Source organism: Gouania willdenowi, chromosome 14 (genome assembly GCF_900634775.1).
Source record: "Gouania willdenowi chromosome 14, fGouWil2.1, whole genome shotgun sequence".
NCBI classification, from domain to species: Eukaryota; Metazoa; Chordata; class Actinopteri; order Blenniiformes; family Gobiesocidae; genus Gouania; species Gouania willdenowi.
In genome coordinates this window covers 27,332,595-27,444,396 of record NC_041057.1, presented here as the reverse complement: position 1 = coordinate 27,444,396, position 111,802 = coordinate 27,332,595, and the positions used below count along the sequence as shown (strand labels likewise).

Here is a 111,802-nt window from a genome sequence, read left to right as displayed (position 1 = left end):
GACAGACAGACTGGGTGATGCCTATATTAAATGTTTCAAAGTGAAGTATTTAAGGTTATTTTATATATTTTACAACTTCACGTGAAATTAGACTAAACAACTAACTTTGTCCTAAATAAAGAAAAATCAATACATTTCGTTGGTGTACATTTTGTGTCTATTTTTCCTCCCTCAATAACGTTTAAATCCAGCCACTTAAAAAGTATGAGAATTCAAACTGCGGATATAGGACTAGCGCTGTATTTTATTTTGAAAGGTAATCACGCTTTGCGGATATGTAAGTGCGTATGATACAAAATGACGTAAAACAAACTTGCGCGCCTTTTCTGTCCCATGATCCTTAGCGGTGTGTTCAGAGTGAAAACATGCACAGGATCGTCATAGTTGTTCATCTGTTACAAACTCAGTGACGTTTAGGAAAGGCTTTGCATTAATAGGTGTTTAAATACCACACAAATAATATCTATGTCCTGATGCAAATATTACAATTATATCACAGATGTACATTAGTATATATTGTTTATTTGTACATTATTAACTATTATTTTACATAAATACTGTACATTATTGATAATAAATTAATTAATTAGTGGAATCAAATGTTAGTTTATTTTTTTATTTGCTGTGATGCCTACTGTCTGTCTGTTGAAAAATATAATAAACAAATTTCAAATTAATCAATTCCTGACTTATAATAGGGGTCCATTTGAGATTGTTTACTTCCACCAATCCAGGACAAAATCTCAATGGACAAATTAGCAAACAAATTTCTAATGATGATTGTAACTACAACCATAACCCAAATTCTAATAAAATAGTTGTTGTGAACTATGTGTAATTTCTTAAATGGGATTATGTTGGTATTTCTAATAAGTCAGCATCCAATGTAAACATTTTTAAATCAAAGTTAAAGGCACTCTTTTTCTCTACTGCATATGACAGAGGGAGATTTTTGGTCATATTTTTGTTGATGTAATGTGTTTGTTGCTAATTTTTACTGATGATTTTAAATGTTTTTTGTTTTTTTTTGCTGCTTATTTTAATGTTCTTATTGATTTTAAGATGTTAAATGTGCTATACAAATAAATTAGCCTTGCCTTGCTTTGCCTTAAGATTTAGTTTTTGACAGTTAGATTTCTGTCCTTTAGCAAAGTCAATTCAACATGCCCAGACATGTTCTATGACCTAGCATGTGTTGGTGTAGTCTATATGTGTATGTCTTCCTTTGACAATTCAAATGTAAGTTTGATATCAATCCTTGCTCTTTATGTTCACAGCACAATGAAACAATCAAACCTTTTTATTCTTTGAACGCACATAGATTAAACATCTCTGGGTCCCCTATTACACATGGCTGTGCTTCAAAAATTGCCATTGTTTGTGATTTTGCTTTTTTTTTTCTTTCTTATACTGACATCAGTTATTGCATGGATAAGTTGGAGAAAATTATTTCAGATACTGTTAATGTGATTATTATACCTGCTAAATAACATATCCATTGTTCTAGATGAAAACTTATATCAAACCTGTCCTTAAATCAATTAAACTAAGATGAACCAAGGAATTAAAAGATTATGCTCAATTATCTGCCAATCCATGCTATTTTGACTTGTTTAAAAGTTAGATTCCTTTGCTTTTGTTTGTTTTGTTATGCTCTGCTACTCTCCCAGTGGAATCCATGACAAAATCCCAAATGGACATGATCCCATTTTCCTAGAAAAGAAGTCCAAATACCAGCTGTTATTATAATTATTATTATTAATTTTTTTTTTCTATTATTGTTGCCTAACCTTAAGCCTATAGTTTTAATTGTCCTACCAATGTTATTAAAAATACATAATTATTTTATATTTATGATATTTTGATTTTTTTTCCATTATTATAATTGTTACTTTTTGAGGATTTGTCTTGTCACCCATTATTATTTTCCCTATTCTTGTTAAAATAAATAAAAAAAAAAATAATAATAATAATAATAATAATAATAATAATAATAATAATAATAATAATAATAATAATAATAACAATAATAATAATAATAATAATAATAATAATAATAATAATAATAATTAAAGTTGAGATTTTTAACTAAGCTTTATTTGTAAGTGTAGTTCGTAAGCCACATCACAGATTTAAAAAAAAAAATGAGGACATGTCTGTGTTTTGATTCCATTTTCAACTTTTAACGGTTGTTAAAGGCGTTCTGTGTTGTATGAAGAGTGCGTGTGCGCGTGTGCGTGTGCTTCAGTGGGAGTGGACATGTGAGCTCGGACCAGTAATACAGGAATCCTATTTAGATTTAAACGTTCAAACTGGAACCATTATAAAAAAAAATCTCGGGGCTGAGATTTGTCACGCTGGTTTAAAACGCGCTCTATGATTGGTCACGTTTAAGGTCTCGCGATACTATAGAGACCAATAGCAGCGCAGCGGGAACATCTTAAACTGAATGGCTTTTCCCTCATGACACCAGATTGTTGCTAGTGTGCAGAGCTGCGTGTTCTCCGGTGTTTCTACTGCGGTCAGGTAAGTGCGAGATTTTTTACACGTCTTTAAGTCGACGCACAAGGGCAAACAACGTGTATTTTAGTTATTTATCGTATATTTACAAGTGGCGGGGAGTTATCCTTCTTTATTTGATAAAATGTCTGAAGCGCTCATTAACGCCCTGTCTAAAACGGTTACTACGATTGGTCTATTTTAGTGACTTTGTAGTTACAAACTATTACCAGGATTATATTTAGACTTTCTAGTCAAATATTGAGAATGGGACTTTATGTTTAAATTGAAATGTTTTTATCTTTTGTCTCCTTTTACATAGCGGTGCCCGATCCATTATTAATATCAGATATCGGTCCGATATCAGCCAAAAACAAATATCGGACTGCATCTAAAATTACTGATATAAGCTTTGTTGTTATGTCATAAATTATCGTAGATTGATTTCTGACCAGTATATCAATGATTGCAGTATCGTCATATCGTGTATTGCGTATCATACGTATGATTCATGCTAATATCGTATCGGATCAATAGCAGTATCGGCCGACGCGCAAGGCTGCAATATCGGTATCATATCGGAAGTGAAAAAGTTGTATCGGGACATGCCTACTTTTACAGGTTAAGCATGCTTGCACATGTTAACTTTTAACTGAATGTAATAAGTAGTAAATTCAGTTTTTGTTGAATGTTTCTGCAGTGCTTACGGCTGTACGTGGAAAAGATGGATAGGATCTCCATTTCAAAACGAGGCCACACGTATAAGAAAGTAAGTAAATATGTATCTCTTAGTAAAGCGTTGTTTGTGTGCTATATTTGCTCAACTGTGAATAAAGTCTGACTGACGGAAAGCTCATATCACCAATATTACTACTGATTTCCCCCCCCCCCCCCCCAACTATTCATTGACATATGTCTGTAATAATTTATCTTGTCTGTTCTTGTGTCAGGGAAATAAAGAAAACACTCAGCCCTGTCGTGAAAAAAGGGACTTGATCAAAAATGCACCTGCTTCATTTCACATGAAATCCAGCATTAATAAGGAGACTGTGGCAAAAAAGGATCCTCTGAAAGCCAAAGGGAAATGGGCTGATGTAAAAGTAGCATCCAGCAACGCTCCCAAACAGATGAAGACTGTGCAGAGTGATGGGAAGGAGGCAACGTTTCAAAAGATCAACACCGTCGTTCCAAAGCCGTCAGTAAAGGTGGCTCCAGGGATGTACAAAGGAAAGATCATCCAGTCTAAGATCGGATCCATTTGGAAGTCCAGTTCTGCTTCCCAACCACCCGCACCAAAACCACAGAACCACCGGGATGCTAAAGTACCACAAAGTCGTTCCAAGTCTGTTTCAGAGATGTCTGGGAGTAAAGCACAAAAACCTACATTAACCAGGTCTGCTGCCAACAGCCGCCCTGCTGGTTTCTACTCTGCTCGCCCCCCCGCCAGAACCTTTACTGCTACACTGACCACTACCAGCTCCAGAAAGGCCCCCGTTATTCCCTCTACAGGAAGAGGGACACAGAGTGCAAAGCCAAAGATGCCAGTTCCAGACAAGAAGGTCAATAAGCCTTCTGTGTCCAGCTCAGTCAGCCAATATAGAGTCAGCATGGAGAGCACAGAGGAGAGGAGGTAGGAAGATGATTTACACTAACTAAACCTATTTGGTTTTATGTTTTACCAACACAATCTGTCTATTTTCCCCTTCCTTAGAGCTAAACTAGCTGAGTGGATGGCCTCTAAAGGGAAGACCATGAGGAGACCGGCTATGACGATGGCTGCACCAGCAAAAGTCAAAGTGGCTGCCAAACCTAAAGGAGAGATCATCATGCAGAAGACTGATGAAGCTCAGGCTAAAGCAGAGAGTAGATGTGCTCCTGAAGCAACCACATCTGCTGCTGCTCACCGTGCACACACACAGGAAGCTGAGCCCACAGTGCAGAGCCAGACGCCACAAATCCTGGATACATACTTGGATCTCCTGGAGAGCTCACACACAGAGCAGCTGGATGGTCCACAGGACAGAGTAGATGATGTAAGATAAATAAGACATTATTGCAGGAAAACAAATGTCATTTCAAGATGTGGCTAAAAATGATGTCATTTATCAATTTTCAGATTGTTGTAAACCTCTGTGATGCCTTGGAAGGTATGGCAACACCATCCCGCTGTTCTGATGGTAAGTTACGAAATATGTCCTGACTTTGTGGGAATTTTGGCTAAATGCAGGGGTTTTAAACATTTTCAGCCCATGACCCCCAAAATAAATGTGCCAGAGAATAATATCCACTGTTATCCAGTAAGTTTATTACTTGGGCCATAGTATAGTCATCTTAAAGATGTAAATCATTGTTTTAATCAGAAAAATAATGGGTTAAAAGTCAGCAGAAAAGGTGGTGAAATGGGGATTTAAAAAAACACTGAAATTGGTTAAAACTTGCAAATTAGAGTGGTCAAAACAGGACAGGAAAAGTGGTAAAATGTGTTCAAAGTAGGGATCGACGGACACCAATTTATTAGGGCCAACGGCCAATACGGACTGCTGATTTTCTTGAACCGATATTTGGAGCTGATGCTACTTTAGCTTTCTCAATTTACATCATAAAAATTACACAATGATAACAAGTCGTACGAGTCTCAATTTAAAAAAAAAAAAAAAAAAAAAAACTTTAATTTCAATGAACAAATCTGATGTAGAACAAGTAAAAAAAATTCAACAAATATAAGCAACGGGTGATGGAAAACAAGTTAACATTTCTGTGGATCGGCGAACTCAGTAGCCCATATCCGCCAATGCCAATACACGTAAAAACTGCAAAAATCGGCTGATTAATTGGTCTATCACTAGATCAGTGTCAATATTGGAACAATTGGTAGAAACAGTTAGTTTAAAGTGGTAAATAATGGGTATGACAAATCATAAATGTGGTTAAGTTGGCAAAAAAAATAAGCTTGAAATATGGTGAAAAGAAGTTAAAGTAACAATAATGGGCCAACATATGACATTAGGTGGGAAAAGTGGTGGAAAGGGTTTATAAGTGTATAAAACATCTTTAAAGTGGTGGAAAATGTGCAGAAAAGGCATTGAAATATGATTGAGAAGTGGTAGAATAGAAATGGGAGTAATGTAGAAAAAATACATTAAAAGAAGCAAAATATAGCAAGAAAGTGATAAACGGGTTAAAATATGGCAAGTTTGGTGTTTTTGTAGAAAAAGCAAAAAATGGGTACATATATTTAGTTTCTTGAAGTCATCTGGTGACCCAAGGTTGAGAACCCTTGGGCTATTGAATTCCATCTTTTTAGGGTTATGATGTAACAACCTGTTTTTGTCTCCATTAGAACCCACACAGACGTTAACTGAGGTCAGTGTTGCTGACAATGGGAGTGGAAAGATGGTGGAAGAAGGTGCAGAGAAGAAGTGGGAAGTGCTGGAAGGTGTCTGGTCTGAACAGATGAAGAATGAGGAAGAAGAAGGTGGAAACCAGGAAGTTGAGACGGATGATGACACTGAGGAATATGAGGATGAAGGCAAGTTGGCTGAGACGCCCCCACTGATGGAGGACGCCTCTGTGATAAAATACAGCGTGAGGACAACTCCATACCTTCAAAGGTGAGTCCCACACTGAAACGCTCTACACTCTCTTTATCTTGAGAAATGTAAAATTCCTGTCTCACCTTATTCAACCTCTTATCCAGCGTTAGGAAAACACTGGAGGGCGGGGCTTGCTCAAGTACCTCCAAAAGAAAGAGCAACATCAAAGACCTGAAGTTCCTCACACCAGTGCGTCGTTCCTGTCGCATCCAGCAGAAGTCGACGTGCCTGCCGTCCATGCTGGTGGATCACGACCCCTGTGTGTCGTCTCTGGCTGAGCTGGTGAACCTGGATGATGACGCTAATGCTTATATCTACAGAAAGAACACGGCTCTTCTTGATGATCTTCCAGATCAGCCCAGTCTGTGAGAAGGAATGGATGTTATCACAGTTTTAAAGAATGAAACTCCTGTTAGACACTTTATTTCAATATTTAACTAATCAAAACAGTTTTAATGTGATTTTATGTGGTTGTACCTTCATGCAAAGCAGTCCTTAACACTAAAAAATGTTTATTTTGCAATTTGCCACAATAAAAGAATACAATCTTCCTTTTAATGAAATGTAAGTTTGACTCGTATGAATGGAATGAGTTGCTTTGCTAAAAAAAAAAAACTAACACTGATATCATAACAATTATGCTTATTATGAACCTTAATGGTCGTGAGCCACTTTTCCTTGCTGGTATACATTTGGGAAGGAAGATCTAAAATGCATTAACCCTGATTTAGAATAAATTACAATGCAGTGGCTCTTTATTCTACAAACTCAGCAACCTATTTACCTTTTAAATAATTTCCAAAGCACTCAGTAACACTTTCCTCTCGAAAGCTCTCCCCTTTATAGATGGTCATGTCTCCACATGACTGTTCAATGTTTCTGTGTTCAACCATCTTCAGGTAAAGTGGGGGGGGTCCCCGGTTTCTCAAACCTTATTTCGGAGGTTGCGGGATGAAGACCACTGATAGGACATTAACTTGCCTTGTAAGAGTAAAGAGAACTACGCTATAAACAAGTTTGCCTTACCTTACATCCTGGGGTCCGTCCCAGGGCCAAAACCAGAAACAAACCCCTTAATTATCTATTTACCTAATTATTGATATAATTTGACTCTGAATTTTCAATGGCTAAAAACCATATTGACATAATTAACCCGATATAGAAGTCAACAATTTACTACACTTACTCAGGTGACCATAACGCCTGTCACAAGCTGCTCTGATTGGAAATAAATAAATTTGAGACGATAGTAAACAAAGAAAAGATTCAGTCACTTCACATTTAATTCCACTTTAATAGAACTCATTGTACAAATCCAAACCCACAGATGAACACTGCTGACTTAAGGCTAATTAATGCCAGCTCCCTCTGATCTCAGATGAGACACTTGTTTATTACAAAATAAAAAAGAAAAAAAAAAAATCTCTGTTGCAATTTGCTTCCCCCTGAACAAAAGTATAAAAGTACTTTATTTTCCCTCTCATCTGAAGACCACAGGGGAAGGCGATCAGTGCTGTGCGCGAAAAGGTTGATTGTTCCTCGTCAGATGTTTTATGTCCTCGAAAGACCTCGGTTGTCCAGATCTTTGACCTAAAAACAGCACAGGATGGTAAAAACATTCAAACATTTCTTTATTCACGTTCTCAAAATTACATTTTAATAAAGATTTAATAAGTGTGTCTCGCAAATAGGGGTGGGTACCTCACGATACGATACGCGATACAAAGCTCACAATAACAATTATCTCACGATATGGCGATACTGCGATTATCGATATATTGGTCAGAAATCAATCTACGACAATCTATGAGATAAAATAAAAAACAAAAGTGAAAAAATACAATTTTTATTTTATATCTCTGAAAGACAATAAATGGAAAAGTGTCCTATGAACAGTGACACTATTTTAGTGCAACATTTCTGTAAATAAGTGTCAACATACCAATGTAAATGAATAAGTATCTCCAATAGTGCTTTCTGTAAACAAACAATAGGGTCTTTCTTACCAGTGATACCATTATAGTGCAATATTCCAGTAAACAATATATTGGTTCCTTCGACAAACAGTGACAAAATTTCTGTGAAGATGTACCTGCACATTTTAGTGAAAAAATAAATAAATCGATACTTAGCGGGAGCATATCGATAATCGATCGTGCAGAAAAATATCGCGACATATCGCCGTATCGAGATATATTCACACTCCTACTCGCAAACAGTGTTTGTTTCAAGGAGTGTTCGTCACAATCCATCAGTCTGCATCTCTGCATTTTTATCATAATCAAGTCATTACAAACTTTTTTTTTTATTTCAATCATAAAATGTAAACTATATTATAAATCCACTGTTGTTACCTTGTATATCCTAACCAGCCAGTGCTCTGTGGTGTAGGCCTCCTCCAACACATCCAGTTCAAAGTCTTTGTTCCCAATCTCAGCGTTCCTCACTCTGTCATAACCAGGGGGGCGCTCTGCACACAACAGCATTCACAGGATTAAGAAAACTACCTCCTTTATATATTCAACCAAAACAAAGTGACTATTCTCTTTGGATAGGTTCCTTTTATGTTCTCAGCTTCTTATTTTCTAATTCTTACAGTGGCAGAAATGTGTCCCCATGGTGTAAACGTTACTCACTGGCCTCTGTGTAGACCTGGCCAAAGCGATAGTAGCACATCTTGTACATGAGGCAGTTGAGCAGCACAGGAGAGCCCTCGCGGTCGACCCTGAACTCTCCGGTAGGTGTGTAGTAGTCATGTTCCTTGATGTGCTTTCCTGTGTCTGTGCTTCCTCCGATACGAACCATCCACAGGAACTTGTTGATGTCTATGAATAAAAACACAACTGTCCATTAACATGTTTTCCAAAGGTGGTGTTAAAAGCACAATGACTTACTGTAAACAAGACACAATGGTACTCATTTATCAACCGTTCATATCTGAGTGTATGATGTGCGTTCGATCACATTCACATAAGCTTCAGTATTAATCAATTTTGACATGAGCGTACACTACAATCAGATCTCACATCAGAGCTGATCTCGTGTACACAAATCTGAGTTTGTGGATTTGTGCAGCCTGCAGCACAGCCTATTTGACTGAGACTAAAAACAAAGTATTAAACAAGCCTCAGCTGTCATTTCAGCATAAGCAGACACATTCAGAACAAATCAAAGATTATTAAAATGAGCTAAACAAAATAATAATTAAAAAAAAGCCATCATTATTGATGCCACTTTTTTGTTACGTCACCTGCTCATAGAGCGTTTAAATGATATCCTATATGTCTAGTTTTCACACATTCACATTCAAAAAGCATTTATTTATTTATTTGACCTCAGTGGGCGGGGCCTCCAAAACAGGAGGGCAGAACAAGTTAAGGACAACCATATTCAGCCGCAGCATTTATCAACACCTGATCATTTAGTATGCTGGGATTGGTCAAATATGAATGTTTCATTAGTCACATGTTGGTCGATATTTTGATAGAGCTTCGAGATTACTTTTGTTGTAGGTTGCGCTATATAAATAAAGTTGAATTTAATTGTTCCATGTGAATTCAAATTTGTTCCCATTTTCACAAAAGGTTGATAAATGAGGACCTGTGTATTTTAGAAAAGCAGCAAACTTCCAGCTGATACAGTATTACTGCCCGACTGCTTCATTCACATGAATGTATCTGTGGCTGTTGTGACACGGTGTACAGAGTTGGGATGTTACCATCTGAAGAATATCCCGTCAGTCCTCCAAAGATGACCAGCACATAACTGACGTCCAGCTCCCGCATGATCTCATAGGCTCTCTCCTCTGTGGACGCCATGGCCTGCAGAGCAAAGCACACACAGTTCCAAACAGCACGAGTAGCAAAAGTACCAAAGCAAGGTGAAAAGGTCCAGGTTTAATCTGCACTCACCTGGCCCACTCTGGAAATGTGCGTGTTGTTCCAGGTGTTGTTGTCCACTAGAATGGTTCGATTGGCCATGGCTGTTATCTGATAGCCGTAGTCCCACCATGACATCACTTTGGCATCCTGAGGGCAAACCAATGAAACCAAACCATCGTATTCAAAGGCTGTGCATATGACAGGATGTTTTCTGTGTGTGGAACAATCTGACCTCAGGTGTGTTGTGGCGCAGCCAGTAGTAAGCCTCTCTAAAATCATCAAAAATGATGCGGCTGCCGTCGCCTCCACGGGCTGACAAGACGATAGAGGGAGAGGAGTAAGCTTCGCTGGTCACCCAGGTGGAGTGGAAGGTGTAAGTGATGAGGAAGAACGCCATGACCAAAATCATTCCACTGGCCACCTGGTGGAGACAAGACCAGTTTCCATCAGGTTCAGTATTGAAGTAGTCTCATGCATCTCAGATACCAAAATAAAACAAGAGCAGCTCAATACTAATAATTAAGGGTATAAGAAAATAAACTATTTGGCAATATATCGCAATATTTCACAGAGCGATTACCGTATCGATCCAAAAAAAAATTCTAAATTGATTTTTTTAAATCATGTTTTTCAACAACTAAAAGCCTCGATCCTGATTCTCTGAGCAGGAAAGGAGTGTAATATTATCTTGGTAATTTATGATAAAGTTATGAAGAAACCACTCCATGCTTTAAATAACAATATTAAAGGTTTTTAGAGTCGGTGTTGAATCCCTGCCCGGAGGCTTCTTAGTTTAGCTTAGCTTTTCACACCTCGTTCACATGTTTTTGTTATTGGTTTCAGTCAATCAGATGCAGGTTAAAGTAAAACACATGATACAACAGCACAGTCAGCGCAGAGTGGCTACTAAAAGTGATTAAAGAGTGGATTAAAGAGTTAATTATATCTATAAATATCTTAAAGTGTCATAACTATTTAGTCCCACGTTTGTCGTCCAATATTAATGTCAGACTACTTACACAGCGTCACACTTCACTTCATGCAGGATTTACCACTCACAGACTCTCAAAATAAATAATTAACTGGCCTTATTTTGACTACTTGACTGCTAATGATAATTTGTTAATCTAAATGTAGTAGTGCTCCATTTCTCGGTCTTCAATATTATTTTGAATATTTTAATAATTTGTATTCCTGTACCGTATTTATTCCTATATCAATCTTCTTTCAGATATCAGCCCATCTCTTGGTTATCGACACATTAATTGGAATCAAATGATTTATTGGGTTTTGAAGCCCCCCCCCCCGAAATATCGACAACGACCCCAAAATCAGTCGACCTCGAGAAAAAAAAATCATTTAACCGCGCTAACATCTGCATAGACATGTATATAGTATCGTTTATTATACAACAGTTAGTTAAGACCAAATCATTTGATTGGACAACAGAAATTCCAAGAGTGCCGATATAAAGCAACAGGGACTTCTTACCAATCATATCACTCCACTGTACAGCTGATCATAATACCATTAATTACCATTACATCTTGGGCTACACACTGCAGTGAGTGCTCTCCACTTGTGAAACTATTTTTGTTGGCGGAGCAAAATGATGAAATAAATCATAATCTCTTGTCACTTATTACTGTTAACTAATAAAATCCACTTGTAGAACTGTTGCATAAAAGTGAGTATCAGGATATATCGTATTGTGCGACATGCAAATCGTTTATCGTATCGTCAGATTCATGGCAATGCACAGTGCACACCCCTACTAATGATAAATGTTTAAGGTTGTATTGTTTGGCTTCTTTGTGTTGATGCTCCTCGACTGTAAATGCACAGTCTAGCTCATGTTTTCTACCTCATTCTTGATGGGATACGTAGCATCCTGCTGCTTTTTGCTCTTCTTGTCAGGCCGACTGACGTCCAGGTTCTTCATGTAGGTCGTGAGCACCTGGGATACGCCGATGCCTGACAGGATGCACATGACTGGAGCCAGAACCAACATCAGACGCACCTGTAGGACGGCAAGAAGTTAATTAATCATAGAAATGACTGAGGGCTGGATTCCCTAAGATCTGAAATAAAGGGTGGTAATTCAGTTGCTTCTCTAAATCCTTTAGTGACGCAGTTTCCTCACCTGCTGCGTTTTGCTCCTTTAATGTGGAGACGTCAGTGCGCACAAGCAATGACATGTGAAGAGGTTAAATTTGAGGCAGAAGGATTTCCCTGTCTGCCGCTCAAACATTTAATAATGTAGAAAACTAAATAAACAAATAAAAAGGGTTTTTTGTTGTTTTAAAGGTGACATATCATGCTAAATCCACTTTTTTAGCCCTTAAATGCATTTTGTTGTATATTTTAGAGTGTTTAGAAGTACAGAAAAAATCAAATTAGTGTCTTCAGGTGCTCCGTAGATATCTTTATATTCTGTTTTGCTCATATTTTTCAATCTGTTTTGATTTTTCTATTCTCTATTACGTTTTTTTTAACTATTACATCACAGTATTTGCAGCGGAACTGCCAAATTAGTACATGAACTCCAGGTCCAACACTTCGAGCAATCCGCCATTTTTATTTCTCGCTTTTATTTTGTAGTCCAAGCTCAAGGATGCCGAAGTTACGAGAGGATAAGTCAAAATGTTTGGTTGTTGGATGTAGTAACCCACACACTTCATTACAACGTCTCCCAGCATCAGAACCTTTTCAAAGTGCCTGGTTGAGTTTTATTTTTCACAGAAATGTACCCATATCTGTGGGTAAGGTCATTTTTGTGCGCGCGAAGCACTTCAAAGATGACTGCTTCTGCAACCTCCGCCAGTATAAAGAAGGATTTGCCGAAAGACTTTGTCTGATTGAGGGTTCAATTCCTTCTATCTTTGGAGACGATGAACAGAGCACTTCAGTAAGCTGTAAATAACGCTAAAAAGTGTGATGATAAGACGTCCCTGTCATTGTTTTGTTAGCATTAGCAGTTGCACCGTCTTCAGACTTCATATGTTAGCGCTGTGTGCTCGTTTTAGATCCTTGATGATATGGCCTACGTGATTTAATTTAAGTCTAAAGTTTTCATTAGTCATTTCATTTTGCCGTTTTTGTCTCCGAAAAGACTGTATTAAAATGCATTTCGTGACGTTAGCTTGGCGCTAGCGTTAGCTTGGTGCTTGTGTTAGCTCACTTGTTAGGGTTCTGCAGGTTCATCATCTTCATTTTCATCTCGCTCCGCTGGGTCAGACTCTGGCTCAATCATGTAAAGCTGGATGGACAAGTCTTCTGTTGTTGACATTTTGTATATAACCTCTGAATAAAAAGTTTATGTGCCGCTACATAGCCATATCTCTTCTATCAAACTACAAAAATGGCCGAGCAGGGTGGAGTTGAACCGAGTATCACCTGAAGAGGGGGCGGGGTATGAAGTGTCTCATTTGCAATTAAAGAAACCGCATCAAAACGAGTTGCACTCAGAAGCACATCAGAAAAGGGGTAGAAAAGGGGCCTGTGGAGCTATAATAATGAGGAATTCAGACCCAAGCATTGCAGTTCCGCTTTATATAGACCACAACTGTAAGATTTATATGTAAAAAGGAAGGATTTAAAACCATGATATGTCTCCTTTAAAACAACTTTAAAACCTACTGATTTTTTCCCCCTCTCATTTAATGTGGGTGCTTTGTTTGGTCCTGTAATTTTGCTCTGATCAGTGCATGCAAAATAGGCAGATTAGGACAGAAATCAGTGGAGCAGTGAGTTTGAAGCGATATAAATCCATGGTCAGATCCATCTCTGTGCACAGCAAACCTCTTTTGCACGCGCGCGAACACCTTTTTTTTCCCGCATCTCCGCTGTGTTTTCTGTCTACATTTACAGCAGCGATGATGTCTGCGTGTATGTTTGCACCTTCTTCTCAGTTTTAGTACCAGAAAATACCGCGACTATCACTGCAAACAGTTCCAGATTTCATGAATAGCATTGCGTCCCCTGCAATAATTTATTTGCATTCACTCCTCCCATATTTTTGCTCCCCCTGGGAGATCCGCCTATTATGTGTATTCATCAGAGGGAAAAGCACTAAATGGAATGAGGGCGCATTTGGAAGCGCAGTAGCAGCACACACCCGATTCCTTGGGCTTTGTATTCCTTATTAGCGCGTGGAGTGGCGTTTGCACACGTTTTAATAAACCTTGTGAATCCGGCTCTGAGTCATTAAGGTTAAAACAAAACCTGCAACGCGTACCATGACTGCTGAGAAATACATGCTGGTGACTCCATACATGATGATGAAGATCCTTGCATCCGACAGGTTATTGAAACAGTAGTAAAGACCAACTGCAAAAAAGAAAGAAAAAAAAATCAACTGGAGATTAATATGACCAGCTTTTAGCATATAGGTCTATCATTATTTATTAGTGTTTCTTGCCTGGGAACATGAAGACCAGCAGTTGGAGGTCAAAGTAGTAGGAGGACCAAGTGGTAGGCTGGTGCTCAGAAACTGATGCGATGATGGGGATGTTGTTCTTGGCATAGGAAGGATCCAGTAGGGAGTAGAAGCGGCCGGTCCACGGGGAGATTTTACCTGCAGACCCATTTGGAGTTTATTAATTGTTTGGAGTTTTAAAGCCAACATCGTGGTACTTTTTCTTTTGTTAGTCACGATGCATGTCTCACCTGTCAGCATTAGTACAGTTCCCAGAGACAGCAGGATGAAGCCCACCAATGAAATGACACTCTTAAACAGCACCTCAAACTGCTGGGCATTGAGTTTGCTGCGCAGGTAGTCCACAAAGGCGTGGATCTGACACAGACCAAACATTCCAAAGGCTGCCATGTGCTCGGAGGACTGCACCGGCTGGAGAACAAAACAACGAGAAGGATCGTCTCAGGACAGAAAGGAATCTTCTTCCTTCAAGGGATCCTCCACTGTTTGACTAATCTGGCCTAAAACCTTTGAAATGTACTTATAAGATCTATACCTAATAAAACATTATTTTGCACCATATTCCTTTTATAAATGGAACTACTTTACTGTTTTAGAGCCTGTTTTCCGCCATCTTGACATCATGTGATTGATGATGTCACACAGCCCCATTTTCCTGTAAATATTCTGTTTCCTAATAGAGTGAAACATTCAGCCTGCTTTTTAAGTCATTTAGCAGCTTTTTATATCAAAATGACAACTTGTGCTGCTTTTGGTTGCTCTAAATAATCAGGAAAAGTTAAAGATGTCGATGTAAACCTCTTGTTTACAGAAAGAGGATACTTTTTTTTTCAAATCAGTGCGCGACAGTTCTAACTGCGGTTTTGTAGCAGACAATGAAGCAAAGAAAAAAAGCTCTCCTAAGGGACCTTTACTCTCCCTTATGCTGAAGCTAGCATTCTCACACTTTTTTCACAATCATTTTTCAAAACTTTTCCAAAATACTTTACCAAATTTCCATCACTTAGTTTTAAACCGCTAAGATCTATTCAAGACCATAACCCCCAATTTCCACTGGATGCGGCTCCGCTGCGTTACATCACCACCGCCACTGATTTCCACTTTAATCTATGTGTTCATGTCAGCTCCTTCCCAGATGCGGTAGTCCGGTGCCCTCCGCCAGATATACCCAGGGCCTCTATTTCTGGCGGACACCGGAGCACGACGCATCAATCAGCACAGAGCAAATGAAGCTAAACAGGAAATTAAGCACGTATTCCGCAAAAAAATACCAGGTTACTTTTCAAAATAAAACACTTCGGATTATATTTCAAGTAAATACATCACCAAAACGTCATAATGTGCAAAAACAAAATCCCATTCACTATATTGATTCCTCTCATACTGTAACTACACTGTAAACTGCAGAAACTTTGATTTAGTTCATGTTTTACTGGTGCAGTTTTATCTCTTCTCTGTTGGCTGTTGCTAAAAAATGTTGCTATGACAAATCCAGAGTTCAACCTTCTTGTTCTCCTTCATTAGGAACACTGACCTGTTTATTGTTGCGTTTATAACACATACCTTTAACTACGTTCTCGCGCGATTATATAAATATCGTGAGAACTCCTCTGTCTCGTGACGTCACAGTCGTCCAACCGGAGTGCAAGGTGACGCACTCAAAACGCAACCGGTGGGGATTACCGGGCGCCGGACAGCGGGGAAAAAACCGGATCGGTGCCGTGGCGCAGCGGAGACGTATAAACAGAAGTCTGCAGTGTGCCATGGTTCGTAGTAAAAATGTGGCACATGGAATGCAAGTTGTGTCCATCACTTATCTGTCATACAGCATTGTACAAAGGCAAATTTCAATTTGACACCCATTTTGCAATATTTTTAAAATACAGCTATTGAATGTAACATTAAACAACAACTAAGTGCTACCACGTTTAATTATAAGATTAGAATTTTAATTTAAAACACAAGGTGTTCAGGTTAAGAGACTTGCTTAATGTTCCATAGTAATAGCAAAGGTTGGATTTTAAACATTAAAGTAAAATACGCTATATTTAAAAACTTTTCCAAAGCAGTTAAATTATTCCATGACTTTTCAAGACTGGAAAATCGTTTTTTCCAAATTTCATAAGTTATCCATGAATTTCATGACCGTGGGGTCCCTGGGAATCAGAGAGTGGGAACTGTCGCCGCTTGAGGTCACAGATATTTTTCAGGTCACAACTGTTTTTATTCTCTTTAGGTAAACAAAAGAGGGTTACATCGGCATACTTAACTTTTCCTGATTATTTTGAGCAACCAAAAGCAACAGAATGTTTACAGGCAATTAGGGCCGTGTGACATCATCAATCACGTAATTTGAAGATGACTGAACACAGGCACAAAACACTGAGGCAGTCCTATTTATAAAAGTTAATGAAATGCATATGGTGCAAAATAAGCATAGATCTTGTGGAGGATCCCTTTCAAACCTTTCCTCTAAACTGTAACAATACTCTGACAGCAGTGTGTGCGTTTTACCTGGAAGCCAACAAAGGAGATCTGCATGGAGAGAATGGTGCCCAGGCAGTACACTGTGCAGTAGGCCACATAGATGCGGTGAGAGAAGCGTCCTGTGAGCATCAGCACCAGGACGTGCAGAGGGATCAAGTTGATCAGGAACACGTAGCCCCCCCAAGAGGAAACCTGGGTTCATAGAGCACAGAGAATCTATCAAGCAACTCTTTGAATGCACTATAACACCAGATATTTTAATGCCCTCACCATGTAGAAGTAGGCCAGGGCACACATGGACCCCCAGTACACTGAGCCGGTTTTCACAGCCTTGATCCAAATGTAATAGGTCAGCAGCATACAGAAGATGGCAATGCCTGAGCAGCACAACAAGCAGGGATTAGACACAATACGTCCCATTGTTGTTATTACTGTCATTAATTAGTTGTATATTACTTTAGGCCAGAGCAATATATTGAGATTCAATATATATAGAGAGAGATGTATATTTTGGCAATATTTTATAGCCTATTTTGTATTAAAATACTAGCTTTAGGAGTCACTGTTATCAGCACTTCTCAGAACAGCATGAATAACACAGGTAGAGTGCGTCTTAACCCAGATCTTCCCCTAAACAAGCCACACTGTAGAACTCACTCACACATGCTGTCCCATACAAGAGAAAAAGCCAAAAGCGGCACATATTGTCCAGCTGTTGGTTAATAAATGTGCTTGTGTGGCATTCTGCATCAGCAAATTCAACCCTGAATTGTCTTTCTGGTCAGATCTTATTGAGTTAAAAATATTGACATTTATATCGTATATCGCCATTATCACAAAAAAATATTGATATATAAGTGTTGGTCCATATTGCCCAGTCCTGGGTTAAGTTTCATCTTAAATAGACCAAGTCAAGTGTCACTGAAGCTCTTTTACCTTCATTATCATAGGAACCAGCCACAGATCTAGAGATGTAACCAGGAACTACAGCAATCATGGCAGCTGCCAGGAGCCCTGCACCTGCATCCTGAAGCAAGTGAAGAAAGAAAGCGACTTTTTCAGATCAAACGCAGATGAAATACAAACCAAAACCATGTCAAAGTATCTACACAACATGCATGATATAAATTGCATGACAAGACAAAAGTGAACTGTGTCTAAATGCGAGTTACCTTACTTACTTGCTGAAATAATGTGATAAACTACAAAAAAATCAGTTTTAGCTTATTCAACAAAGTTACATGCAGGACTTTAAGATAATTTTGATCTACAGTATTTTGCGTTACATTATCCAACCAGGTAGCACCATTCCACCCTTATCTTCATGTAACTGATGTCTGAAATCTAATAATATATATAAGAAATAAATGTATTACAGTATGTTGATAACAATCAGTTCCATTGATGAAATTGTCTTAAAGCTACTTTCATTGGCAATGACTGGAAAAAAAAAGGAGTCTGTGCAGTCGGTTCCTCTATAATGTCTACCCAGTTGTAGATATTTGTCAGTAATAAAGACCAGCGATTTAAGCCTGATTTGATATAATCCGTTATGGTTATGGATAGCCAATAAATCTTTCAGTATTTGAATTCCAAAGTAATTAATTACATTTTGTGTCATGCTTGAATTTTCATTTTCTGTAAATGTTTTACAATGTATCAGGTTAAAGCTTAGGCTCTGGGTTTATGTATATTGTAAGTAGTACAATAGTATGTCACTATCTTATGTCAATTATTTACATTTTAACAGTATTTCTCAAATGGGGGTATGCGTACCCTTAGGGGTACGTGATGGCACGAGAGAGAGAGAGAGAGAGAGAGAGAGAGAGAGAGAGAGAAAATTTTACAAATAAAAAGTCAGTCTTGGTCCCACAGCAGGACCGGAAATGACAAAAACGATAGAATTAAATCTATTCAGGAGGCACTAACTCAGTATTTTTCCACCTTGGGGTCAGGAGCCCATGTGGGGCCACCTGGAGTTTAAATGGGGTCGCCTGAAATTTCAGAAAGAGATTTTTGAAATGTTTTAATTAATATTATTATTTTTAATTAAAACAATCTTAAACAATTGTATTTTTATACTTTCACTTTGTGAAATATAAATCTAGTTCAACTAAAATGCAGTAAAAAAAAAAAAACCTGATCAAAAACTAATTCTATGAAAATTAAATGTCTTTGGGGTCGCTAGAAATTCTTGATAATAAAACAGGGTCACAATCCAAAAAAAGCTTTCTTGCACTTATTTACAAAATTATATTTTTCTAAAAGTGTGTTTCATCTTGTGCTCTGTAGTTGTTTTTGATTAGTGAGCAGTTTTCGAAGTAAAATTTTGTAGTTGCGGTACTTGGATTGAGAAATAAGAGAAATGGGGTTCTTAAGCCAAACAATGTTGACAACCACTGTTCTGAAGGCAGGCATACACTGCAATTTTTGGCCCATTTTGAGCCGATTTTCGACTCATGCGTCTATTTTGTGGGATCGTGCGAGTCTCTTCTAGATCGTGCGTCGTGCATCGTGTGCTATACATGGGGTCATGAGAAGTGATTAACACCTCACGACCAGCTCCTGATCAGCAATCGTACGGTCGTGATGAATCCAGTCGCTCCTCGTGAGGGTATCTCACAATTGAAGCAGTGCCACAAACCAGTTTACCTTAAAATCTCACACTGCGCATGCGTGAACAGTAGGACCGCTGTAAAATTGACGGACTATACCGCCCACGTCTGTCCAGCCAGTTCCTGGTCCATCACATCGCCGTCTTGTATTTTTTTAAGCTGTTTTTGAAAGTCTCTCTCCACTTCCGGTGTCATTGTGTCGAGTTCACATCGTACTGAGATTGCATATGCGCACACATGAGCACTTCCGAAAAATGACTTTTTGCTAATAAAATAATAATTCATTTTTGTTTTCAAAGTGAACGGACAACTGTTTATTTGTTTATTGATTTATGTTAGGGTTATATCTCAGTACGGAGGTAAACTCAGACCGTGACACCGGGTTCTTCTTTATTCGTCTATTTTAATGGCGACGCTTCAGTGTTCTTCTTCTTCTTCTAATTTGTACGTTGCATTTCCGTAAACAAAACCCCAACATGTCGTGTATGAACGTACAGTGTGACCAGTCAGATCTTGTCAGAGTTTCGGTCCGTATAGTGTGAGAACACGCATTGTGAGCTGCGCACATTCGGGCTCTGCACATGAGTCGCACAGTTTGAGCTGGAGCTGAGTACAACGATTGAAAAAGAATTGCACAGTGTATCCCAGCCTTAACACATACAACAGTGTCGACTGACAAAGTTAAAGGTTTCCCGAAAGGCTTTTTAACATTAGTCAGTCAACAAATGAATGGTAGTTAAACACCATGTTGCTTCAGTCCATTTTAATAAGCACGTTACACACCTGAACACAGTCTGACAAACAAAGGCTCTCATTAGGGAAAACGTCCATTTGGAGCCACTATTAAAATGTAGACTTGATGTTGGCTGTGTGCTTTACCTTCAGCTCCTTGGTGAAGTGGTAGGTGACGATAGCGGTGAAGGAGGAGAACAGAGGAGCCAGGAACACACACACATTTCGGATGTCGATGGTAATGTGGAAAAAATGTAGGACGTGGTAGAGAAGGGCAGATGTGATCATCAGGCCTGATAAAGCAGAAGAGGGAAACAGACTGTCACTAATGTGACTTTGCTGTACAGAGTTCTGATACAGTACATCAGCACTTCAGTGTTACCTGGATAGATGGTGCCACCAATAATCCTTCCCAGAGGATACCATGCCCTGTCATCAAACCAGTTGTGGAACTTGTAAAATCCTTCTTCGGCCAGGAAGCGGGTGGTGCGGTAGTTAAAATATCTGTGGATAATGGAGGAAGAAAAATTTTAGAAATTGTGAAAAACAGAGCATAAGTGTTTATATGTGATATTAAAGTTGCTTTGTTTCTTATGCAATACTTGGATGTTTAACCTAAGTGCTTGTTTTCCCTTTGGCTGATTTAACAGGGGAATTTCCCCATTGTGGGATAATATAAAGTATCATTGAATCCAAGGGTTCTCAACCTTGGGGTCACGAGACACTGGGAGGGGAGGGTCGCCAGATGTCTTTAAGAAACAGAATTTTTTTTTTTTTTTTTTTTATTAACCCTTTTTCTGCAACTATACCAAACTTGCCATATTTTAACCTATTTTTATCACTTTTTCTTGCCATATTTTTGCTCCTTTAAATGCATTTTTGCTACATTTCTCCTATTTCTGCCACTTCTCCATCAAATTTCAATGTCTTTTCTGCACTTTCTTCAAATTTCAATGTCTTTTCTGCACTTTCTTCAACTTTCAAGACATTTTCGGCACTGATAAATGCTTTCAACCACTTTTCCCGCCTAATCTTGCATTTGTTAACCTCTTTTCACCATATTTCCTGCTTATTTTTGCCAATTTAACCACATTGATGCACAGGTAATAAATAAATAAATAAACAAACAAATAAATAAATAAATGTAGTTACCACAGATTGATAGAATAACAGACTATCATTTTGCTGACTTTATGGATGGACCCCAAAAAGCTCTCCCCTATATCCCCCCTAATACATGGGAAAACACATTTTGATGCATTTTAAAACAAAAATTGAGCATTTGACATAAGATTAGAAGAACCTTGCAATTTATCACTGGATAAAAGAGCTGGAGTAACTTACGGATCAAACTCGTGGATGACGCTTTCAAACCTTAAAACAGAAAACAGTCTGGTAGAGAATGCTGAGGAGGAGAAAGCAGAAAAGATTTAGCATTGAGGCGACATCACTGTAGCATTGGGAGAAGGTGCAGAGGCCTCACAGAGGATAGCAGCCATAGACAGGATGAGCAGCTTCAGCAGCGTGTCCTGCTTCTCATAGGACAAACGCAGAAAACCCATCTTGGTCATTTCGGCACGGTTAGGGACAGCTCACTGTTCTACCTGTGGGGAAAGGACAAAGGAAGCATTTACGCAGTCAAGAGCAATAGTAATAGCACATTTAAAACAAATACTTATCTATGTTTCCTGGATGCTTTCTGGTTTTCTCCTTTTATTACATCAGTCATATAACAGCCTCACGGTCCCACATTTGGTCGTTTTGCATTTCCATTATTTAAATGAATGGGAAAACACTATTATATATTTTTTAATGAAATGTTTACACAACAGGGGTTAAACTTATTCTGGGTATTATTTGGATCTAAATGGATATAATCGAGCATTTTTGAAAAAGAACAAAGTGCCACACCCAATCACCGTGGTGCAGAAGCGTGAACACTGACTGCGTTGCGCGCACGATACCCATTCACATTCATGAACCTCATTTATAAACAGGTGAAAAACAACCAAACCCTGTACGGCTCCAGCACTGACTATAGTTCCTGCACTTGCACGCGCAGTAAGCCGAATGCCAGTAGTTCCGTTACTGCCGGACCCGTGTTCTTCTAGCGATAGTTTTCTCTGTTTTATTTTAGCACTAACCCTAACTCTATCCCAGGATATACCCTAAAATTTTCCTTTTTTTTTGTATATGTATTTTTAAAAGTGCAATTTGAAATGTTAAATATGTTAAAATGAAAAAAAAAAAAAAATGTCAGAAGCAGGATTCGAACCCACGTCAGTGGCAGGAAACATCTTTAAGTCTAGCTCCTTAGTTCCTTAGTCCACTCGGCCATCCTAACACACTTATGTAGAAAAGCGCACAGACAGTGCCGGAACAATAGTCAGATTTGTAGTCAATTTGTAGTTAATAGTCTGATATGTAGACCACGCATCTGTCAGTCTGCCCCAGAGCAGCTGTGGCTACATTGTAGCTTCCCACCACCAGTATGACTGTGTGAGTGACTAGTGTGAATGAATAATGGTTTCTGTAACGCGCTTTGAGTCTCCTCAAAAAAAAGCACTATATAAATCCAAGCCATTATTTTTATTATTGTTATTATTCTAAGTAATAAAAGTATGTATGATTCATACTGATATAGTATTAGATCGACATTGGTATCGGCAAATAATACTCAAGGCTGCAATATCGGTATTGTATCGGAAATGAAAAAGTTGGACATCCCTAATAATTAATCACTAAGAATCAATGTTAACAATTTTGGACTTTTGATGATTGATGTTGTTGAATTGTCATGTCTGTTGTTGCTGAGCCATGAGATATGCGAGATTTAAAATTAAGACCCTTGATTTAATCCAGATTAAAAAAATAAAAAAAAAGGTACATCTGTACATACAAAGAAACATATGAATGCAATGCTTTTCTACGAGTGTACAATTAATAGAAAGCATGCATGCAACTACTTTGTTTTACTTATGCAAGTAAACAGTTAACACTCAAGTGAATGAACGTATAAATGACCTAAAACGCAGTTTATGTTTTTAGTTACATTAATTTTCACTGACATCATTTTAAATACTGTAGTGGTTTCTAAGAACATTGTGATGTGAAAGATGTCAGATGCTAAAACCAATGCTCCCACTGAGACGATCCAGTCCAACCAGAAAAGGCCACGCATCACATCCCAGTGTTCACCGTGAAACCAGGAAGCAGACACACTCAGGACACTGTGCACGCTAAACCAGCCTCTTCTAACGTATCTGTATGAAATGCATTTAAATAATCTTAACATTGGACACCAAAGCTTGTTATATAGATTATCAGTGCCAACTTTCCCAGTAGCAGCAGCATAATATGAACGTTCTAATGCAGAACTGAAATGTACAAAGCATTCATTCCAACATAAGAGTAGCACCTAATGCTCATTTACACACAGTGTGTGGGTGTTTAAAAGGCTTTAAAACATGTTTTAATAAAAGACTGCAAATTAGAGCCTGCAGTCTTTAGTGCTGATGCTGCTTCCATTCAGTTATTAAGATGCATTACATTAGCTAGCCATGCTAACCTGCTAGTAGCTGTTAATTGAAAAATATACCCAGGCCCACACTTTCTATTCATCATTAAAGCGCCACCATTTCTTCACTTCAAACTGCAGTTTAAAACAGATCTCCCATGACCAAAAAAAAAGCAAACAAACCATAATTTAGGATATTCACAGTAATTTTGACACTCACCCGCTTCACTGCCGCCACTCATGCACTTTTCACACACAACCCTCGCTGACAACTTAGTCCCGCCCAAGCCAAGCGACGCTGCATGTTTATTGGTCAAATAACAGTCGGGGCACTCGTATGATTGGTCAAACGGTTGTCTGTCATAATAGAGCCTGCCCTCAATGCTACCGGGATGTAGTGACGTGTCCTTAGTAAGTAAACGAGCCATTTGCCTCCTACTGGTCGTTATAATATTATAATATAAATATAATTTATAATATAAATTAAAAAAAAAAAAAAACTTTAATTTTATGGGATAGTTTATTTAATTGTACTCAAAGCTTCTTCTTCTTCTGTTTATTAGCGTCGTGATTAATTAAAATCATGCAATATCTGTTGTTGGCAGTTTTTGAACATATGCCTGATTTTATTGTTTTCTATTGAATAGCCAAGCTCACATAAAAACAACAAAAAAACATAATAAACATTGATAAATGTAATTCGTAAGTAGCCGAGGAGGTAAGGAAATGCTTTACAAAAGCTGATTTCTTTTGTATCCAGAGATGGGCATCTTTTATCCTGGTAAGGGCCACAAAAAATGTGATTGTCTTTGATATTATCAACATTTATGTCAGCATTTGAAATAATGAACAATCTAGCATTAATACTGAGGGGGGGAAATGAATTTTGGTGTCATTTTGTGGCGTTTTCTTGTCATTGTGTGGTTTTGTTTTACTTTTGTCATTTTGTGTTTGTCTGTCATTTTGTATATTTCATTTTATGTTGTTGTGGTCCAGAATATTTGTTGTTTTGTGTGTTTCTGTTGTAATTTCGTACATTTTACTCTCGTTTAGTTTTTCGTCATTTTGGACATTTTTGTTGGCAGTATGTTGTTGGTTGTTAGTTTGTATAATAAACTGTCGTTTTTTTAAAATTTTATTTTATTTTTGTTGCCACCGTGTATATTTTCCATCCATCCATCTTCTCCCGCTTAGCCGTTTCCGGGTCGCGGGGGCAGCATCCTCAGTAGGGAGGCCCAGACTTCCCTCTCCCCGGCCACTTCCTCCAGCTCTTCCAGGGGGACCCCGAGACGTTCCCAGGCCAGCCGAGAGACATAATCTCTCCATCGTGTCCTGGGTCTTCCCCGGGGCCTCCTTCCGGAGGGACGTGCCCTGAACGCCTCACTAGGGAGGCGTTCAGGGGGCATCCTAATTAGGTGCCCGAGCCACCTCATCTGGCTCTTCTCGATGCGGAGGAGCAGCGACTCTACTTTGAGCCCCTCCCGAATGACTGAGCTTCTCACCCTATCTCTAAGGGAGAGCCCAGCCACCCTACGGAGGAAACTTATTTCGGCCGCTTGTACCCGTGATCTTGTTCTTTCAGTCATTTCTATTTTCTATGTTTTTTGTTCTTTTTTTTGTCTTGTGTGTTATTTAGTCAATTCATGCATTTACTTTGAGAAACAATCAAAATGAGGCTGAGGTTAATTGGCAGGTGCTCATATCTGCTGTACCCCTACTGTTAAAACATAAAAAACCAATAGCTAAAAAGCTTCATTGTGAAACATAGATTCAATCATTTACTTTGTCACTTTTGTAAATACACACACATGAAATAAGTCACACTAATATTACATTATCATTGCTGCATATTTCTGAACTCGTTTAGAATCTTCGAGCAGGCATGATAAAATAATAAAATAAAGATAAATGTATTGATTGATACTCTCCCAGGATCTTAGAATGGACGTCATTTATACAATTTAATTGCTTAAAGAAGAAATAATACCTGCTAACAATAAGAAAAATGTGTTTCAGCAGGAAAAAAAAAACTGTAGAAAAGTATAGACTTTAAAATTCAACCTTCTCCAATCATGTTTTACTCTCTGGATCAGTGCTTTTGTGTGTGTGTGTGTGTGTCTTCTGCATAACTCTGCTGAAAGCATTGAAAACATACATAATCAAATATTGCATCCTGACCCCTTTTATTGAAATTCAATGTGTTACATTACAAAACCATACTCACAAATATGTGCCGGCACACAAACACTGAACTAACTTATCATTGCACACTTACTCCACTGTGATCCATCTCTATGAGCACAAGTTTAACTGAGTGACAGAAACTGAGGTGTGGGCAACACATGACAGTAGAGTCATTGGAAGGCTTTGAGCTGAGCATCCACAATATTTGAACAAATATTGAAAGCAATGATGCATTGATTTTTGGGGGTCTTTTGAGGGTGTTGTAAAAATTAATGATTTGCAGATATCAAATGCGGTTTGGCAGTGTCATCTCAACAATCAGCTCCTAAATTCACGCACACTCTAAATGCTTTCCATTCTAACAGCTCAACAAATCGTCTCGTAGCAGCTTGTGGCGCAATGTTTCAACTCTGCTGAAAAGCACAAAAGAAAAAGTCTCCTTTTTTTTTTTAAACTGCAGTAACTTTCTGCAAGAAGACATTGATTGGAGTGGAACCGGAAACAAAACTGTGTCCAACAATTCAAGCAAACCTTTTTTAAAAAGTTCCTTAGTCACAAGTTTGCTCAACCTTTACAAACTCCACATCTCTTGTGCTGTCATTTTTTAAGGAGAGTCACTCAAATGGCACATTATACAAAAAAGAAGAGAGAAAAAGAAAAAGACGTCTACAGCTTGGTACATAAAGTGGTTTGAGTGTGAGGCACAGGGCTGTCAATCGTTGAGTCACACTGAACATCATGTGTTTGCTGCAAATAAAAACACGTAAACCCTTTTAAATGAGCTGCATTTGATTAAAAGTATCTCATTTGGAGCTGCTCCTTCCTTCAGGTGGACCCATCAATAGGTGGGCAGCAGTCTCTGACGGCTGGGGGAGGTGTGGGGGGAGGACAGCCTTTCTGAGGACGATGAAGTGGTCAGGGCTGCCTGCAGGTTCACAGTCTTGTGGAAAAGTTTGTTGCTGATCAGCACGACAACAGAGAAGAGGCGTAGCTGAAAGTGGCTGAAACAGCAGAGAACAATGTCATCAGATCATTAGCATCATTTTGTTTGTGCAGAAGAACAAATTGGTTCAATTTAACCCAAAATTTAAACTCACTACAGCTTTGTTGGTGTTTTTGCCTCATTTGCACTGATGATGAACAGCGGGAACAGGATAGAGAACAAGCAGCCACTGCAGAGAAAGGAAATCAGTACAAATATTATTATTGACTGAGCCCTCAGTTAAAACCAGCCTGATTTACAGCCCTTTATATCACGGTTTCCCACTGTTTCTCATTCCAATTTTAAATCACAAATGTCAAGAATTAAATGTAGTAAACTCATTCGTGGAGTTTGATGGGCTGGGGGAGCATTGCCCCCTTGTGGTCAAAAGTTTTCAATATAGTTCTGTTTCACAGTGACTGTGAAACATATATATGAATTCATTTGTTGTTCTTTTAACAATACAAGTTATTTTTTGGCGCTCGAGTCATGTGACTCAGTTCTTCTTCTGTTGCACAATTTTTCTTCACAATGTAAATGGTGAAGTGACACTGCGCCCAGCAATTCATGTTATGATACTGCAGCAAAAATGAAGCAGAAAGTGGTTTTGTCATGAATTTACAATATTAATCTAAAAATGAGGATTTTTAATGACATGGCCAGCCTCGCACAGCTAAAAAAAGTAAACAGAAAACAGGGCGGAGCTGCTTTCTTCTTGTAAATAGGATGTTACATTTTATTTTTATTTTGTATTTACAGTAGTTTTACTGTGTTTTGGACTAAATAATGGGATTCATTGGATTTTTCAATGTCTTTGGAAAATTTTGAGGCAACTTTTGATGGAATATGTGGATTCAGTAAGACATGGTATCGCTTTAAATGTGAGCAGTGCTAAATTGTCTGTCGCCCATTTTTTATTCCAAGTTTGACGAAGTAATTGATTGTGTTTGCTGTGATGGTTGTGTCTTAGAATAGTTTATATGGTTAAAAATGGAATATTGTAAGGTTTCAAACGGTATATGATACTTGTGATACGCTGCTGTATTTTAAAATCGTTGAATGCCTTAAGTTTGTAAATGAATGTGAACATGCATTTTGACACATATTCGAAAAGATGGTGGACGTTATGACGCAAATTTTTGCATTCAGCTTTATCAATCATGTTACTAATCATTTTTGCATTAACTCACACTCACTCACACACTATCTCGTAATTTCAAATCCGAACGCTCAGCACCATTGACGACAAACTCGTCATTTGCGTTTTTTCACGGGGATCACTAGAAAACACCCTGGCGGAGGTCCCTCATCAATATCTAAGCTGTGGGGTGTTGTAGTGACCAACTGTGCCCTGACGATGGCAGCAGTGATGAGAGATTAGCCACTGATGCTACTATTAGCTGGGTGGGAGAAGGAGGAACGAGTGAGAATATAGCGCTACAAAGTGATATTGTGACATATCCAGCAGCTCACAGCACCACATACTAACACAGAACATGTGTGGACCTGAGTGGATTATTGATAATGTTGTGATGTGAGATAAAACCATCAACTAACCGGGCTAAACGGGTCATTGCTGCGTGTCGGGAGGAAGAGGAAGTTACGTCTGTGTGCAGACTGACGGGAGGGAAAGTTGGAGGAATGCCAAATTACAGTAAGAAATCCATTCAACTCTGACATAGACAGCAAAATAATAATAATTTTGCCATCAAAAGCCCGGTCTCAGTGTTTTTTTTTTTTAATGTTTTATATAAGGAAACAGTGCTCAGATGTTAGAGTTGTCACAAAAGCAAAAAAATAGCTTTAAAGTCACTGACAGGATTTTTTTTCTCAGCTTTTTGCTCTGAAACTGAAGATTTGTGTAAAACTTGCTCTATTCAACGGCTGATTACAAAAGAACGGAACAAGCCAGAAACAAATGTTTTTTTTTTTTCATGACAGTAGAGGCTTCAATCTTTCAGAATCTGGTGTCAGATTTCAGATGGTCATAGTAGAAAATGTGGGTCTTTAAAATCAGTCAAAATGCTCAAAAACGGCTGGCACTGAGGGGGGTAGAAAATGTGAAAATGGCTGGCACTGAATGAGTTAATGTCTATGTTACACACATTGGGGTTGGCGTGAATCTCAAGACGGTCTATCTATTTATTTCAATTTTTTCTTTTGCCCTCCCTGGCAAGAATCCTAAACCCACAAACTTTTTAGCATATAGGTAGTAGGCAGCAAGTTGGTGTTTGTTGTCTGGATTACAAAATGATAATAACCAGGGATGTACGTGGTTGTGTTTAATTGAAGAAACACACTGAGGTTACACACTGCTCTAGCCCACCACTAAAGTTAACCTCTGTGCACCTTTGGGTGCTGCAGTTTATTGTATATCACTGTTCGGTAACACCTGACTTACATGTTGAGGAGTAAGCACGATAGCACACAGTCCGACTGGTGTACAGTCTCTTGTTTTAGGTCCCTATTACCCCCAAGTTCCACTAGATGGGTAACTGCTGCCCAACAGCAACGGAGCCAATTTGTTTTCATTAAAGTCAATGTGTCAATTTCCACCACCTGTGTATGAGGAACAGCACTGCTATGTAACGACTCCGTCATGCCGGCGCCCTCTGCAACAGATACGCAGAGCATCTATTTCTGCTGGACGCTACAGCACTGCTGCATAAATTCAGTAAAGATAAGCGTGTGCAGGACAGGAAGTAGTGCACAGACACAGAATAAAATATTGGGTTTATTTTCAAAATAAAATACTACGTGTTCAAGGTGGATCATATTTCCATCTATTTTCCAACCCGCTTGCTCCTTTTCAGGGTGGTGGCGGTCTGCTCGTGCCTATCTCCAGCTTTCTTCAGGTGCTAGGACAGGGTGGCAGTGGATAGTATTTCACATATAAATATTGATCTTATCCATGGTTGAATCACAGTAAGATCCACAAAATCTACAGGGCAGGAGTCAATTTCCTTCTGCTCCTCTCCAAGGACACAAATAATTGTTTGTATGGCTTTGTGTTTCTCTTTGTATCGATTACAACACGCTATATCGTGTGATTACACAAAAATTAGCAAGATGGGGATTGATGGCTTGAGACAATAATTAACTTTTTCTCTGATGTCTTTTTGTTTAATGTCATCTAATAAACAGCAAATGACAAATAAAATATCTGGAAATAGATATAAATAACAAAGAGGACCCTGAAAAACAAAAACGGTTACTAACCTTAAGAACGGAATACAATAAATTAACATCTGATAAAGCAGCAAAAAGTTTACTGTGGTTGAACCAGGCCTTTTACGATCAGGGAGAAAAGGCTGGCAAATTGTTAGCTTGGAGAATAAAAAAAATAAAATCTGAAAGGGCAATTAATGGCATAACTACGCAACCAGGAGAGATGCTGAACGATCCTCAAGATATTAATAATGCATTTAAGGAATTTTATCAATCATTGTACAGGTCGGAATGCTTCCCTACTCCCGCTTATAGAGATACCTTTCTTAATCATCTTCGGTTCAATACAGTCACAGAGGAGGTTAAAGAGGACCTGGATAAAGACATAACAACGGAAGAGCTACTGCAGGCCATTAAAAGTATCAACTCAGGTAAAGCTCCGGGGCCTGATGGCCTACCAGTAGAGTTTTACAAAACCTTCCAAAAGCAGTTACTGATCCCACTTTTGAGTATGTTTAATGAGTCATTTAACAGTGGCACATTACCACCAACCTTAAGACTTGCTACAATGATCCTTATTTTAAAACCCGGGAAAATACCAACTAATTGCTCTTCATACAGGCCTATTAGCCTCCTGGGAGTTGACACAAAAATACTGTGTAAAGTTCTTGCTAAAAGGCTAGACCCACACATCCCTTCTTTGGTACATAGCGATCAGAACGGGTTTGTACAGAGTCGTCATGGCTTTCATAACATCAGAAGGGTCCTCAACATAATTAATTCCCAAAATAATACCAGGGATACAGCGTTGTTATCTCTAGATGCTAGACAAGCGTTTGATAGAATCGAGTGGCCTTATTTGTTCAATTTGTTACCAAGATATGGACTTGGGGGAAAATTTCTGAAATGGATAGAATTACTGTATACCAACCCTACAGCACGTGTAATGACAAATAATAATTTATCAAGCCCGATAGTGTTGGAGAGGTCAACCCGTCAGGGCTGCCCCCTTTCCCCATTATTGTTCATTTTGGCCATTGAGCCTCTAGCCATGTCCATTAGAGCTGAGACCAATTTGTCAGGTATAACTATTGGAGACCATGAACATAAGATATCATTATATGCAGATGACGTAATCCTTTTTTTGTCAAACCTATCTAACAGTGTCCAGACACTATTACATCTAATTAATAAATTTGGTCAGTTTTCTGGATACTGTATTAATAATGCAAAATCTTCTATACTCTTTTTGAACAAAGACGAAAGAATGAATCCAGTTATAAGTACACCCTTTTCTAGTGCGACTGAGGGCTTTACCTATCTTGGAATTAGGATTACTCCCCAAATTAACACAATTGTTGAAGCAAATTATGACCCGTTGATGAGAGAGGTACGAGAATCGCTTGAAAAATGGACAACAATGCCAATATCAATGATTGGCCGGATCAACTTAATTAAAATGACTATCTTGCCAAAATTTTTATACCTGTTTCAATCGCTCCCCCTACCACTGCCAAAAATTTTTTTTAAAGAAATTAATCGTGTATTTTGTAGATTCATCTGGAACAACAGAAAATCTAGACTCAGACTTAGCTTATTGTATATGCCATATGATAGGGGCGGTTTACAAATGCCCAGTTTAAAGTGGTATTACTGGGCCGCTCAGCTACGCAGTACTATGTTTTATTTTGTTAAACAATCCCCTCCAGCATGGGTTTATATTGAACAGGCATCAATATCTAAGCTGCCATTAAACCTATATCTATATTCAGCAGATTTTAAAATCTTAAAAAAAACAACAACAAATCCTTTCCTTAAAAACTCTATTGATATATGGTTTAAAGCCCATAGACATATTGGTGATACACCCCCCATCTCTCAATTTTCACCCATTTGGGGTAATGCGCGGTTTACTCCTGGCAGGGCAGATGGTGGCTTTCAGATTTGGGCCGACAGGGGGGTGCAAAAAATTGGAGACTTGTATGTTCAGGGCACTTTACTAACATTTATTGAACTTTGTTTTAAACACTCACTGCCCAAAAAACACCTCTTTAAATACTTACAATTGAAGCACTTCATCTCGTCAAAGCACCACCAGGCTATATGCGAGCCACCGCTGTCCCACCTCGAGGATATTGTGTTAAAACACATGCATGGGAAACGGCAAATATCTATAATATATGCAGCACTTGTCTCATACGACAAGGAGTCTAGTCATGATAAAAGGAGGGCATGGAGCCTAGATATTAAGGAAGATATTGAAGAAACTGAGTGGGCGACAGCTTGTCTAAAAGCTCAATCACAAACCATTAATACCCGAATGAAACTACTGCAACTCAAGTGGCTAATGAGGACATACATGACTCCTGAGAAACTTAGTAAATGGTCCCCTGGCATTCCAGATACATGTGTAAAATGTTTGACTGAGAAAGGTACTTTAGTTCATTGTGTATGGGAATGTCCCAAGTTGGTAGCTTTTTGGAAAATGGTTGTCCACACTTTAAGTAAAATCACAGGTATTCAGGTACCCTGCTTAGCAAAACTTTGTATCTTAGGGATATATCCAAATAACTTTCCTTCTAACTCCAAGTGTAAAACTCTGATCAACTTTGGCCTCCTGCAGGCCAGGAGGATGGTGGCTCTGTCTTGGAGAGAGACTGAAGTATCTTCTGCACAATCCTGGATTAGAGAGATGGCAATGTGTGTTACATTAGAAAAGCTAACCTATGTAATTAGGGGCAAAGCACAAGAATTTGAAGAGGTGTGGACACCCTTAATGGACTTTCTAAGGCAACAATAGAATATATTTTGCTGCATGGTTATTGAGTGTGATGACTTATTATTATTATTATTATTATTATTTTTGTATTACTTATTTATTTTACTTATTTTTTTTTCTGTTATTATTTACTTTTTTGTATGTGTATACGCTGAAAGACCAGCTTGCACTTGATTGAACAATTAGTATGGTGCGTGTTGATGTGTTTTATATGCTGCTACTGAAAATCAATAAAAACATTGTTCAAAAAAAAAAATAAACAGCAAATGAAGACCAAAGGTATCCATGCAGGGTTAAAAATGGAAGCTAAATATGTTTGATACTTTATTATTGATAGATGACAGATTATCATCATCATCCTCACCACTTTGCTTTATTTCAAGCGATTTCCTGCTGTCTGCAGCACCAGCCATTTCTCTGTTGGTGTTTTTAGACTATTATTTTCATTTAGACCAGAGTCTACAAAATATTGAATAATTGCATGATTGTTAACTTATTAATACATTTTTACCCGATCAGGCTTATCACTGAAGGGATATTATAGAAGCTTTGTTTTTACACTTTACTAGTTTAAAGTTTCTGAAAGTAATAATAAAAAGAACCAAAAGTCTTACTGACCTAATGATGTAGGAAGAGGGCAGAGCAGTCAACAGAGCCATTGGCAAACCAAAGCCAAAGTAATAAGGCCAGTTCCTCTCGATGTTAGATAGCCGTTGGTGCATCTCGATGCCTTCAATATAAAAAAAGAGAAATGCTCTGTTTAAAATGCAAATTTTACTTCACACTTCTACTGTTTAGGTGATGAGCATCTCACCGTGGTTGAACCAGCGATACTCAAAGCAGTACAGGGAGTAGAGCAGAGACATGTGAAGAAGGCTAATCATCTGTCCAATGGCATCGATGGGGAAGAGGCTAACAATCATACCCTGCAAGAGACACAGTGACAGAACACAAGGGGAATTCACCAGACGACTCATAACAGTGAGTGAAAAAAGATGAAATGCTCTTAGAAACAACTTTTAAAATAAAAAAATCACCTATTTCTATTATTTAAACAGAGAAACAGCATTTGTGTGATATTGATATTCCTGTTAGCGCTTCCTTTGGATCAGAGCACATACTCTGTGTGAATTCCAGCAATAACAACAGAACACAATTCATCCCTTCATGACTGATTTACCTTCATGGAGTCAGGACCTCTCTCTTAAATAAGCTGTCGTCCTACAGCTCGAGAGTGATTAGTAAAAAAAAGTTTAACAACAGTCAAATAGAAGGAAGAATGGATTTGGATAGAAACTGAAGTGGATCTGTGTATAATATGTCCACCAGAAGGGCTGAACAAAGAAGGAAATGACAACACTGACTACCTAAAATAAAAATTAATAAATAAACAAACAAAAAAAATATGTCTAATAGTCTGCATCTGTCAGCCAAATGATGAAAACCTCACAAACGGCACTGTGTGAAGCAGAAAGTATGGACACAAACTTTTTTTTTTAAAGTGAAATACCAACGTGTTTTCTGTTTACAACTAATTATACTCAGTTTTTTAAAAACATGTTTTAACTTGTAACCTCTGGGAACGTCCAGAGGGAGCTAATGTTGCAGTTCTGAGTTACCTCGAGGAGGTGCGGCAGTTTTATGTTGAATAAGAAGGTTTATTTCCCAATGTTGACAAACAAATTTTGATAAGGAGGCGCGTTTGTAATCGGAGGGTCACCGGTTCGAATCCAACCTGGTCCATCACTGTGGAATGTTGAGTAAGTCCCTTGCCCTAACTGCTTGTGTTGTACGTCGCTTTGGATAAAAGCATCTGCTAAATGTCATTTTATTTAATTTAAAAACTTATTTTGTTCATACCACTGACACGTTAGTGAAGGTGAACTCTGATGAAGCCACAGCTGATCATGTCTTCATCTAGTGTCATCACACAGGGAGAGTAGATTTTATTTCCAACTATGAACGGAAAACCAAGTGTCTCGAAACAAAATGCTCTATTCTTTCTGTTAGTATAAAACACGTGTAAAACTCAAGGCTAGGGGGCAAAATCTGGCACTTTAGAACGTCAAATTCACCCTGCGCGCTGTGTCGTACTTTCCACAGTGAATAGAACAACAGGAAGGATTGACTTTGTGGATGCTCCTCACTGAACCGGCTGTTCCGAGTTGTTGTTGTCATTTTCTCCGTGTTTCTGTGTTTCTAACACAAACAACGAATGCGCTGCCGTGTCATGAGATATATCTTGTTGGGAGAGTATGGAGGCTGCTATTGAATAATTGTTTATGCTTCTTTAATGGTGTTTTACAATGTTGATTTTGGTATATTAACACTTGCCAGCGGAAACATGAAATTGTCATTGGTGGTCTCGATTTGCAATGCCCTGCCTACCCAACCCTAGTGCTCACAGTACGTCACTGTCAAGGACTGATATATTTACATACTTTCTCATTTATATATAATTTATACGTGGAAGTGCAAACCAGGGCACATTAATGATGCATTTCCTCTTTTTTCCCCCATCTAAAATCTGTGGCCCACTTAAGGTTAAACTAGTCTGTATTTGGCCCTTGAACTAAAAATAGTTTGACACCCCTGGTATAGTGAAACAATGTTAATGTGGCACAATTATTTTGAACTACGCAATCATTGTAAATTGAAACTGTTGATATAATCAACATTCATTATCCACAGTTTATGAATTTGCATCGATGAGAGATGTTGAGTTTAAAGTATTGTGCCTTTTTCCTTTTGAAGTTTCAGTAGGCAGATCACACTGTTGTTCAGAGTAAAGGTTGGTGATCTTAGTCTAAAAACAGTTTTGGATTAGGAGTTGGTACCTGAATGAGAAAGAGTGCCTGGAGCAGCAGGTTGAAGAGCATGTCTGCAATGATCTTACTGACACTGGGAAAAGGCTGGGCCTTACAGCCAGACACTTCAAAGGCTAGGTCAGCTATATCCTGCAACACAGAACAAATGAAGTCACAGTCCTACAAAGAACCATATGATTATAAAGTCTAAAGCAGCACCTTTCTGCTTTGTTATATCACATATATTGTGCGCTCCCAAAAGTAAACGCAAAACTAATCAAAAACTTTTTTAATAAAATTGACCTGAATAATGGACTGGTGAATAAATATTAGATGCTAACATTCTTGTATCCACAATGTGATGTCAGAGAAAAGGATTAATACTCGTTTCCTAAAATTTTCCAGATGATGATGTCACTATGCAACCTTCTTTTTGATATGGAAGCAGGGCCTGACCTGGAACCAGATGGCATTGACTATCTTGCTGAGGACAAACAGAGGAAGAACCCAGAGAGCGCTGAACACTGAGGTCAGGATGAACTCTAACCACGACCAAACGCTGCCGTGGAGGGACGGGTCACCTGAAACACACATACACACACACACCACACAACACACACACACAGCTTGTTGACTGACTGGTTTTACGTCACTTGACCCCTCTTACCCAGCAATCATACATACCAATGATTTTTGCAGTGAGAGTCTGCAGCAGTGGAATAAACACTCGATAGAAGAGAAACAGACTGAGCTGGAGAGAGCAAAACAAAGAGCAGAGTTACTCTGATCCTCAGCCTTTCTTTAAACACTTTACACGTCTTTTAAAATGCATCTAGAATCCAAGCCAAACTAAAAACAGGTTTCCTATGTTATGGTCATTTTTATATTCATCATCATATCCTCAAATGTATGTTCATGTGTACAATTTGTCATGTTTTAATACATGACGACTCCATTAATCTTTACACTTTTGAACAGCTGAATCATGATTAAACAGTACAGATCGTATTATTCTCAGTGCAGCACAGTCTCTGCCAAGGCCAGAATCTCTGCTCACATGCAGACATACACTGACGCACACACTTATCAAGACAGATAAAGACTGGAGCCAAACCTTCTCATAACATCTTCATCATCCTCCAACATTGCCACTATGGGCATCTGACTCCCTCCCTTTTGTCTCTCACTGTTGGGACCTTTTCTTATCTGTATAAAAAGCTTAAGCTTTGAAACTGTTGGAGCGGGGCGCGGCACTTCCTTCGGACGTCCGCCTGGACGGACGCTAATTTTGTTTCACTTTGTTCCATTTTGTACCTTTTTTCTTAGTTTAGAATAAACTATTTTTTATATAAAATCATCAATGCTTCTCCTGGATTCCATCATTCAACCAGAGCAATGAATCATGTCACTAAATGGGGTCAACCGTAAATTCTGCCGTAACAATTGGCGTCAACGAACTGAATCCATCTTCTGCTCTGTGGGGCGTCGATCGTGGACCAGCACTGGGTCGACACATTTGAAGCCCCGGGGCTGGCCCGCGGTGGTCCGCCCTCGGACAGAGACTGGAGCACGAACCATCGGTTGAACCTCAAACACCAATTCGGACTAAGGTAAAGCTGCCTTTATAAACATATATGTATAAATTTTCATTTACATATATATATATTCGCTCTGTGTTGATTTTTTTTGGAACCAGTCAAGCATTGTATTGATTTTCAGCTTTGAGCTTTGATTTTGATCCTCAGCTGTTCTGTGTTTTGACGCAGTGAATAGCCATGAGAAAGGCTCAAATGGTTGAGGTTCTGTGCTTTTTAATGCTGTAGGTTCTCTCTGGTTTTCTTCGGGCTCGGATATTTTGTTTAGGCATAAAATACGGCTGGTCATTATTTACTTTGGTTTTGTTCGGACACCCACAGCCTGTGAGGTCCTGACCATAGATAGACGGGCAACCAAAGTTTCCAAAACATCCCAGCGGTGCCATGATCTGAGTTCACCTCTGTACCGAAAGCAAAATAGATTAAAACCCCGAATCTAACCTAAATTGTGTTTCTGTGAATCAAACAGATGAACAACCCAATAAACAAATAATATATGCATACGCATATACAATCTTGGTATGATGTGAACTCAGATCATGCTTTCAGGCGAGTTTTACTTTTTTTTTTTTTTTTTATCTTTGTTTTTATTTTGTTTAAACGTGGAATCAGATTTCTCCCTTTGGCTTGGCTTTAATGCTTTCATTTGGACGAGTGTCAGCTTTTAAGAAAGGGAGAGAAAGACAGAGAGCCAAACACACACACGTCGCTGCTGTGTTTACTTTTTTTTTGGACGTGTGACCACACACACACACACACACACACACACACACACACACACACACACACACACACACACACACACACACACACACACACACACACACACACACACACACACACACACACACACACACACACACACACACACACACACACACACACACACACACACACACACACACACACACACACACACACACACACGTACAGAGAGAGAGAAAGGGAGAGAGAGCACACACACAGGCACGCGCACGGGCGCACGCACACGCACAGCCACACCCATCCCAAGAGAGAGGTGGCGCCCCTCACTGGCCAGTTTAGTGCACTACACACTTGTGACACAACATTGTGATTTCTCACCTCTCCTGTGCCTACAGAATAGTGCCATTACACACAGACACTATTTTTTATTTTATTTTGATTTCATGTTTGATGGGCAACACACACTCAAACACACACACAAAGATGAATACAGTATTTCATTTTATTTTATTTTAATATTACTGTTACCATCATTATCATTTTTTATTATTTAAATTGTTAGTTTCTGTTGGCTTTGTGGTTGCCCCCTGAAGAAACGACATCTTCAATGAAAGAATGAAATCACCTTCAACTCTTACGCTAATGGAATGTCAACATCATTCAAAGGACCAAGCATCAGAAGGAAATGGACAATCAAAGGTGTGTGACCTTTCAGGACTCAAGGACTCAACTCCCATTCAGCAAAGCAATGCTGAAATAACTCGCTCAGTCCCAAGTCAACTCTTCATCGTCTATGAATGGGCCGCATGCCAATGCCCCATCATCAAAGACTGAGAACCTGTGGGCGTCGGAGTGGACACTCCCCCCACCAATGAGTTGCGAGTTAAACGCCACGACTACTGCCTAAATGATGGGCAGCAACTGCAGACTGGTCACACGTCTGCTGGAAATCTTCACCAAAAAGACACTGTTTCAAAAGCCACAAGGATACCAAGCAACAAGAAGTCCACCACAGCCTTTGGTGGTAGTGCTAAATTACTTTAGCCTTGAACTTTGGCATGGAGGGGGACAACTAGCAAATAGCCAACAAGCTTCTCCTTCGCACAATACTAACCCCTCTATCTTCTGACTGTGCACTAGATTATTTTGTTTTCATTTATTCTCTCACACGCAGACAGACCAGACATACAGTCACACACCCACATTCACAACTATGAGAAACACAGGACCACCAGAACTTCACACAGAACCCTTCTGTTTGCCACATGAGATCAAGTGTGCCCATCATTTATCTTTGCTTTTATTCATTATGTTGCTCATTTATTTACACTGCTTTGGCCTTTATGAGAAAACAACAAACAAAGGGGAAGAAAATAGTGTTACTGATAAGGTTGTTTTTGTTTGCTTTTCTTTCATTTATTTTCTTGATTGAGGGGAGGCCCCCCACAATGCAAGATATGGTTACATCCGCTGAAGACAGAGCCCTCTGTTGCCTCAGCTTTTGGAGCTGAAGTTTTAATTTTTATTGGCCATGATTTTTTTGAGCTCACACGTTTTTCTCCTTTGTTATTTCTGAACGATTCTTCTTTTTCTCTTTTGTTTTTACTCAATTTCAGGAAAATTGAGACAGAGATTGAGGACTGCAGCCTCAACAAGTTTAAATTTTGACATTTTTTTGACCGATACCCTCGTAAACAATCTGTACCTTACCCTTTTTTGAAGCTGCTTGCGACAGACAGCCTAGTTCAACATTCATTGTTTTCATTTTGCGCGCCTCCCCCTTAACCGCGTCGGACTGTCTGGCCGGCCCAAAGCCACTCGACAGCATGGGGGGGGGTACCAAATTTTTCCTGAGAAAAAAATGTCCCATTAGTTGCTATGAGTACATAGGCAATTACTTTTCAAACAAGAAGTCCTGGTTTAATGTGCAGAAAAAGGATAAACCTTGCTAGGGAAAGCACTCTTCGGGGGATAGCAGTCCACCTGATTTGATACATGCTTGGTAACCGAATACCGTTCTGAACAAATTTCTACGTTCCCTTAGAGTGAGGGTTATTAGAGGTTGCGTGCTCCGTTCAATGTTGAGTGATATTAGAGGTGCCCAGAAAGTTCTGACAGTTGAGTTTCCCTCAGGTTGCAGACCGAGGTTGAGTTTCCTGCCGATTCAGAGGTTTTTTTCTTAGACTTCTGGAGTTTATGGTGGTTGAGTTATTCCCAAACTCTTATTCTTCAAGAGTGGCGGTTGAGTTTCCTGCCGATTCAGAGGTTTTTTCTTAGACTTCTGGAGTTTATGGTGGTTGAGTTATTCCCAAACTCTTATTTTTCAAGAGCGGTGGTTGAGTTTCCTGCTGATTCAGAGATTCTTTTTTACATTTCTGGAGATGGACAGCGGTTGAGTTTCCCCCGCGGACCGGGGTTGAGTTTGGTTATTGTGCATGGCCGTGCGATTTCTGCCTGATCAGCAGCTAGTAGACTGTCAGTACTGCAAGGGACAATACTCTAAGTGTAGACTCCGCCAAGGCGGAAGTAAAAAGGAGCGTACCTCTTAGTAATCAGACAATACCAGTAAAAAGCAATTAATTAACACTAAAAGGTTGCCAAGCATGGGGGGGCAATAAGAGCTCATTGACCCCGAGAGACGAGGTGGACTGGCTATCGCCGCTGGTGGGTTAGATGAGACCTATATTCTACTTAGACACTATGCAGCAAAACCTTGTGAATGCATGGACGTGAAAATTGAGGCATGAACGTGTGCGGTGTATGAATGACTGAATGATGACACGTTACGTATGCCTGAGAGAACCGCGTTGTGAGTGCGAATGTGCCGTGGACGTGTCATTGAGTGATTGACCGATGAATGGCTGTTTGACTACACATGTTCCTCTGTTTCACCTTCCTTTCCTCCTGGGTTTTGATGCACTAGATCTTCTCCCTGTTTTTGCCAATTGTGTAGTGGGGTGTTCAGAAAACACTGCTGCTTGTTAAAAGAACTATGGTTTTAGGCCTTGGGCCTTCTAAAAAGTTTACCAGGTTTTAAAGGTTTTTTTCTGGGTGTTTAAAAACACCAAACGACGTTTTTATATATGATACCACTTTCAGTGGAATGACTGGCTTTGACCTTGACTGACCTTACTGTTCATGTTCAGTGTCCATGTTTTTTGTTGTTATATGTGTATACTCGTTGTGGTGTGCACTTGTCTACGTCTTCGTCTTAGTTGTTGTTATTATGTAGCTTTTTCCAAAATACAGGTCGCTGTAAGGAGACGAATCAGATCCAACTAAAGAAAAGAGATGTTTTAAATTATCCAGTTAAGTCTTAATGGTTTCCTCTCTTTCTGTTTCTGAGTGTTTCCTAACAGAATGCCACCGCCTTCTCGACTCCGATCCTTCCTCTTTGCCGCCATGCCTGGTCACTGCTTCTTATGATGAAGGATGAGAATTAAAGGGAAGTATTGTCCATAACTGTAACTGGGAAGCAAAGGGGAAATAGAAATAGACACGTGACAATATGACATATTGTGGATGTTCTAACATAATATCTATTCCAGAGACTACAGAGACTTCCAATCCAACTGCAAAAGTGGGGACAGATCTTCAAATTTCCAAAGGGAGCGTACAGTTGACCCTGGCTTTGACCTTTTAAGGCTGAGGAGGAGGAGGTCGAGGAGGTTGGAGGGCACAAAGGCAGGCGGACACAAGAGAGAGGAAAACGGAGACACATCCAAAATGATCAGATAAGTGATTTTCCAATGATATTTATCATATGGTTTTAAGAATCCAAATGTATTCTTATGTAAAAAAGGGAAGGGAGGGGCCAACGTCCCTCTGATTTTTTGATTTATATTTTATCATAGGAAAATATACCTCAAACCCTCCAACCATTTTCTTCTTGTTCCAACAGCACTTAGCGTGCAAGACCATAAAACACCTTCACTGGGTTTAGACACGTTTAAGGGAAAAATTAAGTGTTCTCAACATTGGGTTGGTGGCCCAATCTGGGTCGCCTGAGATTTAAAAAGGGTCCTCCTGAAATTCTTGATAATTGATTGAAATAAGAGATAGTTTAAAGTTAAGTAACTTCCAAGCATTTAAGGAAGCTCTCCAAACCGTGCTGGGGCTCGTCACCCCTACGAATGGGATAAATACAGAGAGCAAAAGACAATATGATTGTTCGACTCAACTTAACTTTAATTCTGTCTAACCTTAAAGGGCCAATAATCTTGCTAAACTCTGGTTCAGACACAGAATAGGAGACACTTTTGCCACCAATTGACCTTCAAAATTAAGTAAATTACATCTCAAATAATAATTATGAGGGAAATGAATGAAATAAATGAACTGACAAATTCAGCTCTATAAAAGAATTAGGCTATGTGAATAGGTGTGGAGTGTTAACACTATTCAGAATAAATAAAGGATAGAATAAGATTTCTCCTTCACAAATTAGAGATAGCAAAGAAAAAATAAAACAAACAATTTAAATAAATAAATAACATTATTTATTTATTTGGTTAAACTCATTTAGCTTTCTCACATCTCCATGTCTCCCAATTGTATGTATTCATCTTGAGAAGACATGTAATCACACTCCACACTCCTCCGTCTGACTTGCATGTCCTTCTCCGTCCGACTTGCATGTCCTTGTAAACAGTGGTTCTCAAATTGCTTCTCACCAGGTAAGTAGATGTACCACAGATAATCACTGCAACTCCAGCTATGCTTCTTCTTACTCCAGGAAAAGAAAATCGAATTAATACTTCCTGCTTTTCTTTCAGCCTCATATTTTCCCACTCGCGTGCGAATGCTACAGATAACATTGAGCTAGCTAAAAGCTCACTAACCCACACCTAACCATTGTGTGATTGTGCAGCAGCACCTTTTAGGATCTGAAAAGCTCTCAGATCCTGACCTCTGACCTGTCTCTGCCTTCCTGGCCATACTAACTATTCAGTTAGTTAGTTAACTAAACCTAACACCCCTAAACTTTTATTTTATTCTATTCTATTCTATTCTATTCTATTTTATTTTATTTTATTTTATTTCATTTCGTTTTATTTTATTTTGTTTTGTTTTGTTCTGTTTTGTTTTTTCCCCCCCCCCTTTTTTTCTGTCCAGGTACCAGCTAAAGCCTACCAGGTACCAGGTACCAGCTAAAGCCTCAGTAGTGGGATCGCGCCTGTGTTCAGGTACCAGCCAATCCCAAGAGTTCTGTTTCGGTGTTTTTCCCCCCTCTTCTGTTCAGGTACCTTCCGATCCCAAGAGAGGTTGCCAGGTGTGTGGAGACTACCCTTCCTCAGACAACAACCAATCATCTACAACGCCGACCGGAAACGAACGACCCACACGGCAGTGAAGGTCGCGGAGCAGGCAACATGGATCCAAGATGATTGCCGACACCAGCTGATGCTGAGACGGAGGCTGACCGAACAATGAAGGGGGAACCGACAAGGCCACTGAGACACACACAAGAAAACGCTCTAGAACAAGGGCCTAGCTTTGTTTATAAGCCACACCAAATGCTCATAGCTAGGTTGAGGGAGGACAACCCCACACCTAGCTGCAGGAATACAGTCATAAACCCTTCTGCTACGATTGAGGAAAATACTCAAGGTTCTTCACTCATGATGCTATTGGTTACCCCAGTTACCACTGAACTCAGCCGATGAAGACGAGTAATGTCCTTGATGTAATAAAGGATGATTTTTGATGATTCATGCCATTGATAATAATGATGAAGTTTTTTTTTAAGGTTTATTTCCACATTTTTCTTGATATATCTGTGCCTCACAAAAGAAGAATATATCCAATGTATGACAATAACGATGCTAATGGTTAACCCTGACAGACAGCAAAGGTGGAATATAATAATTTTGTTTCTTGATTTGGTCGTTGAGGCGACCAAAAGTGGGGAATGTTATGGTCATTTTTATATTCATCATCATATCCTCAAATGTATGTTCATGTGTACAATTTGTCATGTTTTAATACATGACGACTCCATTAATCTTTACACTTTTGAACAGCTGAATCATGATTAAACAGTACAGATCGTATTATTCTCAGTGCAGCACAGTCTCTGCCAAGGCCAGAATCTCTGCTCACATGCAGACATACACTGACGCACACACTTATCAAGACAGATAAAGACTGGAGCCAAACCTTCTCATAACATCTTCATCATCCTCCAACATTGCCACTATGGGCATCTGACTCCCTCCCTTTTGTCTCTCACTGTTGGGACCTTTTCTTATCTGTATAAAAAGCTTAAGCTTTGAAACTGTTGGAGCGGGGCGCGGCACTTCCTTCGGACGTCCGCCTGGACGGACGCTAATTTTGTTTCACTTTGTTCCATTTTGTACCTTTTTTCTTAGTTTAGAATAAACTATTTTTTATATAAAATCATCAATGCTTCTCCTGGATTCCATCATTCAACCAGAGCAATGAATCATGTCACTAAATGGGGTCAACCGTAAATTCTGCCGTAACACCTATCACTTGTTCCAATACGTTTGACAGAAACTAAAATGTCTGAATACTGTTATTAGATGTGTTTCCATTACAGTTTTTGCAAAATGAAAGTGCAAATTTGTAATTGTACTTTGAACATCATTAAAGGTTATTTTGGAGCCTAGTAACACCGTGAAATCTCATCCCGTGATGTAACGTAAGATGTACGCTCAAAACCTCCTTATAACATTCCGTAGTATTCCTTTGTTGTTTGCTGTCTAATGTGGCAGTCATAATTTTTAAGTATAATGTCTCAGTCTCCCCTTCTCTCTACTCGTACCGCGCCATGTTTTCTCAGAGAGAAGTAGTCATGTGACTAGCTACGTCACGTTCTGTGAAGTGTATTTGTGGAAAAAGTGTTTCCATAACACTTTTGTGATACATTTCACTATAGAAACATCTGAAATAGCTTCTAATGAAAGAGTAAAAACTTTTTAGCAATATTTTTGTGTTTTTTTCAAAATTCATGTGTTTCCATTACCAGTTTTTATTGTGCAATTTAGAGTTTGAGCATTTCTAAGGGTAATGAAAACATATTTAAAGACTAGAGCAGGGGTGCACACACATTTTCGGCACACAAGCTACTTTTTACCACCGACATCTCTTCATGATCTACTATTACAATAAGTATCATTATATTATTATTACTATTACAATTATTAAAGAATATTAAATAACTATAGTATTAAGGCCAAGCAAATGTATTTGTATAGTGCATTTCATACACAAGGCAATTCAATGTGCTTACATGATTAAAAAGTGCATCAGAAGAGATTCAATAGTTAAACTAAATAAGGGCACCGGTAAAACATTTAAAATTAGCAGTAAAAACATAAAAATCTCCCTCTCAGTCATACGCAGAAAAAAAGCCTTTAACTTGGATTTAAAAATATTTTAAAGAGCTGACTTCAGCTCTGCTGGCAGTTTGTTCCACTTCTTTGTATTAAAATACCAAAAATAATATTGAAACAGTAACACTTAAAAACCTGGTTTGATTAAAATTCATTTGAAAAATATTTTGAAAATGCAAAGCACCAAACAGCTGCTCACTTCATCAAAGATCCACAATAAAAAGCACATGTGCCAGTCAGAAGCACACAGTGTCTCAGTATATTTGTAGCTCCCTTTGTTCTTTAGAACAGTGGCTCCCAATTCAGGGGTCGCGAGCCGTTGAGTGGAGGTCACAAGATGATTTCAAAGATGCTTCTCAGGAGGCGATAACAGATTTACGGCACTCACATTTGCACGTCACTTTACTGCACCACAGACACGCAGGTGTGTGAGGCAGTAGTTCGCTCACATTAACACACTGCATTAAGCTTGGGCCAAAATTTTAAAAATAAAGCATTGGTTAATAGTAATCAGACCAAAGACAAAACAGAAAGGCCAGTGGAGAAATAGCGCTATAAACACACACACTCATGTTAATAATCAGAATTCATAAAAAATACAAAACGTTACTGCTTTGGTTACATTAGGTCTGGGTGATATGAACCAATATTAATATCCCAATATTTTTCCTCAAACAGCTGCTCATAGGAAACAATGGGATATTCCCTGCTGAAATGACCAATAATTGTATTGAAGATCAACTCGTTGTAGCTTGTAGCTCATTGGCTATGTCATAACGGTTAGAATGAGACATGATTTAGGTCTTTCTAACTTTACTGAAGTGCTGATGAGGTGATCTATATGCTCCTCTGACATTGTTACACTGAATGATGTTTCCTGCAATGATTTATCATACTACACTAATGTTTCGTTATCTCGAGATAAATTTCCCGTTATCACGGGAAAACAAAGTCTCGTTATCTCGAGATCTCTAGAAAATTAAGTCGTTATCACGAGAAAACTGAGGAAAAAAATGTATGAAAGCATAGCCTTTTAGGGCTTCCGTAGATAGGCGATATCAACTAAATGTATTCAATTTTTTCCAATATAGTTTTACAATAAAAAGAATAATTAGTCAAAGTCAGTGGAGAAAAATACCACAAAGACCGTTTTATTAATCACTAGCAGCACAATATCAATATTTTGTGCCACTTTTGACTTTTTTATTCATTAAGGCTGAAATGTGTGATTAAATTATGTAGTATTTTTTAATCAAATTAAGGACGTTGTCCCTTTAAGTAAGTCAGCTGAGCCGCTGCCGGAGCAGCGAGTTAAAATTGTTACAAAAGACAAACACATGCACGGTTTTGCTCAAACGTCTCAGATATGATGGAGGTTTATTGAAGCAGACGGACATCTGCACTGAGCCTCCGACAGGCAGCCACTAACACAGAGAAAGCAGCTCTGATTCTTCTGTGTGTGTTTGTAGTGCAGACTTGATAAAGCCTGACTAATAAATGGTGTGATTTTACAGATAAAAAAACCTGTCTATGTGCTGTGTATGGGCCACAGACATATGGCACAGACACGGTACCGCGAGGGATAAAATATGCTCTTCAGACGGTTCTACGATCTCCTTGATTTGGCAGATCGCCGTCATGTTTTAATCCATCACAATCTAATATTGTCAGACTGCACACCCTTACCTGAAAGCATCTTGAATGTTAGCCTACTCAAAAAACGACCCTGCTGCTTGTAACGTTAATGAATTAATGAATATTGCTATATTAACACTGAAATAAATAGTAGATAGGATATTTGTATATTTTTATTTACACTCTGTCTTGGGCCCCCCTGTCAATCGACGTGCTTATATTGCCTTCGCGTTAATCCGGCTCTGCCCATGTGCGCGATCGACACAAAATGCCTCCGCAATCGACGTATTGTGCACCCTTGGACTAGAGGAAACTATGAGGTTCAACTAATGAAAAAAGTGTTAAACAGCTTACCCAGAACACTCCTCCATTCCATGCACAGCACTGAAATATCCGGCTTGCCACTTTGGGGTCACTGAAAGAAGAGAAGAAGGAGAGAGAGCGAGAGCGAGAGCGAGAGAAAGAGAAAAAAATAAATAAATATATTAATTTCATGGAGCCATTGTTGACATTCTTAACGGCATGCTAGATAAAAACATGTAAGCATGGTTCAGTCAGAGAATTATCACCATATGCCTAACCCTGGTTGTGACCAACCTGTCTGGTCTGCGATCTTCAACCTGTGCCCGTCTCTGAGCCAGCGCTCCACAGGCCCTTCTCCTCCTTTGTTCTTCCCTTTTCTGCTGGATGCGAGCATCCAGCTTGGATATTGTTCCAATTCCCAATATGGAGTCTTTCATCCCCTGAACAGCCCAGAGACAGGAAAAACACATGAGGAGATCTCTGATGCATCACAGAGTGTTAAACCTTCATGATGCTAAAATCGATCTGACAGTTGATAAAATATTGATCAGCATCTACGTCTGAAAGCTCTAAGCATCATCTTTTGAGGTTAGACAAGGATAAGGAACAATACACATGCTGCACATCCAATATTATCTAACTTCAGAGTGTTGCCAGAAAATGCAATCATAATCACTGCACATTATACAGTTATTGTTAATTAGAAAACATCCAACTGTTACTCACTAAAACATGGAAATGCCACTGTTTCAAACAGTTATTTGTGTATTTAACTTTACTCTGAACAAACCTTTGGTAAATGTGACCTTCAGACCTCAGCTTTGAATCTGCCACAATATTCAGATTCATTTTTAGCTACACTTCTCCTTTTAATATTTACAGTTATTAAAAGTTTATTTTCCAGTTCACTTTGCTTCATTTTGCACAAAACATTCTGCCTGATCAGGGCCTAATATCACGCTTTTATTAAGCTTCAATTTGTTACATTTATTGCATTTTCTTTGGTCAGAATATACTGTTTAACCTAAATCAGTAAAGTTAAACTACTGCCATTCCATTATGTTGCATACTTAAAAAGTGCTCTGTATAATTTATTGTTGGTTGTTGTAGTGTGGTGATCTGTGTATGAAGACTTGGCATTTCTGGAAATAACCACCTATAATAAAATGATTTAGTGGGACAATGATTATGGACTTGATCACACTAAAATAGTGCTAAATAGAATTAGCTGTTGTGAAATAGTTGTATTATGAGTTACAGTTTCACGCTGCTCTTACATCTTACACCTGCTGCTTACCGTCGCAACATTGCGGAGGAAGGCCCTGACGCTGTCTGTCATCTCTGGACCGAATGCAGATCCATCAACTGCAGAAGGAAGGGGGGCTCGTGACCTGATAGTCCGCTCTCATGGCAGGAAGTGGCTCACCCAGTAACCTGCCATAAACCCACACACAGCCAACCAAGTCAGGACAAGAGTTACAACACATTTGACCCTATGACCTGTGCATTTTATGGTTTAATAACAGAAAAAAGACTAGAACTAGGGTATATAACCATTTAAAACATATCTAATAAGTACGATAAGTTTTGTTAAATTGAAAACCTTTTTTTTGTACACAGACACTTGATTACATAGGCATCTGTAAGAAAAGGGTCCTAGAGCAATGTCCCAGCTTTATCTTTTGTTTGCAGTACTTACTTTGTCAAGAGCACATTCATTTGAGGAATAAGGTTATTTTAGATTATTGTTCTTAGACAGCAGTTCTTTCTTTGGCCAAATAATCAAACTACCTCCAACATCTTATGATGATAATGATGATGTTATTTATTTGTTCTTGGCTGTCTTCAAACATATACAATGCAATACATACAATAAACATTTATTTTAAAAACCAAAAATGGAATGGAGTGTTTTGCTTCTGGGGGATCTTGTAGCAGGCTGCTATTTTATTTTTTTGCCATCTATTGGGATGTCCTACTGTTAAAGAAGTAAATGACTTGTTGTTCCAGTGAGTGCAATTCACCTGGTGGTGCATCTTCTCCCTCCTTCTCTGTTTCCCATAATGCATTAGTCACTCTCTGTGTGAAACTGCTAAGCTGCAGACTGGCCCAGTGTGGGCAACAAGCCACAAAGAACTACTGCATGTTGGTTAATTTCAATCAGAACCAGCATTAAAATTCTCCACAATGTCATTGCACTGCCTTTGGCCACTTCATGCATCTGACCTGTAGCTATCCCATAATATATCCCTGGCTTTAGTCAGTTTCTCTCTTGTAATATATTTGATAGACAATGGTCACTGCAAAACAGAAAGACAACACAAGAGGTGCAGTTTTTAAGATACTCTGACCTTCATGTCTCACCAGCATCAACAGCTCAATTATTTATTCTTCTTCTTTTTCTCTCATGATATGAAAAGACCAAATTAAATTCAATTTCCAATCCTTATATATTAGCAGGCAATTGATATTCCCATAAGTGAATAATAATGCACTAATTTGTTGCTGACTCATATGTTGTAATACTAAATCCTTAAGCTGTGACAAAGTAAAATTTAATGTTAGGATAACGCAAACGAAATGAAATGACGAGTTGTAAATGAACATGGACCAGTGTTACTGGTTTCTAACATCGCCATTGTGAGATGAAATGTTACACAGTATAATCTACATGTTCTCTATTGTGAAGCCCAAACTAAATGGTTATATAGTGCAGGTTTATTTCCCAGTGACTGATTAAACGGTAACAGGCTGACTCAAGCTAGCTAACCACTGTAATAGCACAGTAAGGAACGTGTTAACTAACCTACTTTGTTCGACCACAGAGGAAATGTGTGTGTGTTTATGCTAATGCTATACACAATGGTCAGTGTGCGACCCACTGCCCGCATGGCCGTAGACTTGTGTTGCTTTCTGTACTGCTCTGTTAGTGTTAGCTCTCTGTACTGCTAGCTAACAGTAGTTAACTAATGTAACTATTGTGTTACAGGCAGGACAACGCTTTAACACACAGATAAACTCATGAGGAAAGCTTAGCAATTATCCTCGGTGTCTTTCTTACCTCATACAAGTGGCTCAAGGTTTGGTCACTTCTTAAATCGTTTCTTCGCCCCCCTTGACTCTGGCAACAACACCCACTACACAAACACTGGAGCAGGCACAGCTCTGGAAAACATATTGCGCAACCTCCGGCCACAAAGGATCATGGGAAATGTAGTAGTGACAACGTTGAGAAAAACATAAATTCTTCTTCTTCTTCTTCTTCTTCTTCTTCTTCTTCTTCTTCTTCTTCTTCTTCTTCTTCTTCTTCTTCTTCTTCTTCTTCTTCTTCTTCTTCTTCTACATACAGTATTGTTACTAAGTGAGACTTTGTCCATTTTTTATGTCCATGTGCTTATTTATGTAAGGGCAATCATTTTTCCTCCCGCAATGCAGAAACTCGCTTTGTTACAGCAGATAAATAAAATATTACTGATCAATAATGAGACAAATATGTTGCTCTTTTGGATACATTGAGTTTTGAATTACATTGATATTGAATAATTCTTTGCCTTGTGTTTTAATTGGTAAGTGTCAAATTAAACACAGGCCAAAATTAACCAAGAACCAAAACCAAAAAAACAGACAAGATGCATACAAATTTAGATAAAATAAACAACTTAAAAATAACAGATACTTTTACATGTAAATGTATTTGACATTTATGACAGTAAAAAGACACAAAATGACCCAAAAAGCTTAAAAAATGTAAACAAAAACACAGAACTGACACAAAATAAACAAAATAGCAACAGAAATACACAAAAATAAACAAAAGTCGCACTAGGTTATAAGGCGCTATATAAATCTAGTCCATTTACCATTTAAATAGCAGAAATATTTATAAAATGCAGTGGCAATTAGACGTCCTATATCCTCGTACTGGAGCACATATTGAGTGTATAAACTGATAGTTGTGAGAAAATGTAAAATCTATCACCAAATATTCTTAAAATCCAAAACAAAGAAAAGCTGTTGGGCCAAACAGTAGTGCATACGTAAACAATGCCTTGCTAATGATGTGAGGTGAGGTTGATTTCCATGGCTCTGCACAGAGACACTCCCATGAGGCGGTGCACTGCTCAGGCCATCACTACTATATGCTCATCTGCTGCTGTGACTTAAACCCGACTACATTGATAGAAAGGATCTCACTCTGCTAATGACTTTCCTGAGAATAAGAAACACACACAAAAGGAAATATGTGCTCATCTGCCTGTGTATTGTTGGGTTCCTAAGCTACAGATATCTGGGGTAAGTTCTGTGTGTTGTGTGTTACTGTTAGAGTTGCTTCAAGCCTGTCTGTGCTGATGGAACCATATGATCATAATGGTCTCAATTGTAACAACATTGGGTATATAAAAAAAAAAAACATTGTTTTGCTAACAATCGCTTACTGTAATTTAAATAATAGATTTTTTTTATATAAAGGCTGACATTCAAACCCGCTTGGCTGTGACATCCTCTATAATCTGACGTGAAGCTGCTCCTCACTGATTGTTTCCCAGTTAAACTCGTGCACATTCCCAACAAGCACGAGGTCATGTGTTCAGTTTCTGCACAATAGCCAATGTTCTGCATTGGCCAGTGTAAACCATTAACAATCCCAACTCTTCCAGTTTGTCTCCAATGAGGCCGAGGATGAGCAGGACGGTCGGCCTGAGCGCTAACAGCTCACAGTTCACCTTGGAGCGCCTGCCCTTCCGCATCCTCGGGGGATCCATCCATTATTTCCGTGTGCCCAGAGCCTACTGGAGGGACCGGCTGATGAAGATGAAGTCCTGTGGTATCAACACCCTCACCACGTATGCTCACATCACTTCACAGTCATGATATTTCTTTTCTCCAATCATCATCATCTATAGTGAATATCAATAAACCTCCTTACAGATATGTGCCATGGAGTCTGCACCAGCCAGAGAGGGGAGTGTTTAACTTCCACACACAGCTGGACTTAGAGTAAGGAGAAGTTGTACTTATCAACACCTCGACAAAAAGGTTGAAATCACATTCATAAATCCACATATAAATGAGGCTCCCTTCATCCAGTGTCGAAGTCTTCCCCTCAGGTGTGTCAGGGATGCTTTAGCCTTTAGCTTCCCACTCATCATCCAACCCCATGAACTCAGGGGACAAACTACACAGCCTCACCTGACAACAGTGGCATCTCCACAACAACAGCCTCCAACTTATTCATCCCTGAACCACACTAAAGCTGAAGCTATGCTCAATAAGTGCTCTGCTTCAGCTTGTTATTGCTGTTGCCTGAATCTTTTAAACAAACATTTTCACACCCCTCTCTCTGTGTTTTAGGGCCTACCTCAATCTAGCAGCTGAGTTAGGACTATGGGTGATTTTACGTCCAGGACCGTATATTTCAGCTGAGCTGGACCTTGGGGGGCTACCAAGGTATGGGTTGGATTTCCTTATAACCACAACATGGGTGCATGACATTTAAAACCATTTTTTCTACAGCAGATATGCACAATTGGCAGCCCGGGGTCTACATGCGGCTGTCGGTGTACTATCATTGTGCGGCCCCAAAGTAAAATGCACAAAATGACTCAAAAAAACATACAAAATCACAGAAAATTGCAGAAAACGACACCAAAAATACAGAAAAAATGACTCCAAAAACACGAAATGACAACAAAAATACACAAAGCGACTCAGAACAGGAAAAATGACAAAAAACGACACCAAAAATACGGGAAAATGACTCCAAACACAGAAAACGGCAACAAGAAAGACAAAACCCTTTCTTGTTTCCTGTGTTAAAGCTCATATTGGTCAATATGCTGACATTATTGATGATTTTGCACTCGGATTATACGATCACTTTTTGTGAGAGAAGTTGCCAACCTCTGTTCTATGTCATCCCATCTTAAACATATTTAAACATGCGGACATGCCCCAATCCTACAGATGATTTTAGAGACATTAACTTCGCTAACATGTAAAGAGGCTGTGGGAGGAAAAGGGTAAGGTGGGTGGGGAGTAAGGCCAGAGAAAACAAAGCGCTGAAAAACAAATTATATGCAAATAACAGTGTGAATTTGGCTTTTACGAACTTAAAGAAAGCCAATGGGTTAATTGATGCGCTATGGCTTCTGGTTTCAATCTATGCACACTGTTTTCATTTCCCTATTTAGCATTATTTTAATGGGAAAGAGCTTCAATCCTGTCATCACCCATTAAAGTTGTATCTAAATCTTTCTTTAGAACTGTGTAGTTAATCTTAAAAAATGGATGATTCTGCCATGGATGAAACTACTATGTGAAAAATCAGACAAAATATTTTCTAGTCTGCAGTGAGACAAATGTATTTATCACTCATCCTGTTCAGAGTCACTGGGGCTGCTGGTGCTTATGCCCTGCAGCTAAAAGAGTAAGAATCCTTGTCTGTTGCAGAAATCACATGTACACAACTTTTCACTCCTGCAGGCAATTTAAAGACTCCAAAGAACCAAATATGCATGATGTTGGAATGATGGAGGAAACACGAGCATCCTGCAAAATGCTCTCCTACATCAACGCTTTAAATCCCAGACATTCAGCTGGTCAAGAAACTTATTAAAAACAGATGAAGTGTATTTCCCCAAAAAGCAATGTATACGGTGCAGTCACTGTGGACTGTGTGACTGAGAATCTTTGCAGACGTGCACTGTTGTCTGTTTAGGAAAAATACCCAGGCAGATATCCAGGTTGGATAACTTGGCCATCATCGCATGCTTTAATCCAGTTGTCCTCACCCTTGGGGTTGGGATCTAATTTGGGGTTGCAAGACACTGGGAGGGGGGTCGCCAGATGCCTTTAAGAAACTTTGATTATTTTTTGAACAATTTGAGCCCATTTTTGCTTATTTCCACCACTTTTTCTTGCCCTATTTTTGCTACATTACTCCCATTCCTGCCACTTCTCTGTCAAATTTAAATGCCTTTTCTGCATATTTTTTCCACTTTCAAGACATTTTCAGCACTTAAACTTTTTCCTCTACTTTTCCCACCTAATGTTGCATATGTTGACCCATTATTGTCTCTTTTAACCTTTTCACAATATTTCATACTTGTTTTTGCCAATTTAACCACATTTGCAATTTGTCATGCACATTATTTGTCAGTTTAAACTAATGGTTCATACTTTCTCTGCTACTTTTAAGCCAATATTGACCCTTTGAACCATTTTCACCACTTTTTCTGGCCATTTTTGTCCACTCTTTGCGACTCTTAACCAATTTCTGTGGTTTTTAAAATTTCATTTCACCTTTTTCCCACCATCTTTGGTCACTTTTAACTCATTTTATTTCTGACTATCACAAGGATTTACATCTTTAAGATGACTATGTACTATGGTGCAAATAATATTGAATTTACTGGATAATATTAATATTATTCATATAAATAAATAGATGTGGTTATCACAGATTTATAGAACAATGGACCATCATTTTGCTGACTTTATGGATGGGCCCCAAAAAGCTCTCCCCTTTATTCCCCCTTATAGATGGCCCTGTCTCCACATGACTGTTCTTCAACGTTAGATAGAAGGCTTTTATTGTTATCATACACATTTGGGGGGGGATCCTCCCTCTTTCTCCTGAAGTCCTGCACCAACTCCTTAGTTTTTGAGGAGTTGAGTGCCAGGTTATTGAGGGAGCACCAGGCAGTGAGGTTCAGGACCTCCTCTCTGTAGGCCGTCTCATCGTTGTTGCAAATCTGCCCAACCACAGTAGAGTCATCTGCGAATTTTATGAGAATGTTGCTGCTGTGAATTGGTGCACAGTCATGGGTGTACAGGGTGTACACCATTGGACCTAGCACACAGCCCTGGGGATATATTATTTTCTGTTTCTGTGCAGCTGGCTTCTCCGGGATCGCAGCATGAAACTCAGGACGACTCATCGCGGCTTCACTGAGGCTGTCAACATCTTTTTTGACAAGCTTATACCAAAAGTGGTTCCACTGCAGGTCACTGAGAAAACACGCCTTGTTTCTTCAAGCTTTACTGTTTGTCTGATTTACATCTCATGACATTGGTTGGATTTGTGTTGTCATTGGTTTCAGTTTAAAAAAGGAGGCCCCATCATTGCAGTGCAAGTGGAAAATGAGTATGGATCCTTTGCAAAAGATCAGAGTTACATGATTTTCATTAAAGAGGTAAAAAAAAAGAATTAAGGATTTCCTTAAGTCCTAATACAGGACATATTTTAAACATCTCTCGTGCTGGTGTGTGTGTTTTTCTAAAGGCTCTACAGTCGAGAGGAATCAGCGAGCTGCTGCTCACATCAGACAACCATAACACCTTAAAGTCTGGGGGAGTAGACGGAGGTGTGGTGTGATATTACTGAAAACATTTAACACTCCTGTTCCTACAACCACCTCACTTTGTTTGTGTTCTCGTTGTACTGTAGCCATGAGGACAGTGAAGCTGCAGAAGCTGAATCAGAAGGACCTTCAGGAACTGATGGCGATCCAGGTCAGATAAATAATGTCCTTCACCTCTCATGGTACATGAGCATTCAGTTCTACAGTTTGGGCTTTTTCTGCTGTTTTTCAGCCCAACAGTCCTACCATGGTCATGGATTACTGGACCAGCTTGTATGATGTGTGGGGAGACCTCCACCATGTTCTTCCTCCAGAAGGTAGTGGGGGTCTCCATGTGATAGTTGAATTCAAAGATATTTGGAAGATATTAATTGCTTTTTTAGTGGGATTGTTCCTGTTTGTTTCCTGCAATATTAAAACATCACATAATGTAAAGTCAAGTAAAAGCATGGTTATTTTTCCATCTGTAAATATTTTTTTTTTGGGCTTTTTTCCGTTCCAAAAAAAAGTATTGTCTCATTATTGTGAGCCTATTATTGTCTATCGTATGCTCTCTTTTATTCTTATGCTGGAAATGCTGCTTTAGCATTTGTTGTTTGTCAGCAAGGCAGTGCACATCGTAGACAGGATACCTGCAATGTCTACTGCAGTGCTAACTGTGACAGAAAGTTACAGAGCTTCTGTGGACACTTTAGAGACTGTGTTTAACATGAATGACATACTCTAGATGTGTCATTTAAACACAGATAAAGGTGTAGGACAGTGATTTTGTGGAGAAACATGGTACATGGAAACCTTTATTTATGAATTTCCAAGATTATAAAACAAAAATCATATTAATTTTCTGGAAGGATTTAAAAAAAAGGTTGTATGTGCATTAAGGCTGGGCAATATGGACCAAAACTCATATATTGATATTTTTTCTCAAAATGGCGATATACGATATACATCTCGATAATTTTAATTCAAATGAAGTCTGACCAGAAAGACAATTTAGGGTTACATTTGCTGATGCAAAATGCCACACAGGCACATTTAATAATAAACAGTTGCAAGAAATGTGCCACTTTTATCATTTTCGCCTATATGAAGGACAGTATGTGTGAGTGAGTTCTTTAATGTGGCTTGTTTAGGGGACCAACTGGGTTAGGACGCTCTCAGAGATCCATGTAATTGCTTTTAATGCTGTTGTCGTGACTCCCCCAGGTGATGATGTAGATGGTAAAAAACTTGTAGTGTGGAAAAAAAGTCTTTGTTGAAACTGACTTGCAAAATAATACAAAGTTTATTAAAACAAGCAGAATCAAAAACAGGAGAACAGGAGACAGAGGTCCTGTGAGAGTACCGGGGGTCAGATCATACTCTGAAGCAAAAACAGGAGAGAGTTTTCAGACATCACATGTAAACTAAATTACCCTTAACTGGGACACAAAGAAAGGAAGCAACAAATGTTTATTATGGTGGTAAAACCCATATATTAAGGACTGAAGGCTGGAGTTAGACTCGTTTATGGCATAGAGCTGAAATTGGAGGAAGAGCAGGCATGTGAACATGGTACTTTCAAGTTTCACAGGTCAATATAACATTCCAGCAGCAGTGCTTCTAAGGTGACTGGATTTGATTGTGAAACCATGTGTTCAAGCAGCATGACGAAGGCCAATACTCTCAAATTTAAGTGAAAAGGTATATTGTATAAAATGAATATCATATTAAGCAGTCAATACACCTCACTGTTCTGAGAAGTAGTGAAAGTAGCCACTCCTAAAACAAGTTATTTAAAACAAAATAAGCTATAAAAAATATCTATATCGATATAGGCAATATTGTAATTTTCTATATCGCCAAAATAGAAAACTCAATATATCTTGAATATTGATATATCGCCCAGCTCTAATGCACATGACTATGATACATGAGAAAGCTGAAATGACTAAAGGGCTAGAACACTTGAACTAGAATAGAACTTGAATAAATCTTTATTGTTACTGTAGAACTAGGCTTAAGAGAGGGAAGATAGCACCTCTTACTTCAAACAGGCAGACTCTGTTTTCAATGTTCTATGGCAGAAATCGGCTGCGGGCGGCCCGGGGACCACCCTTGGTCTAATTTTGTGCGGCCCTCAACATAAATGTACAAAATTAAAAACAAACTGCACACAACTGCACTTGTATATGTATATTAATTAATTAATGAACCTTTTCATCCTTTTATCTTCTGTACCTTCCTGTTCCAGATATGATCTCTACCGTGAGGGAGATTTTGAGAAGAGGCATGTCTGTAAACCTGTACATGTTCCATGGAGGCACCAGCTTTGGTTTCATGAGTGGCGCTCTGTCCAACCCTACATACATGGCTTTAGTCCCCAGCCACGGTCTGTCCCTCTGCTAACACTGTCCAACAATCTAGATCTACTGACATTGATGCAAAATGATGAATAGCTTTTGAATACAAGTGCACATCCACAGCACAGCAGGCTCTGGACTTGTTGTTCTGGACTTCCAGTAGGTGGCAGTACATTATAGTTAACTCAGTTCTTGATGTTTGGCAGATTTTGATGCTCCACTTTCTGAAGCTGGGGACTACACTCCAAAGTATCATCTTCTCAGAGATCTACTCTCCAGATACAGTGGTTAGTACATGAACACGTGTAATGAATACATTCTGTGACTCTTCTGTAGTTGGCTCTGGTCTTTTTATGCAGGAGGAGAAACTTTCCCTGATATGCCAGCTCTACGTTACAGAGAGGCCTATGAGCCTGCTATTATGTACCATCATTTATCTTTATGGGATGCATTGAGCTTTACTGAAGGGGTATGTTCATCTATGTTTGTTTATTATAATCCAGTGTTTTTTATTTAACTGTTTGCACTAATATCTGCAGCCATTTAAGTCAGTTAAACCTGTGACTATGGAGCATCTACCTGTCAATAACAAGAATGGCCAATCCTACGGTTACACTATGTATGAGACAAGCATCAGCAGTGGAGGACTGTTGAAGTCAGGAGACAATGTGAGAGATCGAGCCCTGGTACGTCAGTTTGACCATTTTTTTGAAAAATCAAGAGTTTTTGTAATAATTTGCTATATAGAATTACTGCAGCCATGATGAGCACTGAAAAATTGCGAGCCCCTCCATATATTGAGGAGTTTAATTGAATTTGTAAGTATATTATATGGTGATTTAGATATTGATTGGGCTTGCAAGCCCTGAGGTTAACACTTTTAAAACTGAAACACAGAGTGTAAAATTATAAAACCTTTGCAATAGGGGTGGGAACCTCTGGGTACCTCACGATACGATACGATACACGATACAAAGCTCACGATAACGATTATCACACGGTATGACGATACTGCGATTATCGATATATTGGTCAGAAATAAATCTACGATAATCTATGACATGACAAAAAAAAGATTAATAGAAAAATTTTTTCATTTTATTTTATATCTCTGAAAGACAATAAATTGAAAAAGTGTCCTCTGAACAGTGACACTATTTTAGTGCAACGTTTCTGTAAATAAGTGTCAACATAACAATGTAAACAAATAGTAGTGCTTTCTGTAAACAAAAAATATGGTCTTTCTTACCAGTGACACCATTATAGTGCAATATTCCAGTAAACAGTATATATTGGTTCCTTCAACTAACAGTGACAACATTTCTGTGAAGACGTACCTGCACATTTTAGTGAAAAAGCAGAAAAGGATTTAAAATAAAAAATAAAAAATAGATATTCAAAAAATCGATACTTAGCGGGAGCATGTCGATAATTGATCGTGCGGAAAAATATCGCGATACATCGCCGTATCGCCGTATCGTCACATTCCTACTTTGCAACACCAACAGTGCAAACACAACTCCAACAGTTTCCAGTGAGGGTTGGACTTTGTCTGGTCCTAATTTTCATGGACAGAATTTTTAGGCATAGCCAAGGCCTTGAGGGGGTCTGGTTTGGTGGCCTCAAGATTGGGTCACTGCTTTTTACAAATGATGTGGTCCTGTTGGTTCCATCAGGCCGTGACCTTCAGCTCTCATTGGATCAATTTGCAGCCGAGTGTGAAGTGGCCAGGATGACAATCACCACCTCCAAATCCGAATTCATGGTTCTCGACCTGAAAAAGGTGGAGTGCCTTGTCCGGGTTTGGGATGAGATCCTGCCCCAAGTGGAGGAGTTCAAGTACCTCAGGGGTCTTGGTCACGAGTAAAGGAAAGATGGAGAGAGAGATCAAGAGGTGGACTAGTGCGACATCTGCAGGGATGCGGAGCCTGTACCGATCTGTCAGGGTGAAGAGGGAGCTGAGTGAAAGACAAAGCTCTTGATTTACCAGTCGATCTTCGTTCCTACCCTCACCTATGTTCATGAGCTTTGGGTTATGAACAAAATATACAAAGGTACAAGTGGCAGAAAGGAGTTTCCTAATTAGAATGCCCACTGGATGCCTCTCTGGTGAGTTGTTCAGGGCACGTCCCACCGGTGGGAGACCCCGGAGAAGACCCAGGACCTACTGGAGAGACAATGTCTCTCAGCTGGCCTGGGAACGCCTCGGGATCCCCTGAAAAGAACTAGACAAAGTGGCCGGGGAGAGGGAAGTCTGGGCCACGCTGTTGAGGATGCTGCCCCCGCAATCTGACCACCGATAAGCGGCAGAAGATGTATGGATGGAACTTCAACACACTTGTCATCTTTGACAGTGAACAAGTGAATAAATAGCACACATTTCACTAATAAGGCAATTGGACTACAAGAAAGAATCAAATTGAAGGCAGTTAATGATACAATATATTTTTTCCAAACTCAATGTATTAAAGTGTGGCTCATTTGTATTGGTGGAAAGTTCTGTTTTAAGCAACAATTGTCAATTAAAAAAAACAAATTCTCAGAGGTTATTGACATACTTACTTTGGCAAGTTTCCATACTACAATAATAACATAAACCTTTCTGGTGTTGTTGGCATATGATGGACAGAACACACATAAAGGCAGAGCAAAAGTGTTCATTTCTCATTAAATGAATGCTGTAAAACATCCTGTAAGATAATATTGAAGTGAACATTACAAAATGTATTGCCTGGCATGCTGTCCATTAAATATGGAAATAAAGACCCGTTCTCATCTCTGAATGTCTAATGATGCTCCTACAAGTGGAAGAAGAATCTGGAAGGGTTTTGAAGACATCGTTTGAAACTTTGTTTTCCCAGTTTAGAGCACAGGTGTCAAACTCAAGGCAAAGGGTTAATGTTTGTAAAATAGCAACTAATTCAGTTGTAGATTTCTGAGCCCTTCCAAATACACACGTTCAATGAAACTCCAGAATATTTGCAGGGCTCACAGTTTTCTGATGCTTTATATAACATGATGACAGTCATTTTTTTTTTTTATCTCACATTGTTGAAATAACTCTCAATTCCGCCAATTCTTCCTCAAATTAAATGAAAATTGGTCACAAAATTAAGGAAATTAAAGTGAAGATATTGCAAGAACTCATATCTGTGTTACTTATTGCTTTGATTTTGTTGGAGCCTTACATACTGGTACTTTACGTATCATTTTCAGTGGAAGTGTAATCCAGGGCACAATGATGTTGAAATTGCTTGTTTTCCAGCCTCAAATCTGCGAACCACTTGAAATCAGTCTGGTCCTTTTTTGGCCCATGAACTTATATGTATTTGACGCCTCTGGTTTAGGGCGATTATAAGTCTAGCCCTCTGCAGTTTTAATAAATGTGTTTATTGTACTCAAAAAAAAAGGTTTTAATGTAACTATTTTCCATTATCCTCCCAGGTGTTTTTAGACAAAGCCTTCATTGGCCTTTTCAAACGCAACAGCCTGGAGCTGGCGGTCCCTGATGGTCAGGTATGCATCGAGCTGAAAAAACAGTTTAATCATAGTGTATAATTTCCGGAGTGGATGAAAATTTATGGATTGACTAATAATTGCAGGGACGACGTACTTTGAGTTTGTTGGTAGAAAACTGTGGACGAGTACATCAAGGAAGAGACCTCAACAAACAACACAAAGGTGATGGATTTGCAGTTCATTATTGTTCTGCTTATGTAATCCCATGTGAGTTATCAGGGTTGTGAATAAGCCCATTTGGATTTTTTTTTTTTTTTTGGCAGGACTAATTGGAGACATTTTATTAAACAATGCTCCTTTACGGGATTTCACTATATACAGCCTGGATATGAAACCCAGCTTTATTGATAGGTTTGCATTTTTACCTGAATGTAAGACACTTTAGATATTCTCTGTTTGTAGGTTATAAATGTAATTCAAGAAAAAAAAAACATTTTCAGTCTTTATCAGGCACCTTGGAAAACTCTACCTGAAAATCCCGGTTTTCCTGCATTTTTCATGGGACGGCTGTTTGCATACGGGTATCCAAGCGACACCTTCGTCAGACTGCCTGTAAGTGACACCGAGAGTTTAATTTGCATGAAAAATCCCAACATAACCAAATACTGTATAAGTGATAGATTTACACCTAATATCACCCATCTGTTTTATGTCTACTGGAGCTCTTTTGCTTCTATGTAACATTTTATTTCTTTTCTGAATCAGAACCAGAATTCTTTAATGTTTTTACCCAAGTACAAACGCCATTTAGTGCAATGAATGAGCAACTGTAAAGTTAAATCGACAAAACAAAACAAACAATGCAAGTTAAAACAAGAGATGTATATGAAAAATAAACAAATGACAACTGGTATAAAATGAATATAAAATGCAAGTATTTATAATAGCAGAACGGAGGTAGCTGAGAAATACTTAGATTACACCTGAGCAGGCCTACATATGACATTTTAAAATTGAGAGAATACTTGTAAGTGGATTCTCATGAATTGTGGTGGGAAAGTACACAGAAATGACATGTAACTGTGCAGCATCAACTTATGATTGATGTGTCTTGATATTTCTTTTGAATATCAGGATGGATTTGTACTGTATGTGGTTATAATGAATTACTGAAGCAGAGCTAAGTACAAAATACAAAAAATAATACAGATTATTTTGGCTTGCAGTAATGATAATGCTGTTTTTATACATATAGCAGATTTTACTTAGTTGCATTTCCTTCCACCTTAAATTAATTCATTATCAGTCACCCATTGCATAATGCAACGTTAAATAATTAATCGTTTTATTGTTTTCTGTCAGTTTTTTCTCCATGCATTCTGCCAAAAAAAGTATTGTTTTTCATGTTTTTATTTTTCCTTAAATAGCTACAGCTCGCCTTGTGCGATGGTAAAAGTCTGTCAAATTACAGTATTTACTGCACAATCAATGCACTTCCTATTGATATGCAGGATTGTTCTATCCGTTTTCTCAAACAAAGGATTTTCTTGCACAGTGTACGTTATGATCATTGCTGTACATTAGTTAAAAATCAGCACATGATTGAAGTGGAAGACTTCTCACAAATTATTCTTGTCTTGAGTCCAGGTTTTCTCCTTTTTTTGTAATCGATCAACTGTACATTTTCTGGGCCCACAGGGCTGGGAGAAAGGTGTTGTGTTTATAAATGGACTGAATCTGGGTCGTTACTGGTCCATTGGTCCGCAGCAGGCTCTCTACCTCCCTGGTCCTTTTCTCAACAGTGGAATTAACCAGGTACTGAACATGTGTGCATACACAAGCTTCTCTGAATAGGGTTAGACATATAGTATTTACAGGGAGATTTAATGCACAACTGCTCAAATGACCAAACGTTGTTTTTCCAATGCATTATTAGGTGATTGTGTTTGAGGAGCAAGAAGGAGACTACAAGGTCCACTTTGAAGACATGCCTGACCTCGGCATGGCAGCAGACATTCAATAGCTGTTTTGTCTTTTTGTTACAAAAATTGTGCGAATAGTGCATTTCTTATTTAATTCCCACAAATACCAGTAAGTGACCTTTTTTTTAATGTGATACTTCTACCTCATTATTTGTTGAGTCCTGGGTTTTCTTCTTCAGTACATGCATGGGATTATATGGAGAAAGTGGCCCATGCGCTTTGTTCTTTCTTTTGTGAAGCTATGTTTGTTTTATAGATATGAAAAGTGAGCATATTGTTTGATTCCCTGTTAATTTAAAGGCTCATTAAAACATATTTGATTCAAGACTAAGGTCAAACCAATGACCAGTTCTATTTATCAGTCTGTTTGCTGTCATCTCCTTGCACCAGTGCATTATGATAGGTGTTTTATTGTATTTTAAGTCAGCTAATTTCTATGACTTAAAGCTGATATCCGGAGTTTCTGAGAAATCTATGTTTATGTATGATTCTTTAGAAATGCGAAAAAATACCTAACTTGTTTTTTTACTATGGTCTACTGCCAGTAGTCATTCATATACATTAATGTATATAAGTCCCTCCTTCTTCCTATAGACCCCTATACAAATGGGAATGATTGCCGACTGCGCCCAGCCAATAGGCTTCGACTTCATGTTTTTGAGACTATCTATCAAAGTGAATGTGGAACTGTGCATGGAAACAAGGCCGTGCATCACAAAAGCAAATAGGTAAATATAACTTGACCCATAGACCTATATCAATGCGACCTAATGCGACCTTGTTATGTTCCATAACATGCACATGCAGAAAAGTAGAGGCGTGGCTTCTGGTAGATTGCAGAGGCAGTGGGAGGAAGTGATGCATCGAGATGTTTCTCAAAAACTCCGGATATCTGCTTTAAGTTTATGGATGGTCTTTTCTGACTAAACTAACCCTAAAATAGAAACCTGAGCAGGTTTGGGGTGCATTCAAACTATCATTGGAAAATGAGTAAAGCACATACTGTATATCAAACTTAAGGGCCAGCCCAAGGACCAAGTTTGGCCCATCAAAGCATCTAGTCCGGCCCACAGGAAGATTTTGTTGGAAGTAAAAATACAGCAAAAATAGGGCTTTTTCTAAGTTAGTTGTAGATACAATTATGATGGAGGTTGCTGTACTACATTATTTACAGTAATATTATATTTTAGGATTTTGTTTGAATTTGTGCGTTGTACATATTTTTTTTGGTTTTGCCCACTTCATTTAAAACTGGGTCATATGTGGCCCTTGAACTAAAATGAGTGTGACACCCCTGGAGTAAAGCCTTTTCTTTGTTAACATGCTCGCTTTCCTCCTCACACACCTTTGCCTTTATCAGGACTGTAATCTGTTATTAACACTTAAAGAATGACGGTGAATCAGACTCACATTAAGACAGTGAACAGCTGTAGGGAATATGCTTAGCAAGCCATCATTCTTTTGTTTTAATTATGATTTTACGCAAGCAATGACATCATAGCTTTCATACAGAGAGGGTGTAAGTCTCCCATTTTTACCCAGAATACTGTGAATCCTGCCCAACCCTGACTCTAGTCTGGTTAAACCAGCATCAAAGCTGAAATGAGAGACTCAAACTGGGACAACTTTTACATGTTATGTTCTCCAGCATCAAACAAATGGTAATAGTTAATCTGAAAAGCCTCACAACTTCAGGGAAAACCTGATTACTCATTACTAAAGGCCTCAAGCTGTATTAATCCTCTCTGAGCTGTAGTAGTGTTACTACACAAAGGGGATCAGAAACAGAACCGAGTGCGTTGATGTAGAACAGACACTGTTGGCGTGCTTTAATGATGTAAGCATGTTAGTGTCATTTGTTCTGGTAGTAACAGTGCTTATAATTAGCTTTGGCCTTGGGGTAGAAAACAAGAATCAAACTGCATCCGTGTAGTAAACTGTCGGTCACACAAAGGCATCATTTATTTGTACGCCTGACAGTCACCCAGTTTTAGAGCAAACCACTCTATTTGACACTGATTAAGGGCTAAACTGGTGTTGTGTTCACCCAGGGCTGTACGATGTCACATAACGTCCTTTGTTTGTGTTCTCAGAGAGAGACCTCAACCTTCTATACATGATGCTAGTGCCAGCCACTGCTCGGTGTAATGAGCCACTACGTCTTTCTTCCATTACAAGTCCATCTACTTAGAATATTATAGCACCAGAAACTGAAAGTGGCCACGGTTATATGTTTTTTGTAATTCAGAATGAATATTCCGAATTTAATTATTCTGAATTAAAGTGTTCTGCTTCGTGTTTACATGTAAATCGAGGTTTATATGGAAACATGTTTATTTGCCTTTATTTAATTCCATTTAGGTCTGAGGGTTGTGAAGGGTTCTGACTGGACAGGGGAGAACGTGACGGGAAAAAACATAGAAGACCACATAATAAGAACTATTTTCACATTTTATTTTGATTGTAGTTTTGAAGCAGCAGCTCGACAATAACATACTGTTTCACTTTCGTCAGCTGAGCAGGAGAAGGGAGATAGAAGACCGTACTTTTGGCTAATTATAGCCAGCAGTTAATGCAAATGCAACACTTGTGCTTTGGGTGGCCATCTTGGATTATGTCATCACCAGCTCATCATCGCGACAGGACGGGCATGCACAGAACGACCGGAATTAATTTAAAGTGGAATGAACATTCACAAGATCGAGGAATTATTCAATTCGGAATTAAAATCAGAATAAACCGGCATATTCATTCGGATTTACATTTAATTGGGAATGGCCATTTTGATTTGGTATTAAGTGTTTACAAGGTTAGTTTAAATGGTATGTTAAGTAGAGGTTTAGTTTATTCAAACAAGGTTTTTCAGGCAGTTGACAGTTGAAACATGTCAGGAGATAATAATTTCCTGAAAAACCTTGTCTGAGTAAACAAAACCTCAACTTAACATATTCAAAAAGAAGACAAAATAAATCAGTTTAAAGATGATTTAATTTTTATTCTGAATTAAAGGGGAATTACAGCTCTCATGTAAATGTGGCCATTGTTATGAAGTGCAGTCAGAAACTGTCTCCTTCAGTCAGACTCCTTTTATCGTCCTAATGATTTATTTAGTTTCAGCAGTTCAAATGTAGTTCAGTCATTCATCCTGCCATTTTTAGAAGTGACGGAGAAGCTTGATGTGCTTCTGGTGCACTGATTATAGACATATTTGGACCTGAACAATTCATTTGAAAAATTAATGGGTGCTAACACTTCCTCACAACTAAAAGATAATGGCTTTAAACTTTCCTGACACTTTCAAACTCAATGATGTTTACATTTTCAAGAAGGGACGATAAGGTTCTAAAGATATGAATTAACTTATTTAATTTTATCAATATGCTTTTAAACACGTTTTGTCACAATAAATAGGTATTTTGCAGTGACTTACACAAAATAGTTTCCCTCCCTTTGTGAATGAAAGTGCAAATGGAAGAAATCATAGGCACCTTACTGTGTTCAACATGTGAGCCAAAGTTTTATTGCAAATACTACACCACTGTATTTCCAATTTAAGATGTAGCTTCTTCACTAATACACAAACAAAGTTAGCAGCAATACAGAAATCAGTCAGGCTCCATCCAAACAAGCAGCTGAGGTAAACTTCACCCAGTGAGGTTTAAATCAAATAAACATTCATAAATAAAAAGTGGCTTTCTGTCTCTTCTTTTCATTTTGTGTTCCTGTGGTTGTTTCTTATCCATCATGTTTGTGGTTGTAAAGATGGTGGAGAATAACAACGATGGGCAAGTGTAAAAGAACCGGGTTCAGCTGGTCAGGTCACCAGGAGTGTTTTTCCTAATCATGGAAAAGTAAGTGACAAGCATGGCAGAATATTGAGATGTTTCCGTATTTGATTAAATTCGATGCAGTGATGCAGGGTGGATAAATTGATAAAATCCTCAGTTGTTTGTACTTTGCAGAGCACTGACGGTGATGATGATCAGGTTCTTTACAACAGAAATGTTTTGTCTTCTGGAGGTCTCTCATCAATTTGTTTCAGAAAGGAAACAAGTAGGTCAGATCAGACTGGGACCAACGTCTCCATCAAGCTGGTCTCTGAAGCGGTGGCAGCAATATTCAGGGCAGAACCATGCACAGTAATCCTCTCCCTGCAGCAAATCAGATGTTGGAAACTGTTGGTTAAAAGTGAGATAAATATTGAATATAATAAACCAAGAGAGCCAGATGAAGGAAAGACATACTGTAAATAGACTTGTGTTATATTTGCAGCAGTGTTGCTGCCATGAGATTACTGAGAGGACACCCAGCTTTGTTTTTAAGCGCCAACATTCTTATTGGTTTTCCATTGTGCAGCACAACAGCCTGCGGAGGTTTTTAATTCAATCTCACATAAAGCCTTGCAGCAAAGCCTCAGTGTTTTGTGTTGACTGATAGTCACTTCTTAAGCTCCATTACACACGCTACAAAAATCATGTGACATTTTTGTTTGAAGAAAAATCTGAAAGTTGTTTCCCAGTCTTTGAGTCCCTGCACTTCGTATATTTGATCATGCTACTGCTCAAAGGAGAGCCAGGATTGTGTTTGATGGGCTGTCTGACAGCTGTTGCTCACAGGCCCCGCCCCTTTCCCGGGGCTGTAGCACCGTCTTTTTTACAGTGTATGGTCTGGAGGAGTAGAAGATGGAATTAGCGACTTTTCTGCTTGAAAGGTAATTACTGCTGCTTGATTTACATTATGTTTGATTTGTAATTGTTACACTAGAACTCTGTAGTGCATCTGTTGTTCATGGGCGCGCAGCAGCCTCCGTGTGGCTGCTGTAAGTGACACGGTGTTGTTGTAGCTGCTGCTGAGGTGTGTGCACATAGAGAGAAGCACTGCAGTAATATGCTTTTAACAGAGCACGTTATATTACTGTGATGTTGCTGTCAGACTAACGTTAGCTTGTTAGCTCCTCTGAGGGAGGGACTTTGGAAAGTTTGCAGGCAAGGCAAGAGAGCAGCGGGGAGGGAGGGGAATAGAGGGGGAGAGAGGGATCTGAAAGTCGCGGACTGCACCTTTAAGTGGTAAAATTCCATCTGGTCAGGCAACGTCTGATTATGAAAAAAGTCCCGCCTGTGAAACCTTGGTCTTAAGACTGATAATATATCAATCAGGGTTGGGGTCAATTATAATTGTAATCGCATAATTGATAATTAATTACAATTACGGCATAATTATAATTGGAATTGTACTTGAAAAAATGTTTTGCTGTCGCAATTGTAATTGAATTGTAATTGAGTTTAGATCATTGACTTTGTAATTGTAATTGGCACAAAAATTCAATAAAAACTCTATGGCTTACACATACAGTATCAGATAGCACTCACTGCTAGTGCTGTAGTAGTCAAGACTTGGGAGAGGTCTTGGGATCGAGACCGGTCTCGAGACCAAATTTTAAAGGTCTCGTCTCGGACTCGGAAGCATTTTGACTCGGTCTTGTCTTGGACTCTGAATTTTCCCTCAAGACCGTTCGAGACCAGCACTAATTCCTGATATTTTTAAACTTTTTAATGTGATAATAACAAGGAGAAGAACTGGATAAAACAATCCTTTATTCATTCTTTAATCCACCCCGTATAATGACCGCAACCTTCCTTAATGTGACTGAGTGATGTGTGTGTGTGTGTGTGTGTGTGTGTGGCTACGGTTTCAGTTTGGACCGCGGAGCGGAAGGGAGATAGAAACTAATCACCAGTAAAAATCTCAGTAAAACTTTGTGGGGGGGCATTTAAAGTCTCTAACAACGCAACTCCACCCTCGCTGCTCCCGCGGCTGGTAGATGCCGATTTTGTCACGGGGAGGTGGGCGAGTAGATTTTTACAGCAACCGCTCAATCCACCGCTTTATATTAAGACATCACTACAAACAACAGACTTATGGATCTACAGATCACCCGCGGTGTCCGCCATGTTGTAAACAAACAAAGCTGAGCTGCTACGGGAAGGTCAAATGTCATCGGCTGCAGGTCCTTTAAAATTTTTTACTTTTATTTTATTTTGTAAACCTTTTAATTTTATATGACAATTTTTTATCATTTACTAGTCACTGTGTTTTTGGCACTTAACATATGTGTATATTATGTACATTATATTAATTATTTTATTTTTTTGAATGAATTTGGGAAGACTTAAATGAAAACTTTGATCACGTAAACGTGCTGAATTTCCAGCACGTTTACGAAATGGACTTTCATCCCTCACAATCACATTTTAATTGGACTGTGAATAAGATGCAGCTCTTATGTTGATGCCTGCATGCACAAACACAGACAGATTGGACACCCCCCCATGTGCACTGTGCTCAAGTGAGAGTGAAAAGACTGTGTATACAAGACGCTTCTGTCACTGCCTAAAAAACTATCACCATGTGGAATTTCAGTAATGTGCATTTTAAAATCTCTCCTATTACCTGAGTCAGATGGATATGTCATATCTCCACGGTGGAGTCTGTAAATCCCTTCTTGCCCTCATTAACCAGCACAGGCTTCTCGGTTCGTGTGTGCCACACTAAAACCTGCAGGAAGAGAAGCAGAAGAACCGACAGTAAGTACAAGAGAGGCTAATGGACAGATTTTTGCCTTAAATCATTGGTGTCAAACCCATTTGAGTTCAGGGGCCAAATACGGAGCAGTTTGATCTCAAGAGGGCCACTGATTATATGTGGGAAAACAAGTAATTTCAACATTATTGTGCCCTAGTTTGCACTTGTACGTATACATAAAATACAAAATATGTAAGAAACCAACAATATCCAAGCAATAGGTGACGGATATCAGTCCCAACAGGGTCTTCACTTTAAATTTCCTAGATTTGTTAATCACTGAAAATATTACATAATAATATGAGGAAAATTCTTCGCAAATATTGTTGAGTTTCATTTGCACTGTGATTTTTGTTTTCTCTGTCATTTTTACTTCCTCCTGGGGGTCGAATTGGATGCTCCAAAGGGCCGTATTTGGCCCCCGGGCCTTGAGTTTGACACATGCCCCTTAAATTGTAGCCTGGTGATATACTGAGTCATAAAGACAGGCGATATCTAGAGATGGATCAGAATTTTACTACAGGGGAGCATTTTAAAACACTAACAGCGCCCATTTCTCACCTTGGTGCAATTATCAGCTTTGGGCTCCAGATCACTGAGAGTCACCAGCTCCTTTAACAGGCTGCTCTCCTGATATCCTCCCTTCACCCCACGTAGCTTGAAGTATGCCTGAGGTTTGGACAGAATGAGGTGCAGGTTCACTGCGAACCCTGCCATGTCGATGGCAAAGGGCCGGTGGGGGTCAAACACGGTTTTCCAGCCATACACCTTACCCAGAGTATTTACTTTGGGGGACTCGAACCGCAGACCACCCACAAAAGCCACAGGCCACACGGACACTTTTTTAGTGAAACGCATCTGTGGCATGCAGACAAAAGCAGAGATAATGAAAAGTTAATGTCAATATAAAGCGAATAAATTAGAATTCTAATTAGTAAGTTTTAGATTGGCAAACAATCTATAAAGAGTAACTAAACCCCTGCTTTCTGCTGACCTACCACTAGGGGGATATACAAAAAAATGCCTTGATTATGGGTAGGGCTCCTGGAGCAGTAAGACACACCCAGTCAGGAAGCCGGTCAGACCTGCAGTGACAGAGCACTGTCTTTTCAACTACTACATACAATAAACAGCCCACAAGCATAAGTACACAGCAAACACAGCCCCGCAGACGCTATATCGCTCACAAACAGCCCCTAATCTACTCTCGCCATGAGCCTCAGAACGCCGCCTCACACACACGCATATAAACCAGGAAGAGGGACACACAGCAACAAGAAGTACATCTATGTTCGCACGCATGCGGAGACAGACGGGGATACGCACACAGTGTGTCTATACATACACACAGAGCTTGATGAAATCTCTGATTAGGCTCTTTATATAGAAGCACAGAGTCAAAAACATTCTGCAGCAGAGTACAGCTTCACATGGAGCACAGAAACTCTCCTCCCTCCTCTCAGCATAGAAGGGGTGGGGCAGTTGGCAATGCACGATTGTCACAATAACCTGTCTCAGCCAATTGCAAAATGCAATTGTAATAGCCGGCGTTCAACCCTTAGAGGCCATTAACTCTGACATTTTACAACTAAATACGTTAAATTTAAGTACTTTTACTGAAATGTTAAAAGTTAGATTAGGATCAATCAACAGCACTACTGAGTACCCAAATACACATGTATTCAGCAGAAAAAAGTCGGTTTGGGGTTTAGTTAGTCTTTAAGGTGTCATTGATTCAGACAAACTTTTTCTTAGGAATCTTCTGATATGTGTCCTTATGAGGTCTTTCTGGATGTGACCAACTTGACAGTTCTCTCAGGCTGGCCATGCCCCCAGTCTCTGGAGAAGACCTTTGGGCAAGGGATGGAGGAACACTTCTCCCACACCTGGGACTCTTTTCTCCAGAGACCATCGAGCGACAGGGGGGCATGGCCAGCCTGAGAGAACTCATAAGGACATGAGAAAACTATAAGTAGATGCTTCTGAGGAAGACTGACAGTTGGCAGTCGAAACATATCAGGAGATCAAAGTAAATTTCCTGAAAAAAGTTGTCTGAATAAATGAAACCTTAACATATTATTTAAAAAAATAAGAAAAATGTAACTTGCTGGAATTAGACGCTGAAAATACCACAGCATTTTGCTCCCAATTCTAGTTTGTAGTATTATAATTTATTAAATTCAAGCAACTAATCCAGATGTAAGGCTCAAAAACCCCAAAATGCAATTCAATTAGCAAAACAAAGCTTTTTATACTCAAATTATTGCCTATCCCTGATTGGAAGCACCAAGTAGCCTACCTTGGAATAATGTGATTCATACAAAGTGATATGGCATAAGACTACTAACCTCCTCAAACAGCTCCAGACTGTACGTGTTGTCGTCATCAGCAAAGTAGACAACTCCAAGCCGGCTGTTATTCACACTGGAGGCCTCTCTTAGCCACCGCAGGGCCAAGTTTCTCTGTATAGTGCCTCGTGGTATTCTGGGATCCCGGGTGTCACCGTGAAACTTATAATTCCTGGGGGTCTCCACGTTAAGGTGCGTGTAGTTTAGCCCCATGTCGTGGAGCAGGCTGCTAACCAGAGCTGTCTTCTTCTGGGAGTCCTCCACCAGGATCCAGTGTAAATTGGGAACATGGAGCAGAGTGTTGGCCAGACGCGTTAGCTCTGCTTTCTGCACCGGACGACTGTATGTTGGGGTGACAACATGAATAGGGGGCAGGCTGTCGGACCAGGGCGGGGGCCGACTGTAGACATATTCTTTACGCAGCACCTCCAAAATGTCCTGCTTCTGAATTGAGCAAGACTCTTTGACAGCAAATGTGTTTCTGGAGTTGGAGTCACCGGTCTGTCTGACATCTAACAACCAACGAGACAAAACAAAGTGAGTTTCTGTGCCACAGTCAGAATCTGCACAGTGTGAAAACTGATTCAAGTCACCTGTGTCGCAAAGTTAGAAAATCAGAGGTAATTTCTTTGGTATTACTAAACAATGGCTTGTATAGAGGTTTTGCACTGACTTTATTGACACCATGTGGGTTTTGTTTATGCTTCCATCTTGGACGGCATCAGCATGTCAGCAGACCACAGTTCAAGTTGTGACTGTGATCATGATTGATAAATGAAGCCACATTTAACAGGGTTTACACTTTTAAGTTCCTGTATACTAGATCCACCTCTGAATGCCTAATTGACCAATTCAAGCATAGTTACACTTTTATCACACTCAAAGCTCTCAAGTCTCACGCATTGGGCGTGAGGCACGCATTTCAACCTGTTCACACGCCCATGTATTTCTCACGCAAAGAAATTACCAGGATAAAGGTGAGTTCACACCGAACGCAACTGAAGTGACTAGAATACTGGCAACATTGGTGTGGAGTAGCGGTGCCTGGCTGGGGGATGCTTGGGTTCGCCTGCTTATTGGTTCGTGGCTGGCGGGGTGGCCCTGCTTGGGCGGTTGATGGCGTCCTCTCTTGTCGGGGGGGCGGGGCCACCTCCCTGTTGAGGGTGTTGTATTGTGGCGCTGTGCGGGCCTGTGCTGGCCCTGGTGCGGGCTTCTCTACTGCTTGGCCGCTCCCTGTTGCGGTGAGGCGGACCGCTCTAGGCCGGTGTGCGGCGGGGGTCACTCACAGGACCGCTGGGGGATGTGGCAGGGGCCCGGCTGAGCCTGGGGGTTGGGGGGTGCCACCCTGCTCCGTGGGGCCAGCATGGTTCAGGGGTGCCGCGGGGTGGGTCTCCGGCTGTTGACTAATTTTATACTGTTACAAAACAGCCAACAGCAAAAAAAAAACAAAAAACAACCAATTTTCTGACCCGCTTATACTTTTCAGGGTTGCGGGGGTCTGGTGGTGTCATCAGGCGGTGGTTGGCCTTCAAAAGCAGTGGACCAGAAGTTATCCAGAAGAAATAAACAATGTTGCTGGATTGAGTCTCCCCCTAACCGACATCACTGTCCTTGAGAAAGACCTTTAACACTCTCCCTCACAATGGTTGACCACTTTGGCCCTATTCCCTAAAAAGAAGTGTCTGAAAGTTAGCTGTAACTTCCCTATGGAATTAAGTTACACACAATCATATTGTACAAGTTTATATAACCAAATACGTCAGATCCTATCTTGCTAAATATGTTACAGTTACCTTTACAAATCTAGTAATCCTGAACCATGAAATATATGGCATATATAAATGTAGTTTACTAAACACAATTGTTTCTCAAAGTTGGATATCCTGTTATCACGCTAACTTCATGTATTCAGTGTGTCCTGTACTAACGTCTTACAGGGCTAAATCACAGTAGTAACTTAGGTTGAACACCTAGCCTGGTTGGGAGTAGAGTAGGTTTTGTTCTAGCTAGGATTTGAGTGGGTATGAAAGTCCCGCCTCCTGACCAATCAGGTCTCTTGAAAAATGACCTGCCCATTCTGAGAAGATCCTGATTGCTGTGCGGATTGGACAGCTGCGCTTAGGAAAGAAAGAATATTGATGGGTAAATGCAATCTTTTCATTTACCCAATGACATCCTGTAGGAAAGATATAGATTTACATCTGATGGACTGATCTACAGTCAGCTGATGAAGCCTGTGTTGGACACTCTCTGTATGCACTGTCAGCCTCAACACACAGAAACATACTACAGTGAAACAATGCACTCTCATTCTAGTGTGTGTGATAAATTAAGGAGGACTACCTGAATAGCAACTTGTCTATGTTGTAATAAAGTGAAACTGCTGCAATCTCCGCCCCGTTTCACATGAATGCGCAGGTAGCCAGGCTGAAATCACCTGGCTGAAGTGAATGTGTTTAACAAGATCTTGCAGACTTAGAAGGTTTGGTTAGGAGGAGAGATATCCCGGATATACTTATCCAGTTTTGTAGTAAGGCCCAGACATGGTAAAAAAATAAAATAAATAAATAAATATTTTACATTAAATCAATACTTTCCCAATTTAATTAGATTCAGCCAACAAGCATTTTTAGTGAAAACACATTAACTTTCATGGAATTTCATATTGTTTAGTTTACATTTTTATAAAGTGAAAAAAATCATAATTCAAAGCAGCTTCTGTGCACATCTCCCACTGCCATTTAGAGCGTCCTGACACAAATGCCGCCTTTAAAGCACAAAAGCCAAGCCTCTTTTTCTAGCTACAGCTATGAGTACAAAAGGAACAATAAACTCTTATACCTCAATTGTGTTTACTTACCCTTTAGTGTAGTAAGCAGAGGAGTAAAGGAGCTTTGGTGCCAAACAGTGATGAGTAAAGTCCAAGGCAACACGATCAGTACAATGGCAGCGATGTCACGTCTCTTCGGCATCTCCAGTATCAAACCCAATTCATTTCATTACCTGGTATCAGACAGAAAAATATCTTAGAGAATCGACCAAAAATCATTAAAGTGGTTTATCCATTTGTATTTGATGGTGTCAGGGCCAAAATTGTTAGTTGATGTTTATTAACATATTTACTCATAGACCTTATTCTTTTTAAGGCTTTAAGTTGAGACTTTTCATTTCTGCTGTCTCATGTTTTCTGCTCTCTTCTCGAGGTCAGCTTCCCAAAACACATTTTATCCCTCAGACACAGAGGCATCACACAGTCACATGCCTACACACACTCACATAGTCACACATACACACCCAATACACATCCATTCATACACACAAACACCATATACGCACATACCTCCAACACTCACGACAATCAGGAGATACCAGAGAACTGGTTGTTTTGACCCAAAGAAGAAACTGTCTCTTTTCACCCTCCTCTATCACCTCCACCCTGTCCTTTTTATCTCCTGGGGGGAGGAGGGAGGGGGACTGAGGGGGAATATACGTGATGAGTTAGAACTGTGTGCCACTCGATCATCGGACGTCCGCCCGGGCGGTCACTAATTTTGTCCATCTTTGTACTCTTTTTTACTTAGTTTTATAATAAACCTTTTTTATAAGAACATCAATGCCTCGCCTGGACTCCATCACTCAACCAGAGCAATAAATCATGTCTCCAAATGAGGTCAACCGCAAATTTGCCGTGACAATGGAAAAACCACAACAACAACAGGTATTTAATTCAATGAAAATTAATTACTGATAGAGTATAGTGGCTGTGGCTTGCCTTTGAAAGACTTGCAGTTTGTTGGTTTAGCATCCTTTGTCTCTACAGCTATTGGTCCATCACAACTCATGAACTGTATTCTGAAGTGAACATACTATTAAACACCAGCCTTGTGTAGTTGTAAAGCACAAAAAGAACAGAAAGGCTTTCTATTCAGAGGCAGCTTATTCAGAACAGAATGTAGGTCAGAAATGGTCTGGAGGATTTTTTATTTTATCTTGTTTAAAAACATAAGGCAGTGCATAGAGAACAAATGAGCTGAAGGTTTAAAGAAAGGTACAGTGTGGATAAAAGGGCCAGGCACTCTTTGAAGCTAACACTATAAACCAATAAACTTCATGAATGGGGAATTAATAGGAAGAATGTTAATAAAGAACTACCATCTTTAATGTGTGTGTTACTTTCAATTTAGGAAACTAGTAGTTTTCAGGGTGGAATTGAGACATGTCAATGTGTTTGCAGATGACAGTGTGATCTATAGTGAGAACAGGGAGGAGGTGGAGGTCTGCCCTGGAAAGGAGAGGAATGAAGACATAATTCATGTCTTTGGACAGATGAAGATGTTAAGCTTCTGTTTCATAGATATGATCAGGAATGATTTCATCAGAGGGACAACACATGCTCCTGTAGATTTTTTTAGGTGAAGTCAGAGAGATCAGACTGAGATGGTTTGGACCTGTATAGAGAAGGAACAGAGAATATATTAGTAGAAGGCTGCTGGGGTTGGAACTGTCAGGCAAAGATGATTTATGGATGTAGGGAACAGACAAAAGGAAAATAAGAAGAATCAGAATCCTTGTCTGTGTCAACAAAACAGTCACCTTCACTCTTAGTACTAGATATGTCAAAGTTCAAGTCTTCATCTTGATGGCCCATCACAATGTTCTCCAAATTTTATGGTTGGTATTCACCTTCATTCCACAGAGGATGAAGTCCTCTCTGTGGAGACCCACCCATGACTTGGAGAATATTCCATGCTTCCATATGGAAGCTACCTGGTCATTCCAAGGACATGCTGTTTAAAAAGTTTCTGACAAGGGGGAGGGTTGATATGTCAACATTTCCTGGGGTGGACCTTCTTTCCTTTTGTTTGCACCATGCATTGCACAGGGGAATGTCACCAGCAGATTGATCAGGTTGTCCGGTACATCCCAACTTTCAACAAGCTTTGCAAGACTGTTGAAGGAGTTTGGAACTTTCAGCATTTTCTTCAGTGGGTAGAGTTTGCCTATATTATGAAATGCACTAGCCGGTGAAGATATCTATTAGTCTAGCCTTGTTGTCTTGTTGGAGCAAAGTGCAAAATGAATAAAGAAAATATCAGAATCCAGACTTTTAATGCAAACATTAATGTAGTTCCTGCTGAAAGCACATTTTGTCTAGAGAACACAGAATGTTTGTATCTTGTTGAGATGATCTAAGCAAAGGAACTTCCACTTTAATTGTCATCCTACCATTTTCTGATAAGAGAATATATAATTTCCTTCAAAGCTCTCCAGGACCATGTAGCTTAGGAGTATTCATTGTCACTCCAAACACTAAGGAGAAGTTTCATGGGTAGGTCTCCCAAGAGAGAGGACTTCATCCTCTGTGGTATGAAGGGTGAATGCCAACCATCAAATGTGGAGAACATCGTGCAGGACCAACAAGATGCTCACAACATTGAAGACTTGGACTTTGACATCTCTGGGGCTGAGAGTGACTGCTTTGTGGACAAAGCTATTTTGATTAAATAAATAATTATCTTCACGTAATTTTATTTAGAAATTGGACTTCTAAACCTCAATTCTGGAAAGTAAACATCATTCTGGTTTGTTGAATGTACGACAAATAAAATAGCACAGAGAATGTGTGTGAGGAAAGATTTTGTGCCTTGAATAGTGTAACTGTGTTGATATGGATAATTTTGATAACGGTCAAAGTTTGTGCCAAACATGTGAAACATTGAAAGTAATAAGCTTTAATTTGATATATAACAATCTTGTTTTGCATATTTTCTGGATGCAGAAGTAGCTAAAAGAAAAATGTGTTTTGTCTGTAGTGATTAAATAGCTATAAACAGCGTTTTTAGGGTCATATTAGAAACATCATAAAAACCACAAGTGGGTATGAGTTTTTTTTTCTTCTTACCACTCAATAACATGATCAGGACTTCCAAAGGGTTGAGAAAACTCAAGTGTCGAATTGTTGAGGGGGGTGCATGGCAGGCTATCTGGGCTGCCAACCTAAAAGGTTGTGCTAATTACCACGTGAGGATTAGTTTTACAGGGTTATGACTAAAAGCCCACTAAACAATAAAGATCAGCAGAATGTATTACATTTCAGGTCAACAAGTAATAATTGTCAAAAGCAGATTTTGAGATCCTGTAATTTTTTTTTTACTTTGAAAAAAATCCTGATACTGACTGTTTTTTAACCTCTACAAAGAATGTGAGCAGGTCAAGAAATTAATTTGGTTGGTTCTGATGTTAAAGCAACTGTATCAAATGGAAACTTGCATAAATCATGATTTTACTACAAATATGAAATTTCAATATTGCTTGTGTGCAGGTAATTCAAGTTTTTTTTTTTTAAAGAATAACATTGAAAAAACTGTCTACATTGTTAAAAAGACGACACTGACAGAAGGTGCTTCTTCAGCCTAAACAATGCATTGAGTGAGAAACTTATTAATGCATGTGCAGTTTCCACTGCAGCAGTGGTCAATAATTTCTTAAACATCTCCTCTCATGAAATAACTCCAACATGCAGCTTTTATTTACACAATTTCACTCCTATTGGTCTATTTGAGCTGACCATTACTGACGATATTTTATTAACACAACAAGCAACACTTTGAAAGTCTTTAAAGTAAAATAGGATGAATTTGTAATTGCTTTATTGTAATGTAATTATAACACACCAAATATACCCAAAACACACGTGTTGTTCATTTTTATCTTTTCCTGTTACAGACATTTTTCTGCAGTGAGATTTTACTAGAGGTCTCAACTATCTTTGCATATTGACTTGATATCACTTTTTGAATGAATGTCATCATAAATAAAACATCAGTGAATTCCAACTACCAGCTTTTAATCCGTTATGTTAAGTGTGTCTAAAGTCAGACACTGCATAATTTAGATGCCTCCTTGCTCCAACATTGAAGCAGTCATCAATAAGCTCTGTAGATCATTATTACTAGCTACCCATTGTAATTTGGTATGTCAAAGTTAGACAAGACATCTAAAATGTTCTGGAGCAGTTCTCAGGATCAGGCATCAACATTGCTAATGCTCAATAAATCTGGATATTGTGGTGTTGTTTTGCTTTATTTTTAGTTAATTAAAGGTATATGAAAAAATACTTTATATTGGTTTTGCTATAGTGATATAAATCCCTTTAGCCTCATTCAGAGTTTCTGTTTCCTCCCTTCCTTGCTGTTCCACATTTTGTAAAAAGTCAGCTCCAAACGGGCGAGTTGGATTTTTGTCGCATGTGACATCACATCGCGGAAACTCCTCCTCCTGACAATCCTGACTCTTCCTACCCTATAAGAATGTGAGCTCCACCCACATACACAAAATGTGTTATCTGCGTTTAACCCTTCCCCAAGGAGCAGTGGGCAGCCACAATGTAAAATCCAGAGAAGTTCCATTTTTAGTATCTGTTATACCGCCTTGTATAGCCTTTGACTTGATCTGACGTGTTTGTGACCCAATGCGATGCAACGGTTGGACAAAACAACTGATTGTCACCTTAAATGCACTATTCCTGTAGTTAGAAGAGACGAGGAGGAGAAGAAAGTAACTTAGAAGCTTAACACTCCAGTGTGTGTTTGACACAGATGACAGCATGTGGACGGCTGTCATCTGTGTCATCTGTGAGGGGGAAGATCTGCTGGCATTATTGGTGTGAGGTGGTGGTGCCTGCTTATCGGTCCGTGACTGGCTGGGTGGCCCTGCTTGGGCGGTTGATTGCCTCCTCTCTCGTCGAGGGGGCCGGGGCCACCTCCCTGTGGAGGGCGTTGTATCGTGGCGCCATGTGGTCCTGTGCTGGCCCTGGTGCGGGCGCAGGCTTCTTTCCTGCTCGGCCACTCCCTGTTGTGGGGAAGCGGGCCATTCTGTGCCGGTGTGCAGCGGGGGTCGCCCCGTGGACTACTGAGGGATGTGGCTGGGGCCCGACATGGTTCGGAGGGTGCCGCGGGGTGGGTCTCCGGCTGTGCTGCTTGGCTTGTCATTGGGGCCCGCTTGGGCATGGCCCTGCGAGGCCGGGGTCTGCCGCCTCGGGGCTGCGCATGCCGTATGGGGGTCTGGCTAGGCCTTTGGGAGGGGGGCTGACTTTAGCAATAACTGAGGCTCATCGCACAGGCGGCATCAATAAAAGGTGATCTGGGGCGCTCTTACAGCGTCCCCCTGGTAGTTGGTGGGGGGCCTTAGGGTTGGGAGTTGGGGTCGGTGGTTAGATGTGCTGGATCCTTGGCTACAATTAAAAGAATAATGAAAAGTCTAAATCATATTTTTGACTTAATAAACACTGCTGGTTTTTTCTCTGTTCTCAACTTCGGAGACAAACTTGAGGGTGTTTATAGTGTAAATGAGATTATTACAGTTCTGATTCTTTTATTTATGTGATATAATGACCCCTGCGGCTGAAATAGTTGCGTTTCAACACCAGAATTAGAACGTAGCGCACGCCATCTGGCGGCTGAAGAAAGAAGACAATACAAAGAGCAGTGGAAAAAGGCTGCTTGCATTGCTACAGAAGGCTGAAAGTTATGCCTTATGCCATGTGGGAGGATCGAGAGATAACAACTGGACAAAACCCATGGGAACGAGAGTTCCGGGTTCTTCTGCTGGGAATCTTCGTGCTTGTAAGATAGCCAATAAAAGGCTGCAGCTGCGTCAATGATCTCAGGCTGAACACTGGTAGCAGTTATCTGCACAAACAATAACAATGCACAACTACAACTTCACTTTTCACTCTCACTTTAAAATAATCAACTCTTCCCCACCCTTTCCATTTCAAACCTTGAATCTCTCCTCCCCATCTACAGACACGCCCACTCCTGCTTCTGCATGAAGGCCCCAAAACAGCCTGTTTTTTGAAGCGTCATGAAAGTGACTTTTCGAGGCTAAAACTCCAGAAAACAGGCGAGTTTGGGAAAATAAACCTCAAATATTATGTTGTTGGAGTTTTTAGAACAAACTAATTGACAGTAAAACTTGTAAGCTTGCAATTTGTTTTTTTGGTTTTTTTTGCAACACGTGATAGAGATGTATTTTGATGTTTCTAAGTGTGAGACTTTGTGTATGCCATCAATGTCCTCTGTATGTAAGAACTGTGATGATACCTGGCTCAATAATTGGATAGTTTCTAAAACAGAGCTAAAGATAGAAATCCAGGACAGGAAATGTTTTGGCATCAATACATTTTTGTTTGTATTTTAATGTTTTCTAATTCTAGGCTGGTGATCATGTTTTTTCTTGGTATATATTCCAATTACTTTAAATAATCTGAAATAGATGAGAAAAAAAATTATCAGTGAATTATAGGTTAAAAAAATTCCCCAAGAAAACACTTAAAAGGCTGCAGCGTGACAGATAGAATATTAAGGCAAAATAATCTGTCAAATAAACTCCAACTCAATAAAACATTGGTATTAAAAACATGGCCCTTTTAGCTTCCAACCCTCCCACGTACACTCTACTCTAATTAAACATCCCCTCAGCTTTCAGTTGAAAATATACTTGGGTTTAGTGATTATAATGATTGCACCATGCACACCTTTATCCTTTTCTCCATTACCGATAAGCCTTTTCACACTCTGGAACTGCGCATGAGCAACCTGCGGGGTCATTGGTTGAGAGGGATATAAATGTAAACAAGCTTGTTTACTCTGTTGATGTTTCAAACCTAACAGCATTTGTAATGTCATTCCAGAGATCGTTAGTGTTTTAATAGTGTTTATATTATTAATATTACACATATTCAGACTTGAGGAGGTGTCCAAAGTTTTCCGCTGATGCTGATTTCGACCGATCCGAGCACTTTTAAAAACCGATGAGAGCATCAGTGTGGTAGCTAGGGCAGTCCCCTCGGGGACTCGCTTCCACCCCAATGAATGAAAACCCCAACTACCTGGGTCTCCAGCGGGGGATTAGGGCTCTACCCGGTAATGATGCACGTATCCGAGCGCTTTTGTAAAACCGATGGAAGAAGCAGTATTAAATCGACAGCCCTCCTCTGCGTCCACGTTCCTCTCCCATTGATGGGACTCTGAAGGACAAGCCCAGACTTCCATGGTCTCCAGCGGACTCTACCCAGGAACGAGGCACATATTCGGACTAAGTGAGACAATGGCTTTCCGCTGATCTGAGCACTTTAGTAAAACTGATGTGAGAAACAGTATCAAAGCGACAGACCTCCTCTGTTTCCACATTCCTACAAGCTTTTAACTTTTGATTATGTATTTTTTGAATTTACTTTATTGTTGTATTGGTTTTTCTGACTTGTGCAATTGTTTTAACAATCGTAAAGTGTTTTAGAGTTTTTAGAAAAGAGCTATAAATAAAATGTATTATTATTATTGATGGAACAAGTAAGATTTGCGAGTGTGAAAAGGACATTATGAGTTCTCACTTTGAAAAGGTAAATTTACAAGGTCCACCATTCACTAACCAGGTCCATTATTATTATTTTTAATTCAATTTACAAATTTGAAGGAAGTGCACATGATGGACAGGTTGATAAGTGAACTGGAGTAACGCCATCAGCTGAAACAGTTTAAAAGTCAGGAAAAAAAGAATTTTCAGCTTGTGTGCAGCATTAGCTTTAGCAGCTAACTCGGTGTTTATGCCTCGTAGACCGATACCACATTTACGCAAAAATTATTTCAAGTAATCAACGCTCAAACGCGTAAAATAAGCTAGATCTCTGTCAGACTAGCTTCCTACATCATCAGCCATGGCGAGTTTATCCCTCTTGACCTTTGACCTAATGCAGAAGAACTGCACCAGTTCGAGAGTGTGAAAAGGCTTGTTCTGCCATACTGCTGTTAGCATAGCGTTAGCGTCGGATGAGAGTACACTTCTGGGTCACATACTTTGGCCAATTGGTAATTGAGAAAACGACTAAAGGTGTTCGTTTTTTGTTTTTCGTTTTCTGTACGGAAGCAAAAAAGATTGAATTTGAAAAACAAGGCATTTTCCTTTGTTTTGTTTTGATTTTGGAAACAAATATCAAATAATGAGTGTTTTTTTTTTTCATTTTTATGTTTTTGTTACATAATGAAAAACGAATGAACGAGTTATACACCGATTCAAAAAGCAGATTTGTTTTGTCTTTTCAAAAACATGCCTGTCAGTTTGGTGGGAGTTATTGATATACCCATAATCAGCTGACCTGGGAGCACTGAGGGGGTCCCCCTGGAAGAGCTGGAGGAAGGGTCCAGGGAAAGGGAGGTATCTGCTGAGACTGTGGGTCACCTTTTCAAATCCAAGCTGGGCCATCACTGTGGGATGTTGAGCAGGTCCTTTAAGCTAACTGCTTGTCTTGGATAAAAGCGTCAGCTAAATGAGATTGTAATCTTGTAATTTTATATTTTGAAAGGTTTAAAAGTGTGGCCGCCTCGTTCTTACAGCGGAGCGAGACTGTGCAGCGTCTCTGCCGTACCAGGAAATAATGCTGTTTAGTCATTTGGTCTATGAAACACTCAAAATGCTGACACTTTCAAACTTATAAATACTGTAGGCTATTGGAAATTGAAAAATAAACCATTTCTAACTATATTATAATTAAATTATAATTAAAACAAAAACTATCTGCCACTGCCATTTCCATAATGTGGAGAAGCGGAACCTGTGCAGGTTTTCCTTTATCCCAAGTTCCTCCCTAATGTTTTTGAGTGTTTTGCCGCCTGCTTCAAGGCAATGATGTGACTTTGGTTGAAGGTGATACTCTGACAAAGTAGACTTTTAAAGCATTAGGTACAGGAAATGATGACATAACCATAAATCAATGCAGGCGTATTAATGCCCTTGGCAGAAGGCAAGTGCTGATGGACACAGACACACGTCTACATCACACACCATTCATCCTTTTATGAACCATCCATCTTATTCATCAGCCTTATTCAGACTCTCTTTAGAGGAGCAGTTGGTGCTGAGCAGGTTTCTAATGTTTCCTATTCACAACTTTGAAATGATAGACCTGAGCTGGATTAAAGAGCAATGAATGGAAAGAGGATTGGTCTAAGGTCAGTCACCACTTTAAAAAGATTGGAACTTCCTCCCCATCCTGTTTGGATCTTACTTCTCTGCAAGTGAAAACTATAAGTACTTCTGTCTCGTATCGGCCCTCATACCTAGTTGGGAAATCCATAGTAATATTGTTTGTTTGATGACACACAAAAAAACAGAGGCTACTGCTTCCATGAGACTGATCTGAACTGAGAGCAGCAATGACGTGAGACAGGCTCGATCCAAAATGATGCACTTATACAGAACTGTGTTACATACTGGGGTGACAGTACAGTCATAAATTGTTCCTAGTAAGGGCCTGTCTTCATACCTTTGCATCTTTCTGAGTGTGTCCAATCTCCCACCAACTCCATCAACTCCGTGTCTGTCACTGAAAACTGTATCGAGGGTGAATCCTCCCGTCAGAGCTGGTCCTCGTGTCCTTTCAGCAGGAGGCAGACACTGTAAAACGTAGAGTTGTGCAGACAATGAATATACAGTAAATATTAAATCTCTCCTGCTATTGAAAATGATAATCGACTATTTTTGTGTATAAGCAGTCATTCATAGTATCCTTAAGCAGTGCAGGTGTAGAATAGAACACGTTCAGGTTTTTATAATCTTGTCTTTAAATTTTTCATTAAAAACTTGTAACAAAATCTGGGAATTCTTATACAATAGAGCCTTAGGATTTTAGGGATAAACATTAAAATATTGCAAACGTTATCAGAAACTTGGATGAAATATATCAGACCTCTGCAGCTATAAGTGAATATTACTATTAATTATGGTATTGTTGACTCCATGTTAAATCCAGTATGGTAATAAAGGCAAACATGTAAAGTACTTACAGAAAGTCTATACTCCTTTGTGCTGGTATTGTTCCTGAGACCTGGAGCATCAGTAGAGAGGAGGAAACACTGTCAGTGTGTGTGGTGGACTTGTGAGTTAGGCTAACAGCCGGCAGATTTGGTTCAGAGCGTGCGGTGTGTGCCATCCAATCGTTGGGTTGGGTCGCCTCCTGAGTCCAGCCCCTGTACAGACAGAGGAGGTCATCCCTCTGGAAGAATGCTGCCTCTGATCACAAAAACAAAGGCTGGGATTGTCAAAGCTGACAGTAAAGGGACAGGGCAGAGAGAGGAACCAGGACAATAGAAGCGCAGCCCTGTAAATAAGATTTGTTCTTGGTGATGAAGCTGGACTTGAAAACCAAGAGAGCCATGCATAACGCCGGGATTGTTTATCCAAAGCATAAACAACCAGTCACATGGTCTCCTTTCAGCCACTAAGGACATTTCTATTTACTTGGCTTTCATTTCCTGACAGACATATGAAAGGGATGCACTTTGAATGAGACTCCCATGCTTGAAAATTCCAATAAAAAGAAGAAGATGGTGCAACCAATATGACTTTAGTCTAATAAACTCTCCAGATGGAGAGGAGGAGGCAGAGCAGCTCTTATCAGTAACAGAGGAGCAGAGCAGAGGAAGATGCTTGGATGGTGACTGTGAGCTCCCAGTTTGGATATAAACTTAAAATGTTGTCAGTTGAACTATATTAATACCTGAATATATAAAGACGTTCTTGCTGCATATTTGTTATGCTAAACAAAGACGACCACAAAGAACTGTTTAAAAATACCAATGCTTCAGTTTCAGTTTATTTGTTTGTTTCAGTCTTACAAAAAATATTCAAACATGAATCACAATTTTAAAATATATAACAAGACTGAAACAGGGAGAAGCAATAATGTTTATATATCCGACATAAAAAAACATTCAAGTTTTCTTTTCCAATAACATATACATACATTTGAGTTGCCTTTTTTCAAATAATGCATATGAGTACAGACATCTTTGTTTTACTACTAATCTTGTTTTTGGAAAAATAAACATAAATTGATCTCTTAGGCTGTATTTGCTGATCTGTAGTGAGAAGTATTTTTGAATGCCTTCTGTAATTATTTTTGCTTTGAACATTATCTGCATTATTTTACACTAAATATCTTTCTCAAGTTTTGATTTAACAAATAATGGATGTGTGTGGTCATAATATTCTGTTTTGTTTATCAATCGTACAGTCTCTCTCTCTCTTTTTTTTTTTTTGCAATAAAACAATATAATTTTTCCTGGTTTTAAAAGTGGTGTCATATAAGTCATAAATGTCATATATGTCATAAATGTCATATATGGCAGTATCATAGTACAATAAATTGTAAACAAGGAGTTGTTATTTAGTAAATCTTTTGTTTTATACATAACATACCAAGTTTTTTTTGAGACGTAATTGATAATTAATTACAAATATGATGTAACTATAATTGTAATTGAAAATACAATTGACTTTGTAATTGTAATTTGCATGGAAATTCTATATAAAAAAACAAAAAACTGCTAAGCTACTCAGCACCCATGAATGTTTGAGTGACTGCAGATTAACTGCATGCTTTGATTGTAGTCCAAAAATTGTCCCTTAGCTGCAAATATCTGTAGAAATCCCGTCTGCCCAGGCCATACATCTCACATATGTCAGTGAAGCTGAGGAATGTCTTTTTTAATCATTTTACACAATTCCACGGTCTGCCCATTGCTTAAACCCATGATCTAATGTTTCTGGTTTAAAGTCTGGGTTGTGGGCCGGCCTTCGTAGTATTTTAACCTTGTTTAAAAGTTGAAAGTGTTTGATCACTTCCTCCCAGATATGTATAAGCTGACTTGGTGTCTTAGCCTTTCCCCAGTGACCTATAAGAGTCTGTTACTGTGTCTGTTAATGATGTCTCTAAAGTCTTCCATTTGGCTTATGTATGATGGGTTACACCAGGTTTTTTTTACGTACTGACAACCCCAGGTGCTATTGGTATGTTTACCGACGTACACGTATGTAGCATTTTAAGATTTGGGTTAGGTTTAGGTTTAAGCTAAACTGGCCAATGAGGGGCGCTGCGTACGAATAAAATGTCAGTATATTGCTACGGCAATCGTACGGATAGCCACTGCCATAAATATAATCTGCCATATTGTGTTTACCAGCTAAATTGTGGTAACTATATCAAACATCACTGATTTCTTTATGTTTCTTGTCAATAAAAATGCATTGAACTTAATATTATTTACTCCGAGCTGTTTTGTAATCTATTACTTTCAATCAAGACCTTATTTTAAGTGTATTTTCACAATGGTCATTAAATCCTGATGGGAGGCAAGGAGTTATGCACGTTTTCAAAAAAGTTTCAAAGACTTTTTGCATAAAGTTCACCACACTGACAGGTAGTAAGTCAGTGGTTTAGGATGGACTAACGACTATATCGTTTATGAAAGCAGTAAAAGTCAGTGGTTCGATCAGATTGTGTGTGAGTCACTGACTGATCCAAAATGACAACTACTTGGGAATAAATGCTTGTTCCATGTCAACAAACAGTGCATGATACCCTTTAAATCCAGAACAGACCAGGCAATTTATCTGACTTCACCAGCCATAAAAAGTTACTATATCGCCTTCATTATTCCTCTACAAGCCTTTTAGCGCTTGACTGCATGGGGATGAAAAAGGATGATGAAGATAATAATGCTGCACGTACAAGGAAAGACGACGAGGCACATAAGCATTATAGAAATAATGGATATCTTCCAACCGATCTATTGCTGCTGTGTCATGCTAATGTGAGTCTGAAGATTACAGAAGTTTGTCTTTAAACTCTCTCACGTGCTGCAGAAAGTACGCATATGTTGCCAACATTCTGCTGTAACAGTAACACATTCTAAGATGGGCAACTTTTATTGGATTTTGATTGGATGGTCACTTTATGTGAATTTACATCAGAATTTAGAATAATGACCAATCTAAGCATTAATATTGTGATTTTGGTATATTTATATTGTTGTTTATTGTTTTATTGTTTTTTTTGGTGTCATTTTGAGTATTTTTCTCATATTTTCTGTGTTTTTGTTGTTGTCTTGGGTAAAACACCCAAGTGTCATTATTTTATGTATACTATATATATACAGTATATATATATATATATCAGTTTTGTGTTATATATATCAGTTTTGTGTTTGTTGGTTGTCTTTTTGTGTATTTTCCTGTCATCTTTAATGTTTTTGGAGTAATTTTTTAATTTACTACAACTAGTTGCTCATGTCTGTACCAAGCAATGATAACACTTCGACCACCCTCCTCACAATTTATAAATATTAAAGTAAGCAAATGTACAACGTCGACTGTCTATGACACATGGGTATTTGGAATCATTTGGAGCGTTGATGAATGATTGGAAGGTTTTGAGAGAGAATGTTATAGTTTATCACGTCTGTGTAATTGCAGCTTTGTTCTGTGAAGGTGTTTACATGTACACAAGGTGTGAGCTCCAACATTTTCAGGGACTTGTTAATGAGCGCTGAGTCGCGCTGTGGCAACAGTGTATTTTACAGCTCTGACAGGGAACATGTTCACACTTTCAGTGCAGTTTGGATCCTCTACATCAGGGGTGTCAAACTCATTTTGGTTAATCATTCATGTGCCCTAGTTTGCATTTTCACATATAAATTACGTAAAGTATAAGTATCGACAATATCTGAGCAGTAGGTGACAGATATCAGTCTCTGCAGGATCTTCACTAGAAATTATTTGATTTTGTGACCATTTTTTTAATTGATTTGAGAATAATGCAGAATTTTTGAAACATTTAGAGTTATTTCAATATTTTGAAATTGAAAATACTTTAACTGCCATCATGTGACGTAAGCATGGGGAAGCGGTGAGCGCTGCAAATATTGTATAGTTGTAGATATAGATATCAACAACTGAATCAGTAATTTACACAATGATTCATGTTTTCTCTGTTATTTTTACTTTTTCCCGCAGGCTAAATTGGATGCTTTGGATTTGGTCTTTGGGCATTAAGTACGACACTTGTGCTCTACGTGGTTTGATCACAACAGTAAAAACAGGCAGTATAAAGCAGCTGATACACATTACTAGTTCATTTAAAGTGAAAAGAATAAATTCAACATATTGTCTTAGTTTAGGGGTGTCAAACTCATTTCAGTTCAAAATACAGAGTAGCTTGATCACAGAATTTATGTTGGGAAATTAGTAATTTCAACTTTATTGTGCCTTATAGTTTACACTTTTACATACACATAAAATATGAAATATTCATTTTAATTTTATCCTGCGGGTCAAATTGGATGCTTCAAAGGGCCGGATTTGGCCCCCGAACCATGAGTTTGACACGTGGCTTAGTTGGTCAAATTAATTGAGCTAATTGGACTTCCATTGAGTGTCCAGAAATGTTATGACCTGAATAAGACATCCTTCATGGGCATACAAAGGTTGTGAACTGGTTTTACTGTATTTGATGTTTAGTCACAGTTAGTGGAACTTTTGAATGTGAAAAAGGTGTTTTTGACGATGCATCCTACAAACCAGATGCACGCCTTATCATGCAGCCTATGAATAACTTTGTATTAATACCTATTTGACCTCCTGAAGACATCAATTCTGGAGAAAGGTTTAACACATTTTTAATCATCTCTAACAGTAGTTTCAGTCCATTTCTATAGTTTTATGTTGCAGCCAAGCATCATTTCTCATAGAGGCATCAAAATAGAACCCTTATTTTTAACTTTGGGACCATCGATCGTATCTAAACTTTAGAAAACTCCAGATCGATTCAGCAGCAGAAATTGCTGTATTGATTCACACGATAACCAAACATCACAAAGATGTCTCTGAACTTTCTCTGTACATTCATTATTATATTCTATAAGGTTTCAAAAAGCCACAACATATCCAACACTCTCCTCTTTCTCACCCTAACCTATTCCGTCACTGCCATGCATTCTAATCTCCAGTGACGTGCACAGGTAGACACTAGGTGGTGCACCTGCCCTTTGCCCTCTGGACCAAGCAAGTGCCCTTTTGAAATTTTGTTTTTTTTTTTTTTCTTTTTGGCCCACGCTGATACCATCATCTATAAGTGCTCATCGATTAAAAGCATGTGATAATAATGCCCCAATTAATATTCCCTCCACCCCCACCCGCACACACCTCTGTCAACATGAACACGCAAAACGGACACAAACGGAGGCGCGTTGTAGCAGCAGACAGTGCACAGCTACAGCCCGAAACACACCTCCTCCCCTATGGACACTCCCGTGCCCACCAGCCAGGTAACACATAAATGAATGCATTTATTTGTCTCTGTTGTGAAGTAGCCTGTCTCAACGCCACACAGCTGGGCATAAATTAGCCGCCTGCTCACCTGCTTAACAAGCTAGACGCTACCCAAAACCAATAATAGATATGACGTGATGAAGAGAGTTTGTCATTGTTATCCTACAGCATGTGAATCTATCAGTAAACTTACTTAAGATGAATATTTGATAGGTTATGGTGTAGGTTTACATTAGGCTACATAATAATCACTTGCAGTAATTTATTTGATAAATGACAAACATGCAATTCACTATTGCCTGCAGAAAAAGTACAGGAGTACTGTGCCTTGTTCAAATATAACCAAACAGTCTTATTCATATTGTTGGTTTCTTTTTATTTACCAATTGCAGAGGAAGATGAAGATGAAAGGTCAGAGTCAAAAGTCATGTTCACTGTTTAGGGCATTTTAAAGCTCAGATTTTAAAGTTGAACTCTAATTTTACTGAAATATCTTAAAAGCACAAAGTGGTTTGGCTGTACTAAATTAGGCATTAAGCTATTTTAGCCAATTATATTATTCTGTACCAACAAGTTATTTCTATGTTACAAGACTTGTCAAATAACAATAAGTCTTGTATTTACCTTAATAGGCTACAGTATATTCAACCTTCAAAAATAGGCTATTACTAAAACTATTATTATTCTATTCTAGGCAGCTCCAGCAGGAAAGCAGTAGGCCATCTACCAGCAAAGAAGATGAGATAGATGAATTTCCAGATTCATCTACAGATAAGGAGAGTCTATAGCAGCACCAAGTCTATGCACAGTTACAGAATCAGAAGTGCTGTCTGATGACCAGAATGAGGGAGAACAAGAAAGACATGATGTAGCAGCTGTATGTGAAAGAGATGACGGAATTAAAAAAAATAGCAGCTATCCAACAGCTTGCCATAGAGAAAGACATCCAGGTAAATCATAGTGAGATCATCAGACTCTTTAGACATGGATGCTGCTTTAGAGAGTGGTAACGCTCACTCTTCACTCCTCACTTCAAAATGACACTTTGTACACTTCTTTTGTTCTGACAGGGGGAAAATAGTACACTAATTTATCATTGTAGCTTGTAACTTGCTTAAATCCTCTCCATGTGCGTTCATTCCAAAGAAACAAAACAATAGTGATTGACTGATCAGCGCTATAGTGTGAAACTGTACCAGTTCAAAGGTCAAGTCATTTTATTAAGATGTTGACATAAATATGCAATTACATTCAACATGTGCCTGTAATGTTTATATATTTTTTTAAATATCTCACAAAGCTATAATAAGTTCTACATGTTGCATAAAGTGCCCTTAGTTTTCACTGAGCACCTGCCCCCCAAAATGTCTGTGAACGCCACTGCTAATATCTATATTACTTCACAGGATTTATCATTCCTCTTTCTGAGTTATATATATATATATATATATATATATATATATATATATATATAAATATATATCAAACAATGTTTTTACTTCCCTTCAATGATTTCCCTTTATAGTCTCAAAATGATTCAAACCCAATATTTTGGTTACAGACACTCCATAATCCAAAGGCGGGCAGCATTAAGAGCTTAATGACTTTACCAAGCTGTTCCTTCACTAAATATTCCAATTTTTTTTGCACACTGGGTTTGTGAAAATACCCTCCCTTTGTGTTGGTTCCCAAAGGCAATTTACTTTCATCAAGATTCACATCCTATCACCACACATCCACTAAATCAGAATCAGAATTAAGCAATAATGACGTTAATATGTTTATACAGCCAAGTTGTAATGATGAGATTTAAATCAGCAGCCAGAGGGAGAATGAGAAATAGCTCCATCAAACAATCACAGTGTTACCATGCAGTGGAATATTATGCTGGGCATGTATTACACCCAACAAAGAGGTCAGAACACATTAGTCCAGTTTTAAAGTCTTTACAATGGATCCCAGTCAGCCTCAGAATAGACTTTAAAGTTCTGCTGCTGGTGTATAAATCTGTGAATGGGTTTGGTCCAGAATACATCAGTGAGATGTTAGTCAGGTATGAACCCAGCAGGTCTCTCAGATCTATGGACACAGGTCAGATAGTGGAGCCCAGAGCTCACAGTAAACATGATGCTGTGTTTAGTTGTTATGAACAAACTGTCAGCAGAGCTGAAGTCGGCATCACATGTGAATATTTTTACATCCACGTTATAGGCACTCTTTTTATCTACTGTGTATGACTGAGAGGGACATTTTTAATCATATTATTGTTGGTTTAATTGTTTACTGCTGATTGTAATGTTCTTATTGATTTTTAAACAGTTAAATGTTTTCTGTTGCACTTTTTAATCATGTAAAGCACATTTAATTGCCTTGTGAATGAAATGTTCGATATAAACAAATTTCCCTGAACTTCCTTTGCCTAATCTTATTATTTTCATTAGCAAAGTAACAAAAACAAAAGAAGCAGAAATATCACTGCTTCTTAATTTGCCTTTGAATATATTCTGGTATTTACAACAATGAGAGTTCAGTAACCATTATGCAACACAATAGCTCAGTAAGGGGTTCATTTTGCATGAACTTGGAAAACTAGGGTGTGATTAAAACTACAAATTTAAGTCCATACATACACTAAAAATGCTATAATGGTTTGAAATATTCGGAATAAATCTGCATATAGATATCTTTACGTACGCAGCTTTTATCCAAAATGATATACAACACGAGCAGTTTGTACTTGCTCAACATCACACAGTGATTGGATTCAAACCGGTAACCTTTCAATTACAAGCCAGTTTCCTTAGCCGTCACGCCACCACCGCCGAACTTCCGCTAATTAAAAACACAACGTACTCATCAGAGGTTATTTTAGCTTTAACTACAAGTAAATATACATTCATATGAACACAATCAGCATGCATAAACAGAAGGGAGTGTGTGCATAGCCAAGACTTAATTATGAATCACACAGCCTCTGCTGATATCATTTCCATCACTGAACACTGCATGACATTTTGTCCTGATTGCAAAAACACATGCATACATTAACTTGTTTACCACCTCCCCCATATGTTTGTTCAAGTAAAGACGGACCATGAAGTAGTGCAGTTTGAAGTATTCCAATCCTCAGCAGACTGCCTCATCAGATGGGCAAACATCAGAGCCCACAACCCCTCCCCACTTTCATCCTTTTATCAGGCATGAAAAAGAAGAGATCATTGACGAGAGGAATCCACAGAGGTGTAAAGAGTACTGCTACAGTATATCCTACTCAAGTAGAAGTACTGTTACTTGATAAAAATTGTACTAAAGTAGTGCAAGTTAGTCATACATAAAATAAATATAAATATAAAATGTAGCTCAATTAAATAGTACTCAAAACAAAAGTTGCCGCAGTTCCATTGTATACAGTAAAACATCTCATGTATAAACTTTAAAAGGACACGATGAAATCTTGCACAATTGGAACTTTATTTATTTTCTACAAAGGCATTTGTAAAAAATAAAAAGTTTGACAAAATGTACAATTTGTTTTTAAATTAGTTCAATTCAAAAATAAGTAATGTATAGCTAGATTTATGAACTCTAAAACAGTGCCATGTGGGAAACAACATAATAGATAGAAACCCCAAACAGGAAACTTTCAAGGTTCACATGTATATTATAACAATATAACATTCCAACAGCAGTGCTTCTGTGGTGACTAGATTTAATTGTGAAAATGTGATCAAGCAGCATGAAGGCCAACACTCAAATCTAGGTGAAAAAGGTATATTGCATAAAATGAATATCATATGAAGCAGTCAATACACCTCACGTACAATTAAAATGACTGATTTAAAAATACACTTATAAAAGTACCCATAAAAGCAACCTAATTACAGTAACATGAGTACCTGTAATCTATTACTTTCCCTTCTGGCAGTCCACACTGGTCACAAAGAGGCTTTATTGAAAAGAGAATTCAGCTCTGAGTTAAACCAGCTTTTAAACCCAGCCCTAAAACAATGGATTGAGATGCAATACTGCTTTGTGATACCTTAAAGTTCAAGTGAACACCTGTGTATGGACAAGTGTTCTGCTTTCTGCAGTGAAAGAGTGATTCAGAGGTTTCAGTCTGCAGAGACGCTGTGGATTAGGCTCAAATCTGATGAATTACCATTAAAATGTTATTCATGGGTGAATATACATACCTTGGCAAACACCATCTGTGCACAATCTGTTAATAAACAGATGTGTGTATACCAAGTGAAATCTCTGGATTTTTTTTTTTACTAAACTCTTGCAGTAATAAATGTGGTGTGCTGCAAACACTGATGTAACTCTGCGTAGCCTGAGTGCTTTCTGGACACTTTGGTTTTGAAGTGACTTCCAGAATCTTGCTAAAGTGCGTCTTAATTTAAAGGTATCTTAAAAGAGGTGGTGGTTGTGTTTTATGCTGATATGTAAAGTCCTTATGTCAAATATTTTTCTAGCATATATTTTAGTACCATCTTATTCTACAAAATATTATACACCCTCAGGTTTGCTTCCCGCTAGCTCGTAGCTATTCTAATCTTAAAACGTGTACGTCAGTCACCACAGCAACATCACGGATGTATAAATATATCTACGGTACACAAAAACATAGCCAAAGCAGTGGAGACTGTTTCTATTAGAGAAGTACATTTTTAAAAAGGAACCTTTAATACTCTGTGCCTGGTTCTGCTGGAGATTTCTTCCTGTTAAAAGAGTTTTTTCTCCCCACTGTAGCTGATGCATGTTTATATGGATTTGTTGGGATTTTTCTTTTTTCTTAAGAATTTTATATATTGATAGCGTTTTGAGGTTACTATTTTTGTATTTTCCGCTAATATAAAGTTGAATTGAATTGAATGCTTGAATGCTCAAATGCTAGTGAATCTGTGCATAAGTCAGAAACAGACATTCTGAAGGCAGCTGTGACGGCTGTTTTCCCACTGGGATAGCCCTGGACTCAGGCTGAATGGGCGTAGAACAGCTGATAATGTTATTATCTTGATTCGGAGAGATTTGTGCTTGTAGTACACTTTTTTTTTTACACTGTTTTTAATGCACTACCAGTGCAGTGTAGCTTCTTCATGGATGGCCAAATAAGGTTGTGTTTGAAAATGAGACAACAGGGACATTTAGGTTTGTTGTGAAATGTGTAGAGTGATAACTATTGTGTTTTCATATATTTTTGTTTTTAGCAAGGACACTGTAGGGAGTTGAACCCTATATATTCCGATTCCAGTTTGTTGTCCTCGCGGATCTGGATCTCCTCTGACCAGAACAGATTTGGTTCTCTCTGTTTTGGTCCATATCACCCAGCTCTAGTGGGCGTTTTTCTGACTCGGCGTGGCTTGGCTGCTCAGCCCAGGGCAAGGTGGTCCAAGGGCCAGTGCCGGCCTGGGACATGGTGGTTGAACTTTAAATTAATTCATTCATTTAAGAATGGTGTCTAAATCAGGGAAGACTCCTCCAAAATAATTTGAGAAATACTATTTTAAATGTTGTAAAACTTGTGAATCAAATCTGTATCTTTACCAAAAACTTCTTTTTTTAAAAAACATGATTTTTGAATTGTGTTTTAATTTGGAAAAATTCAGTAAATTGTTAGAAGTTTTATTTTGATAGCGAGCAACCTAAAGAATACCTGTCAGTAACCACACAATAGGTTTGAAACCATGGCTTCAACACCTCATTCGTCCCTTTATGTCTGATTTTCCCTAGATATCATTATAAATGAAGGACAAAGTAATGAAGTGAATAACATCTCATCCTCAAGTTTCTCTTTAGTTAAGGATACATATCGTTGAATGCCGTTATTTGAAAAGATAACATTGTGTAAACAGACTCAAGCTTTTGCCTACACAGAGAAAATTGCAAATATGTTCCTGTGGGTCATGAATAATTATAGGCAACATGTTTTTTTTTAATAGAGAATTACAGCTTGCAAATCAAAGAAGCGGTGAAAATGGCAAATGTCCACATGTTGATATGGTGCCGTCACTTTGTGAGATTTTTTAAAGCTGTTTAATTACACTGTGCCTCATCTCTGGGGAGATGCTTTGTGTTGTGAGACCTCTTAAGTTGTTTTTAAAAAGTAATTGTATCCTTTACTTGTTAAGTTTGTCATTTGAAGGATGCTCAAGGCGACCGTGGCTCAGGTGGTAGAGGGTCGTCTTCTGATCGAGAGGTTGGGGGTTCAATCCCAGTACCTGACTATGTGTCGACATGTCCTTGGGCAAGACACTGAACCCTCAGTTGCTCCCAGTGGTCGACTAGCGCCTTGCATGGCAGTCCTGTCCCACTGGTGTGTGAATGTGAGAGTGATTGGGTGAATGAGCTGATATGTAAAGCGCTTTGAGACTGCTTCAGTGCTATATAAAATCAAGTCCATTTACTAAGATTTAATGTCAAAAATGATTTGAGTAATTTCAAATGAATAAATACATTTTAGCCGCGGTGCATAAGTGGTTTAAAACTGTTTAAAAGTCAAATCAATAAGTCAAACACACAATTCATCCACCAGTATTTTATGATGGAACATCCTCTATGTCACTGAGCTAATTAGCACATGGAAATATCACATGTAGCTTCACTAATTGACTAAGCCAGTCACCTGTGTGCAAGACAGCAGCTGTCTAATATTAAGAAGAAAAAAAAAAATCAAAAAATGCACAAATTGCATTTAGACAGCATAGACATAGTGGTATTTTGTTTATAACTGTGATTTATTGGCTCCATAAGTGAAAAACTTGTGAAAATTTTCACATTAGAGAGAAATTCAAAATAATCAATTCAGTTTTTAAGATCCCCTAACCCTTTCCAAACACAACTTATAAATACTCAAAAAAATTATTTCTTTTTTATGAACATTGAAAATGTATTATGCAAGAATTTGTAATGATTTTTTTTACCGTTTACAGTCAAACATTTTGATGCACTGTGGGCTGTAGAAATACTGGACTACATCATTTGCAATAGGTTTAGGTTTACCAAAATTTCTGCATTACTGGGCCAACATTTTGATGAAAGTTGCAATTCTGTTGCACATATGATTGATTTGTTGTGAATTTTCAAACTTTGGACGTTAGTGGTTTGCTGTAGTGTCTGTTTTTGCAGCTGCGGCAATTTTATCTTGGAACTGGCAAAATTTGGTGGTTGTTCACAAATTAAAGTACAAATTCCGAAGAAGAAGAAGAAGAATTCAGTGGCGAACATGATTATATGATTCTTTGAAAATCAGAAAATATGACACAAAACTCTTGACCTGTCTCTTTGCAATAAGCAAATGATTATTGTTATTCCTCTGTCAGCGTTGCACTTCTCTATCAAAGTTCACTGTGGTAGGATCAGACAGATCACTATAACTCATGCCACTATGCAGTGCTTATCAATAAAGCTCAAACATCCCAGTGTGCACATACAGACATCTCAAAGAGGAGAGAAAACAGACCTTACTTCCAAACTGGAGCATCCCCTTCTCCGTCTCCAAGCTTCAGATGATCTGCTCTGACACTCACTGCTGCAGATAATGTGGTCGATGCATTCACTAAATAATAGTTGAGGGCTAACAGGTGAACATGTCGAATGAGCTGCCAGAGATCACGCTGTGCTGAAGTCTCCTCACACTGAGATGTGGAAAGAGGAGGCAGCTTATTTTGCACCATACAACCTCCTCCTCTCTCACGCACTCTCCCTCTCGCTCCATTCTACTGTCGTCTCTCCTTTTCATTACACTTCTCTTATTCACCTCTTTGCTGCCCCATTAAGTCCTCATCCTTCATCCTCTCCATTTTACCCTTTGCCATTACGTTATGAAAGCTGTTTTTTTCTTCCTGCAGGGCTTTGTTTGTGTGAAAGGAAGGCATACTCCAACAGTTTTATGTGTGGCTGACCACAAAATAACCCTCAGCCACTTTCAAACAAGCAGCACCAGAGAGGGACAACAGCAGCATCCAAGTAGATCAGAAGCAGAGCGTTCTGTCCATGTGTTTCACTGCAGGAAGCAACAGAATGTTTTATGGACACTGTGAAAAGTCTCAGACTGGCTTTTCTTACATTGGAGCCAATTACAATTGTCTGACAGTGACGGAGCTCATCTCAGGGACCATTAAGTGCTACTTCAGGTCTCTCTGAAAGGTGTGACATTAAGAGGAAATACTGAGGGTGGTCACCCCAACTCATGCCTAACCTTTACGCAATGAAAAAATGTGGCTGTGCATCATGTTTGACACTTTGTAATTGGAAAACAATGTTGACATCAACCAGCAGTAAAAACACTAGTCTACTGTAGGGGTTGAATGACTTCATAATTTTAAAGATCGACTTTATGTGCACACTAGTTGAGTCGACGTCGACTAGTCGATGACGTCACCAAGAGCTGTAGCCGAGCCGAGTGGCAGCCGAGTGCCGGTGTTGTGCCTGAAAAAATATGTGACCGCACGTGGTGACAGTTCCAACCCCTGCGGCTTCTCTGTGGACATTTACTCCCCCTGAACTCATTCAGTGCCAGCCATTTTCAGAATTACTACCCCCCTCAGTGCCAGCCGTTTTAGAGCATTTTGACTGATTTTTAAAGACCCACAGAATATTTTGTACAATGACTATCTGAAATCTGACACCAGATTCTGAAAGATTAAAGTCTCTACTTTATGTAATCTCTGTCATAAATCACAGGTGTGACGCACCAGGAAGGAGATAGGACTTAAGGGAGCCGGGCCTCTACCATGGAGAAGGCGGGCCCTGCAATGACTTGTGCCCAGAGGCGCACAGAGTATAGGCAGTCACCAATCATGCAGCTTCATACAGGGGTTATATCGACCAATTTTGTGTGATGTATGCATATTAAATTAGGTGCAAGCGCACGCAGGCTTGGTGCAAAACCACCGGAGGACTGCTGAGGCGATGGTGCACGGGAGCGGATGGAGCGCTATCTCAGTCTGGATCCAGTAAAAAGTGACCATAAAAAGCTGTAAATGGACTGATATGCAGACGTGGGACAGTGAGGAGGAGACTAAATGTAGAGATGGAAACTCATCCATTGAAACTCATCAAAATACGCGGAAATACACGGAAACCCTTGGTAACAGGAGTACAGCAGCCCGCCTACCTGCCCGTTCATACCAAGTAGTAGCATCTAGAGACTTAATGCTTTCGTATATACACTGGGTTTTTCTATCAGATATGTATAAATGTCTGGCCAGTGAACATTGGGCCAGGAGCACACATCTGATGACCACTCATTTTCAGGAATACTGCTTGGGTCCCGCAATCGCTCACCTGTATTTAAAGTGAGTTTCTTTAAATAAGCGGTCGCGTCCTCAGGTGACAAGCTTTTTACATACTATGAACTATTTTCGAGCCTTAACAGCGGTTCATTCATTGCCATTGTTAAAATTTTCAAGCGTCACATATGTAAAGAACATGGTTTCTGATGGTGGTCCTGCTCATTCTCCAAGTTAAGACGTATTAAAAACCAGTTGAGGACCACAGTGGGACAGGAGAGACTGAGTAAACTTGTTGTCCATAGAGAATGAGAATCCAAAGAAAATGGACATACAGAGCATCGTGGAAAAGTTTGCAAAGCACAAGGCTCGCCGTATGCCCTTCAAATAGTGGTGAGTAGACCTATAGTACTTCATATTGAAATAGCGTTTGTGAACATGTGGGCCGCTGTGCCAGTTTTACTAAACTTAATAGCTATGATACAGGTTCTGAGTTGAAATGGTTAAAGTGGGTGTCAAATGATGCGGTAGCTATCCGCAGTGCTGAGATGCTTTGAATTTGTGTTAGTGACCATCCTAATATTTTTGTTGTTCTTGTTTTGTTATACTTTATGTCCATTTGATGGACTTCAAAATGACATAGTCGCTCTCCGTGGTGTCAAAGCTTGTAAGCCCCGCTGTTGTGGGCATGTGTATGTTGTAAAATAATGTTATTATGAGCTTTATTATTTAAGTAAATTAAGTAAACCAAGGAACACTGCTACTTTGCCTACCGTGAGTCTATGGTAACTGTTAAGCCCCGAGGCTTCCTCAGAGCCGGACGTTTAGACTTTGTTTCGGCTGTTTTAATGGTAGCTTCGGCTTCTTTCACCGAAGCCGATGTTGTCAAAATCTGTGATCTCGGCAATAGAGAAGAAGAGTGCTAAACCTCTTTGTAGCTATTAAGGAGCTATTTACTCCCCCTTAAACATGACGCTCCGGTGGGTGAAGTAAATGCAGACTGGACAAGAATTACAAACGTGTTTAAGGGGTGTTACGGCAGAATTTACGGTTGACCTCATTTGAAGACATGATTCATTGCTCTGGTTGAATGATGGAATCCAGGAGAAGCATTGATGATTTTATATAAAAAAATGTTTATTCTAAACTAAGAAAAAAGGTACAAAATGGAACAAAGTGAAACAAAATTAGCGTCCGTCCAGGCGGACGTCCGAAGGAAGTGCCGCGCCCCGCTCCAACAGTTTCAAAGCTTAAGCTTTTTATACAGATAAGAAAAGGTCCCAACAGTGAGAGACAAAAGGGAGGGAGTCAGATGCCCATAGTGGAAATGTTGGAGGATGATGAAGATGTTATGAGAAGGTTTGGCTCCAGTCTTTATCTGTCTTGATAAGTGTGTGCGTCAGTGTATGTCTGCATGTGAGCAGAGATTCTGGCCTTGGCAGAGACTGTGCTGCACTGAGAATAATACGATCTGTACTGTTTAATCATGATTCAGCTGTTCAAAAGTGTAAAGATTAATGGAGTCGTCATGTATTAAAACATGACAAATTGTACACATGAACATACATTTGAGGATATGATGATGAATATAATAATTGACCATAACATTCCCCACTTTTGGTCGCATCAACGACCAAATCAAGAAACAAAATTATTATATTCCACCTTTGCTGTCTGTCAGGGTTAACCATTAGCATCGTTATTGTCATACATTGGATATATTCTTCTTTTGTGAGGCACGGATATAGATATATCAAGAAAAATGTGGAAATAAACCTTAAAAAAACTTCATCATTATTATCAATGGCATGAATCATCAAAAATCATCCTTTATTACATCTAGATAAGCAAAAATCATCATTTGCATCAAGGACATCACTCGTCTTCATCGGCTGAGTTCAGTGGTAACTGGGGTAACCAATAGCCATGGTTAGAATCACTGCACTTGATTGGCGGCATCATGAGTGAAGAACCTTGAGTATTTTCCTCAATCGTAGCAGAAGGGTTTATGACTGTATTCCTGCAGCTAGGTGTGAGGTTGTCCTCCCTCAACCTAGCTATGAGCATTTGGTGTGGCTTATAAACAAAGCTAGGCCCTTGTTCTAGAGAGTTTTCTTGTGTGTGTGTGTCTCAGTGGCCTTGTCGGTTCCCCCTTCATTGTTCGGTCAGCCTCCGTCTCAGCATCAGCTGGTGTCGGCAATCATCTTGGATCCATGTTGCCTGCTCCGCGACCTTCACTGCCGTGTGGGTCGTTCGTTTCCGGTCGGCGTTGTAGATGATTGGTTGTTGTCTGAGGAAGGGTAGTCTCCACACACCTGGCAACCTCTCTTGGGATCAGAAGGTACCTGAACAGAAGAGGGGGAAAAACACCGAAACAGAACTCTTGGGATTGGCTGGTACCTGAACACAGGCGCGATCCCACTACTGAGGCTTTAGCTGGTACCTGGTACCTGGTAGGTTTTAGCTGGTACCTGGACAGAAAAAAGGGGGGGGGGGAAAAAACAAAACAGAACAAAACAAAACAAAATAAAATAAAACGAAATGAAATAAAATAAAATAAAATAAAATAAAATAAAATAAAATAGAATAAAATAGAATAGAATAGAATAGAATAGAATAGAAGTTTAGGGGTGTTAGGTTTAGTTAACTAACTAAATGAATAGTTAGTATGGCCAGGAAGGCAGAGACAGGTCAGAGGTCAGGATCTGAGAGCTTTTCAGATCCTAAAAGGTGCTGCTGCACAATCACACAATGGTTAGGTGTGGGTTAGTGAGCTTTTAGCCATGCTAGCTCAATGTTATCTGTAGCATTCGCACGCGAGTGGGAAAATATGAGGCTGAAAGAAAAGCAGGAAGTATTAATTCGATTTTCTTTTCCTGGAGTAAGAAGAAGCATAGCTGGAGTTGCAGTGATTATCTGTGGTACATCTACTTACCTGGTGAGAAGCAACAATTTGAGAACCACTGTTTACAAGGACATGCAAGTCGGACGGAGAAGGACATGCAAGTCAGACGGAGAAGTGTGGAGTGTGATTACATGTCTTCTCAAGATGAATACATACAATTGGGAGACATGGAGATGTGAGAAAGCTAACTGAGTTTAACCAAATAAATAAATAATGTTATTTATTTATTTAAATTGTTTGTTTATTTTCTTTGCTATCTCTTATTTGTGAAGGAGAAATCTTATTCTATCCTTTATTTATTCTGAATAATGTTAACACTCCACACCTAATTACATAGCCTAATTCTTTTATAGAGCTGAATTTGTCAGTTCATTTATTTCATTATTTTCCCTCATAATTATTATTTGAGATGTAATTTACTTAATTTTGAAGGTCAATTGGTGGCAAAAGTGTCTCCTATTCTGTGTCTGAACCAGAGTTTAGCGAGATTATTGGCCCTTTAAGGTTAGACAGAATTAAAGTTAAGTTGAGTCGAACAATCATATTGTCTTTTGCTCTTTGTATTTATCCCATTCGTAGGGGTGACGAGCCCAAGCACGGTTTGGAGAGCTTCCTTAAATGCTTGGAAGTTACTCAACTTTAAACTATCTCTTATTTCAATCAATTATCAAGAATTTCAGGAGGACCCTTTTTTAAATCTCAGGCGACCCAGATTGGGCCACCAACCCAATGTTGAGAACACTTAATTTTTCCCTTAAACGTGTCTAAACCCAGTGAAGGTGTTTTATGGTCTTGCACGCTAAGTGCTGTTGGAACAAGAAGAAAATGGTTGGAGGGTTTTGGGGTATATTATTTTCCTATGATAAAATATAAATCAAAAATCAGAGGGACGTTGGCCCCTCCCTTCCCTTTTTTACATAAGAATACATTTGGATTCTTAAAACCATATGATAAATATCATTGGAAAATCACTTATCTGATCATTTTGGATGTGTCTCCGTTTTCCTCTCTCTTGTGTCCGCCTGTCTTTGTGCCCTCCAACCTCCTCGACCTCCTTCTCCTCAGCCATAAAGGTCAAAGCCAGGGTCAAATGTACGCTCCCTTTGGAAATTTGAAGATCTGTCCCCGCTTTTGCAGTTGGATTGGAAGTCGCTGTAGTCTCTGGAATAGATATTATGTTAGAACATCCACAATATGTCATATTGTCACGTGTCTATTTCAATCTATTTCCCCTTTGCTTCCCAGTTACAGTTATGGACAATACTTCCCTTTAATTCTCATCCTTCATCATAAGAAGCAGTGACCAGGCATGGCGGCGAAGAGGAAGGATCGGAGTCGAGAAGGCGGTGGCATTCTGTTAGGAAACACTCAGAAACAGAAAGAGAGGAAACCATTAAGACTTAACTGGATAATTTAAAATATCTCTTTTCTTTAGTTGGATCTGATTCGTCTCCTTACAGCGATCTGTATTTTGGAAAAAGCTACATAATAACAACAACTAAGACGAAGACGTAGACAAGTGCACACCACAACGAGTATACACATATAACAACAAAAAACATGGACACTGAACATGAAGAGTAAGGTCAGTCAAGGTCAAAGCCAGTCATTCCACTGAAAGTGGTATCATATATAAAAACGTCGTTTGGTGTTTTTAAACACCCAGAAAAAAAACCTTTAAAACCTGGTAACTTTTTAGAAGGCCCAAGGCCTAAAACCTTAATTTTTAACAAGCAGCAGTGTTTTCTGAACACCCCACTACATAATTGGCAAAAACAGGGAGAAGATCTAGTGCATCAGAACCCAGGAGGAAAAGAAGGTGAAACAGAGGAACATGTGTAGTCAAACAGCCATTCATCGGTCAATCACTCAATGACACGTCCACGGCACATTCGCACTCACAACGCGGTTCTCTCAGGCATACGTAACGTGTCATCATTCAGTCATTCATACACCGCACACGTTCATGCCTCAATTTTCACGTCCATGCATTCACAAGGTTTTGCTGCAGTGTCTAAGTGGAATATAGGTCTCATCTAACCCACCAATGGCGATAGCCAGTCCACCTCCTCTCTCGGGGTCAATGAGCTCTTATTGCCCCCTCATGCTTGGCAACCTTTTAGTGTTAATTAATTGCTTTTTACTGGTATCGTCTGATTACTAAGAGGTACGCTCCTTTTTACTTCCGCCTTGGCGGAGTCTACACTTAGAGTATTGTCCCTTGCAGTACTGACAGTCTGCTCATCTGCTGATCAGGCAGGAATCGCATGGCCATGCCTAACAACAAACTCAACCGCGGTACCAAACCGCGGGAAACTCTCAACAGCTGCAAATTCCAGAAACTTAAAACAAATATCTGAATTAGCCGGAGACCCTCTCAACCTGGCCTTATGAAAATATAAAGTAGGGAGAATTTCCAGGGAACCTTCCAACTTCTGACTTTATGAAAAATATAAAGTTGGGAGGAGTATGGGGGAAGGGTAACCTCTCAACCTGTGACTTTATTTAAAATATAAAGCTAGGGAGAATTTCAAACTCGACCACTCGTTACTCCGGAGATTAAAAAAACCCTCCGAATTAGCAGGAGAATTATAAACCAACGCAGACTGTCAGGACTTTCTTTTGGGCACTTCTTAAGATTGAACGGAGCACGCAACCTCTAATAACCCTCACTCTAAGGGAACGTAGAAATTTGTTCAGAACGGTCTTCGGTTACCAAGCATGTATCAAATCAGGTGGACCACTATCCCCCGAAGAGTGCTTTCCCTAGCAAGGTGTATCCTTTTTCTGCACATTAAACCAGGACTTCTTGTTTGAAAAGTAATTGCCTATGTACTCATAGCAACTAATGGGACATTTTTTTCTCAGGAAAAATTTGGTACCCCCCCCATGCTGTCGAGTGGCTTTGGGCCGGCCAGACAGTCCGACGCGGTAAGGGGGAGGCGCGCAAAATGAAAACAATGAATGTTGAACTAGGCTGTCTGTCGCAAGCAGCTTCAAAAAGGGTAAGGTACAGATTGTTTACGAGGGTATCGGTCAAAAAATGTCAAAATTTAAACTTGGTTGAGGCTGCAGTCCTCAATCTCTGTCTCAATTTTCCTGAAATTGAGTAAAAACAAAAGAGAAAAAGAAGAATCGTTCAGAAATAACAAAGGAGAAAAACGTGTGAGCTCAAAAAAAATCATGGCCAATAAAAATTAAAACTTCAGCTCCAAAAGCTGAGGCAACAGAGGGCTCTGTCTTCAGCGGATGTAACCATATCTTGCATTGTGGGGGCCTCCCCTCAATCAAGAAAATAAATGAAAGAAAAGCAAACAAAAACAACCTTATCAGTAACACTATTTTCTTCCCCTTTGTTTGTTGTTTTCTCATAAAGGCCAAAGCAGTGTAAATAAATGAGCAACATAATGAATAAAAGCAAAGATAAATGATGGGCACACTTGATCTCATGTGGCAAACAGAAGGGTTCTGTGTGAAGTTCTGGTGGTCCTGTGTTTCTCATAGTTGTGAATGTGGGTGTGTGACTGTATGTCTGGTATGTCTGCGTGTGAGAGAATAAATGAAAACAAAATAATCTAGTGCACAGTCAGAAGATAGAGGGGTTAGTATTGTGCGAAGGAGAAGCTTGTTGGCTATTTGCTAGTTGTCCCCCTCCATGCCAAAGTTCAAGGCTAAAGTGATTTAGCACTACCACCAAAGGCTGTGGTGGACTTCTTGTTGCTTGGTATCCTTGTGGCTTTTGAAACAGTGTCTTTTTGGTGAAGATTTCCAGCAGACGTGTGACCAGTCTGCAGTTGCTGCCCATCATTCAGGCAGTAGTCGTGGCGTTTAACTCGCAACTCATTGGTGGGGGGAGTGTCCACTCCGACGCCCACAGGTTCTCAGTCTTTGATGATGGGGCAGGATGTGTTAATCCAGCATTGGCATGCGGCCCATTCATACACGATGAAGAGTTGACTTGGGACTGAGCGAGTTATTTCAGCATTGCTTTGCTGAATGGGAGTTGAGTCCTTGAGTCCTGAAAGGTCACACACCTTTGATTGTCCATTTCCTTCTGATGCTTGGTCCTTTGAATGATGTTGACATTCCATTAGCGTAAGAGTTGAAGGTGATTTCATTCTTTCATTGAAGATGTCGTTTCTTCAGGGGGCAACCACAAAGCCAACAGAAACTGACAATTAAATAATAAAAAAAAATGATAATGATGGTAACAGTAATATTAAAATAAAATAAAATGAAATACTGTATTCATCTGTGTGTGTTTGAGTGTGTGTTTGAGTGTGTGTTGCCCATCAAACATGAAATCAAAATAAAATTTAAAATTAAAATAAAAATAATGTCTGTGTGTAATGGCACTATTCTGTCACAAGTGTGTAGTGCACTAAACTGGCCAGTGAGGGGCGCCACCTCTCTCTCTTGGGATGGGTGTGGCTGTGCGTGTGCGTGCGCCCGTGCGCGTGCCTGTGCGTGCGCGTGTTTGTGTGTGTGCTCTCTCTCTCCGTATATGTGTGTGTGTGTGTGTGTGTGTGTGTGTGTGTGTGTGTGTGTGTGTGTGTGTGTGTGTGTGTGTGTGTGAGAGACTCTCTCTTCGAGAGAAAAACAAAACAAAAAAAAAATCAAGGCGCACAGAAGCCGAAAGCTGACACTTGTCCAAATGAAAGCATTAAAGCCAAACAACCATACAAAGATAAAAAAAAAAGAAGTAAAACTCACTGAAAGCCTGATCTGAGTTCACATCATACCAAGATTGTATATGCGTATGCATATATTATTTGTTTATTGGATTCTTCATCTGTTTGATTCACAGAAACACAATTTAGGTTAGGTTCGGGGTTTTAATCTTTCGGTACAGAGGTGAACTCAGATCATGGCACCGCTGGGATGTTTTGGAAACCTTGTTGCCCGTCTATCTATGGTCAGGACCTCACAGGCTGTGGGTGTTCGAACAAAACCAAAGTAAATAATGACCAGCCGTATTTTATGCCTAAACAAAATATCCGAGCCCGAAGAAAACCAGAGAGAACCTACAGCATTAAAAAGCACAGAACCTCAACCATTTGAGCCTTTCTCATGGCAGTTCACTGCGTCAAAACACAGAACAGCTGAGGATCAAAATCAAAGCTCAAAGCTGAAAATCAATACAATGCTTGACTGGTTCCAAAAAAAAAATCAACACAGAGCGAATATATATATATGTAAATGAAAATTTATACATATATGTTTATAAAGGCAGCTTTACCTTAGTCCGAATTGGTGTTCGAGGTTCAACCGATGGTTCGTGCTCCAGTCTCTGTCCGAGGGCGGACCACCGCGGGCCAGCCCCGGGGCTTCAAATGTGTCGACCCAGTGCTGGTCCACGATCGACGCCCCACAGAGCAGAAGATGGATTCAGTTCGTCGACGCCAATTGTTACGGCAGAATTTACGGTTGACCTCATTTGAAGACATGATTCATTGCTCTGGTTGAATGATGGAATCCAGGAGAAGCATTGATGATTTTATATAAAAAAATGTTTATTCTAAACTAAGAAAAAAGGTACAAAATGGAACAAAGTGAAACAAAATTAGCGTCCGTCCAGGCGGACGTCCGAAGGAAGTGCCGCGCCCCGCTCCAACAGTTTCAAAGCTTAAGCTTTTTATACAGATAAGAAAAGGTCCCAACAGTGAGAGACAAAAGGGAGGGAGTCAGATGCCCATAGTGGAAATGTTGGAGGATGATGAAGATGTTATGAGAAGGTTTGGCTCCAGTCTTTATCTGTCTTGATAAGTGTGTGCGTCAGTGTATGTCTGCATGTGAGCAGAGATTCTGGCCTTGGCAGAGACTGTGCTGCACTGAGAATAATACGATCTGTACTGTTTAATCATGATTCAGCTGTTCAAAAGTGTAAAGATTAATGGAGTCGTCATGTATTAAAACATGACAAATTGTACACATGAACATACATTTGAGGATATGATGATGAATATAATAATTGACCATAACAGGGGTAGTAAATTTTCACAGAGAAGCCGCAGGGGCTGGAACTGTCGCTTCCTGTGGTCACAGATTTTTTCTGGTCAAAGATTTTGGCACAACAGCGGTCCTCCCCCGCTAACGGAGCCTCCGTCCTGCGCTGCTGATGTTTTCCAGATCTGCTTAATGCACAGACATGTTACCACTACAGCTAACGTTAGCATGTATATTAGCCGGAGTATCTGCCTACCAGCTGTGGTTTGAGCACGAACCAGGAAGGAGCGAGAAACCCCTGATGTTGTGCTGCCTTGCATGCAGAGGTACCAGGACCCTTGTTTGCTGTGTTGCGCTGCAATCTTGGGCAAAAGTCAGGTATTGCGACTAGTCAACGTCACGTGAACAGAGTCACGAGACAACACTAAAGTCAACTAGTCAACTAGTCTGTTCAACCCCTTACTCTTTTTTTTTTCATTGTCAATTTTGAAAATAAATGTATTTTTACTGTCTTTTCTCGGTATAGATTAACTTTCTTTCAGTAAATAAACTGAGTTAATTTCTTTCAGCTCTAAAACTGAATTACTTTATCTTTAGTTCAAATATATCTCAGGTAAACCTTTCAAAATAAACACATATTTTCCTATATTCCCTTGTTAAGCTTAAATCACATTTTAAAGAGAAACTAGCACATTGCTAGTGGTAAACAAAACTGCATGAGACTGACAACTGAAACACAACATTTATTACAGAGTGAAATCAAATGTGCTGGAGCAAGAACTTTAACCAGACTGTTACTTTGTAGTAACCACAAACACATTACGATCGACAGCGCCATCTTGGCCTGCAATTAACACAGAATAAGAGTACCTGCTTCTTCACAAAAACATTCTTTAGCTACCTTTTAATGTCAGGGTTTGTACAATTTATTAAGAGTAAAATTCAAGCACTTTTCCAGCACTTTCAAGAACAAATTTTAACTTTTTCAAGGAAGTCAAAGCTTTAAATAAACTCAATATATACATATATATGACAAATAATCCTCCCTGTTTACCTTCATTTCTGTTTTACTGTGCTGTTTTGCAGAAATGAAAACCTAATTTACATACCAAAGGAACAATCCTCTATGAATGATAAACACTTTCAAACACGCATTAAACATGTACATTCAATGTACAGTACTTAACATGCAAACAATGCAAAGTGCAAATAATGCCCATTTATTAAATATTAATAAAATACATTAACATGCTTCACTATAACTAAATAGTTCACAGCAAAAATAAATTCAATGTGCAAAGGAATAAGTGCAATTATAAATAATTTTTGTTCCAAAAACATATTGAACTATTTGTGAACAATAAATATACTGTAAAGACAAAATAGCACTTTTTTTTCAGTTAGAACATATGAACATTAAAGGCACAGCCACTAGGGGCATTAGACCTGTAACTTTCATGCTAGTGGTCACAAGTATCACAGCAGTGTCACAAAAATCAACAAACAGTCAGTCGGGCAAGCCTCCCTTGTCTTTTGATTGTGTATGCAGACAGTATTTGACCTGTAACTTCGGGATAAGGATTGGCTCTAAAGGCTGGGTCGGTTGGGTTGGGATGCGAAGCGAGGTTGGGCTCGCGCCACGGCTTGAAGGGCATGCCGCCGCTGCCCTCCTCTCCCCGCCGCTGGAGGCCCGGCACTCGGCCCTCCTTGCTGCGTCGGTGGTGCTCCCCACCTACTCCCTGGCCTCGCCGCCGTTGTCGGCCCAGTTCGCCGAGGGTTGGCACGGCGGTAGGGGCGGACAGGAGACGGCAACCCCACGCAGGCTTGAAATCCTTCAGGTCAATCCTTACTCCATCAGCGGAGACGAGCCTTTCCACGTAACGAACCTCCTTCTTGAACAGCTTGCACTTGTTGGGTCCGAGCTTCACCCCGTGTTGCTAAAGGGCTCTCAGGACATGTCTCAGTGTCTCTACGTGATCGTCAAAAGACTTTGAGTAGCAAAGAACATCATCTAGATAGGGTATGCAGTGTTCATCTTGCAAAGAGTTGAGCATGTCCTCCATACTCCTCTGGAATGCAACTGGGGCATTAGAAAGTCCAAAGGGGATGTGCACCCACTCATACAAGCCCCATGGAGTGATGAATGCTGTAAGGTGTTGTGACCAATTTGCAGTCTTGGTGGTATAACTTTCCCTTATTCAAAATTGAAAACCAGCTGTAGCCACCTAGTGTGTCAATGAGATCCTGAATACGCGGCAGAGGGTGTCTGTCTGGGATTGTCTTCTGGTTCAGGAGCCTGTAATTGATACAAAGCCTCAAGCTACCATCCTTCTTGCGCATCCAAACCACTGGAGCAGAATAAGTGGACTTTGATTTTACAATCCAGTTATTTGCCAATAGGTCCTGGATATACTCTTTGACTTCTTTTTTGGTTTCGGGATTGAAGCGTAGGACCCCTGCACAGGGATTTCATCTTTCAGAGTTGTGCTCATTTGGAGGCTTGGAACACATCCGATTTATTGTTATTTGGTGTACTTAAACCAGGCCATCACCAATGTCAAGTTTCTCAAGTCTCAGGTCAGGATGGTTAACCTCAAACAGTGTTACAGAAGAGGTGAAATCAGCAGGCAATTTACACTTGATATGGGCAACCTGACCAGGGTGAATGACAACATCATGATGCATGATTGTGAATCAGTTCCTCAGTTTGTACAAAGTTCACTATTGCCTCAGCTTGGTCATTTTCAATATGCATGGCCTCTCTCAGTACTTTAGCTATAACAACCAGAACTTCAAGGCCAGCATCCTTCCCTTGAATAAGCTCTTAATTTTATTAAAGCTCAGTATTGGTCTTGCAATGTCCACTCAGCTGACCAGGATGGGCACTCTAATAGTGAGGCTTGGGTCATTATTGCCAAGTAGGTTAAAGGTGAGTTCAACCCAACCATCATTTGGCATTGGCTCCTCGTTAGCCACAGTGAGATCTAGTTCTCGTTCTCCCAAAAGTTCACTGATTGGGCGCACCTCTTGTTGAGGCACCAGAATCCAGAAGAGCAGTCACAGCAAATCCACTTAGATTATATCTGAATAAACATTTCTCTCGCTTAGCGACTCGCTGCACCGCTGACTTGACATCAGTGGGTGAATGAGAAGGGGTAACCAAATTATGATTAATTTGTGCTAATACTGGTTCAATGGA

At 39.2% G+C, this 111,802-nt stretch overlaps 5 protein-coding genes across 10 annotated transcripts; 2 read left to right on the top strand and 3 right to left on the bottom strand.

Moving 5' to 3' along the window:
- The first annotated feature begins 2,278 nt into the window (after positions 1-2,278).
- Positions 2,279-6,583, top strand: LOC114475681 (cytoskeleton-associated protein 2). The gene is made up of 7 exons (XM_028466702.1): positions 2,279-2,526; positions 3,200-3,268; positions 3,450-4,129; positions 4,211-4,532; positions 4,616-4,676; positions 5,840-6,110; positions 6,197-6,583. Exons 2-7 carry the CDS (start codon positions 3,224-3,226, stop codon positions 6,459-6,461), a joined length of 1,644 nt encoding a protein of 547 aa, XP_028322503.1. The 5' UTR covers positions 2,279-2,526; positions 3,200-3,223; the 3' UTR covers positions 6,462-6,583.
- A 774-nt stretch (positions 6,584-7,357) lies between these two features.
- Positions 7,358-24,045, bottom strand: stt3a (STT3 oligosaccharyltransferase complex catalytic subunit A). Its single transcript, XM_028466701.1, has 18 exons — positions 23,983-24,045; positions 21,729-21,849; positions 21,590-21,650; positions 20,628-20,749; positions 20,393-20,538; positions 17,835-17,925; positions 17,169-17,275; positions 16,926-17,090; positions 14,642-14,822; positions 14,394-14,549; positions 14,211-14,302; positions 11,838-11,993; positions 10,206-10,394; positions 10,004-10,120; positions 9,811-9,913; positions 8,729-8,917; positions 8,447-8,562; positions 7,358-7,682 (listed from the first exon to the last, which is right to left on the bottom strand). The coding sequence occupies exons 2-18, from the start codon at positions 21,814-21,816 to the stop codon at positions 7,644-7,646; spliced, it is 2,118 nt and encodes a 705-aa protein (XP_028322502.1). The 5' UTR covers positions 21,817-21,849; positions 23,983-24,045; the 3' UTR covers positions 7,358-7,643.
- A 1,878-nt stretch (positions 24,046-25,923) lies between these two features.
- ei24 (EI24 autophagy associated transmembrane protein) lies at positions 25,924-50,494 on the bottom strand. Its single transcript, XM_028466736.1, has 11 exons — positions 50,340-50,494; positions 48,576-48,712; positions 47,573-47,718; positions 47,330-47,390; positions 36,367-36,433; positions 36,139-36,263; positions 35,713-35,832; positions 33,690-33,801; positions 33,494-33,605; positions 27,044-27,118; positions 25,924-26,947 (listed from the first exon to the last, which is right to left on the bottom strand). The coding sequence occupies exons 2-11, from the start codon at positions 48,615-48,617 to the stop codon at positions 26,785-26,787; spliced, it is 1,023 nt and encodes a 340-aa protein (XP_028322537.1). The 5' UTR covers positions 48,618-48,712; positions 50,340-50,494; the 3' UTR covers positions 25,924-26,784.
- A 950-nt stretch (positions 50,495-51,444) lies between these two features.
- LOC114475784 (beta-galactosidase-1-like protein 2) lies at positions 51,445-63,609 on the top strand. The gene is made up of 19 exons (XM_028466883.1): positions 51,445-51,571; positions 51,937-52,122; positions 52,208-52,276; positions 52,631-52,726; positions 55,176-55,284; positions 55,381-55,473; positions 55,563-55,644; positions 55,728-55,792; positions 55,874-55,958; positions 57,875-58,012; positions 58,190-58,270; positions 58,343-58,452; positions 58,523-58,669; positions 61,428-61,499; positions 61,586-61,664; positions 61,766-61,853; positions 61,943-62,054; positions 63,141-63,257; positions 63,379-63,609. Exons 1-19 carry the CDS (start codon positions 51,480-51,482, stop codon positions 63,463-63,465), a joined length of 1,908 nt encoding a protein of 635 aa, XP_028322684.1. The 5' UTR covers positions 51,445-51,479; the 3' UTR covers positions 63,466-63,609.
- A 3,434-nt stretch (positions 63,610-67,043) lies between these two features.
- On the bottom strand, positions 67,044-98,186 carry b3gat1b (beta-1,3-glucuronyltransferase 1 (glucuronosyltransferase P) b). Of its 6 annotated transcripts, none has more exons than XM_028466439.1 (8): positions 97,982-98,186; positions 85,197-85,422; positions 84,677-84,807; positions 75,215-75,357; positions 72,355-72,866; positions 70,568-70,864; positions 69,875-69,979; positions 67,044-67,599 (listed from the first exon to the last, which is right to left on the bottom strand). In XM_028466439.1, the coding sequence occupies exons 4-7, from the start codon at positions 75,324-75,326 to the stop codon at positions 69,893-69,895; spliced, it is 1,008 nt and encodes a 335-aa protein (XP_028322240.1). In that variant the 5' UTR covers positions 75,327-75,357; positions 84,677-84,807; positions 85,197-85,422; positions 97,982-98,186; the 3' UTR covers positions 67,044-67,599; positions 69,875-69,892. The 6 variants fall into 6 exon arrangements, with proteins under 6 accessions (XP_028322240.1, XP_028322238.1, XP_028322242.1 ...); XM_028466437.1 differs by having other exon boundaries at positions 67,044-67,575; XM_028466441.1 differs by having other exon boundaries at positions 67,044-67,575; positions 85,197-85,379.
- Between the last annotated feature and the right edge of the window lie 13,616 nt (positions 98,187-111,802).

Excerpts from the sequence above, each read along its gene's own strand:
- b3gat1b (XM_028466439.1), bottom strand. The coding sequence starts at position 75,326 with ATGCCGAAGAGACGTGACATCGCTGCCATTGTACTGATCGTGTTGCCT. Across the intron at positions 72,867-75,214 it reads TCTGCTTACTACACTAAAGG|ATGTCAGACAGACCGGTGAC; the intron begins GTAAGTAAACAC and ends GTTGGTTGTTAG. Across the intron at positions 70,865-72,354 it reads GTCTGGAGCTGTTTGAGGAG|ATGCGTTTCACTAAAAAAGT; the intron begins GTTAGTAGTCTT and ends TGCATGCCACAG.
- LOC114475681 (XM_028466702.1), top strand. The coding sequence starts at position 3,224 with ATGGATAGGATCTCCATTTCAAAACGAGGCCACACGTATAAGAAA. Across the intron at positions 4,533-4,615 it reads CACAGGACAGAGTAGATGAT|ATTGTTGTAAACCTCTGTGA; the intron begins GTAAGATAAATA and ends ATCAATTTTCAG. Across the intron at positions 6,111-6,196 it reads ACAACTCCATACCTTCAAAG|CGTTAGGAAAACACTGGAGG; the intron begins GTGAGTCCCACA and ends CCTCTTATCCAG.
- LOC114475784 (XM_028466883.1), top strand. The coding sequence starts at position 51,480 with ATGACTTTCCTGAGAATAAGAAACACACACAAAAGGAAATATGTGCTC. Across the intron at positions 52,277-52,630 it reads CACACACAGCTGGACTTAGA|GGCCTACCTCAATCTAGCAG; the intron begins GTAAGGAGAAGT and ends TCTGTGTTTTAG. Across the intron at positions 63,258-63,378 it reads TCAACAGTGGAATTAACCAG|GTGATTGTGTTTGAGGAGCA; the intron begins GTACTGAACATG and ends ATGCATTATTAG.
- stt3a (XM_028466701.1), bottom strand. The coding sequence starts at position 21,816 with ATGACCAAGATGGGTTTTCTGCGTTTGTCCTATGAGAAGCAGGACACG. Across the intron at positions 10,121-10,205 it reads TGCGCCACAACACACCTGAG|GATGCCAAAGTGATGTCATG; the intron begins GTCAGATTGTTC and ends GTTTGCCCTCAG. Across the intron at positions 8,918-9,810 it reads GACGGGATATTCTTCAGATG|ACATCAACAAGTTCCTGTGG; the intron begins GTAACATCCCAA and ends TTTTATTCATAG.
- ei24 (XM_028466736.1), bottom strand. The coding sequence starts at position 48,617 with ATGACAGACAGCGTCAGGGCCTTCCTCCGCAATGTTGCGACG. Across the intron at positions 47,719-48,575 it reads TCCTCCGCAATGTTGCGACG|GGGATGAAAGACTCCATATT; the intron begins GTAAGCAGCAGG and ends TGGGCTGTTCAG. Across the intron at positions 26,948-27,043 it reads AAAACACCAACAAAGCTGTA|CCACTTTCAGCTACGCCTCT; the intron begins GTGAGTTTAAAT and ends CTGCTGTTTCAG.